A 144,179-nucleotide genomic window follows, 5' to 3' on the forward strand; every position below is an offset into this window, starting at 1 on the left:
ACTTTGAAATCATTTTGTATTTATAGAAATGTTACAAAGACGGCGCGGAGTGTTTTGCCTGATGTTTGTGTCTTACATAACCAGGTGCAGCGACTGAAAGCAAGGAGTGAGCATCTGTATAAAGCTAGACGTTCCGCCCAGTTCCCAAAGCTCTCTGAGAGTGTCTGTTCCCCACGGCATGAACCATAACGCCATGCTGAATCCTGTGAACTCATCTCTAAGCTGTGGTCATTCCCTGACCTTGTCTTATCTTCTTTGGCCTTGACTGTTTTTGCATAAACCCGGGCATGAATTTTGTACAACGTCCCTCAACTTTAGTCAGTTGCTTATAGATTTCAGTGAAGAAAACCAGGGGTCATGCTAGGCTGTGAGTGTTTATCTTTGTTGCAGAAGGCTAAGCTGTGAAAGAAACAGAAAGCCAGAAGCTGGAAGTAGAGAGGCTGGGGAAGGTAAATAGGACAAGCGGCTGAGGTGATATTAGCAACTGAGCCCCACTAATTCCCCTGAGCTGCCTTCACTCCCCTGGGCTCTTCTGTTTTCATTGATCAGCACTACCTGCTGTCTGTCTCAAGAGCACAGGGTAGCACACAGCAGACACATTCCTGATCCAACACAGGCTTTGTATGGGAAGAAGAGACTCAAGGGCCTTTCATACCCTCCCATGGGTGCAGATGAATTAGTGGAACTCAGACCCTCCAGTCAGGATATCCGATTCCAAAAGAAATTCAGCTTCTGTAGTAGAAAATGACTGTGTGGAGAAATCTGTGGGTGTCATAAAGGACCAAGGCCCCTGCCAGGTACCCAGAGATTGTCCTGAGAAAGGAAGGCTAAAAGTCTGAGCAAAGACATGCATCTTTCTTTGTCATCTATAATACACTTACTCAAGAAGTGTTTCAAAGGCCAGTATCACTCAACTACCTGAAAATGGTCTGAAGTAAGATGAATGCAAGTGAGAACTTGTGTTTAGAAGCATATATTACGGGCTGGAGAGCTGGCTCAGTAGTTAAAAGCATTGGCTGCTCTTCCAGAGGTTCTGAGTTCAATTCCCGGCAACCACATGATAGCTCACAACCATCTATAATGGGATCTGATGCCCTTGTGAAGGGTTAGTTCTGCTACAGATTGATGTTGTCATGACATCCTCTTTCTCCACCAGAGTACATACACGGGTGATTACAGCACAGCCTAATTCGGATGTGTCGAACTGCCATGATAAGTTTCTTTGGAGCACCTGCCATATGTGGGTCACAACCAACTGGCAAGATGAATCAGTTTAGGCCACTGCCTTGGTGGCTAGGAATACAACCCCAAATAGGTCGAGTTGGAGGTGCTGGAGTTTAAACTGTGAATCAGACATATCAACATTATCTGGGAACTTATTAGAAATGTAAATTCTCGGGCTCCACCCAAGATATACTGAATCAGAAACCCTGGGAGGAAGCCCAACAATCTGTTTTAACAAGCCCTCCGAGAGAGTCGGAAGCATGTTTGACTTCAGCAACAACTGTCTTGAAGGCTCAAAGTGAACCGTCTATGTTCAAGCTAGAGGAGAAGGGAACAATTAATTATACGTTTATTGTCCCTGCTAGACTCCAGAACTGGGGCTAAGGAAATCAGATAGGTAAAGAGAAATGTTAAATGGAGCTTTCTGTACATGCTGGAGTGAGACCAAGATAGCAAGATGGCACAGTTAGTGCATAGCTTTTGTTGGTGTGTGTTATTCAATTCTCTCCAGTTTTACCCATAGGACTTATGGCTCCTTTCCCAAGCTCAAGTCATGAGTCCACATCAGTTTAGAATTCTTAGATTCCAGTTACATAGTTACAAAATGAGCAGCTTGCTAGTTTCAGTCTCACCACACAGTTCCTGGCTACACCTGCCTGCCTGCCTGCCGGGGGCAGGAGCTCCCCTTAGTTCCCCTTAGCTAACTGGTACCATCCATTCTTCTCTGTCTGGGCCGCGATCACAATCTTCCTGATGCTTTCCAGGAGGGCCAATCTGCTTTCCTCTTCAGAGCTGATCAACTTGCACAATAGCCATCTTAGGTACCATGTTATTACCAGGGGATGCTGCCTGCTGGGTATCGGCTTTCTAAGGTGACCACTCCTGACATGTGCAAGCCACCCAGGGCCCTTGGTGACAAGTAGTTTAGAGACAAAGGTCTAGGGTGTGGCTTGAGAATCTTCCTTCCCTTCTCACCCCTTTTTCTTGACTTTGCTTTTTGTTGTTTGTTTTGTTTGCAGTGGGTCTGGGATGTGGCCCTGGCTGACCTAGAACTAATAACCCTCCTGCCTCAGCCATCCCTGTGGGTGGGGGTTCCAGGCCCACTACAGCACCTAACTAAAAATCTGCATTTTGAACAGGCTCCCAGGCCTGTGTTGCCAGTTGCTTTTGACAAGGTCAGCTGTCATAACTTTTGTACTTTCACTGTGCTTTCTCCCCAGGATTTGAATGTAGGTGGTAAGGCCTCAGGCAGGAACCAACTCCTCGTTTGATGGAGACTGACCTTCGAGTCTTTCTCAGTTGGGTGTGCTGGAGTAGGGCTAGACCCCCATGCAGTTTAGGTTCTTGGGATGCCTGTCCCCTTACTCGACTGGATGTGTCATTTTAACAACCTCAGCAGTTCACACCTGCTTTCTCTGTGTCCCACACACTCGCTCATAAATCGTTCTGCCATGACTCATTTTCCCAGGAGGATAAACGTTTCTCTGGAAGCTCTTTCCTCTTCCAGGAAATGTGACCCTACTTCCCAGAGAGAGGGCCTGGCGGGAACAGGTCTGGGTGGTTCTATGCACTGTGCTACAGGGTCAGGATGCTGGGCTCTCTCTTCTTTCACTGAACCACCATCCTTACCAGATGCCACAGACCACGCAGTTCGCTGGGGCCAGGTTATTGATTATTCACCCTGGGTCTAGGTGATGATGTGGATGCTATTTGGGATTAGAAAAATAAAAACATCAACTCTGGGGTCGGCAGTCTAGTGTGTTTTCTAACATTCCCATGTGGCTTTTTTGAATATGTATCCCAGGCTGGACAGAAACTTCAGTTGTCCTGTTAGAGCCATAGTACAGTATCTCTTAGATGTAACCTCCTGGATGGAGATCCTAGAAATATGACCTTGATTTGACCATTCACATTTAAAAACTTTCATCAGCATGGGATTTACAACACAATCTAACCCAGAGAGCGTGTTAAAAACATGAGGTGCTGTACCCACTCCAAGAGGCACATCTAGTAAGCGGGGCTTACTTTTCTTTTAAGCTCCTAGAGATAAGAATGCTGACTGCTTCAGGTTCTCAGGCCACACAGCCCGTCCCCTTCCAGGAAACCAAGTCCGCAATCCTGGCTCTAGGTCATACTTTCAGGGCGGACGTCCTCCTTCCCTGTCTTCACAGACTCTTCTTCCTCCTCCTCCCTGCCTTCCCATGACTCACTCCCTCTGTCACTCATGGACTCATACAACCGACAGCTCATTATTTCATCAAACCGTTTAAAAATGTTTCATTACATTAAGAACTGTGTAGGGTGAGGAACCCACACTCCATGTTTGCTTAGGTGCATGTGTGGAGGTCAGAGGGCAACTTGCAGAGGTCCATTTTCTCTTACCACCATTACAGGTCCTGGGCACCAAACTCAGACCATAGAGCTTGCTGGCCAGTACGCCTACATCCTGAGCAATCTCACTGACCCCCACTGAATTCTTTATTTTATTTTTTGGAGATGGAGTCTCACTTTGTAATCTTGACTGGCCTGGAACTCATAGAGATCCCCCTGACTTCCTCCCAAGTGCAGGGATTAAAGGTGAGAGCCTATAGGCCCAGCTCTGCTTTTAAAAACCAAAATGAACTACCCTTGGTCCCCCCACCACCACCATTACCTTATTTTCCCAGGGCTAATCTGTTTTTTAAGTGAACCCAGACAAGTTTCCTCTGAGAATAATTCCTTTAACTCACACCCCTTACCAGTCTTCACTCTGCTGGACACCTTTGTTATAACCACAGTTTCTCCAGGGTCTCCAATACCCTTGACAACCTCAGCCCTTCAGTCTCTCTAGAGTATAAACTTACTAAGCTGTCCAGAAACAAATGAATGGAACATGAGAATCCACCTCTTTTCCGTTTTATTTATAAGCTGGTCAGTGCTAGTCTTATTGTAACTTGTTGTGTTATTGTGTTCTGTGGATATTCCTGGGAGGCCCGCTCTCTCCCTCTCTCCCTCTCTCTCCCTCATTCTCTCTCTGGATCTGGAGAAAAGGGGCGCTGTGGGGAGGGGCCTGGAGGAATGGAGGGAGGAGGAACTGCAGGCAGGATGTAATTGTATGAGTGAAAAAAAGCAAAAACCAAAATAGCTGGCCAATACAGGCCTGTTATTGACTAGTGTAAGCTTGAAATTTCAGCATTCAGGAGTCAAAGTTACAAATTCCAGGCTAACCTGGTCTATACAAGACCTGTCTCAAACTAATAAAAGATAATAACAGGTGTCATTGTGTCATCTGAACAGAAGTACAGGAAAGTCAATCACACAACTTACTGGAGAGTTAAATGAGCCTGGATGAAATCATAGGTTTAGGATGATACAGTGTTTCAACATTACAGCAGCAGGCAGAATATTGACCATAGCACAGAACATTACTGTGGTCTTGCCTGGAGTTGCTCAGAGCAACTCTACCTGGAAACTCTGGAAACAGCAGAGCCCTACAACACCCCAGAAACCCAGCAGATCCGCCGGAAGTGACTGCTCATCCAGGTAGAAGGTACCACTGTGCCAACTCTTCCTTTTTGATTTTGCAACAGACTCTCTAGTTAAGATAGATTAGTTCAACTGGCCAAGGTTATCCAAACTCTGGCCATTTCATTAGCCAACAATTCAGCTAACCAAGAACTTTGACATCAATAGATTTCAGGATATATATATATATATATATATATATATATATATTAGTTTTTAAAGTTTTAGTGAAACTGTTTCAAGTAATGAGTATTTTTCCAAAAGCTTCCAAAGCCTCCACAGATAGGCATTAATTCATGGCAAAGATCTTACTTTTGTTTTCTCTGTGTAGCCCTGGCTGTCCTAGAACTCATTCTGTAGACTAGGCTGGCCTCAAACTCATGTAGATCCACCTGCCTCTGCTCCCAAGTGTTGGGACTAAGGTGGTCTTATTTTTTAAACAGCTTTTCCTGATCCTTATCCAGCCTGTCAGATGAAGGTGCTGGTGAAAGCAGACCTGCAGGTTACCAGCAGCAGGGTGACAGAGACTGCTCTCATCTGGTGCTGGTGAGGTTAATACAACACTACCCTCTTGGCTGGTCAGTGCCCAGAGATGCAAGCAGAGAGCCCAGGATGCTCGCAAAACAAAACCCAGGTACTTGATTTTTGTCAGTTTCTTTGAACCCTCAAACTGGCAGGTTGGTTGGCTCCTAGATACCCATGTTGGAGAACATACAGTAAGCATGAATTGAGAACCATGTAAAGACACAAAAGTTCTGTTTCCTGTGCCTACTTGGGGACCAGGTGGAAGAATATCATTTTTGCCAAGTCACCAAAGTACTCTAGAAAATGGGGTTTGCTTATGAAAGAACAACTTACCTGTATTAAGAACCATTCTACACATTTAAAGGCAGATTTATGTTACAATCGTCTCATTTTTTCCCCAAAAAATGTACACGATGGGAAAGTAAGTTATTCTAAGCCTCGTAGCTCCCGGAAGGTAAAGTGAGTTCTCCTCAGCTCCCTTCATTGTGGATTCTTGCCTCTTCAGCTTTCTTCCATCCTATGGCTCCTGACATCTTGAGGTAAATTTTTGCTGGATTTCATCCATTTTGATCTAAACGTAGTAGCTGGGAGGGTAAGTCCTTGACATTAATTAAAGATAATCTATTAAGCTGAAATACAATGTATTTTTGTTTCAGTGAATATTCTCTTGGTGACTAAGGAAAGATGCTTTTCTATGTTTGCGGCTCTGTCAACTATGGCTCCGTTCCTCTGTCGTACTCACTGGCTGGTCGCTGTTTTGTATCTGCAGAAGCTCATCTGTAATAAGCATACTGACCTTTTCTGTTATGTTCAAATGATGGTGGATAGGCTACTTTTGCTTGTTTCCTTTTGAAATGTAATCAAGTATATTTTACTGTTTACTTTGACCATATCACAACATTCTAGCCCTATAAAAATAGCTCCCTCAGACTTCCTGTACTTTGAGTTTTGATAATTAATGATTATATATGTATATATATATATATATATATATAAATGAGAGTAAACATTGATTTCTCTTTTTTTGCAAATGTATGTCTGTACTCTGCAAAATTTTCATCTCAACATCGATTTGTGCTTTTATCACTAACAATTCATTCTTTTGTAAAATTTATTTGGACACTATTTTTCTCTCTATTTTTTACTGTCAGTAGCATAGTTTTAACTTTTATAACTTTATGACACATCTTACCAACTTGGTAAGGATGATCCTCTTCATTATTGTTCTCAAAAAGGAGGGCTTATTTTTTCTTTTTTTAATTTTCTCCCTCAGAATTCTGTTAACGTTTCCTTCACTACTATCCCAAGCTATGAAGAGAGCTTGCTATCAGATAGTCATTGAATTCATTCTTTGGAGGAAATGCGCAATTATAAACATATTTTAGGTGGGTACACTTCGTACACCCAGCACTTGGGAAGCAGAGGCAGATTAAAGGCAGATTGATCTAAAATTGTTTCAAGCCAGGTAGGGCTGACTACCCAGTGAGCCCCAGTCTCAAAGAAAAAAAGAAAGGAAGGAAGGAAGGAAGGAAGGGAGAGAGAGAGAGAGAGAGAGAGAGAGAGAGAGAGAGAGAGAGAGAGAGAGAGAGGTACTCTTTTAGAGCCAGCCTTTGGATTAATTTAAGGCTACTAAGCTCTTAAGATTTTTGCGGAGCGTCAGGAGTGGTGGCCCAAACCTTTAATTCCAGCATTGCAGGCAGATCTGTGCAATTTCAAGGTCAGTCTGGTAACTTAATTCCAGGCCAGCTAGCTACCTTGTCTCAAAACCAATACAAAGCAAGCAAGGGGACAAACCAACAAATAACAAAGAGCCCCAGTGTTTCTGTATACTTCTGAGTTAAGTATGGGTCACAAACATCTGGGTTAAAATCAGTCAGAAAGAGCCATAGATTTTGTTGCTCTTATAAAAATGAGTCTAAATGTTGCTCCAGTTAATGGTTGCCCTTGTTTATAAATACCATTGACTTTTGTTCATATTAATGTCTTCAAATATTTTACTAATTTGCTAAGCTTATTCATGTTTTCATTAAGGTTTCAAAGTGTAACATATTTATTTCAGTACATATTAATCAGCCACTCTTCCTTCGTTTCTTTCATTACATTAATCGGGGCTTTTAAAATTCTATTAATACTGTAGCAAAACTATTATAGTAACTTTATCCACTTCAATCATGTATATTTCTAAAACTTTTGCATCCATTGAAATATTGATAGCAAAAATAAAATTTTATTATCATGTTGAGAAATACTTTCTTTTCCTTATTTTCTCCTTTCTATCAGGAATAGTTTAATGCTTTTCAAAATACTCCACCATGGGCCAGAAAGATGGCTCAGTGGGAAAGGCACTTTTCCAAGACTGACAACCAGAGTTCACTCCCCAGGATGTACCATGTAGAATCAGAGAACTTCTGAAAGCTGTCCTCTGACCCATGCTCTCCTGCCTTCCCCACAATAAATTAATAAGTGTAATAAAAGGATTTTTGAATCCACCAAATCGATGGGTTACTTTCCTTCTTCACCCTGCTGCTGTTGAACAGTCATGTAGAACTCTGTCAGTGTTTGCACCAGCACATACACATTATTTGCTGTGATGAGCTTTGTATATTTAAAAACAGAATAATGGGTTAGGCATCCCATGCATGATTTAAATCCCAGCATTCAGGAAACAGAAGCATATGGACTTGAACTCAGGTTCAAGGCCAGCCTGGTATACAGAGCGAGTTTCAGGACAGTCAGATATTTGTAAAGAGACCTTATCTAACAACAACAAGAAGACAGACTAGTGGATGACTGTTCGGTCCAGAACAAGACATTCGTGCCATCTTTTAGATGTCATTCTACCTGATCATTCCTACTTTGCCATCGTCCTCCGTGCTGAGCACTCATCTTTTAAATTGAGTTTTCCAGTCTTGAATTGTCTCACCTGCCCCCACCCCCTGAGTTATGGAAAAACTTCACTCGAATTTTTTCAGAACCAGCTCCCAGTGGCTGTTTTCTGATACCTGGAAGACATTTTAAAAACGTTTATTTAGCTGCTTTCACAGATAAGCTAAAAATGGGTGTGAAACATGCAGATTGAAGCTGGTTTCTCCTCTAATTACATGGAAGGTTCCCTCAAGTCTTTGAGGGAAAAAGGTTTGATCTTTGAAGACGGATTCACAGTGGTGCACACTTACCATCCATTGCCTGGGAGAAGCAGGGCAGAGGCAGGCTCACTGATAGAGCACTTGCCAAGGGTCTTAGTTGGGTTTTCTATTGCTCTGGCAAAATACCAGGACCAAAAGTCAAGATGGGGAGGAAAGGGTTTATTTGGCTTAGACTTCTAGATCATAGTCTATCATTGGAAGGAGTCAGGACAGGAACCTAAGCAGGACTGGAACCTCGAAGCAGGAGCTGATGCAAAAGCTATGGGGGTGGGGAATACCGTTTACTGGCTTGCTTCCCATGACTTGCTCAGCTTGCTTTCTTACAGAACCCAGGACCACCAGCCCAGGAGTGACACCACCCACCATGAACGGGGCCTCTCTCTAATGATCACACTTGAGAAAATGCCTCACAGCTGGATATCATGGAGGCATTTTTTCAATTGAAACTCATCCTCGATAATGACACTAACTTGAGTCAAGATGACACCAAACCAGCAAAGGGACCTAGATTTTAACCTCAGCACTGCCAAACAACCTCGTTTCAGGAGATATGCACATACATACCCCCTTCTCTCATGCACTAGCAGGAATGCTCTTGTTCTAAAAACTTAACAATTTATCTCCTATGAAAGGCATTCATCTGCAGTCTTTCATTTTGCTACAGAGAACCTTACTTACAACGTTAGCAGTTTCTCAAAAGATTTATTCTAAGGCTGGGTGTGATCTTGATGTTGCATGCCTACAGTTCTCAAGAGGCTGAGACAGGTGGATCTCCATGAGTTTGAGGCCGGACTGGTCTACACAGTCAGTTTCAGGACAGCCAGGGCTATAGAGACCCTGTCTCAACAAACACATGCAAGATGTTATTTATATTTTTAATTACATGTATAAATGTATGTATGCCAGCCTGTGTGTAGGGTGGTATATACTTATGAGTGCAGGTGCCCTGGGAGACCATGTGTTGGATCTGGGGATGAAGTTACAGGGAGTTGTGAGCTGCCAGACAAGAAGATAGGTACTGAACTCTAGTCCTCTGGAGAAGCAGCAGGTGTTCTAACCACTGAGCAATCTCTCTACTGCCACCCACCACCCCCCAACCAGCATAGTTTTTATGTTGAGATTTTCATTATTTTATTCAAGTTTGCTTCTTTTTTTTAAATGGAAAAAAACCCTTTAAGTCATAAATTCAAGACACACTCAAATATATCTGATGCAATATTTTGTGTAATACCCCAGTTAGCGGTAGAGCGGTAGGAAAGTAATACTCACTGCCTGAGAAGGCTCAGTCTACATTGAAACACACATTGTGATTGTAACACACAGCTCTGTTCTTTTTTCTCTTTTTAACTTTTATTTATTTTCTAGAAATGACTCACTGTTCCTGATATCTACTGAAATTTTACTTATCATATTTTTAATTTATTACGATCTATTCTTTCTTTAAAGGTTTATTTATGTATTATATATAAGTCCACCGTAGCTGTCTTCAGACACACCAGAAGAGGACATCAGATCAGGACATCATTACAGATGGTTGTGAGCCACCATGTGGTTGCTGGGATTTGATCTCTGGACCTCTGGAAGAACAGTCAGTGCTCTAAACCACAGAGCCATCTCTCCAGCCCGTAAGATCTATTCTTCTTTTTACCTGCTCTTGTTTGATTAGTGGGAAAAGGTTTGCAATCTCAACACTCCATGCTTCCTTGTACATCCACCAAAAAAAAAAAAAAAAAAAAAAAAAAAAAAAAAAAAAAAAAAATCATCCTTTTATGGATAAATTCAGAATATGTTCAGCCTTTTACTAGTAGAGAGCTCAGAAGGAAAGAGTGGAGGGGAAAATGTTAGTGGAGCTGACATATTTCAATCTACTGGTGTCCCTCTTCCAGAAGACCTCTCGTGTGCGAGCTTCCTGGGTAAGCAGTGGCTTCACTCTGCAGGCACGAGGAATTCCCATGGCAGGTGAAGGAGCTCAGGAACACAGGAGAGCAAGCAAGAGCTGAAGAAACAGATGCCACATCTGCCCGATATCTAGAAATGCTTATTTCTTATATTTTTATTGCTGATACATAAAATTATTTTTCAGATGATTCTAAAGCTTTTAAAAAAGTGATTCAATGGAGAATGTTCATATACTGCAACTCATTTGGTATCTTTCCAGAAGTTCCCCAAATTGGAATCTTAAAATACGCTTACTAGGATGAAAAAAAAAAAAAAAAAAACAGCTTAAAAACAGTTTGTCAAATAAGTCTGGGTATTTTTTTTTTTTTTATTCAATGAATGATTTTAAAAATTAGCTTCATTGTTTTTTAATTTACCATCTGTTAACTCAATAAATATGAGTTCTTAAAGTTAACCTAATTGTCTCGGAATTTGCTGTTTTTGAAGTTGATTAAAGTTATTTGAAACAATTTTATTGTATATTGAGACTGAAACAAGCATGTCTGCATGTGGACAGATCTTGGTTAATAATTTGCAAATAAATGTACCCATCTGTAAAATGAAGCATTTACGTTTATGGCTCTTAAGACGGATCAGCCACCATGTGAATATGCAAGATGCAGCCACAGTGGAGGCGTGAAAACCTACCACCACCAAGCACATTTCCCCAAGGTTTGCCTCCAACCTGCTTTGGAACTGCAGAAGGAACAACTGACGTGCTGTTTTCACTCCTTCCTCGGGGCTGGAAGGTGCCGCGCACTTCTGTAAGTATCCTGCAGTGGATGCTGGACCTAAGTGTGCCGATCAGACTCTTCTAGGAGACACGCGAGAAAGAAAAATGGCCTTTTCTCTCATTGGCTCACCACTAATATGCAGCTTATCTACCAAGCACTCTTACCAACTGCGCCATTTCCCTGGCCCCAAGCCTAGGCCTTTAATTCTTGAATCTACAACAAATAAATTTTGAGTACGATGCAAGTAGGGACTGAGCCATGCCCACCCTCACCCAGATACCGAGTTATTCTAACGCCATTTGTCGAGAGCCTTTTTCTTGTTGTTGTTCATAGAGTTGCTTTGGTTGGTGTGGCTAAGCCATGTGAAACTAATCAATTCTAAGAAGACTATACATATTAATTTTATAATGAGTTTTAGAAAAATCACAGCACCTTCAACTAACAAAAACAGGCCTTAAAATTCATCACTGGAATTGATTATTTTTCCCCATGAACTCAGAGGAAACACACCTCAGATGTCTGTGACGTCAGAGAACTAGTTCTGCTTTGTTCCAGACTGCTGGCTGCTCATCATCTGCGAAAGGGGTCTTCCTTGGGCTCTAAACACTTGACAGGAACCAGGCATGAAGAGATAAGTAACAGACTATGTCAACCAAACCTCACTAAATACAGTAAGCAGGGTATATAGTATATGCCTTTAACGCCTGCACTTGAGATTAACACTGGGCAGGAGGATCTCCGTCAGTTCAGGTCCATGCTGGTATTCACAATGAACCCTAAACCTGACTGGAGCATGTTCCATTACCTTGTGCCTCTGCCTCCTAGGTCTTGGATGTCACGTGAGTTACGTACGCTCCTTCTTGTCTATGTGTGAGAGCTCTCAGAGAAGAACGAATCTTCATGTCCACTGACCCGCACAGAGCACAGCTCACCCGAGCCTATATTGTCTGTCTGTATGGAGCACTGAGGCAGTCTGCACTGGAATGGTCCTTACAGGCTCACAGATATGAATGCTTGGTGATAGGCAGTGGCACCTCTCGACAGGCTCAGGAGGAGTGGCCTTGTTGGAGGAAATGTGTCACAGTGGATGGCTTTGGGGTCTCAAAGGCTCTCAGCCTGCCTCTGTGCCCCCATGCTCCCTGCTGTGAGGAAAGGGACTAAACCTCTGAAACTGTAAGCCAGCCTGAATTAAATGCTTTCCCTTGTAAGAGTTGCTGTAGTCCTGGTGTCTCTTCACAGAAACTGGGCATCAACTGAGACACACACATAGACGTTGTTTACCCTCATACACTGGTCTGGACAGATGAGCTCACTGCAGAATGTGGGCATCCCAGGCATTCTCTGGCCTTGCCTGGGGCCCTGAGATTTTCATCTCCCGAGTCTACAGCTGCACTGTAGCATTCTGGGTCCTCAGCATCAAATGGAGGACTAACTAGAGTCCTGGCTAACAAGCACCCACTTCACCATTTTAGAAAACGTTACCTCCATTTCTTCTGAAAAGCCATCTTTTATTGATTTTTGGGTAGGGTGGCCATATGCCCTAACTCCAGCCATTTGAGCTATGGCTGCTGGCTGGGAGAAGGACCACAGTGGTGAGGGCAGGTTTGGACCACAATGCAGGAAGATGTCCCAATCAGTCCAACTGTTTAGCTAGACACAGTGAGGAAGGGAATGGAAGCTGTAACCTCAGAAGCCAAACTAAGAAAAACAGAAGTCAGCAGGAAAAAAAAAAAAAAAAAAATATATATATATATATATATATATGTATAATTATTGTAAAAAATTTTCACTCGAATCCATTATTATATGAAACTCTTGTTTTTATAATAAAATATCTCTTCTAAAATCTTTACATAAAAAGTATCATGGAGATACTCTTGTATTTGTGATGTGAGACTGCAGCTATCTGCTGGGTCCTTCAAGCACATCATGGACCCACACTGGCAGCCCCTCCCCCCCAACCTTGTACCACATTCAGTACACTCTGCTTTTCTTGTTCTGTCCTTGAATTTCACTTCCATTAGAATAATAATGACAAACACAGAACTAGTGACAAAGGAACAGCTGTTGTCTTTGAACTTCAACTTCATGGTCAGAGCTTTGTCTCTCCAGCAGTTCCAACAGAGATGGATACACCAGGATCACCGTCATTCTACGAGGAAACTGAGGCAGAAAGCAGCTTTGCTCAAGGCCATACAGAAAGTAACTGATTAAATTATGACTTTGGTCCACGTAGTTGGACACCTTAGGCTGTTTTGCCCATGTGTGTTTAAATCTTTAAAATATGATTTGGTCATGTGGCCTTTAATTTTAAAAATCTACGAACTACACAAAGGGGATAGTTCTTACTGGATATAATTTATACAGTAAATGTCAACCTTATTGACTCTTTTAAGTTGAGAAACCTGAAAAACATTATGACCCTTGGAGCCAAGTTGTAAAGGACTTCAAGAGATGGAGAGATGGCTTAATGGGTGAGTGCTTGCTGATCTTCCAGAGAGCCCACGTTCATCTCCCAGCACCCACACTGTGGCTCACAACCACGCACAACTCCAGTTCTAGGGAAAGTGATGGCTCTGGCCTCCCAGGACCCCCACCACCACACACACAAAATAAATCTTTAAAAGGAAAAATACAGACATACAAAACTCACAAAAAACTGTGCAGTGCTTTATAAAAGACAGGGTTTCTAACATATTAGGGTTCATAAGGAAAGTGTGGGAGTATTGTCATATATTTCTCATATTTCAGTAGCTAAGAACAGCCTCAAAGCAAGAGAGGCAGGAAGAATAAGCAATTGGCAGGTCATTTTTTTTCCTGATTAATTTTGTTATTTTATAATTTTATATGTGTATATGTTTTGGTTACTCTTTCTCTTTCTTTTATCTCCTTTTATCTCCCTCACATCCCCTACCCCCAATCCTATCTGTCTTTTCCCCGGTTTTATGACTTTTGGTTTCACTTTGTGACCCATTTAGTTTAGCTAAGGCCTTGTAGGTGAGCACTGGTTGGGATCTATGCACTGAAATCTGCATACAGAATTGAAGAGGATGGTTACCCTTTCTCTGAATCTCTCTGCTGGAAGCAGCCGAGCCATGAGGGAAGAGATCCCCGGTTCCTTCCTTTGTGCCTGACTGTTGATGAATCAATTTCTATTTATTCAGTTTTTACAGTAAACTTTTATTGCATTTGTTTATGCATGTGCTATGTGTGTAGGGGTGTATGTGGGAGCCATAGAGATCTCTTTCTAATGTATAGGTCACAGGCATCCGACTTAGGTGGTAGGGCTTGAAGACAAAGCCCCTTTACCTGCTAAGCCATCTTGTGAGTTCCTGAATCAATTTTTAAAAGCAAAAAGAAAATCCTCAAAAGTCTAGGGCATATGACAATGGGACAGTCTGAACTAAAATATAATCTGCTACTGTGACTGGAGAGTCTAGCCTCACTAGAAATGTACATACATAAAATATACAAAGTATGTCTACAGGCCAAAGTCATCTTCACACGTGAACTCTAACATGTACTTAAGCTAACAATATTTACTAATTCTGTTTCTCATATAAACATGAGATTTGGTTTTCCTTTAGACAGAATATATTCTTCAGACTACTGCTTTCTTCCTTTGATGGTTAATCTTAACTGTCAATGTAAGAAGATTTATAATTACCATGGAAACTTACCTCTCGGTGTGCCTGTGAGACTGTGTCCAGTGAGGTTTCACGGAACAGTAAGGATTCACACTGAATACGGACAGCAGCAGCCTGTGAACTAGGGTCCTGGACTAAACAGAGGAGAAAGGGAGCTGAGCCCAACAGTCATCTCTCTGTGTCCCGGCTGCATGGGACCGGAGGCCTCAGGATCCCCAAGCCCTGCCTGCCCTGTTGTGACCCAAAAGAAGTCCTCAAATTGCTTCTTCGAGAAGTTTTGCCACAGCAATGAGAAGTAATTAATACGCCTTCCCTGCTTAAGATCTTAATTTGGTCGGTTTCTTTCATTTACATGAATGCTTCACCGGGTGAAAATGTAAAAGTTTGCAGTCCTGGGAATACAGGATGATCAGACTCCAAAGAACGTCTGCAAAGCCTTTCACAGCGGGGAATCAGCTTGGGATCAATGAGGCTCCAGCCTACACTTCCCCAAACAGGGGCTAGAGCCCACACTGACCTCAGCTTCAGATAACCTTCCTGCACATCCTTTCTATCTAAAGGAATCCCACTAAAAGAGTTAGTTCCTCTAAGGACTCTAAAAAGAATGCCTCCAGCTAGAATGCCTGCCTCACCCTAGCTCTTCCCATAGGCTGCAGTGCCTCTATTAGCATTGCAATAGTGTTTTCCTGCCCAATTGAGGAATGTGTCCTTATCCCCAGTCCCCAGTAGAGCTCCCAACTTCTACTAGGCATTAAATGAATATTTATCGAAGGAGTAAACGGTGGGATAGGTGGTGAGCGAACAAGTATTTTTGCATCACGAGGTATGTAAAGCCATTAGTGTGAGGTGGGGTTGCTCAAGGTCAGTGCTCAGATTTTGATACTGATAGTGGTATTCTTAGATGTTGCCTACAGCTCTTTTTTTTTTTATTTTATTATTATTTTTTTTAATCATACCTTTGCCAGGAAAACGAGTCTTGAGGAAAAAAAAAAAAAGAAAGAAACGTGTAGCCTTAGTCAAAGTAAAAGAGGTTGTGACTTCCTTTGGTAGAGGTGGGAGCTGTGCTTCACTGAAGAGTCACATGTCTCCCTGTCAGCTGGTGCCATTCTGACAAAGCTCAAATAGGACAGTGGAAGACGTGGGCCACAGGGTGATGGCTCAGCTGGCAGGCTAACAGAGGACAAGAGGTACCACCAATCTCCTTACATCTGTGTCCCATACCACAGCTCTTCTGCACAAGGTAATGGGCACTATTGTGTGATGATTCCACAGAGCCACACTAGCTGAGTACTGCTGAGACCCAATCTTGTAGTATCACCTCAGATGCCAGCATGCTGAGAGTGATTTCCCAGCATGCCACCCTCCAGAGTAACCCCCCTCCCCCAACACACACACACACACACACACACACACACACACACACACAGTACATAAAACTTTTAAGCTTCGAACTAAAAAGATACAAACCGAAAAACAGTTGTGGCTGATCACAGGCTACGAGAAATCTGAATTGTTACTAAAGCCAAAGCCCATCCTGTCACATTTGCTCTGCTCTTTTACAGACACAAGACTATAAATAATGGTTGTGAGTTTCAAGAACATTAATTCCATACAGCTTGAGAAATAAAAAGTCAAGCGAACAAAGATGGAATGGCTGACTTTGAAGTTTACTCCTCCTCACACTAAGTATTGTGGGAACTGAACTGAACTCTGTGGTAAGTTCTGAACCCGGATTCCCTGCCATTATGAGGGTGTCCACTTAAGACATCTGATTAAGTGATCTGTAAAGATCTGACAAGGCAAATTAGCCATAAAAACAACATCTAACTCAGATCTTCTGTCTGTGTTCTCTTCCTAAAAGACAAATTTGAAAGTTACACTTGTTTATTATGTGGGTAGGTGGGCCTGGTTCTTGCATTGAGGTCAGAAAATAGCTTTGAGGAGTTGGTTCTCTCCTTCTATCAAGTAGGACCTGGGAACCGAACTCAGGGGGGTAGGTTTAGTGGCAAACACCTCTACCCACCACAGGCAGGTTTCCTTAGCCTTAGAAACCAGGCATGTCCAGGGCTGAACCACAGTCAGAGGGGGAACCCATCTTTCTCCTTGACTCAAAGGCTTCAGTCAAATCTGTTATCAGTTCAGTCTCATGTTTCTTACCCACTCAGGCCGATCCTGTTTTACCCATTCCTTGTATGTGGTGTAGAAGGTGAAACTGTACTCTCTTTTCTGAAAAGATCAGTGGCTATTGATATTAACTACTATTATCTATATTTTGATGTTTCAGGTTTTCCTGCCTTTCAACTACTTATATTACATTTGGATTCGTCAGAAAAATGTGACAGTGGCTAGAGAGATATTTCAGGGCTTTGGAGCACTGTGTGTCTTAAAAGTCTCAGGTTCAATTCCCAGCACCCGTGTGACATCTCACAACCATCAGTAAGCTCAGTCCCAGGGGATGTGATACAGATCTCCTCTTCCGAACTTCACTGGTACCAGGCATGTAGATGATTAACGGATATACATGTAGGCAAATGACCCACACACATAAAATAAGATGATTAAAAATATCTTTAAACATTATTACCCCACTTCATGCTGGCTTCTACAACAAAATATCTTAGACCCAGAAATCTTTTAAAAGGTGTGTGTGTGTGTGTGTGTGTGTGTGAGTGTAAATTTATGCCACTTCAGTGTGGGTGCCTATACACTTAAGAGAGCCTAGCCACTGCCTGAATATGGCTGTTAAGGATGGAAGGAGAGAAGAAGGAAATTCGGGAGGTTGGGAGCAGTGTCCTTTTCTTTAAGTCAGGGGATCTTACTCTCAATTATGGGGTTTAGCTGATAATATGAGCTACGAGGTAAACATATGAGTGTATAAAAGAGGAAAACGTTAGCACACTTTTGGGTTTCTATTGAGTTTCAACTTTAGGCATTCACAGTGATCCTCATTATAGGTGAAGCATGTGCCTCCTCCGATCCCGCCTGCTCTTCTCAGTGGACACTGGTACTGGTTAGACAGTTCAGCATTTTGGCAAATCAGGGCAAGAGAATTTGACGTCAACCAGGACTTTGGAGAAAAGAACTGAGCCAGGGAGGGAAACTGATGCTTTACTTTGCACTGCTCTTTGTCATCCCCCAGGGCCTTCGGCTTTGCCTCCCAGGGGGCTCTGTGTCTGGGGGGAGGAGGAGGTTCCCCAAAGGAACACCAGTCCATATTTCTTTATATCCTTATGCCTTTGGAATGGTCTCTCCAATTAAAAAAAGAAAAGTTGAAAAAAAAAAATGACTGGAGAATTCCAGGGAATTCAAGGAAGCAGCAGGCGCTATGTCACTTTGTTTCACTTAGAATGACCACACACACACACACACACACACACACACTCACGCACACACACCACCACCACCACCGACAAGTGTTTGCTACCAAGGCTCAGATCGCTAGTCACCCACAGTGCCATGCTTGGTTCACAGACAACCGAAGAGGACCTGACAGAGCTTTTAGGAAAAACTGTATTCTCAGCCCACAGTCACTTTCCAGGAACTTGCCTGCCAACAGCTCTGCGCTGGAGGGATGGAACTCCTAGCAATCTCAGTCCTGCCACCCTAACTGCCTTCGCTCCACATACAATTATTTATGGGGACTTAATGAGAGAGCAAGCCTTATGTGAAAGAACGCAAGAAAGTGCAGCTGCTAAAAACAGACCCAGGCAGCTCTACAGTCCTTATTTTTACAACTGAGCTTCTGCAATTCCTGCCACGAACCTAACAGCTCCACTCCTTGCCAAACACACAAAGAGAAAAGTAAAAACTGTTTTCGTTCTGCAACCCCCTTAACTTCGAGTAAACAGTAGTAATTTTCTGTCGTCACGTTCAATGCAAATTTCCCGAAGGCGACACAACAGGAAACAAAAGACCTGTTAGTTGATAGCTTCCTTAGAGCTGGGGTTTGGGGGTGGTGGTGGCAGGGGACTGGGTTAAAGTTGACAGAGTCCAATCTCTCCTCAGCTTGGGGGTCCCGAGCCTCCAGCTAGTTTGATCTTTCAGTTCTTCGGAGCTTCGCCACTTGGAAAGGTCCCTGGGCCTTGCCCCCCTTCCTATGAAATCGAATTTCTTGACCTCTTTGCCCCAGCTTCTGGGTGGGTCAGGGTGGGAGAGGTGACTTGGACATCCACTTAAGCATCTCCTTCTGGTTGGGTGCGTCGACCTACAGCTGCCAACAAAATGATACTGATATAAACAGCTGGAGCAGAGAAGGGGGTCTGCAAGAGGCCCCCCTCATCCTCCATCCACTATGTGTTACTTAATAGGGGTGCTCAGAAGAGGATGGGAAGAAGGGAGAGCCCATCAGCTCGAAGGGAAAGAGGTCCCCTCTAGGAAAGATCTCCATCAAACATTGAAGAGAGGGAAAAACTTGGCCCGCAAGCCCCTACTGGGGAGCGACACACCCCACACTGGCTGGCTTGCGGGAAGCTGGGGTTGTGCTCAGGCCTCTCACCTGACTTCCTCCTCCGCTGCCACACTCACCAATGCCCCGCGCTCTGCACCCCCAAAGCCCAGGCAAACAACGACAAGAGGAAGCGGCAGGCGGTGAGGGTGCGCGGCGGGGGCGGTGCAGGTGAGGGCCGGGGCGGTGGGGCTCCGGGGCTCGCCCACACTTACCCTGGCGGCCGCGGGGTCGCTCTCCCGCAGCGACCCTGCGCCCGGGCGGCGCTCAGGGATGTGGCGGCCGCGGTGGCTCGGGCTCGGCTCGGCTCGGGCTCCGGCTCCACTGCGCGCTCTCGGAGCCACCGGCCGCCCAGGATCCTGCCGCCAGGGGGAGAAGCGGCCGCGGGCGCAGGGGGAGGCAGGCCGGGCCCGGTCGCTCCCGCTGTGGGGTCCGCAAGCCCCCCCCCCCCACGCGGGCAAGCGGCGAGCGCGCGGCGCCCCAGGCACTCACGGCCTCCGGCCTGCCTTGGGGGGCTCTCTTGGGGGCGGACCGATCGCTCGCGCCGCGCTCTACACTGCGGGCTCTGAGCGGCTCCCGCGCCCCCTCCCGCGCCCCGCCCCGCCCCCGCCCCTTCCCTTCCCCCTCGGCCCCGCGCACTCCCCGCTCGCTGCTCGCCGCGCTCTGCCCCCTTTAAACGCCCACTTCGGATGGGGAGAGGAGACAACTTGAAGTCAAGTTGCCATTAACTTCCGCGGCGGCCGCCAGCTCGGCGGCGGGGAGGTGGCAGCAGCTGCAGCCGCCGCCCGGGAAGTCCGCCGCCCGGCGCGCCCGCGCGGGGAGCCGACCCGGCCTCGGCCCGCACCGCTGGCCCGCGCTGCCCCGGTTCCACGCCTGAGTGAGTCCTGCTTCTTTGCTCCCTGACAGTGCTGCTCCCGCTCTGGGTTTCTTGCTCGGTTCGCCTCCGTTTTCTGCGGATGCGGAACCGATCCAAACTTCTCAGTGGCCCCGGCTGGGGCGACTCTGCGCCCCTCGGGTGCCGGGGTCTTGCTGGCCCTTCTCTTGCGCGCTCTCAGGCACTCGGGAGGACTGGGCTGGTGAAGTGAGGGACGTGGCCGGGATGCGGACTTTCTTGGTGTCCTTGCCTCTCCCGCACACCTGCCCGGTAGTCTCTGGTTAGGCACATTCGTCCAGGTCGTGGGCATGGCCCGCTTTAGAGGACGAAGACGGCTTTGGGGAAGCTCTCGGCGGGTGAACGGGGAAAGGGGAGCCGCTCCGTGAGCCCCAGTGCCGGGAAGGCGGCGAGGTGCCGGGTGGAGTTGGAAAGGTCGCGCGCCAGATCTGGAGTTCACTCAGCATCCTCTCCCAGCCTATCTCCCGGTTCTTTTCCGGACAGCCTTACTTTGCTGGTGGCGAGCAAAGGTGGAGAGGGGCCTGGGAAGTTTGTAGCAACTTCTCTATCCCGGGAGCCACTCGGGCGCTGGGCGCTCAAGTTGGAACCCAGAGTTTGAGAGCCGAAGTACAGCGCTCTTGCAACCCACGCCAGCGATCGCGCGTTGGTCCTGGAGGGTGATTCAGGTTTGAGCTTGGGCGGGAAGCCGGAGGAGGTACGTGGTATCTTAGCTGGGGCTGTGGCCGCACAGGTGCAGCCCCAGGGTCAAGTTTTCATTTCCCCGCGACAGTACACACCGGAGAGCGGCCACCTTCTACAGTGTTCCTCCGTTGTACAGCTCCCAGGGTGGCCGAACGGGTTGGGGAGCCCAAATGCAAGGGACTGAGGGGCAAGCGACAGGTCCGGACAGTGACACGTGCTTGTGCCTAGCTGAGCAAAAGGCTTTAAACAGGTCCTTTCTGGGATCATCCCAGAAGACCGAGAGGATAGCAACTTAGAATTCAGGGTAGAGGTATTGGCCCTGGCCTCCACTAGGGCCAGGTTTTACTTTACAAGATGCCAGCCACAGGGTCATCTCTTAAAATGCCCGGTTGACAACTTTGACCTTTGCGCCCTTTCTGGGAGAACTTTTCTCTGAGGCATACCGGATTCCCAGGGTCAAGACTTGGGTTTCACTTGTCCATAGGGACAGGAAGACACCCAATTCCCTAGAGAGAACCTTTTCTGCTCCCGTTTGATTGGCTGGGGTTACATGTTTGTATCCTTGGAGGTCAGAACACCGACTTTCCCAAGAAGACAGAAGAGGGGCATGAACAAGAGTCTGGCCTCTCTCTGCCAGGAGTCAGGTTCTGTCCTCCAGCAGTACCTGGATTTTACAGTGTCTGCGCCTGGTGACAGAAGCTCAGCCTTTCAAACTTTACTTAAATTTACACCTTGTTTAAAGTGGATTTTTCTGAAAGAGTGAAATTTATTTTGTAGTCAGATTTTCCAGACAGACAGACAGACAGACAGATAGATAGATAGATAGATAGATAAAGTATGTAAGTAACTCACGGTCATACTTTAAATCCAAGGAAAGCCAGGATTGTGGTGTTGGCTCTAATACCCTTTATGAATCTCCGTGTGGAACTCATGCTATGACTTAGCAGTGGTTCTTTATTTCTATGGCACATTATTTTTGTAGAACAGTAGTAAGTGCATACACTGGCTGCTCCAGTCTGCTGGCAAACATTAGCATTTAAGCTTACATTTTTGACAAATGTGCAGACAGGAATAGCATGAATAGGCATCTTAAATATTAACAACCCAAGCATCTGTTGTGAAACAAATTTAATATATTTACTCAGTCTTTCTCACATTGTTAGGAAAGGTTATAATAAGTGCTTAATTTCAACTTAACTTAGCAGAAGTAACTGGCTGTACCACTCACTACCTCCCAAGCTCTAACACAGTTACCAGGCAGAAATACTTTAATTAACTTGGTTAGGGGCATTGTTAAATAGATACACTTTAGGCAGTGTGCATACTATATAACATGCAAAAGTAGCGAAATAGTCATTGTGTTTGTGTGCATTTTAAATGACCTCATCTTATAACTATGCCAAGTATGTTTTTTCTTCATCTCCATTTGACACTTACTTGTTCATTTTTTTCTAATGGAAACAATATTTTAAATGTAGAGTTGTTCAGTCATATGTAATACATAATATGTAAACAGTAGCAATAAAATACAAAGCATTGTTAAATTTGAATATGGCTGCATGTAACAAGGTTATGCAAGAGAAATAAAATCACTGCTCAATTTTGTTTTCCTTTCTGAATAATGAATACAGATGATGGATGAAAAAAGAACAAATGGGGATTTCCTCCCTGAAGTAATAGCTTCTTAAACCGTGTGCGAGGTAGGAGAGGGAGAACAGTGATAAAGACCTAAAGAACTTCCCAAATCCACATAGCTATTTCCAGAATCAATGCATTCCTTACTTTCCCACAAGCTGAACTATGTAATAAATAATAGTTCTTTGTATGTAAAAGTATTCAGAAGGAATGCCTTTTGTTCCCTCGTAATAAATTAATATATTCTTCTTTGGTTGATAATCTACAAAAGTAGTTCCTTGTTTCTTGGCATTTTCAACAAAAGCAACATCAAAATGCATATTGGTTTAGTCTTCAGAGAAGTCTGCTGGCAGCTCTGTGAACCTGGCTGAAGAGGACACGGTGCTGCTGAGTGACAGCCAGGAACACCACAGTAAATAGCAAGGTCTGAAAATCTAGGAGGGAATCAAAGGATGTTTGCAAGTGACAGGTTGTGGGTTGTAAATTAGGCCTAAAAGGTCAGGTGACAGGCACCTGTTCCTCATTATTGTAGAAATCTTTTGGTTACAAACAGTGTTACACTAAACACAACACGGGTATGTAACAGGGACCCTCTAAAGCACTCCAGTGGTTTTTACCTGCTCTGTAAATACCTAAACAGAACATACATAGATAAGCCTTGTGAGTAAACACACCATTTCTTCCCTACATGTTATCTTGTGTGATTACGATTAATATCATGTTAGTACGTAGAACTGATGAACATAAATGCATGACTAAATCAATCTTCTAATTATGTCTAGACATTGTAGTTGAGTGCAAAATAATATTTTTTCTTCAAAGAAAAAAAAACCTCTTTTTCCTTTTCGAATTATTGATTGGTTGTTAGAATTGTGTTCATGTGTTACCTGGAAAACCTTGCCAATTGGCCTTTTATATTTTTTAGATGAATTCTCCTTTAAAATGATACCACAAAATAGTATTTTTTCTCAGCAGCCATATATGAGGGGGAAATCAGTTGCTACATATTGTAGCAGCTTTGTGCCAGGCATGAAATAGAAAGAAAACCACCTTGTACAGGAATGTAGGAAGGATCTTCAGACCTGGCTCTTCTCTTGGGTGGATTCAGAGTTCTTCCTATTGAAAAGAGAGCATAGCTTAATCCCTGTAAGTGGTTTCCTTTTACATGTTCCAGAGAGCAAACTGTGCATGTGTATAGAAAAGAGCACACTAGCATAAGGTGACAATATTAGAGGTGCCAGTTGCTTTTAATTAGCAGAGGAAGAGGATTTTGAGTAAAGTAAATAACTCAGGTTATTCAGTTCTGTTATTAAAATATGTTCTTTATCCTTTTTGCCTTTAAATAGTTTGTGCTTATTATATGAAGCACTCCTTTTTTGTATTTGCTTTTGAAATTGATTTGGTTTTCATATTCTAAAACTCTGCAATGATTTTTTTTAATAAATTGATTTACATTTTAACAGAATAGAGTTAAGTTAATTAATAGATCAGGCACAAAAAAATAACCCACAGTAGGGTATATTTTCTGGCAAAATGAAAGTTATGTTTCAGCGTGATGAGCACCAGGCTTCAGTAATCTGCTCCTCATGTGCAATGAGTACTTCCTACTCTGAGCTAGCAGGCACCTACTGTTTATTTACGCTGCATTAAACTGACAACTCAGCGATCAGAGGAAAAATATTACTTACCTTCCTGAAGTAAATACCAGTTTATAGGTTCGTGCACGTATCTATTCCTGTCACCACTAAATAATGACTCTGTCTCAGTTTTAATATCTACCTGGGCTGTAACCCAGGGATTCATACTCTTCCTGGCTAGGTGGAAGGGGTCCACAGGAGTTTTTCTTCCCATTCCTTAGTGGCAAAACTCTTAAAAAGAATCATTTCACATTCTCATTTTTGTCATGTGAAAACTAGTTGGGAGAGATGTTGGGCACTTGCCCTGTGCACGCCCACTGCGGCATCAACCCCCCCAGCGTGCTGGCATTGACACTGCACACAGTCATCCTGAGGCCTCCCCTGGACAGATGTGTCCAAGCACAGTCAAGTGTGAGTCTGCTAAATTAACTTTCTACAAAGTTCCAAACAGATCAAACTATCAGATTCCTTAGATTACGTCTGTGATAAGGGCTCTTCCCTTCCTGTTCTTCGGTGGAATGTTTTAGTTTCTAATACAGTTCTGCAAAGATGTTTATAAAATAGGGTTTACTGTTTGGATGGTTGCTTCTTAGCGTCTCTCTAAGTTGGCTGCCTTCCTTCCTTCCTTCTTCCTTCCTTCCTTCCTTCCTTCCTTCCTTCCTTCCTGCCTTCCTTCCTTCCTTCCTTCCTTCCTTCCTGCCTTCCTTCTTCCTTCCTTCCTTCCTTCCTTCCTTCTTCCCTCCCTCTCTCCCTCCCTCCCTGCCTTCCTTTCCCTTTCTCTTTGTTTGTTGTTGTTAATCTGCGGTCCTCAAAATAAGGGTTGTTGCTACTTTTATTTTATAATACTGAATATACTTGTTTCTTCTTCAATTCAAGGTCCCTCTCTTTCAGGGTCCCCTTGAAACTTCAAAATCGTGCTAAAGTTGAATGCTCAAACTCATGGTTAACTTGAGAAAATACTTATTGTTGTTTAAATTGTCTAAGGAGCTCTCAAACTTATTGCCTATACACAGTTGCCAATCCCTAACCACATACTCCACAAACATCAGAGCAGACTATGGTCTTAATACAGCAAGCATGTAAATCAAATCTGTTACACAAGGCTCCTTCCCTCCGCTCTCCCAAAGAACAGTATCTCCCGTGGTAATTTATATAGCATTGCTAACTGCTGTTCTCAATGGTGAGTCTATTTAAACTTGATGTCTTCACAAAGTGTGATCAATACATTAACACACATTATTTTGTACTTTTGATCTTATGCCAACGGTACCTTTTGCTGTTTATTTTTTTTAAAGTCTTTTTTAAGATCAGATATTTCATTTTAGAGTAAATAGATACAGATTGTGTGTATATATATTCCGGGTGAGATTTAGTAGTGGAGCATTTCTCTAGCATATTGGCCTATTTTTATTCCTTCAAGCCATTCTGTATCACTTGCACAGTTGTTGCTGTCTGAAGGCTTGTAATAGTAATTCTAACCCCTCCTCCTTCAATGGACTTTCAAGGATGCGATTCCGTTAGTCGGGGAGCTAGTTCGGTTGTGAGAGATGAAGAGCAGTTAGCTGATATCCCAGGATTTATGCCACTGCTTTCTGCTGGAATTTATTTGGTCCAGTTATGTGACATTTACTGGAGAAGTAGCTTGTAATCAAACATTCAGAGTCTGCTCTGTTTCTAGGGAGGGAAGATCTTGCTGGGTAAAACATTTTACATGTATATTATCTTATTTTAACCCTCACTCATTTTTGGAGCCCACTTGTTGTTGAGCATTTTTGAGTACCCAGGGGTGCAGGTCCCAGTAATGAGGGGGTCCTTGCAGAGGAGGTGGATGTCCGGCTCCACCTGCTTGTGACTTTACTAGAATGCCTGAGGATTTGAGCCAGCCTCCCTCTGCTGCTCCTGCAGTCCCCCACCTAGGTGTGCAGGAAGTAGAGGGCCTTCTACCCAGCCGAAGGGGGTGGACTCTACTCAGAGTGATGACCTGATTTGTGGCACACCCTCAGATCTGCAGACATGGTCCTGATGCTTCCTAGGTAACTGGTAACCACCCCATGTGGGGCGAGCCTGCCTTGCTGATGTGCCAGAGAGAACTTAGCACTGTCACCCCATCAGAGACTTCTCTTCTAGGGCTAGAATCCAGACCAGCCTCTGGTATTTGAGAGGGTAAGTGTCAGAAAAGTTACTACAGGCACTCGGTTCCATGTGGAGAATCAGGCTGCAGCCACCGTGGCAGGCAGACTGCTCTGGTGATGTAGTTGGATATCCCCCCTTCCTTTTTTCCCTCAGCTGTGGGTGATTTGGGACCAGGTACCTGAAACAGGTTTCAGTGCACATTTTGCACTCATTCTTGGGTGGTGAGATGTGCTAGTAGTCTCCTCGAGGGAAATTCTAGACCTTCTTTCCTTTAGGTATTTGAAGAAAAAGACAGCGCGTCATCTGTGTGGTAGGGGATTCTTCAGATGCAGTTTTCCTGGAAGCCAGAGCTGATGGCTACAGATTCCTCTGTAACCGTACTCAGTATTTTCTAATGTGCTGTGAAGAGGGTGTAAATGATAGTGTGGTCTTTTAATGTTTTTAGTATGTTAAAGACGTTAAGGTGAAAAACATTTTATGTTCTAAATATTTCATTGTGATAATAAGTAAAATAACACTCACTGTATGCAGCTATCTTCTGAAATGAATGTATCCTTGAGTAGTTTGTAGCCATAATTAGCTGTTTGATGCTGAACGAAATTGGGTTTTCCTGTTCCAGTGAACCAGACAATGGGACTCATTGGTGATCAGCAACAATTAATTCTATGCGATTCTTGATATTTCGAAAGCCATTCCTTTGCCAAGAAAATATTTTACTAGTGAACAAAGAACAAAATACAGATGCTTGCAGCTTTACATTTTCAAAGATTCGGTAGAAGCCACAAAACAATCTAAGGAAAACAGCAGATACCTTGCTTAATGGTAGACCAGTTCTCTAGTCTGTGGGAGGCAGGAACTATGCTTCCAAAAGCTCTTAAAGGTGAGCTACTCTTCGGCTGGTTTAAGAGGACTAAGAAACAATTTAGAACATTATCTTAAAAGTTGAAAAATGACAGCCTTAGTGTGTATGGAGTCATTGTATTTTAATCATACTGTATGCTTATTAGTGTTATTAGAGCAGTAGACAGTTAATTACAGCCCTTTTCTGAGACATGTTAACTGTATATTAACAACCATGTTAAGAAAGAATGATGTATGCTCTTGAATACAAGCTGCTGCTTGCTAGATGCTTGAAAAATACCTTTGCGAATGTATGGAGTCACATTTTTGGTAAAGAATCATCAAGGGTTTTCACTAAGATACTTTAATTTTAAAACTTCTGCAAGTTATGGGATGCCTTTGTGTTTTCTTTTTCCATTTAGTTTTGGCTTCGTGATTCCTGCTCCTGGCATTAGATGTGGCCATTGCTTGGCAGCATTAGCTTTTCCATCCTGTACTGTGAGAGTGTCCACGTTTTCTTGTCCTGACTTTGGCCAATGTGAACCATGAGAAGAAGCACATTGAGTTGATTTAGCCTGATATATATACATCACATATGTGTATATATACATATATATACATATATGTAATATGATGTATCATATCATATATAGTATTCATTGTAGTCAATGTTTTTTAGCCAAATTGTATTATTCTCAATTCCATATAACCCAGTACTTGAAATATATTTGAATAGCTGACCACAGCGATGATTTTATTGCTTATATTTCAAACCTAGGTTTTAGAATGGTTTTTGTCACAGCAAAACAGTAAGTGAGTGGAACCGTGGGATTTTAATACCTAAATACTTCGCATGGATTGGTTAACTGAATTCCCTTCGTGGATTTGTTGTATAGCATTTAAAAACATAGGCACATCACAGGGAAGCCTGTAGGTACTGCTGTTAATGTATTATCATGCTAGGTATTAAAGTAAAAAAGGAATTAAGTATAAACTACATTTTTGTACCAGATAAAATAGAACTGAACGGACAGTTCATGTTTACTGTTTTTCATACAGTAAGCACTCATTTAAGGAGAACAAAATTAATAATTGGGTAATATTGAGCATAGCTTGTGTTGATGAAGATTTATTGAAAAAAAAAAGGAGACTTTTAAGCTTTTCTTTTCTCATATATGAGCATCTGATCCTCCCATGAGCCTGTTGGGTAGATTATTTAATGTTTTTCTTCTTTGAGTGTGTCTGTCTTCTGTCCTCTGCTGTGTTTTGGACAGTGGTACTTGATTAGCCACCCCAGCTTTCCTTTAGAGTTATGTCATGTCTCTGTTTAGCGTCATGGTGCTTTGATGTTGGGCTGTGGCAACAAACTTCACCAGAATCAAGCCAAAGCAGTGCCCTGCATCTGAGGTTGGGCTACCACATAGGGGTCTAGCTGGTATTCCAGAGCCCAGCATAGGGCTGGTGAGTGGTGGTACACGTCTCCTTGATCTCTATCCCTTTCTAACTAGTGATGTTTTCATAGGCCCCATGTTATGAAGATGTCAGCCCCGATGAATGCACAGAGACAACAACACAAAAGAATTCCTTGTAGTTGTGTGGCTCATGTACCATAGGATAGGATTCGGGGTGCTTATATGAGAAGCTTTTCCTTCACCCCTTAAAACTCACACACAGGAGTCAGCAATAGGGCTCTTTAACTGGATGTTAACTTTTGCAGAGGTTACAGGCATTCTTTGAAAGTTATCTAAAAAAAAAGACTTCTTTTAAAAATTTTATTATCTTTTTAAGGCATGCGTGGGACTATTTGCAAGACATTCCTATTTAGTTACACACCAAAAAGTGTGCTTTAAGTGGTGCACTGCTGTGTGACCTATTGCGTTCTCACACACATTCTGTCTCTTTAAAAACACACTCTCCTCTATCTGCCCTATTAATTGTTGATATGTTGCCATCCACGAGACAAAAATTAGAGCTGTAATTAAATAATCATGTGATGCTCCTTAGTGCCAGTGAGAGCAAACTCATTTTTCCAGGCCCTGATGGTCACTGATTATTGTGTTACCACTGGCTTGCTTGATTTTTTTTTTTTTTAACGATTCTCTCTAGCTTCCCTAACCACTGTCCTTTGCAAAATTAAAGAAACTAGCAGACATTGAGCCAGTTAATTGGCTGGAGGGAGGTCCTGAGGGATGTAAGGTAGGGTTACCTTTTTTTTTTCCCCCTCTTTGGTCACCTGGTAGGTTCTTTGGGAAAGCTACATCAGTAGTGTGGTTGGCTGCCATTTAATTTACACTGGTGTTTTGGCTGGGATGGAGGCATATGGGGAATGCCAGGAGAATTACAAAAGGAGCTGGGTATTAAAATTCAGAAATGATTAAAATTGAAATAAAAGGATGCTGCTTCTTTGCCAGTACTCTGGCAGTCAAAATGACACATAGAGATTAGCCTCTACCTTCATCCTCTCCTTTCTCATTTCCTCTTGTTTATTATTGACACATTTTCCTTATGTCTGTCTCTCATCTCGGTATCTTTTGTACTATTATGTTTCTCCTTCTCTCGCTTTCCTTAAGCATAGAGAAGCCTACTTAACCTTATTATAACAATAACAGAATAGGTTATTAATATTTAATATGCACATGATTAAAATTTCTCTCCCTTAAACATAGGTCAGCTGTATTATTATTAACCAGCATGTAATTTTTCATTTAAAATATTCCTATTCTGCCGTGCTGTTTCTGAAATGCCTTCTACTTTAGTAGTGATTTAATACATGATGTTTAGAGAACTGTGGACGGCTACTGAGAAAAGAACTTACCAGTCATGGATAATCAATTATGCATGAATTCAAATGTAACAGATGGAATCTGGTGAGTTAAAGTTTCTCTATGCCTTAGTGTTTTTTTTTTTAATTTGTTTGTTTGACACCTGTCTCTTATATATAGATAAACATTTAATATAGCATGTGAGACATTTCCTTGTGTCTTTATTTCCCTTTTAAAGTGAACATAGTTTTTACATTCAATGTAAAGGCACAGACACCTTGATCTATCCCTAAACATCTGCTTCTGTCCCTTTGTTTTATAAATGTGGAATCATGCTTAGCTAATGACCACTCTGGATAGTGGGGTTGGAAGGAAGACCCACACCTAGTTTCTATTTTTTACTCTTGTTTTCTACTGAATCTGATACCTTTTTTGAGGGAGTTGCTTAATGATAGGGTATTACACTAACTGTTGGCTTTAAAGGGTTTCTCATGAAAATAATGGTACCCCGCTTTTTAATTGACTAATCTATTCCTTCATGTTATACAAGTGTTAACTGTACATTTATACACTTGTCATACATATATGCACACACATATATGCACATATACATACACACATGATGTTTATACATCAATATAGGCCAAGCTATTGGGTTTTTCAAATGTAGTATGAATACCACAAGAGTTTTATATTCTACACTATGGCCCTTTCCAGCCTCAAGGATATACTCGTTTAAAGCTTTGCAAATTTTTAGCTATAAATTCCCTTCATGCAAAATGAGCTGAAGACTTGGTTTCGTGGGCTTTAATAACTCAGGGAGAGAAAAGAAGTTCCACCTTCATTCAGTGTGCCACGAACATCGAGCTTTGCTTCTCCTGTAGAAGTAACAGAAAAAGAGTCAGCCCTGGACATTGCAGCACAGTCTCCAGACAGCTACAGGCTGGCCCCCAGCAAAGCTGTTTACAGATAGCCTGTTTGTCTTCCACATGCATTTATACAGTAAAAAGACAAAGGAAAAGGGTGTTTTGCAAAGTAAGTAAAAATAAATGACTAAAGAATAGACTTAAGGCTCTCTAGTTCTTTTTGAAAAGTTATAGTGTAGTATTATTTATAAACTTTTTGCTTCTTATCAGCTGGAAATTTACATGGAAATTTGTAGTCTATGTTACTTATCTAATAAATTAAGGTTTACAATAAACTTGTTAATAAAGAGGCACCTTTAAGACAGGAAACTAGGCCTTCCATAGCTATACTATAGGGCTATTTGTAATAAGTAATGCTTTTTTATAATATATCTTTAATTTATGTTCACAACATATTAATATTTCTTAGTCATGCACATCATAAAAATACACCTATATAAATATGTACTTGAGTAAAATATAGTTTATAAGTTAATTTCCCGTTCATTAAAAATTCCACCATTAATATAAAAATCTATAATATAAGATTAGCAGAAACATGATATAACCCTCTATCAGGATAGCATAGCATAGGAAAAAATGGTTGTAATTGTTTGATTAGAAGTTGACTACATTGATCCATATCCCTACCAGAGAAGTAACTGACTAAATTTGAAGTTCATTAAATTTAGATTTAAGAACTTTGTTTAAAAAAAAATAGAGTCTAGAGTCATCACGTGCAGACAATTTATAGATTATTAATTATTACATTTATACCAATCTCTCAAGAATGCTTTTCCACTTGAGCAATTGAGGGAAGATGTACTATTTCGTGAATGTGATCATTATGCTTTTCAAGAAGATACACAAAGAATATTTGGACTGACTGTTCTCATTTGGTTCAGTCTCTCCTCTTCCTCCTTCGCTAAGGCTTTGTGTTGAGTAAATGTTAAAGAGAGCAGCCTTCCGAATGGGAGAGATATTGGTTGGTGATTACCAGTCCAGGCTAATTATCCTTTGGGTCAGACACTCATCCTAGGAATCAATTATCTGCTACAGACTGGAATGTGGCTGTTGGCAGGTAAGGACAAAGCCCTGGGAAGCTGGTGCAGGGACGGCTTGTCCAGTGTCTTGGAGGCCATTGTTTCTCTGAGGCTTGGCATGATGTGTTAATGACAATGTATTTCTCCTTCATTTAGGAACAGCCCATTGGTTTGCTCTGCTATTCTGTTTAAATTAATTTTCTTGGTAAATATCTAACCTAAGACATGCCATTTTGATGATACTGAGGACAATTCAGTGGCATTGATTATATTTACAGAGATATCAACAGATGTCACTACCGGCTCTTCTGAATTCTTCTATCAACCCAATAGCGTTTTCCTTTGAACTAACCGCTACCTTTGCTTCCCCAAATTTCAGCCATTAAAATGGGGTCAAATCATTTCCTAGCTGAGAAAAATTTGTCTCAGGTTGTTGCTTTCCTTTGCTCTAGTGTCCTCGGCAGCACCACATACCAGTGGCTTGGACTAGTATTTTGGCCTTTACCCCTGCAACCTAACCAGAAAACAACAACAATAATAATAGTAATATCCAAATCTCTAAGAAAGACTGATTGGTATATCTTGGTTGAAGGTTGGGCAGGGATGTCAAAATTCATTGGAATTAGAGTCCTTTCGGCTTCCTCAGAGTTCTGCCCTTCTAATCAAGGTTGAAATGTTCCTCAGTTACTGTCAAGGCATCCAGTACTTTGTTTCTGCTCAAATGCAGTAGCAGGCTGGAAAAGGAAAGAAAAAGAAAAGAATCCAATTATTAGGCAAGCCCACTCAAGGTTAAATGTGGTTATGAGGGGAGGAAAGATAAAAATCACATTCAACCGTGTTGGAAAGGGGGGTGGTGGTGGTAGAGGAAACCTGGATAGTTCTGGCTCCAGTAAATAATAGACTGGTTGCAGAACTGAGCTTCCATGTGTAATTTTGTGGTTAGTCGCTTATGTCTGTGATGATAAATCACATACCTGCATAGGATTTTTGGCACCCCAGTAAATCTCAAGCAAGTGCCCAAATGCTAATTTATCACAGTTCCTTGGACAGCATACCCTTTTTTTTTCCCAACTCAGTGATCTAATATCCTGTTCCTACCCCCTTATCTGACTGTTTCAAACAAATGCCTGCACATCTACTCCTTGAGTTTTGGAGCAGTCAGGGCTGGTACCTACAACAAACCTCCTTTCTAAGTGTCCCCACGATTAGGTTAAAGACTTCAGTTCAGGCTGTCTTAGTGAGCTTGTTTGAGTCCCTGCTTCCAAAATTCTGCCTACACTCGTGGATGCCTGACCTGATCACTTAGCAGATACATCTGCAAACCTTAAAAACACTCCTGGTTCACACATCTTCAGCTATTCAACTGCAGAAAGCTGTGATCCCCGTGCCCGCCTTTCCTTCCTAAGATTCTTAAGCATCCCTTCATGCAAACAGTTCTGGGACTTCTTCCTGTGGTGGCAGGCACAGTGAAAGGCTCCAGGGATATACACACCTGTTATACATCTTAAGACGTTCTGAGCTTTGGAGGTACCAGTGCGGAACATGAATGCCACAGGGATGGTAGAATGGGTAGTGTGCTAGAAGAGCAGGGGAGGGAAAAAAGCCCTAGCCCTGGCCCTGGCCCCGGCCATAACTGTAGTCATTTTTCCCCCTGCAGTACCAGGTTTTGGACAGCAAGGCTAACCTAAGCTGTGTATTAAAGGAAGAAGCTGAAGGGTCCCAAGAGAAAAAGGACCAGAAGTTCATTCCACGAACCATAAAATCCAACCAAGGCATCTGGAAACAAAGGCAGGATGATGTCCTGTACTTGGTGGGCTCAGTAGCAACTACAGGAATCTTTCCTGATCCTTACTCAGTTTGAGATCCAGGCCTAGATAGAGATACTGCTTCTGATGAAGTTCTTTCCACCGTGCCTCTTGGAAGATTTATATTAACGTCTGTGAAGGGAAAGGTACCTTTAAAAAAAAATCTGTTTAATAAACCCTTGTTAGTGAGACTCCGTTTTGTTGGGTGTGAAGGCACAGCTGATTTGCCAGCCCTGGTATCTAGCACAGCTGTGGCACTAACTTCCCGGAAGCATTTCAATTCAACCTCAGAGGAATGGGGGGGGGGGCATCTTTTGATCCCTGTCAGTCTAGCTAGAACTGAAACCCAGCTTCCGTGAGCAGGAAAAAAAAAGCCCAAAACCATTGAAATTGTGGGCCTGATCATCATTATATTTTGCTCTGCAACCTTTTCCAGCCTTTTAACTTTTTTTTTTTTTTTTCCTGGAGCAGACTTACCAGGTTTTGGTAGCAAGATACTCTCAGTGCAAATATATACATTACAGAACTCCATGGCTAAGGGGGTTTGTGTTAGCTCCACAGGAAGCTGGAGTAAGGGTGGAATGGCCCTGTGTCTGTTTTAAAGGTGTGTACATGGTATTAAAGTGCTCCCAGCAAACAGCTTGTATAGTAATTATACATTGTACCAAATGTGTTCCAGGACCCTCTCAAGTGCAGACATGTCTGGAAAGCTATCTTAAATTTGTATTCAGTGGTGCACCAGTCTCATTCCATGTATCATGACAGACCTTTGGGCTAATTTTAAAATGGAAAATGATCCCCATTCAGACATCATTAGAATGAAAGCCAGTCAGCACCTCTAAGCCTCCTTCTGATCAGATCCTGGGCTCACGGAGTTTTTTTAGGTAAATACTGTCCAGTAGGACTTTCTCTAATGGAGAGGTGTTGTGGAATTTACACTGTGCCATTGTGTAAGCCATTAGCCACGGGAGACCATGGAACACTTGAAGTGGGATGGAGGAGCGAACTTGCATCACTGTCAGTGCAGCATCTGGTGAAGACTGGTTGCAAAGGACACCGAGGGCCCTTTGCTTTTCACCGTGTAGTCCTAATGCACGTATTGTAAGAGTACTGCATTCAGTTCTGTGGTCATTAGCAGAGATTTCTGCACTCAAAGGGCTTGCAGCCTGATAAGGGAGGTGTTTAATTGACTAATAATCGCGAAGGTGGTTAGTTGATTAAGAAGGTGACGACTGTTACAAAGGAGAAATGCAGATTGCTGTAAGAATATATACCAGGGCCCATAACTTGTTGTAGGATTAGTCAAGGACTTTAGTACAGGAAAATTATGAGGCAGTGCACTTTAACTTTTCCGAGTTCAAGGCTGGGTCAAGTTGGCTACAGGACCCACAGAATTCCGAGTAATAAGTCAGTTAGTATACGCCGTGCCCCGACCTCCAAAGACATAGAGCTACATGGAGACATAGACTTCAAACATACGAACTTGAGCAAGCAACTGCTTTCTTAACTGTAAGCAGTTGTCGTGGTGTTGGTCACAGATAATATGAGATAAGAGGCTGCAGATATTTACAGGATATTGCATTTCCTCACGAAAATACGTTTGACAAAGTTGTTTGGGCTGCAGCCCCACTGTTTCCCACACTGCTCTAGCAAAGTGGGGTTTGGTCCATTTAAGACACATGTAGAAGTCAGTACCAACATCCCAGACAGAGAAAATGCAACACACAACAGCAAAACATATGGCCTGGACTAGATATCCTTATATGGCCAATACAGACCATACTCCCAGAAACTCATACACAGAAGACACCACCTGCAGTCAAAGACAAAAACAAAGAGCTGACATGACAAAAAGCAGCGTGTCACATAGAGCTGCTTCCAGTGGAGATAGCCAACTGCGTTTGATTTAAAAAGATAGACACCAAGGCAAACCATGTCTATAGAAAGCGGGGAGGAACCACAGTATTGGAAAGCACTCGGGGTCTAAGTGCCCTCTCTGTTTATTAAGACTATATACACCATTCACAACTCTAAATGTGTTCTAACGCCTTCGGAGAACATCTGAAGCACGCAGCAGTCCTTTCATGACGTTTTAAAACAATCTTGTGTATTTGTTCTGATATTTCATGCGCCTCTCCTTTGTGTATGCAGTTTAGATGCCTCTTTTCACTCGAGAGTACTGAGGGACTCAGTCTTGAAGGTATCCACCTGCTGAATAGTTCGTGCCCTAGGGCTGCAGGACTTAGGCTGCTGCTGAAATTCTCCCGTTTGATAGCAAGCTTTATAAATCTTGTTTTGTTTGGACTTTCTCAACAATTTCTTATATCTTTATGGCCAAAGATAATCTGTCCTTATAGAATTAGGTAGTATTTTTGATTTTTGTCCCCAACATTACTGCTTATGATCACATAGATCTTGGAAGATGATATAATTTCCTTTTTTTTTCTTATTATTTTGATTGAATTCTACTGATCAGTACTTAGTACCTGTAGTGAGTTTACTAATGAGGAAGATTAAACATACTCTCATGGGCATCTATAGTAACACAATCCATCACCAGGACTCAGCCTGTATGCCATTCTCCCCAGGCCATTTTTCTTTTAAAGACATATACTTTATTCTTTAAGAAAATAATTGCTTTAGGAAAATTACTATATGTGCATGACTAACAGGTTGATGATTTTCCTGTACTGTTCCTCTTTATAATAAAGTCATTATTACATGGCCTCCTGCTCCTTCGCCCCATCAGTCCCCCAAGGCCATGTTAGTCCTGACTCCATACTTTAATGACTTGTTTATGAATAGGTTGCGGTTCCTGAGTAAGAGGCGCTGTTAAGTTTAACCTTTCCCAGGTTGTGTCAGCATGGATCAGGTCCTGGGAGACTGAGGCAATCAGGAGGCACCCTGTCATATTCACTTGTGTAAAATCATTGGAGAAACATAGTATTTTCATCCCCTTGTTGTAATGCAACATCTGAGAAGCCTTTTTGTTTGCTTGATTGTTTTGAGTGTTCTTGCCTTTTAGCTCAGAATTTGTTTTGACCAACAGCTAGCTAGTCTTCCCCTTCCTTCTCTTTTTTCTAAGAATTCACCCGAACTTGAGTTGCATTAGCAAGTGACACTGCTGCCTTTGAAGGCCTGTATAATTTTTTTCTTTTTATTATTGTTTGTTAATTCATCCAGCATGACACTAGAACACACTGTCCCCACTAAGAAAGGTCAGGTTTCAGGGAAGCATGTCAGGCATTACCAATTTGAAGGACTATTTAGATATCCACACTGGAGACTGAAAGTTTAATGTATCCTATTGAAAAACAGCATTGTTCTTATCAAGAAAATCATGTTTGTTCTTTTAAATATCAAATATCTTTCAAAATAAGTTTAGCCTCCAGTCACAATACAGACTCCCACACAAGTGCTATATTTGGCTGTATTTGTATTTTCCTTATTGATTATTATACTGTAAATACTCTCCACATTTCCCACACATTTCTACTTTAAAAATGTACTCTTAGCCTTTGTGGTGAAGGTGGTTTGAACTTCCCTTGTTTTGGATGGTATGTTTCTGCCTTGCCATCACATGTTCTTTTTTTTTTTTTTTTTTTTTTTTTTCTTTTCTTTCTTCTTTCTCAAGGCTTTGGTGCCAAGATTCACAGTTGCCTTCCTCAATTTTGACTAACCTTTCCGGTTTGTGGTCGAGCCTGGGTGCTCTTGGAGCAATCTATTTTCTTTGTGCTCCTCCCAAACTTGCACCCCCTACCCCACCCCAGGAGGCAGTAATTTCCCCTACTTTACCTTCTGTTTTTTTTAGATTTCTAGTGTAAACAGTGTGCCTGAGAGTGTATTGGTCCCTTTAAAGAGCTTCATTTGCATATCTCCTCTAGATCTCTGCGGTTGTCCTAACTTGTTGCTTTAAAAATAATGTATCACACAGTGTTTTTCTACACATCTTTCCCTACTATTGCATTCTTCAAAACATAACACTTGGCTCTTGCTTGATGAACTGCTTTCGGGTGGGACAAAACTAAAGTGGTTAAAAAATGCCTTTTAAAAAATACTTTAAGTGAGATGTCACGGTATTCATTTTTATGTGGACTGTATTTAGTACATTACCTGAAGAAGGTCATACTGTGTTAATAATGACCAATAATTTAACTGGAGATCTTTTTCTGATGACAAAAGTATTTATTGCTACCACAGATGAATTCACTAACCCAAACTTTTCTCGCCCGATGGGAAGTATTTTACTAGTGATGACTTCTTTTTCCTTTGTAACAGCAAGTCAGGTGTGTTTCCAGTGACCCAAATTTAGTTTAACTCCAGCACCACGGGCCGCGTGTTTCAGAAGTCCAAAGTATCTGTGGCTCTGACTTGTTCGGAAAGCCCTTACTCAGTTGTTACTGCATGCCACTCTTGGCAGTTTCGAGACCACATTCCTTTGAGAATAAGTCCTAGGGCGAGCGTCACCAGGCTTCTAGCCTCCCTTGCCCTACTACCCAGGCACTCGGCGGCAGGGCTCTTCCCTCCTGCACGACTAGCTGCTGGCCCACCTCAAGTGACACCTGCTCGCCCCCGCCCCCGCCCCTCCGGGCCGGCTCAGGGTCCCCGAGTCGCCCCTCCTCCGCGCTGCCCGCCCGCACCTGCCCGGAGCGCCCCCGCGTCCACCCCGCGCCCCCGGCCGCCGGGCATTGTGTACACTCGGCCGGCCGCCCGCCTCTCGCTCGCGGCTCATTACGGATGCTCGCGCGCCCGGCCGCCAGCGCGCGCCCCACTCCGCTCTTCCCGGGCCGCCGCCGCCCCCGCCCCTCCCCCGATCCCGGCCCTCCAGCCCGGGTTTTGAGCCCGGTCCCTCCCGGCCCTCCCGCACCCTGCCCCCGCCGCCCGCGCTCCCCCTCCCGCGCCCGGGACGCGGCGGCCCCGCCGGGGTAGCAGGCTGCGGGCGGCCGGGAGGAGGCTGCGCTGCCAGCCGGTGCCTCGCATTAAAATGAGGAGGAGGAAGAAGCGGCAGCCACAGCGGCGGCGGCGGCAGCAGCGGCGGCGGCGAGGGCTGCAGCCCGGGAGGACGCGCGGAGCCCAGCGCGGCAAGGCAGCGGCCACCGCGGCCGGGATGAGTCAACTCCTGGTTTAATGGGGGCAGAGCGGCCGCGAGGGGACACGAGCGAGCGAGCGAGCAACGGGCAGCCGTCCGGGGAGCTGCGCTCACACGAGCGCGCAGACCCCCGCGCGCCTCTCCCGGGCCGCCGGCGACTCCGGCCTCGCCGCCCGCGTGGGGACCCCGCCTGCAGCTGGGCACCCGCCGCCCTCCGCGCAACTCTGCATCAGTTTTGGGGGGCCTCCGGGCGGCGGCTGCGCCCCCAAGTCCCACTGCCATTGTCGACCTCCTTGTTTACCTCCGACTCGGGCTGAGTGAGAGCTTGGCGACTTTTGGGGGGGAGGGGGCGGGGAGCGAGTGGCCGCCGAGGAGGAGGCGGCGGCGGGGTTGCCCTCGGATCTCCCCCTCCCCCCTGCTCCTCCCTCCTCGTCGATGCTCCGGGGCTCCCCGGGTCCCCGCGTCCATGGGCAGGGAGAGGGTCCCCGGGGTTGTTGTCGGTGACGCCGGCCTCCTAAGTGGCCTTCTAGTGCCTTCCCGGGGCTCTTGGCACGACCCTCTACCCCTCACCCTCTCAGGCCCCTGCTAGACACCCTCAGTGGGGGTGCGAGGCGGTGGGGAAAAAGTTTAAGGTTTGTTAATCGCAGTCGCGATTGTTGGGGAGGGGGAGGGGGCGGCTGGGAAGAAAGCGAGGTGGCCTTTCCCTGAGGCTCCCGGGTCTCGGACGAGTCTGACACCAAGCCGACTTTAAGCGCTCTCCCAGGAGCTCAGCCGGAGGAGGGGGCGAGGGTACCTTTTTTTTTTTTTTTTTGATTCCTCTCCCCACCCTTTCTGGGGTCCTCGTCCGCAGTGATTTTTCCCCTTTTTAAGAGATCCCTCTCACCACCTCCCCAGTACCACCAGTGTACAGCTCCTAACGGGTTCCGCTTTGTTTTTACGACTCCCCCCCCACCCCAACGAATCACTTGTCAGATCAATTTTACCTTCTCCCTCCTCCCTACTTCCCACTCTCCCCTCCTCCCCTTCCAAACCCCGTTCTCCGAGGTTAGACATTTTACAAGCTAGCTATGCTGTTTGTCGAATTGTGACTTTTTTTTTTACCCCCTCCTCCCATATCTACTCTTCTAGACGTTTATTTTTTGCCCTTCCCCCGCCTAGCGGGGCGGGGGGTAAGGGAAGAGAAAATAATACAATTTCAGGGGAAGTCGCCTTCAGGTCTGCTGCTTTTTTATAAATATAAATATATATATAATAATAAAAAGGACATAGAAAACATCAGTCTTGAACTTCACTTCAAGAACCCCGGCTGCAAAGGAAATCTCCTTTGTTTTGTTATTTATATGCTGTCAAGTTTTGAAGTGGTGAGTTTCAGGTCGGTTTTGCTAATTTCACTCAGTAAAACTGCAGCTTTGCTGTTGCTAGATAGTAGTTTGTTTCTTTGTCTCTTTAAAAGGTCACAGCGAAAGCTTGGCCTGGATCGTGCCGGCCATATGGAATGGATAAGGGCACAGGCTCTTCAAATGTGCTTCTGGGGTTCTGTCGGGCAAGAAAAGGACCCTAAGAGGAACTCTTGAAAAGGATCTCACGATGAAAAAAGAAAAAAAAAAAACTTTATTGAAATCAGGATTTCGCACTCCCCCACCTTGCTTTTTAAAGGAAATAATTACTAAGGTGGAATTCACCAGCTAGTTCCAAGAGGGATCATCTGTGGTCCTATTTTATGGACAGACAAATGGGGTTTGAGGACAGTAGCCTGCTTTCTGCATGTCATCCATACACTGCTCTAAAATGGGTTTTAAAATATGTAACTCAAACTCTTGAGCTGGGCTTCGGTTGAGACCAAGGTCCCAGCTGTGGTCCTGGGAGGTCTGTTGGCAATGGCTGGATTCAGCTCTAACCTGAGGTTTGGTGAACTTTTGCCTTGGCATAGAGTTTAAAGGAGTATTAAATTGAGTGGTTTATGTGCATGTAACTTCGATTTATAATGCAAACCTTTTAGAGAATGACTTAGTGTATAGTAGATGCTTTAGCTGTGTATTCAAAAGGCAATTTTTCATGAACTATGTGATGTTTTGACAGTTGATACATTAACTAAATTGAAGTCCATCTCTGTCTTTTGTAGCTCATACTGCTGCTAAGCCTCATGATGACCTAATATGTTCTGTAGTATTCCCTTTGGTGCTGATATGAGACCCCCCACCACCTTTTTCTCATAAGTTGCCCCAAGGGTTAAATGTTTTTTCTGTTCAGTTCCTATGTTTTAATATTTGTCTTCTGTTCTAGGGTAAGGCAACCAGTTTTGAAAAAGTCAGCTTTTATCCACATGAAACATAAAGAGTGTTTTGAATAAATTAATAATCGTCACTCTGATTTTGGCTTTAGTCTGCAGCTTAATATAATGGGAAAGAGCGATCTTGATAAGAAGTAGTTTTAAAAAGTGCATTTATTGTTAATGAACCTCAAAACTAAAAACAGATGGGTCCTTGACCAAGGGTAGACCTTCCGATTTTGGACTGCCACCCTCAAATGCAAAGATAAATAACTTATTATTTCTCAAACTCTGGAGTTCTTGGATTGGCATTCTTAAGGTTGTGTTAAGCCCCCAGATCACATGCCCAATCCCATTTCTTGATCATATAGGACAAAGTAGGGTGGACTTAAGAGAAAAACGTCTGCAGAAAAGTCATACTAGTACAAACTGGATCTCAGCTGATCCAGATCTGAAGAGTGTGTGGATAATAATTACTTTTAAAAGTATATACACGATACTTCAAAATACTAGCCAGCTGGAAAAGTGATGTCGTGGTCTCTCTGGCTTTCCTAAATGTCACCAATACTTACAGACTAACGAAAGCCTATAGCCCTCTTTAAAACTATAACTGAAATGTAACCAGTATATTGTACCAATTGCTTTATTATGAGCAGTATTCAAAACTGAAGTCTAATATTTAATAGAACTGAAAAATAACATTTTTCTGAAACTATTATGATGCTAACTCCCTTACATACTAATTACTCTTTATTACTAGAGACTGTGTTTTGTCAATACTGTTAAGAATTTTTTTGTGAGCTTCATATTTTCAGGGTTTTTTTTTTTTTTTTTTTTTTTTTGCTATTTAAATTACTAATAGCACCCAGATAGCAATGGACAACTAAATAAAATATTAACTCCAAAAACCAAGTTGTCTCTCTAAAAGTCATGAGACATTTGAAGATGCCCTTCACACCATTAGGGGTGACATGGGGTGACATGGTCCAGTCACATGTCTGACCAGAGGCTTGAGATCTTTAACAACATGCAACTCTTGAAACTCAGATAGTAGAAAACTTTTCGCTGTCTTAGCTCATAAACCAAGTGGCAAGCTAAAAATCATTTGGGTATTTGTGGGGCTCTGCTGAGGTTTTTGTTTGTAATATAGATTGAAAGGTATGTTAGAGAGTAGGCATCTACTAAGTTTAACTCTTTACACTGGTAATCCTTTCGTCCTCTGTTAAAAGTATTATAATCAGTCTGTCATGAATTTTAAAGATTGAGAGTCTATAGGTACAATTTGTTACTTTCTTATCTTGTGGTTATTCTTGTTCTGAAAGTAAGTCCATTTTCCTCCTAGTTTTAGATGAGAAATTACTTTTTAATTCATGTACATTGGTACAGATTCCATAATCTTCTGTTGATTTATATAGAAGCAGAGTCTTGTACATCACATAGTTGCACAGATGTGTTTGTGGAGGGAAATATCTAGGGATAAGACGTGCATGGGGCAGGCATAACTATAGACCTCCACCCACTGATAACGTCTTCTTTTCCAGTTCTGGCAGGTGATCTGTAAGACAGTGACTGAGTATGGATCATTTGAACGAGACAACTCAGGGGAAAGAACATTCAGAAATGTCTAACAATGTGAGTGATCCGAAGGGTCCGCCGGCCAAGATTGCCCGCCTGGAACAGAACGGGAGCCCACTAGGAAGAGGAAGGCTTGGGAGCACAGGTGGAAAGATGCAGGGAGTGCCTCTGAAACACTCGGGCCATCTCATGAAAACCAACCTTAGGAAAGGTAAAGACTTGCCAATCAAATCCTGGAAATCTGCTGGATGTCTGCCCAAGGCCACCCTGTATGGGGGTGTAGGGCTGGCACATGCTGGGAATATTCTTTTTCTAGATCTCTTTCTGATGGGGAATCGAATGGCATTTGGGGCTGTGGTGTCAGTGAGGTTTTGAAAGCATGCATGCTGGTTTTGAGTGGTGCCTCTTTCTACCTAAGACTGGAAGCGTTGGAATATTTGGATAGATGAAGTCCGAGTGAAGTGTCATGGTCTTCGTTTACACAAGGTCCATTTGCAGATACTGCTGCGGTTCAGGATGTGCAGGTGGCTGCTGTTTGAAGAGTCTGAGGTTGTCTGAGAACCACCATAGGTTTTTCCTGAGATTCTTACTAGCTGTAAGGGGATTTCAGGACATGGACCTATGAGAACAAAGATTTGTGATGTAATTTATTGTGGTTTATTTTCTGAAGAGCAAAGTTTTTATTTAACAGTTAAAAACACCAACTTGCTGATTCTGGTTTTTTATTTTGAGTTTTTTTTTTTTTTTTTTTTTTTTTTTTTTTTTTTTTGGTAAAGGGAAGAAGATTTAGGCAAGTTTATAAAGGGAAAAATACAATGATTTTTTTTTTTTATCAATATTAAACTGATGGACTTTAACAACTTTGCCTGTGTTAGACATTGCTGTCCCCACAAGTCAGTTCCTGGGGTGTCCTGCATGCCTCACAGGGGTCTTTATTTTGTCATTGAATAACATGTAGGACTCAGATTTTTTCTGCATTTGCTAAGCAAAGAATAATATGCCATCTTTTACCCAGCACGAATATTAAGTAGAGAAAGTTAGGAGGCTGAGGAATTTCATTGTGTTTGATGCATAACATTTATCATATTTATCATACAATCATTTATTTTTTTCCTTCGTTTGGCGAAAACAAAGAATATATTGATCCTGAAATAAACAGACACAGCAGTCCGTATTGTTAGATCTTTATCTATTAAAAATGGAAAAACAGCCCTTCAGCAAATTCTTTGGCCTCTACTCATGATTACCCTATTTATTGATTGTTTGCCAAGAATGTATGCATCTTTAAGCCAGGGTAAGAGCATTAAAAATATAATTTATTATGGCTTTTCAAACAGAGTGCATTAATATTGTACTGTGTAGTGCTGAGGCTCTATAAAAAAGACTTTCTGACGCCTGCAAACACACAAGTTCCATAAATTCCTAAATAGGAGATTTCAGCTGTCTCTGGTATTATGTGATATTTGCACAGCAAACTTTAATGCCAGGACAGTTTTAGACAAGGATTCTACAGACTTCCCTGCTCCTTATGGCAGCCGTGCTGTTTACACAGGCTCATAAACCTCCTCAGAAGCCTCTGCGACTGCCTTCAGGTTTAAATCATGTGGTATTTTTAGCTTTCAGCAGTGACCGGTGCTCCCTTTCTAATGCAGGAAGGCTATGAAGTTGCAGTAGTTGGAAGTCTGGCCAAACACCAGCTCGAATAATCAGGAGTCCAGCGCAGCTCCTGCTTAACATTACTCCTCCTAACAGGAGGGCAACCGTGACAGTTCTCCAGACGATCCAGCACCGGATTTGTAATTAGATGATCCTGTTGCTGCAGTATACACAGCCACCTTTATTATCTAAAGGCACCTTTAAATTTGATGAATTAAACACAGAGTCAATCCAGACTGTTTCAGTGGTTTGAAAAGGCTTCAGTTATTTCAGAGAGCAGAGGTCTGAAAAGCTGCTCCCTGTTTGACACCTCTGTTTGATTCCATGAAGGGGGAAAAATGTATACACACACACACACACACACACACACACACATCAGTAGTGAAGAGAAGGAGCCAGGAGCTCGAATGTGGTCATTTCACTCCTGCTCAAATGCTTTAAGAAATGCATTACATTCAAAATTACATATCTTAAAAATACAGTTTAATTCTAGAAGGGTCTGAGCTCAATACAAATAGCAAAAAAAAAAAAAAAAAAAAAAATTCAGAAGTCTTTTGGGAGATTTTTTTTTTTAATCTTATTTTTCATGTGCTTGGTTTCTGTTTGACAGGTGCTAGATAAAAATTGTGGCTAAGCTGAGAAAGTACTAAGAAAAAGGGGTTGGGTGTTTTTATTTGTTTAAGAGATTTTGCCAAAATACCTCCAAGCCAAGGAAGAAATCACCAGTTTGCATATTGCTATTTTTGCTGTGGTCTCCCCAAGTTCTCTTCTGATCCCTGACGGGTTCTCTCTCTGGTATAAAACAGCTGAATGAGTGACAAGAAGACGGGGCAGGCTCTGCGGCTTGTTTTTCATGCCTAGCCTGCGAGTTTGTGAGCTTTTCTAAGTAAATCTAAAGGGGTTTAATTGTCAGAGCCGGGATCTCTTGTGCACAGTTCACAAAGCTTTGGTGAAGACACACGTGTGGAAAGATGGAGCTGTTTTATGGCCGGCTTTTGTTCAGCAGAAATGAGCAAATAGAGGATTTGTAAATTCCTCTTTGGCAATAGGAAATCCTCAGCAGCAGTGGATGTGCAACTAAGACTTCCAGAAGTTAGGGCTCTGCCAGTCCAGTTTAAGTCCAGAGTATGGAGCCGATGCGGGCAGGGATACTGCAGAACTAATTGGGGATCCTGGGTGCCCTGTTAAAGTAACCCTTGTCATCATTTATGCTAAAGATGATACTCTCCTGGCAGCGTGCCACAGTACTGTTCAGATGCATCTGTTTTTAACCCTTTTCTGTAACTGTGGCAAGTCTGACAGTACACTGCATTAATGCCTCCAGAACCACTGCAGGTGGATTCTGGCTGCTGGACCAAGCCTCTTTCCCCACAGTAACATGGCCTGTGCCACTGAGCTGGTGTACTGGGTGAGGTAAGCCAACAGAGCAGCAGCAGACCCCATGCAGACTCTGTGCTTCTCATGGGCCTCAGTGAGGCCAGTTTTCCTTTCACACTCTGCCATTTGTTATCATATTTACTGTAGCAGAAATTGTTAACGTTAAAGACTTATGGCTGCAGTCCCGGCTTTTTCCTAGGTGGATGAAACGGGTAGTCATAGCTAGAAGTGTTCTTTTTGTCCATTCCGTGCCTTCAAACTGTGTCTATGAGCATCGGTTTGGTTAAGTTTTGTGTTCCTTTCATGGAACCAGTTAGAGGAAATACCGAACAACAGGCAGAGAAATAATTGTCTAGGCAGATAATTTGGTCACGAGCAGGTGAAGTCTATTATTCACAGAAGCGAGTGTGCAGGAGGAAGGTGGGTTCTGCAAGGACAAGTGCAGGGGTTCTGTTTGCTCACTGTGTCGCAGTTACAGTACATCAGACCAGACACTTAGCTGTCTCTCGTCAGCAGTATTGTTAGATCAGACAAGTAAATCTGCGTTCCCTGATTTTGGAAGATGCACTATTGAAATGAACGGCAAGCCCATGTTACCTTAAGAGCAGGTACATGTGAAGGAAATCAAAGTCTTTCCCCTGCAACTTTTAGACAGTAACTGACTGCATGCTTGTCTGCGTTCCTGTGTCTCTCCCCAGAACTGCCTGGGAAGCTCTGTGGCTCCTCTCACTGTGGTACAGATTTATTTTCATAGCTTAGGTGTTCCTCCCTCCAGACTGTTTCTGAAGACTGTCGGTTTTTCTGTCTTTTCCTGTCTTTTTGGTAGGAACCATGTTACCGGTTTTCTGCGTGGTGGAACATTATGAAAACGCCATTGAGTATGATTGCAAGGAGGAGCACGCGGAATTTGTGTTGGTGAGGAAGGATATGCTTTTCAACCAGCTCATAGAGATGGCCCTGCTGTCTCTAGGCTACTCACACAGCTCTGCTGCTCAGGCTAAAGGTAAAGGCTGCACTCGTGGGGTTGGGAAGTTGCTGGTCCTCCTGTTTGCCTCTCAGACAAAGCAGGGAACATTTTATTCAAAGAGCTGCAGCCTGTGTTTTATGTTGGTTCCTTATAGACTGTGGCTTTAAAAATTGGCTTAATTCAGTTTGGTTTAGTTAACACACATTTTGCTCGTGTGGAATGTCGAGGTAAATTTTTTTTTTAAATTACTTCAGCTGAATCATTAGTATGCTTATTGACCTTAATAATCTGCTCCACTGAGGACCCACAAGGAAGTGAGGAGCGTATTTGAGCAGATGGACTGTTGAGAGTCAATTTGCATTTATGACTGAATATCTAGTTCTGTTTCTTTTATTCTGTTTCTGATGGTTTTATGGGCTGTAAAGTATTTTTCAATGCTGATTCCCTCTGCAATGGGGAATCTTATCTAAATCATAAAACCATTTAGAACCGGTTTGGCTATGTCTTATTAGAACTTCCTGTAAGTTAGGACATTGTGGCCTGATGCATGGGTTTTGTTCATTGGTATTTATATCCAAAATAATAAACAACCCTATAGTCATTTACATAATTTCACGATTTGGAAAGCTAAGCTGTGAATATCTTCATTGACCTGCTTTTTTGAGGGACAGGGAGTCATTCAAACATTAGTAACACTTGCTTGTGGTGGGGACAATGCAGAAAGGCACAGTGGTCTTTTGCTGGGCCTGAGAGCCAGCACTAAGCATGTCCCCTCTTTATCTGGTCTAGGGCTCATCCAGGTTGGGAAGTGGAATCCAGTGCCACTGTCATATGTGACAGATGCCCCTGATGCCACGGTGGCAGATATGCTTCAAGATGTGTATCATGTGGTCACTCTCAAAATCCAGTTACACAGGTGAGTTCTCAGGGGCAGCCTCGCTCCTGTGTGGACGGAGAGCTGCTTTGGCTGGCTTGCGTTTTTATTTACTCAGCGTTTGGGACATGCTAATCCAAATTAATTTGGTAATTTTACCCCTTCTGTTATTTTTTCTAACTTCTTATATATGACTTTAAAATGTACTTCCTCCCCCGAAATTTATGTTTTTTTTTTTTTTTTTTTTTGCATGCTATCGAAAGATAGGACTTTTTACTTTTAGTCAATTAAATGATGCATTACAAGAAGGCATTTTACATAAAGTTTACTTAAGAAAAAAATATTTTTGCATATCATGAACAGCACCATCTGTGTACATTTTGTGAAAGAATGCCTTATTCGCTTTTGCCATGATCTTATTTATTTATATATGTATTTTTGCCATTTTAATTCGTATGAACGGAGTCATGGGAGGAAATCAGCTAATACGTTAATGCTTTTCACGGCGGCAGTGGGAAAGCAGTACACCTTAAATTGTCTTCCCAAGCGCATCAGAGCAGGAAGGTAGAAGTAACATGAAAAAATAGCCACCACAGGCAGCTGATGTATAATTCATGCATCGATACAGCAGATGTGTTGTATAAAGTAATTAACTAATCGGAACAATCAGGAGACCGAGAGCAATCTCCAGATGCATCTGTTTGATGCGCAAAATGAAATCTGTCTGTCTTAAAGGAATGTTCTGCAGCGGGATGCAATCCTGTAATAATCCCCTTTCTAATCTGTGTCTCAAATAGTTGCCCCAAACTAGAAGACTTACCTCCTGAACAGTGGTCGCACACCACAGTGAGGAATGCTCTGAAGGACTTACTGAAAGATATGAATCAGAGTTCGTTGGCCAAGGAGTGCCCCCTTTCACAGGTACTCAGCATCGCATGTTGTTAATAGTAAGACATCATGGGCAAGCTACCACTTGAAGTCATATGGGGATTCCTGGTTTCAACCAACTGGTATCAAAAGCAAGAATTTGCTAGAAATGTTAGGTGATTGACCATTGGTGACCTTTGAAAATCTGCCTGGCTCATTCTGAGCAGAGTTTTTATGCCCTTTCTCCCTTGGTGGGGTGGGGACTGTACCCATGACAGTCTTGCAGAAGACACCACACTCTGCAGCTTGTTCTTAGATCTACTTCTGAACTCTCCGAGGTGGACTCAGAGTGGCAGCACCTTCTCCTTTGGTTTGTGGGATGATAGTGTGGGATACTGTGCGTAGCTTCTGAATGCTGGCTACATAAAATCATGGTACCATTCTGGGTGCTTGCTCTATTATAAAAAAATGAGAAAGTGTTTGCTGAAAATAATTGTAAATTATGTATGTATGTTAATTATAAATATAAGAAATCTCTTTCCTGGAACAAAAGGTCCATAATTGTTGCCCATTATGAGTTTCCAACCAATTTTGAAGAATTAGTTCACTTTTTAAAAATGGACTCCTTTTCTTTTCTTCTTGAAATGAGATAGATTTATTATTGTTGAGTTTCATTTTCTGGAATGAATTTTTGGTAAAGGATTGAGACTCTAGGTTGTTGCCAAGTTTAAAACCAAACATCCTTTCTGCTGGCACTCAGCTGATAGTTACCACAGAGTGTGGTACAACATCACTCCTGCCCTCACCTCTGCTGAGGACATTAAAAAATACAACATAAACTGGAGTGCAGGTTTGAAGTTTTCTTTTAATTCAAGTTTAAAATGTAATGATGACTAGGAGTCTGCCAGTCCTTTGAGTGTGTGTTACTGTGCATGAGCAGGTCTGGAGTGATAGTGTCTCCGAGCTTGTGTTCTCGATGCTGAAGGGTATTTGTTCATTCCATGTACTTGTTTGTGCAAGGCTCCTGAGCACCTGAAGAGGAAACCTGTGGGCTCTGTGCTGCTGTTTCCCAGCAGCCCATGGTTCAGCCTTGCTCTATTGTAGGCCTGTAGGTCTGCTTTGATGTTAGTTGACAATTCTAGGACAGGGACAATTCTAGACTGAGCTATAGCCACAGACCTCATAGACTCTCTGTATTATTAAATGTTCATTTTCTTTGTTGAGACTGAACCTTTTTTTTTTTTTTTTAAATCAATTCATTCATCTCTTTGTGTTGTTCTCACCATTGGGATAGAGAGGATGTGAATCTATAACCAGAAAATAAAAGTAATTTGAATGAATCTACAACCGTTAAGTCATTCTGATGGCACAGTGAAGCAGTGACTGACTTCTGGGACTGTTGTGAAGACAACTCCAGAGAGCATGTGCCTGGTTATTACCATTTGAAAATTGGAAGACTGACCTAGAATGAACCATGTTGTTGTTGCTCAGAATTCTGAATCCACCATCAATACCCTGCATCTCCACGTGATCCAGTGTCCTTCGGAAGTCAGCTCAGGCAAAGACTAGAGGTCTGTTCTGTGAGCTGGACGAGAGGATCCGGTACAGGTATCCATTGTACAGTCACACTCAGCCAGTAAGGCAATGAACTCCGCCTTCTTGTAGCTTATACATTCATTAATTATGGATTTGCCTATTGCTACCATGAGAAATGCGTTGATCATAGGCAGCTATCACAGTAAGCGGAATGACAAAAGGGAATCCAAGGCTTAGTCTTGGAGCTAGTTATACAATGGTGGATTTCTCAAAAGCAGTCTTCAAAAAAAAAAAAAAATGGCCTTGTATAGCCACCGTCACCATAGCTAAGGGACTGACCTAGGCTGCAATTGCAACTACAATGACAGTCTTCCTTTTTCCAAAAATATCTCTGGAAATAATCATGCATATGTTAGCAGAAGCAACAGATACTTGAAATTAGTATTTTGAAAAGACTGAACTCCAAATGAAGTTATTTCATATTCTGCACCATCATCTATTTCTCTAGAATGAGTCCATGAGTCTGATATTCAGAATGTTTTCATTATTAGTCACTTCTCATTTGGTTTTGTGGTAAAGTTAGGAAAGATGAATGAAAGACCTAAGAACCCAAACTATACACTGAGTTTGACAGAACCTCCCTTTCTCTTATATTTGATATTTGGTGATAGAAATAGTATGTTGAAAATTTCTAGCAAACAAATACTGTTCATGTACAAAATGCCCAGAGGTGCTTTAAGTTACGCCTTGGATGCAATCTTTGCTTCATTTCATGAGAACATGTAGCGTAAAGTTTAATAGGTATATCTCACTGTATGGACATTAAAGGTTTTGCTTAATGTGTTAAGGCACTGCAGTAAGAAGCATGGCTGCAGAATCTCTAAAGAGTATGTTGAGTAGAAAATCTATTGCTAGAAGAGAATGGGGGGGGGAATAGGAGTAGGTCCTACCAGGACCCAAGCCTTGCCTGGGGTGCTCAGCAAGCCTTGACTCGAGCACTTGGAGGACTGGCTGAAGCATGCTAAGCAGATGTCCAGTTGAACCTGGAATCGTAGAATTAGGAGGGATTGACTGTCTTTTCCCTGGTTCCCCCTTTAACAGAGTGGGAGCTGGTATCCCTCTAGATTAAAGTCAGGGTGCTGGTATGTGACTGATCTGAGCATTGATCTACGGTGCTCTCACCCAGTGGTACATTGAAGGTGGGTGCCGATGCTCTGCAGTGGGTGCTGAGGCTCTGGTGCAACAGTGTTCACTCTGATGTTTCTTAGGGTTTCTCCAGCTGCAGAGAGACTCCTAAGTGGGTGTGTGGCTTGATTTACCGCCCATGCTTTTATTTCTGTCCGTTCTTTCCTCTCATAAATCTGCCCAAGCAGAGGGACATGTGTTTATTAAGTTCTCTGTATCACGTGCTTGTTTATTTTTGTGAAATGTTCTAGGATGTTAAAAATGCTTAGCTCATTATAGATCTGAGATTGGATGCTTTGTTGTTGCCTTCGCGTTTTTCAGTGGATGTGGTTAGATAGGTCGGTTGTCGCATTCTGAATGGCAGCTACATAGAAGAAAACAGTCTGATTCCAGAACAAAAACGCCTGTTGTCATGAAACTTTTGAGGGTTATGGATTTAGGATGTAAATTGGGAGTTATAAAAGTAAATATTTTGATTTACGATAAAGCATTAGATTTGATGCTTGTTCTCCCTAGAGTCTTACGGAATTCAATCAAACATTAGATAAAAACACGCACTGGTACAAGAACAGATTATTTTGTTAAAGATACCATAAGTAAAAGGTCAGTTGTTATTTCTGCCTAGTTAATGTTTCTTTCTAGAAATGTCGAGGTCAGATATTCCAGAGAGATTTTATTTCAGTCTGCTTTGTGCATGTTTTTTAAACCCCACCCCCTTTATCACACTCTCTGGTGTGCAAGTGTGTATAAACACCCCAATTTCCATAGTTTTAAAGGAGTTGGGGCTGTTTTCGTTTTTCATTTTGTTTTTTTTAACTAGAAGGAAGAAAAGATAGCTCCAAGCCAAGTCCTGTGTAAAGTGAATGAGAATTGTCATTTTTACTTTCAATTCATAAAGACATAGAAATAGGCTCGAGCATTCCATTTATAAAAACCACACTGGGAAGTGATTTTTCAGCTCTCCCTTTTCTGACGGCATCTCAAGAAATTTTAGATTTTAAAACTATTAGTATCAGATGCTTGTAAAACACATATCGAGATACATTCTTCCCCTGACACTTAGCCTGTAAGTAGGCTGGTTCCTCCAGCTGGAGAGGCATCTGCACAGGCATTTGATAACGAAGAGTCCACTTGGTTTTCTGTGTTAAAACCTAGGGTGTAAATACACCTAGGTTTTTTAAACCTGTACTTTGTTTTTTTTTTTTTTTTGTAGTTAATGTGGACTGAAATGACATGTTCCTTAAATTTTAAAATATTAAGTCATTCTTTCCTAAGAACATCATCAGCATTCATATGTCACATTTCACATAAGACTATGAAATGTGTTCACATATTAATACATTTGTTCATTCCAAAATATATATTAAACTTTTAAAACATATTGACAGGCTGCCGGTGTGTCGGGCTTCCTTCTTGGTAGCTGAAGTGTAGTATGAAGTTAACTCTTGTGGCATTTTTGATGTACCCAGCATTGCTCTCATTCTTAGTAGCAGAAAATTCTAGCCACATGTTCGGGATGAGGAACTTTGGGCACACAGAATGTTTGGATGGGTGCCATGGCAACAGTAGACTGTATAGAAATTTCCCATGCAGAGTCCAAGAGCTAAACCTAGAGTCTCCTTTGGTCACCCACACAGATAAAGGTGGCTCCAGGTGTCTGTGATACACCTTTTTTCTTGGAGTTCTGATAACCTTCAAGGTGTTCGCTGTGTTTATTCAAATTTGGGATTGTCGTCTCTCAGCTGTGTTTTGTCCCTTTTTTTGTGTGTTGGTTTGTTTTAAAGGGACTATTCTTTTATACCCCTAATTTAGGGTGTATTAGCGCATAATTTACATTGTAGAGGTGGAGGTTAAGAGTAGGGTGATCTGCTGGGTAAGGCTATATTTGGGAGGGTCGAGAGTCACTGAACTCTGGTCATTCCCCTTCAGCTCCTCACATCTGCGGAGTTGCTATGTGTGATTGAGCTCATGGTGGCCTTTTGATTTGAAGACCAGAGTTAAAGTTTTGTATCTTTATTGGGTCTATCGGGCAGTTAAATTTCTCAGATTTGTTTCAAAGTGTAAGTCTTTTATCATTGGATGGGTCTACCCTGATGAATAAGGATTTTGGGGCTTGGATGTCTTTGCCCTTTCCTAGTGCAGAGCTATAAATCTGTAGCTACCTTTGAGAGGTACACTTTTGAGGTACCTCTCAAAGGTACTTTTTTAGGTACTTTTGAGAGGTACCTCAAAAGGAACACCACGTACCTTTGAGAGAAGCTCCCCTAGAGGATTTCTCTCCTGTTTTTACAATTACAAAGCTTTTCCTCAGTCCTACTCACATAGACTCTGCCTCATCCATTCATCTATCTATGTGTGTTTGTGTCTGTCTGTCTGTCTCTCTGTCTACTTCTGCTGTTTTTGGAGATGGGGATTCCCTCTGTAGCCTTGGCTATTCTGGAGCTCTCTGTGAGACCACGCTGGCCTCAAACTCACAGAGGATGCTCTGATGATTAATATTTGCTATTAGTGTTTTCTTTGTGAGGTGCTGAAGTCTTTTGATAAACTAATTAGCTGTTATTTTTAATTGGTGACCACTGTTATCAGTGGTGGGGGCTGCATTATGTAACTGGCAAGGCAGCCTTACGTAGTATTGATATGAATTAGCACAGCTTTCATAATTTAACTCTCTGTCCCTTTAAGCCTCTTGGGACATCCTTTACCCTTTCTCTTTAGCAATATTACAGGATGTCTAAACTACAAGAAGACATCCTCCAAATTGTGAGTTTTCTTTTTGTAAGCCTAATCTCAAGCTCATTTTTAGCTGACTTAGATGTGTAGGAATTTTACAGTAACTTGGCTAGCTTTTTCTAACCTTAATACCTGTTAATCCTAAAAAACTAACTTTAACAAAGCAACTGTCTAACATGAATGAACTGATCTCAAATATTTTATAGGCAATTTCTTCACAATAGTTAAATTTGAGGAGTTCAAGCCATGTCAATTTCAAGTGTCTAATAATGTGCAAGTACATCATTTTCACATAATAATTGTTTTTGACCTGTGCCTTGTTTTAGATCTGAATAGCTCACCTTTAACCTTAGGATCACTAATACAAGGGAAATTACCATATCATGAGAGCATGGCCCCTTTCCTTCTGATATATGAACCATTAATATTTCCAAGGTTTAGGAGAGGGCCTAATCTGAGAGAATACCTACAGTACTATATAAATGTTAAAAAAAAAGGACTGACAACCAAATCATGTTAATCACATTTATTTTGTTCAACAGAATAATTGTAGACCACTTTTGAACATTTTCTTTCTCAATTAGTACTGAAATTCAAGTTGGGGTTTATCTGGATTTCTTGTTAAATTCGCTTTAGTTTAATGGCAGAGTTGAACTCAAACTCACAAACAACTCCCTCTTTCCAGTTCAGAAAACTCAAATACACACACCCAGTGTCTCTGTCTCTCACTGGGAACTGCGTGATCATAGCAAGCCTTTAGCGTGGCAGGAGAGAGCAGCAGCCTGGCTTTGCAGCTCACTGCCAGCTGAGGCAAGAGCCACACTGGCTATTGGGACTTTTAAATTGAGACTTAAAAGTTATTTGTTCTGTTTAGCATTTTTAAAACAGTTCTGTTAGAAATTGTATGTGCTTCGGTTTTAATTTTAACTGATAACAATCATAAAAACACCCTGGGATGCATGCATTGAAGGGCACTAGAGAAATACAAATATGTAGTGTTATTTTTGGGTGCTGGAATGTTGTCGTGGGCAGGTCACTAGGTTGTAGAATCCTTCCTTGGATATACAGGAGGGGGCTCATTGCTTTTATCTTCCCTCCCTTCCTCCTTCTCTCCCTCCCTCCTCCTCTCCCTCCCTCCCTCCCTCCCTTCCTCCTGCTCTCCCTCCCTCACTCCCTCCCTTCCTCCTGCTCTCCCTCCCTCCCTCCCTCCCTCCCTCCTTCTCTCCCTCCCTCCCTCCCTCCCTCCTTCTCTTCCTCTCCCCCTCCCTCCTTCTTCTCATTCTTACTCCAAAACTGTGTTCTATTTAGTCATCTTTTTCATTAGAAAATATTCTTTCATTTTGTAATAGTTTCCTATAGAAATGCTAATCTAATTTATTAGTTTACTCCTGAGGATAAAGATGCAAACCAAACGATACCTTAGACGTTAAGTGCTCGAAGCCTTAATTGCCAATACTGGCTGAGATCTCATCCTTATCTGAAATATAACTGTCCCACACTTGCTACATTATCTGCTATTTATTTAAAACTCTCACAAATGTGGGACTAGACTGAAGCAGGCAGGGCTTTGTGACACATAGGGACACACTGCTTGGGTTCTACTGGCTTTTAATTGTGCTGATTTTTTTGTTGTTGTTGTTTTGTTTTTTAGGAATAATGTTTTTTTTTCAGCTACTTTTCCCCGTCTTTTTACATACATGTTTCTGTGTCACTGTCTTTCCCCAACACTTCAGTGAGCTAGCTCAAGCATCCTGACTGTCTGAAATGCAGGGAACTGACTCTCTGTGTTCTGATTTCTTCCCCTGTATGTGAAAGGAGACACTGGTGCTGTTGCTAAGAGAATGAGTGAGTGCCCCCTTGACCCCAAAAACCACTGAGAATAATTAATTCTGTTTCTCAGTTCAAAAGTGGATAGTAACTCAGTTGTTTATCTAAATGTCACGAGAGGCTTGAAATTACATCTATGTGTGCTATATGATGCTTGAATGTAGGTGGTGGTGGAGACTGCCTTTAATCTCAACACTCAGGCGGCAGAGCCAGGCGGATCTCTGTAAGTTTGAGCACAACCTGTTCTGCAGAGCCAGTTGCATGACAGCCAAGGTTACTCAAAGAAACCCTGTCTCCAACCAAACCAAACTGAACTGAACCGAACCAAACCAAACCAAACCAACAAACAAAAGAGAAAAAGAAGAAATTGTTTCTAAATATATTTTGATTCAGGTTTTTGCTTTTTTCCTTTTTTGTATTAATGTAAACAACCAAAACCTTTTTATTTGTGAAATGTAAGACTATATATATAATATATGTTATATATAATATGATATGCTATGATATATAAATATCTCACACAGACACACACACAAAACTCATTCAGTAGATATTTTTAGCATCACCCTTTAAAATCATTATAAAATTATGACACTTTTACTGAAAGTGAGGGGTGGTTGAAACATTGTGTTTCAATATAAATATCTGTTCTCAATCTATATCCATTTGCCAATTAAGCAGGTTGGATATCTTAGACAATGCAGTGTCAAAGAGGATGTCAACTCTTTAAATACTTTCACCCCTTTCTCTAGCACATTAGCTGTCTACCCTTTGTGCACCCAATACTCTGTTGTTCTGAAAAGACCTATAAAGTAAGAAAGTAAGAAGACTGTATTGTAATTGTGTTAAGAGAACACAGGGTTTTCCCTTCACATTGTGAAATGCTGTGTGTGTGTGTGTGTGTGTGTGGCGGGGAGAGGGATCATGCCATGTGATTTGTGTAGAGGTCAGAAAGACACCGTTCTGAAGTTGGTTCTTATCTCCTACCCCATGGGTTCTGGAGTTCTCAGGTCATCAGGAGGTGCTTTTTACCTGCTGAGCATCACACAGGCCCGAGGACTAAGTGTAACTTGTTCCAGCAATTAGCACACAGCAAGAATTTAGGAATTTCTGCTAAACTGAGACAGCATCATAAGATTGTTCCATATTGATTTCATGGGTGACCTTAGCAGTGTCATTGGTTTGTAGACATTGTCATCTACAAAATCCTACCTTGAAAACTGTTTCCAGATTGTACTTAGTTACTATGCATATGACATTTACCTAACCGAGGGCCAAAGACTTCTGAGCTTTTGCTTAGGAAACCTTACTGCAATCCCAGGTTATCTTGTGTTTTTGTCAATTTTTAATGTTCTTGATAGATTGCAGAACTCAGTGTTTTGAAGCGGAACCATAGTCTTGGAAGTACAGTGGCCCAGTGGTATGAAGAATGCTAAAGTGAGCTAATCCTATATCACAGTTAAGTGTGAGCTTTGTTGACATTACTTGTAATATTATTTTTACACACATGCACCTTTTTTTTTGTGCCATATTTAAGACTCAAGCTTTAAAAAAAAAAACTAATACTTCAGTTTTTCTATTTTTTTTTTCTCAAATTAAGGAAATGATTAAGGGGGGGGTGTGTCTGTCAGGTTTCAGTAACAGTCCAGTCATTTACAGAAGGTTGCTGACACTGCCAACCTGGAGGCCTTACCATGTTGGCTCATGTCTCCTCCATTGCTTCTCAAAAGCCAGGCTCTAGCTTGGCAGGCTTCTTAGGGCTGTAAACATGGGATCTAGAACTGCGGCTGTGTGAAGGCCCAGAGTCACCCGCATTTAGAGAACTGCAAATGTAGATAACTGTTCAGCCATTCTGTAAAGAGGCTGGGAGCTTTCACTCATCTGTGATGAGCACCCGTGCCTCCAACACGGATGGAGCTATTTTGTGCATTGCACTCCATCGAAATGAGGTAGCACCATTTCCTTGCAGAGGTGATGACCAGAGGCGTTTCCCCAAAACTGAAGGATGTTCCTAACATCGATAGGGAGGAAGCCAGATCAATGCTGTTTGTTTTTGCTTTGTTTTGTAACGCAGAGGTGATACTGGTTTACATCTATGTAGTAGACATGGGGAATTCTTGAGTGAGAGATGACAGTGCTAACCAAATCCCTGAAATCAAGGGTCTGCTTGCTCCCTTTGTTTCCTGTGAGGTAATAATCTTATGAGAATGTGGTGTGTAGACCACATAGTAGATGTCTGAGAGTTCATGCAGACTGAAAGTCATAACCCATTTGGTTGGAGAGTGGGGAGGGGAGGGCTCTGAAAAGCTTGCTGAGGTCCTGTGGCCCCACACTTGGTATATGCTGGGCATACCCCCTCCCCCCAACACACACACAAATACACACACTTAATGTGGCCTTAAATCTAACTGTTCATATGAAGAGACAATTCAAAGAGAGTTGAGATCCTTATGGGTAGCTTCAGAGGCTAGCACAAGTATTTATGCTTGGAAAAGTGAATTATTCAAAGCACTGGAGTTCTTGTTTTTACTTTGCACTATAAAGCATTTTGAAAGTGCTCTGTATAAGAGCTAAGGAAATGAGTCTGACATTTTTTTTTCCTTCTAACTTGAGGTACTAGAAATGATTTCTTCTGTAAAGACGAGCCATTCACCCATACACACAAGGGCATCAGAGAAGGAATAAGCAAGCATAGTCCTGGTGTATAGCTACATAGATCTAATCAGATTTTCCCAAAGTCAGGCATAAATAAAGAAAATGCTCCTGTGAAGTCTACGTAGATTACGGTGATGTTTATCCCAATAACATTTACATTTTTAATAATTATATCAGAAGCAAGCTGCTAAGAGACTTTAAGCTTCCTGCAAACATAGCTCTAGTTGGAGGCGTGTACAGGAGCGCTGTGTTTGTAGCACAGTTAACTCTTCCCTAGGTCATTGATAAGATAGTCCTCTCACAGACTCTGAACCCTGCTGGAAGAGACAGTGACGATTCAGACCTGTGCTGTGTGCACCTGCCTTGAAATATCATATGCCTTTACTAATACTAATGGTAGACCTTTTTACAAATGCTTTACAGCCTCAGCTCTGCAGATTTAAGTAGTTTGAAGGTTTTATTATGGAAAGGAAGGCAAGGTGGAGAATTTGGTCATATGATATTATCTAGGGTTTGTGTGAAATTACTTTAACTGTATGGAAGAGGCATAGAAACCACACCAGCATTTTCTCTTGAAAGCCATGACTTGTGTTGTCAGATCTTTAAGATATCTGCACTTTGCAAAAGGATGTCTTCACCTTTTGAAAATATATTGGGTGAAATGAGAGCAGAGATGGGTGTGTTTTCTTCCACTTTCTTTGGTATTCCTTCAGAACCTTGTAATGCGCCTTCATTTTTGGTGGTGTGTCCAAGCTGCTTTGGGTACAAATGCCACTTTTCAGGCATCAGTATTGACCAAGAGCCCTTCCTAACTCTAACAACAGAAGTTTAAGTGAGCTTTACAAATAATTTCTCTTTTCCTAACAAATTGAGATTTCAAAGGTGTATCTCTCAAGAGAATAACTCAAAATGTTATAGAAGCTCCAGAGGGAAAAATTTGGAGGACATCAGCTAATAAGAAAATTAGAGAGTATGACACTTAGTAACCCTGTCGCTTGCTTTCTTAAATGGATTCACAGTCCCCCTTTTCCAGCTCCAAATACCAGATGGGGACTACCTGCTACTACATTCAGGCCCTGCCACCGTCTCATAAGATATGCCTTAAAAAAAAAAAAAAGAAAAAAGAAAAAAGAAAAAAAAGAAAGATCCTATATGTGGCATTTTATATCCTTTCGGATTTAAACAAGACCCCATTAATAAAGAATCTCTATCATCAGAATAGTGTTTGCATATGGTTGATCCAGTTTGATGGTAAGTTCAAGTTTGACCTTTGGTTTTCCCACAGATATATATTCCACAGACCTGTTAAGAAAATTCAACCATAGGTAGTCAAGTCTTGCCAAGGAGGAAGTTCACAGACCTGGGAAATTGTGCTTCTCAATAAAATGAAATAAAATAAAGCAAAGCTCTGGTAGTTCAGTAGTTCACAAAAAAAAACAAAAAAAAAAAAAAACAAAAAAAAAAAAAAAAACCAACATTCTTTTTATTGAAAATTGCAAAAAGATGCTTCTTCCCTCCTGCCATTAATATAGTAAATAAAAATGGTGTGTAAACATTTGTTTTCTAGCACTGGAAGTAAGTAATTTTTGAGTTTGCCACAGTGCTTACACTAGGAAAGGAGTTAATAGTAATTGTTTTGGTTTTGCTATTGTATATTTTTTGTGTAGGTATTTCTTTAAGAAAACAATTATTTTTTAACTTTCTGACAAAGACATTAGGCAGCAGAACAGATACATTCCAGGTGAGGTACAGCCATGAGATTGGCCTCGCATTCTCAAACCTGCGAGAGGTTATTCCGCTTGTTATCTCTGGAGCTTTCCAATTCAAAACATATATTCCTTCCACACGGAAAAGATACTCTGATTCCTTAGTTGAAATTAATTAGCATTCAGAAACCAGATCGCATGTTTTTGGGTATTCATGAGATCTCTGTTTGAAAAAAAAAATGTTTTTAACTTGTAGAAATGTGTTGCAACACACAGATGGGAAGAAAAAGAAAAAAAAACCTCTTTAGCAAGCACTGTGTGTAAAAGGAATATTACATTTTACACGCTCCTGATTGCTCTGTGTAAACAGTTTTTGACATCTGTCTTTATAGTTTCGAGGAGAGGAAGACTTTGTTAAAAGAATCATTTTTATACAGCAGCCACCATCTCAGCCTTGCTTTACCTGTATTATGAAAGCAGATGGTCTGCATGTCTTTTGAATATTTATAACTATCAAAAACAATCTCTTGCTATTCACCCTTAGGCTTATGAGATGTCAGGACTGTTCTGGTTGGAAAAAAAAATCATCTTGGGTGTTTACAGAAAGAGGATTACATTAAGCTGAAATGACTATACATTTTCTAGTTTAATATTTGTCCATCAGCTGTTTAATCGTATTTAGATAATTGTGTAAATAAGATGTGGTAGCCCTTGCCCTCTCTGCTGAAGAAGCCTGTAAGCTTTCAGCATGGGTGAGCCACCATTTTGTAGATGCTGTCTCTGTCCTCCACCTCAGTTAGCCCAGACCTAAGTCTCAAGCAAGTTATGATCTAGACATCTAAGTCCTGTTTGAAAAGCCCCAGTAGCTAGCAGAAGGCCAACATGGAGAGCTCAGAAACACCAGGGAGCTGCTGGCTGCCTGGCTTCCAGGAGTGTATTGTCACATGCAAATGCTGAGCGATTACCCCTTTTAAAAGGGGCCTGGCCTCCTCCTCCGTCTCCTCAGCTCGCCTTGCTTCTGGGTATTTTGGAAAACTTTTGGAATAGTGGGGGTTAACTGGTTTTTTTGACTGGAAGCTGAGCAATCAGAGATAACAGATTTTGCTGTGGTTGGTTGATTTGGCAGAAAAGCATGAACAGTTTTGGTTTAAATGATTGAATAACCTGATTAGCATTGTTTTGGGGTGGTTTTTTTCTTCTTTTGAGGGGGGTTGTTAAAGGCACAACAAAGCGATTTGAAGGGTAATCAGATCACTGGTCCTTCCAGGTTGGCAGCCTTGTTCTTAAGAAAGCCGCACTTTCTCCCAGACCAGTCCTGTTGGCCACGGAAGTGACCAAACCGAATGATAAATCCACCTTCCCTCACTTTCCAGTGCATACATCTACACTGCAGCCTGTGTGGTTTCCTCGCAGGGGCTTGGAAGCAGCGAACATTTGGGGAAATTATGTAACCTCAACCAGTTCCTTGCATTCTCTGTTTTCCACATTGAGAGACCTGCAGATTTTCCAGCAAAGGTTCAGAATGTTCCAACAATATGTAAGTCAGGCTTTAGAAAAATTCCACCCTTACCTTTTCACAATTAGAAAGGTTATAAATAATGTATTTGGCTGAAAAGGAGGCTCAGCCTGTGGCAGATGGTATCCTTCTAGAGGGCTGGGCTTTCTGGGAAGATGGCATTCTCACAGATCGGAACTTTAGCAGACTCAGAAAGAGCCAAGCTCCTCATAGGGAGTAGACATGTGCTTTATGGATCTTAGAAAAGCTTACAACTTGGCTCCTAGGATGAGAATATTGTGTCACACTGGGGTTAGGAGACCCACGGCCAATTTCTGCCAACTTTTAAATTGTATCTTCCAACACTGGGATCTGAGGCCTGCGATTAGGTTAGTGTGCCCTGTGGCAGCATTTGAACTCGGAATTTCTAGCACAGGAGTTTAGTCACTTGGATTAATTGACTCCCAGAATGTTAATGTCTTTACACCTACTGGCCACCGACTGATTAAAAAGTTGTCACACAAGTCATGTCTTTCAATGTGCTCATAGAAACAGACGCCAAGGGAGCAGGGGAGGAACTACCAGAGGCCTCTTTGGAGACATCTGCAGGGTTGATTTTGAAAAACCTGGAGAGGGATCTCTTGCAAATTAATGAACAAAGGCTCTCAAAGCTAAGAAGTTGGGATTAAAAGTTCACTTGACAATGGTGCTGTTGCCTTTGACCCTGAAGGGGAGGCAGATGTCCTAGTGACCCAAAGGAGCACCTCCTTTCAGTGGTTTCCCCACCATCTCTAGGTGTGTTCAACCTTGTGGTGAGATCAGTTTAGAAGAAATGCTCAGTGTAGGAAGTGATAGCCACCGTGGCTTGGCCTGCTTGAATGTGGGGAGGGAGGAAGGCCTGACAGAAATCAGGCCACCCGAAGATGAACAACTCACAGTCAGAGACATGAGACCTAGGACTACCTCCAGGTCTGAGGAGTTGGGTGAGTCTTCTGTACTTGCTGTGAGATCATCCCAGATTTACAGAACTGAGATGTTGAAACAAAGGGGAAGGTGTTCCTCTGCTGTTTGACCTCACCTGCTACTACATTTAATTAGAGCATCCTTCAGTTTATCTAAAAAGATTTCTGTGGAGACAGAGATGTCTCAGGTGGTAATGTGCTGGTGGTACATGCATGAAGACCTGAAATGGATACCCAGCACATACACAGAGAGCCGCACATAGCTGCTTAGAATTCCAGTACTGAGAAGGGGGAACAGGGGAACCTTGTGGCTAAGATTTAGTGAGAGACTGTCTCTGAAAATATTGTGGAGTGTGACTAAGGAAGACATCTGATATTAACCTCTGGTTTACACATATACGCATACACATGCACACACAGAGACATCATTTTGAAAATTATACATTCTTCTCTTCTGTTATTTAAAGCGTCCTATTTCTTTGTGTTGTACAAGCATGTGCGTGCGTGTGTGTGCGAGTGTGTGTGTTTGTGTGTGTGTGTGTGTGTGTCTACATGTTTGTGTGATGGAGGGTGTATAACTGGGTTGAGCAGACACCTTTTCCTCCTGTCATCTCAGTGACTCTACTGAAAGCATCTTGGGCGGATCTGTGTTATCATAACATAAAGACCTAGTGAGGAAGTAGGGAAGTGCAGGGGGAGGGTACTCTAGCAAACAGTAAAATCTCTTCAGGCCATAGCCTACAGATCAGGGGTTAAACAGGGGCAGGGGAAGCCGTGGTGACAGGGCACATATGGCTGTGTTGCTATATGTGGATAATAACTGCACAGTACTTTTATACATGCGCTTTAATTTTATTGAAGGATTTCCGAATGTTTTTACTCATTATGCAAATTCTCCTTTCCCTCACTATTGGTGCAGACTCACAGTATATTGGAATGACGTAGGACATCACCCACTTCCTAGTAGGTGGCAAACTTCTTGGGCAGAGGCTCTATCCTCCATACCAGCCACTGCATCAACAAGCAAATGGAATCAGTAGAACCAAGGAAAACAAACCAGACTGGCTATTTATCGAAAACCTCTGCCCATTTTAGGAAGTCTGTATGTTTCTACAAGTGTGAACTTCCATGCCGTGTTATATTAACATAGAAAAGCATTAGAATGTCTAGGTTAATTATCATAATTTTTTTTTTTTGAAATTGGGCTAAAGTGGAGGCACATCAACTGTCATCCACCTCTCTCAGTGATGGCAGTAGCTGGATTAGAGTCTCACATTATTGATCCCTTCTTACAGTAGACTAACTGAGATGGAAGCGGTGGATTGCTAACTGGACCAGGTAGCCCTGGCTCTGGTTTTGGCAACTTGCTAAGTGTCTTTGTGCACTGTGGACCGTGGGAGGCTCTTAGTGAAATTGCAAGCTATTGGATTAATGGCAGGGCTTCAAAAGCACATTAAGAATGCCTTTTTAGAGAACTAAGGTGTAAAGATGACTATAAAGTAGAACATGTGGGGGACAGAAGTTGTCACAGGGCCTCATTGGAGGGATGGCTGTGTTTGGCACGAATAATGCAATTCCAGCTTATCTGTCACACCTAGGTCTTGAGAGGATCCCCAAACTTACACATTTCAGGAATGTGTGTGTGCTGCAAAATTAACACTGATGACGGATGTCAGAGTTAATAATAGCCCAAAGAGCTCTACATTTGAAGTAGATTAAAGAAGATAATGATATAAAAATATTCTTGTCCCCAAACTGGCTTTTCTGGTTGTTCGTTGCCTTTCGACAATGGAGTCTTCTGTAAGCTGTTTCCCTGTAGACCAACCAGTCTGAAATTTAAGCTCTTAAGTTTCTACTCACAGGACCAGGAGGCTAGTGCTTCAGTCTTCTAAGACTCAATAGGGAGTTAATTTAGCTACTATAGACTGTGGGTGACCAGGAATTAAGTCACAGAAATTACTATAACCAAAATTATCTGGGAAAAAATGCTTTTGTTTATTGAAAGTGTGGTTGTGGTTTTTTATTTTATTTTAAACCTCTTAATGATACATGAACATTGTTGTTTTCATTTGTACTTATCAAATGGCTGACTATTTTCAATGCCTTTTGGTTTTTGAGTCAAGGTCTCACTATGAGTCTGAGTTGGACTGGAACTCATAATACAAATCAGGCTGCCCTGGAGTTAACTCAGAGGTCTGCCAGCCTCTCCCTCCCAAGGCTGGACTTAAGGGCGCCATTTTGCCCAGCTTTTCAAGGCTTACTGTTTTTAAAGCAAGCAAAAAATAACAAATATAAACTTTTTTTCCTTTTTGTTGGGGGGGGGTGTGGAACTCTTAAAATGTTAATTAACACAAAATTATATATTTTAAGTATTTTCTTGTCATTTGAAATTCTCAACTCAAGCTTTACTAGATAAAGCCCACAATCAAAGCTGAAGATCTGAGGGAGGCTCTTGTAACAGTTGCTTCCTAAGTGTGACCCCTGAGGACCCTTAACTCACCAGCAGCTGTAATCTACACATTGAGCATGAGAATATAAAAATCAGTTATCCTACTTGACCATTCCTGGCTGCCTTGAGGAGTGTTGCTGAGGTGCAGATGCTGATGGGGGAGGTCAGAGATAGGGCTCTGAACTGGATTTCAGACAAGCTTCCAGGCAATGTCCTTGACTCTGGGGCCCGGACTATGCTTTGAATAGCAAACACGTGGAGTTCAGTCACCATGCTGCAATGATAGTAGCTTGTATACATTTCGGTCGCGACATCACCTTCATGGTCTTGGACTTATTCAGATTGGTGCGCATTTATGAGCAATGGGGGATGTGGATGGGGATTGCAAGAGCTGATACTGTGTGGGCTGCTGCTTGTGACTTAAATAAGCGTTTGGTGATCTACCTGATGAATTCTAAGAAGCTTAAGCTTTGCTCCCACTTGACTTAGAAACATGAAAAGCAGGTATTATTCCCACAGCTGAAGTTAGGGCTCCCTGCATGTGCCATGGTGTGTTATCACACATGTTCTCCCCTTTCTACACAGAGCATGATCTCCTCCATTGTGAACAGTACGTACTATGCAAATGTCTCAGCAGCAAAATGTCAAGAATTTGGAAGGTGGTACAAACATTTCAAGAAGACAAAGGATATGATGGGTAAGCAAATGAAAGAAAAAACGGGGGAAAAAAAAAGCCCATCCCTTTGCAGTGGCGACACAGCATTGCATGTCATTTGGGGGTTTATCAAAGTCACATCGAAAGCCAGATCTTTTGATTGCCCAATTAGAGATCAATTTAGAATGTTTCTTTGGGGGTGGGGGACTGGGTATGAGTATAATGAGATAATTAAATTCAATAAATGTTTGTGTTTAAATCAGCTACACTGACTCGGTTGTCAGACATGCAGGAAATCGAGGCGTGAGGAGGAGAGCTGTCATTTTGTAACATCTCAGTGAAGACCTAACCAGGCCTTGAATAACTAATATCGGTTGTGATTTCTCACAGAGATAATCATGCCGAAGGATTTTTGCTTTTGTTCGCAAAAAAAAAAAAAAAAAAAAAAAAAAAAAAAAAAAAAAAACCCAAGAAAGAGCCTCTTTTCACACCAGCTTTCCAACAATATTTAACTGCATTTGACTTGCTAAAGACAGTTTGGTTTCCACCATTGAGATGGAGTGGTTTTTATAGCTCGAGACCCCAGAGGTAGGCACTTGCCTTCCTATTTGGAATAGAAACCAACACTTTCATTTCTGAACTTTCATAGCGCCCTCTCTGAACACACTGAGTTAGGTCAACATTTCTTACACAGGACATGCACAAGATGAGCTGAGGTATAAACTGTCACGGTTGTATGCTGTGGCTGAGCCTTTGGAGCATTGTGAATCTGTCAGTGCCCACGGGAGCAAACGCTATGGTTCAGGTTAATGTACCTCCCTTTTTCACACACTGTACCCTCTAGATCATACACCTCAACATTAAATAGGAATGGGGTGTCTCATACAGAGTACTATGCCATATTGTAAACCTTGTTTATCCCCATTACATTCATTTAATAGTAACAATAACAACTTTTCCTGAAGACTTGGAGACAAGAAATTTGAGCATGTTTTAGCTTTTAATATTTGAAGAAAAACCATCCATCTACCAAAACGGATTCTTTGCCTTTTATAGCTTAGGGCCATAATGAAGACAATACATCAATTTTCTGAATAATTGCCTGAGTTACTGTTCCACGTGAATGGCCCACTTGGGCTGATATAACTGAAGGTTTCTTCCCATTCTTAGTTACGCTTTGCATATCATTGAGTATAGCAAGATGACCAGTTCCTTTGATGACAAAATCTGCATCTTTAACGGAAGGAGAAACGATGATTAAAACCCAAATAGAACCTATGCATGGAGAGTGTGGCCGTTTGAAAAGGCTTACCTATTTATATTACACTCTGGTCTCAGCCTCCCTGCCAGTCTCTTCTGTGTAGCAGCAAAAGCATTTGACACACTTAGAGCTGACTCTCAGCCAATCCACACAAGTGTTCTAGCCAGGGGAGAAGCATTCATTCCGGGTAGGTGGGAATAAATTGTAGAATCGTGACAGTGCCACCATTGTACCAGGACAGCTCTGCTTCTTCCACAGCATCTGCCGAGAACCACAGCTTCTATTAAAAGCATTCGAGCTTCAGCCACACCGGGTGTGCTGCCTTGCTCCACTCCAGTGTGTGTTTGCTTCATCCCTAGAAGCATTTCCTGACATCCCTGTCTGTGATTGCCTTAAATGAACAGGTCACCAGTGGTGCCAAGCCAGCTCTGACGCCCATCCCTTTACACCCCACAGATAGACTTTTGCCTGGATTGCTAGAGTTAAGATAATAAGGAAGTATTTGTAATTTTTTTCACTAGTTGTTTTGTGATCATAGTTTAATTGCTTTTGGTTTAGCTCATGGTTTCTACTTACCATTTAGCAAACAGTATGTTTAAGGTCATCTTAGAAGAAGCAACCATGGCTTTTGAGCCTTCTGGCTTATAACTGAAAACCAGTAATAGTTTGACCCTAAAAGCAAATGTTAAAAACATGTATATACAGTGGATTTTATGCCTTACTTAAATCAGTGGTTTTCAACCTTCCTAATGCTGTAACCCCTTAATACAGTTCCTCATGTTGTGGTGACCCCAACCATAAGTTTATTCCTGTTGCTACTTCTTAACTGTAATTTTGCTATTGTTATAAATTCCAATGTAAATGTTTAGAGATAGAGGTTTTCGGGAAGGGTGTCGACCCACAGGTTGAGAACCGCTTACCTTAACTCTAAGCCACATTTCAAAACAAGAGCTGGAGTGTTGCCCTCCATTCAGTGTACACAGTTGTCTGTTGAGAAAACCAGCCTTGGCATCTTAACCCTTCAGTGTACCCTTTGCACGCCGTCTGTTTTATAGTTTAATTAGAAATGATCGGAAGTTGTCTTCATTGCTGTCTGAACTTGATTCTCCTTTTTGTCTACTTTAGTTGAAATGGATAGTCTGTCTGAACTATCCCAGCAAGGTGCCAACCACGTCAATTTTGGCCAGCAGCCTGTCCCAGGAAACACAGCTGAGCAGCCTCCATCCCCTGCACAGCTCGCCCATGGCAGCCAGCCCTCTGTCCGGACCCCTCTTCCGAACCTGCACCCTGGGCTAGTGTCAACACCTATCAGTCCTCAGCTGGTCAACCAGCAGCTGGTCATGGCCCAGTTGCTGAACCAGCAGTATGCAGTGAACAGACTCTTGGCCCAGCAGTCCTTAAACCAACAGTACTTGAACCACCCTCCCCCCGTCAGTAGGTCTATGAACAAGCCTTTGGAACAGCAGGTTTCCACCAACACTGAGGTCTCTTCCGAAATCTACCAGTGGGTGAGGGATGAACTGAAACGAGCCGGAATCTCACAGGCAGTGTTTGCACGAGTGGCTTTTAACAGAACTCAGGTCAGTGTTCCTTGTCCCACCATCTTCTCCCTCCCCCACCTCCCTGAGCCCAGCCCATCCTTGTGTATGTTCTCATACCCTGGGTTAACTGCTCTTAACATGGATCACCTTGCTTGCTGCTGTGGTGCCTGAATCCGGTCTCTTCAGTCCCTTTGCTGCTCTGCCCCTCTTTTAGGAGCAGACGACTGCTGTTGTCTGTCCTCATTCTGTAGAGCCATTAGTGATGGATGGCGAAGAAGTGTCTAACCTGGGGTCCTTTTCCATGTTTCTGTTCATACCAGACTTAAATACATTAATGGGCTTTGTTGACATTGTTCACTCTCTTTTGAAACTGTACAGCTTAGCAGTGATCCATCTTTAATTCTCTGTAGCCTTTTCTTAGCTTGACTTCGTCCATGACTTGTCCATGTTCTTCCATATCTCCTTTTGTCCACCCCCCCCCTTTTGTAGTAGAGTTATATGCATTGTACAAAGTGTGGTTTCTCACAGACAGCCTCTCTGCTGGTGCCCCCTTTCTCTAGAGTCCCAGTTCTTTTCTTCCATCTTACTTCCTCTTTTTTTTTTTTTTTGTCTTTTTTTAATCCACATAGTAAATATTTGAGAGCCATTACATCTTTTATCACACCATAGACCTCTGAGCATTGGACAGTGGAGGAATGGGTGTGGCTTGGAGGTATTTTACTCCACCTACACAGCAGACCTTGTGCTTGGTTGGCCCATAGGCATGAGTTTGAATATTTAATTTTGATTTCTCCTGGAGGCCTAGAAATGCCCCTCCTTGTTTATACCTTTCCTTCCTTGGGGCAAATTCCTTGGAGACTTAATCTCTTCAAGGGAAATATCTTTTATCTTTAGTGTTTATAAAGCTTTTTGTTTTTTTTTTGTTTTTATTTTAGATGCTAATATAATGTATGTGGTGTTTATTTTTAGCCCAGTCACACTACAGTGGGAACACTTAACCTTGAGGACATAATGCTGGTTCAGTTTTCTTGTTTTTATATTTTCTTTTGTTTTCTTGTTTGTTTGTCTTTTGCCTAACTCATTTTTGTCTTTAGGGTTATTTTGCTTATTACACAATTGTAACAATAATTTTTGGTACAAAAATGATGTATTAATTCCTTGTTAGTAGAATTCCTGAACCTGGGATAGTCCCAGTTTCCGCTCCCGTTTGGCTGGCCCAGACTAGTTTTAGGTTCTGAAGGCCAGTGGGGCCTTCCCAGTCCTTCCTCCCAGTTCCCTCAGCTGCTTTTCTGTTCCTCATTGTTCTGTTTGTTAGAAGGATGGCTTTTACACTGGGTTATGTCTTAGGTTAAAACTTTGTATCATTTTTACCAAGATCCATGTTTTTCCAGTTTTAAAGTTGTATTTATTATCAGCTAGTAAATTTCATATGACCCTTTAATTCCCTTGGGGGCAATAATTTTAAAAAGGTCAACAAGTCAAAAGTCACCCTCTAGAAATTCTGACCTGCCATACCATTCTTTATTTTGTAAATAGAGTAATTATTAGTAATGCTTAGTACTGGCCCCAAAACTGGGAGTCTACATGAAAGTCGGATAATGTTGGTTGAATTCAATTAGAAGCCTGCAGACAAAGACAGCTTCCACACAGACACTGATCACAGATTTACTGATAAGCCCTTGAAAAGCGGAGCAAATAGTTGTCGTATACTAAAGCACAAAGGACATGGCTTGTGTGTGCCCAGGGTGTGGGGTGGGTCAGCATAGCTTCTAGCTGCGGCTGTCTTTGGTTCTCACAGAACATTTGTGGCTCTCTGTAGGATTTATCACAGTAAGTGGGGAATTCTCTTTTCATATGGACAAGCACCTTTAAAAAGGTGGTTCTCTGTTTTATGTGAAGAGCAGTGAGCCCATTCTTCTGAGTATTGACAATATCGCATAACTTCATCCAGATACCACTTTTTAAATGGACAATTTTGAAAAAATTAATAACAGAATTGTTTGGAACCCTGGGCTTACTTATAAACAAACTTAATTTTAAATCTTTATGTATTGGTGATTGATATTTTTCAGTGGAAAGAGATGTTGGGCCTTGTTTGGATTTTTAAAAAATATGTATTGTTTTCTATGGATATTTAAATGTGTATTGAGAGCCAGCTTTTGCATACACAAGCATGTATGTATCTTTCAGTGGTCATACTTAAAAAAAAAAAAAACCACACGCACGCGCCCACATGCAGCTGCATTTAGTTGGGTGATTATACATTCATATGAATGCATGTAGTGTGTTTATTTCAGAGTGTATGCATTTCAATAAAAGCAGGTGCAGAGTGAGAGTAGGGTGTGAGCGTGCAGTACGAAAATACACATGCTGATGCATATGTAGCGAGAGCTCTGCACTTAGACTGCACATCTCAAGTCACTGTGTGCTCCTCACTGCAGCCCCTTCCCACCCGGCCGGCCAGCTTCACACGCTACCGTCAGACCTGTGCAGGAAAAGGCAAAGTTCTGATCTCGGTGGGGAGAGGCCCTACACCCTGTGCGGAGTGTATTAGAACATTGATGTAGTAGGCGGCATGCTTAGGAATTGAGAATTATTTAAGTCATCGACAACTTTAAAAATCCTGGACTTCCTGTTTTAGCTCTTGAGCCTCTCCCATCATCTTAATGGGGCTTCCCAAATTAAACCACAACCCTCCCAAGACTGTCACATACAATGTTGAACAGAAAGTCTACCATTTCTGAAAAGTTAAGGTGAAATTTGTATAATGACTTGTTTAAAGGGATTCCCCCTTTCTGAATGATAGGCACATGTTATTTAATTGCTTCCGAAGACAGTAGCTTTGAGCATTTGCCATCCATTCAGTTCTGTCTACGTGATTTTTTAAATGGAAATCTATGGTCAGAAGTGAACGCCAATGCTCAACATTTAACATTTTAAGTTCACCTCTCTCGGATACCGTCACTTAAAGGCTGTGATACTAGAAACTGTATTCCTTTAAAAACTTAAATAAAACCCAGAGATTAACTCAGATCCTGCTCAGTGGCTTCCTCCCTTCTTTCCTTCTGTCTTTGGCACACTTTATTTTCCAGTAAAATAAAGAGTTAAGATGGATTATTCAAAACTGATAACACTAATGGGCCATCGTGTAATGCTTTATTGAATTTGAGTTCTGTGAATTACGTGGTGGAGAGAAATTCACCTGCTTAAGTCTAACCGAAATCAGCTCCTCTCTTCCTGTCAGTCTTCAGCGAGATCTAAGAAAGTCCACCACCCATATCAGTACTGAGTAAAAGGTAAAAAGACACCATTATCTGCTGTGACAGCTCTTGATGAGCCAGGGGACAGAGCCGAATGAATACATCTACTTACAACTTGCTTGGCGTGAGGCCATGAGCAGGTGGAGCTTGAAAATAGTCTTTCACCTGGACACGTGATCAGAACTCACCAAACAGGCCGGTAGCCTGAAGAATATTCTGTCTTCTCTTTAGGATGGAGGTTTCCTCAAATCTTTTTTTTTTTTTTTTTTCCCAGAGAGCTTTGAAGTTCCACAGAGCTGATAAAATCTATTTTAATCAGTGATTATGTTCAAAGAGGAGACAAACTGGAGGCCAGACAGGCTTTTTGTTCAGATTGGCCGGCTCTTTAACTTATCTGCTGGTTTAAAGAATTTATAATGAGCTTTTGGAAGTACTGATAATATTTATTGGAGGTTTTCTTTCTTTTGCAGTCACTGATGAATTTTACTTGTAATGACTTGCATACCTCTTTGTCGGAATGTAAAAAGGAAGTTTAGGAATTTATCAGTAAATGTATTCTTTAATTGAAAAAGCCAGAGCTCTCCCTTAACCATAAGTAATGACCAAGCAGGACAATTTTGTTTTCATCCGTACAACACACATTAATTATTTGTACGCTCTGAAGTCCCAGTGAACGGCCAGATTCTCATTTCCAGGGACGTGTTATTCAATATTTGGGACGTGTTGGGAATCCTTTTATCACAGTCATGTTTCTTTTTACTTCTTTTTTAGAAACAAGATTACTGATTTTACCTAATTTAGTTCAGTGCATTTATTGAAGCACCTATGGGACACAGAATGGCTGTACTCTAATTTGGTACCTCAGCAGGCTCTGTGATGTGACAGGGTGTGTCGCCTTTACATCCCATTTCTTTAGTATGCTGGATTGTTGGTAATGATGTCTGGATCAGTCAGTCATGAGAAATTAATACTAATGACCTTAACCTTCCCTGGCAAGACTGACTATATTTGACCTATGTAAACCGGGTAGAGGGGCCACATAGGTACTGAATTTGTCAGCCATTCAAACAACCAGGACAGGACCAAGTCTTTCGCTCCAGTGTCTGTGTCCTACAGCACTCATTTGCATCCAGATCATTCTACATTATTCTTCAGTACTTTAAAAAAAATTAACACTAATCATATAGTTCCTAACAATATTCAGGCATTTCCACCAGGGGGCACTCCCCTCATTGAAAGCTCTGGGCCAAAAAGAAAAAAAAAGTTTTCTGAAACACAGTAGATTGTCTACACTGGCTGCTGGGAGCTCCTTGTTCTTCTGGGGTTTGGAACACTGCTGGAGAATTGGCACATTCCAGGCAGACGAGCTGCCCTCACTCAAAGGGATGACTAAGTTTGGGGGAAAGGGCCCTGCGAGGCAGCGCACCTATGCTGACCTCAGATTCTTACCCATGTGATGATGTCTTCTGGCTGAGCCACACCCCTGATTTAGTCTTCTGTTAACTTGAAAGAAAGTGTTTCTGAGGTCCCCCCTCCCCGTCCCACAGCATGGGTTTGGCTTTCTCACTATACTTTTGCTTTAGAACATTTTTAATAGAGATATGTAAAATATTATTTGTCATTTTGAGGTTTGTTAGATGTCTAATATGAAGTGTTCTGGTGTATTGAAAACCTAAATATTTACAGGGTATCCTTTGCCCTGATTTGTTTTTTATTTTACCGATTGGTTAGTAGCATCATGCGGATTGACATTTCACAGAGCAAAGCCTCTGAGTGCCTTGGCTGAGATAGCCCGTGGCCTTGATTCTTTAGTTACATTAGTTGTAGATCACAATGACCATTTGAATGTATTTTAATGTTTCCCTTTCGTTTCTGTAGTCTGTATACACATAATTATTTTAGTATTTATCAACAACTTAAGCATAAGTCATTGAATTAAAAATTATACTGTTATCCTTGAGGATTTTGGGACATTTTATATATTGTTTGCTTTCCTATGCAATTGCCATACATTGCTTTCTCAGCCATGGTTTTTGTCTGTTTTATGCATGCATGCATGTGTGTTTTTTAGACTAGGTCTTAACTGTGTAGTCTGGCTGGCCTCAAAAGCACGGTCTTACTGTTTCAGCCTTCCTGGTGCTGGCACCTTGCCTTGTTTCCAAGTTGTGTTTGTTTGTTGTTTTTTTTTAAGTATGTAACATTTTGTGGGATCAGTGGCATAGACTGTGTGTATAACATGTCTGTTTCCATAAGACACATCAGAGATAGTCTAATTAGTTGGCCTAGTACAGGTTAAAGAGCTGGATGATTGGCTGCCCGTTTGAATCTGAGGTCAACTGACAGGATATTTTTGTGCTCAGTAGACATAGTTGTAGGTACTACTTAGTACCATGGGTAAAAGGACGGGTGCCTGGATTCCTAAGTACATATGTTATGGATGTCTAGAGGTAAATCCAGGCTTTGGTTACAATAAACCAACTGAGAGATTTATTTGTGACTAACTCAGTTCCTCAGAGCTTGGTGGACATTTCTTCCCTCCTTAAGCATAGGCTTATAAATCAAATAATGTATTTTAAAGGGACAGTGTTCTCTGTAATAAGTACTGTATCAGGCAGCTTGGTGCACAGCTGAGAAACTGTAACAATATCCAAGTGTTAAAGTTTTGGGGAGTCTGTTTTATTTTCTGTCACTCAAGTATACACTCTGACCATTTCTTTATGGTTTGGGTAGAGGTGGATTTTCAACTTATGCAAAAGTCTGGATGTAATTCTGCTGCGCTAACTATAATGGACGTAACTATCCTATGGTAATATGTCTAAGAAAAGGAAGCAGGCTGCAGATTGAAGATGCCTACCAAGTCTTAGCATGTAGCCAGCGCAGCCTTTGCTGTTCTTCCACTTCATACTACCCTCCAGATGTATCAGGAGGAAGTCATCCATCTAAAAACTAATGTCCCCCTCCCTAAAGAAAAACAAAAGTATTTTAATATTGAGTTGTTGAGGGAAGAAAAATACCTTAAGAGAAGTCTCTAGACATTTGTAAGTTTCTGCTGTTGCTAATAGTGATTTTTAGTTTTCAAGAGACTTGATGATATTCTTTTCAATGCGTCAAATTCTGGGATGGATTTTTACAGTGTGGAAGAGTGGTTAAATATTTCAGGTGTGATCTGTGGTTTCCGAAGTGCCGAGTTTTCAACATGGCACCCATCGGGATAGCACGGGAATTGTTACAGTTGCTTACGGTAGTCCATTTCCCTTAAAACAGCAAATTCAAATGACTCCCTGCGACACTCTGTAAATTGAAGATCAAGGACTAATGGATACCATCTGTATAAACAAAAGTCTTAGTGGTCTTCACGCACGTCCCGCAGCGTGCTCTGTGCTGTCTTCCCCACGCTTGGCTCATCCCTCTAGAAACGGCCTCGTGGTGAACATGCTGAGCTGTTGGTCTCCCTGTGCCTTTGTCTGGAAGCTTGAGAACTGTACAGTTCGGTGCTGTTGTGCTATGGGGATTTCGCTTCTTCTACCATCTCTCTTAGAAAGATTTCACGGCAACTTAAGCTACTCAGAGGAATGAGACCAATTAGGCCAGTTCAGTTTCTGCTGTATGTAAAGCAGATGCTTAATAAAAATCGGGGATACAGTTGAGGCCCGCTTCCCCGCTACTTCAGTTGTAGCTAATGTATTCCTATGCAGACTCAAAACCTCTGGCTGGTCACTTTCTAAAGGGCAAGGAAAAGGCAGAGGATAACCAGAACACCCCCTACCCCCAGCTGAATCAAGGAGCAACCTCACCGGGTATTTTTCTTCCCCTACAGGGATTGCTTTCTGAAATCCTCCGAAAGGAAGAGGACCCCAAGACTGCATCCCAGTCTCTGCTGGTAAACCTTCGGGCTATGCAGAATTTCTTACAGTTGCCGGAAGCGGAGAGAGACCGGATATACCAGGATGAGAGGGAAAGGAGCTTGAACGCAGCCTCCGCCATGGGTCCTGCCCCACTGCTGAGCACACCACCTAGCCGCCCTCCACAGGTGCAGCCTCTTCCTTACAGTTCTTTCTCCTGCCCTAAAAACATGTGGTGATGACTCTCAGCAAGAAATTGGATAAATAGATACAGATATTTAAAACTTCTGTCGCTCTGTTTGAGAATTTCATCCCAAATCACTAATTCTGATAGAAAACAATCCACTCCTAATTAGATAGAGGGGAAAAAAACCTGACTTGTGTTGCTCCAAGTTTTTAGGTTCTTGAGGGTTGAAGAAGCAACATATGAACTTCTATTGTTGTTATTACAGAGGCACCTAAACACCGCAGAGCAGAAGTAATAAGGCCTGGTTAATGTCACTAGTTTGAAGACTGCCATTTAAATAGTAAATAAAAAATAAATAAGGAATTTCATTTACATCTATGCTTTCCAATACGGACTGCAGCTGGTACCAATTACATATCATCTCGTTTGTAATCTTTCATAATTAAGTTTAATACAATCCTTGAAGGCAGCTTTAAATGGGACTGATAGAGAATTCTATCCATATTCCCAGAAATGGGTGCATTTTCTATTTCCTCAATTTTTTCTATTTTTAGGAAGGAAAAATAAAATCTACCTGCTAGGTAACTTTGTTGTGCGTTATAAATCAATTTTAAAAAATATCCTCATAATTACTATGAAAAGTCAAGAAATAAACTTTCAGTGCAAACTGTTGGATAAATTATACCAAAAATCCACCAGCAAGTACATTTAGTTTTTACTTCCATGTTTAGTTTTTGGCAAGTACAACCTGTAAAACTGTAATAGCTTTTTTTTTTTTTTTAAGTTGGAAACAGAACACAAATTCAGAGTATTAGTGTAGTATAATGCCACAATCAAACCATGTGTTAATAGTAATTTCATTTCATCAGTGATAAACAAAAGTCCATATATTTCCAAGTTCAGAAGTATAAGAAAAGCCCATCCAATTGGAAAAAAATGAAGCTGTCACAGGAGCTTCTTAAATGAGGACCAGACACGCTCTTCAGCTATTTGTCGAAGGTCTTGAACTGTTGACATAATGTTCTAAAGTAATTATTTCTAAAATTTATTTTTAATGAAAATCAGTCTGTCTTAACGTATATAGGAGCAGGCTGTGATAAAGTAATGCTGTTCTGCCAGTGGGAGGGGCCTCACACATAGCCTGCCTGTCTACACATAGCTACTGAATTGGATTGGTAATCTTGTCTATAAAAGATTCCCTAAAACACAGAGTTAGACTTTTTGTACATATGTATATGATTTGTAGAGGTGATTATGTAAAGAAGTAAACTTTCAGGGTTACCACACCCTTCCGTTTTACAGCTTCCATTCAGAGGGTGGTTCTATACCGCAGTCCTTCAGTCTGGCCTTAGTCTGTCTTGTTCTGAGGTGTTTAAAGTCTGTTTCTAATAACAATATGAAGTTTAGCATGGAACATGTTCTCTTTTTAATCTGCCCAATTATTTAATTTAGTGCCTTTACAGGTTTCATTTTCTAGGATTTGGGAGATTTTATTTGTTTCCTAAAAAATGATTCTGAAGATCACGTTAATCCTTATTCATTGAGGGTTGTCTGAGCCAAAGTTGTATTTGTTCTTAAGCAGTAATTTTCATACACCCTTAAGATACTATTCAATCGCTGCCCTGTATGTGTATTTATAAAGACACTGTATGTTAGGATTTGTGAGCCAGAAGACTTTGTCCTAAGTTTCAGGTTTCTTGGTTGAGACACTTTTTGCTATATTTATTTGTTCTCAAAGGGGGTTAAGAGCACCCAAGCTTGTAGTTGGGGTATTCAGCCAATGGTGAACATAAAACATGGGTAGACACTGTAGGTTCTTTGTGAGATGCTTCCAGATTTCTTTTAGCATGGTTTTATTGGCTGTCTAACCACATCCAGAGGCGATGGTCTATGTAGGTCTATGTGTCTTATTTGTAGCTCAGAGAATTAATTTGCGTTACTCAGTATCGTAACGGTGCTCACTGCCAACCAGTTACGTTCTGCCCGTTAAACAGCACGCTAAACTCTGAGAAATTCTTGATCTGTCAAATGAATAAAATTGGGGGACACATGCTCTCCAGCTTGTTGGGTTAGAACTGCTTTAAATCAGCAGTTGGAGGTAAAATAGAACCCCAAGAGAGGCTTTCCTGTGCTTGCTGCAGGCAGCTGAGCTGCCAAGGGCAGGTGGGAAGCACCACAGAAGGAGCTGGCCTACGATACTGGCTGCAGTTTTGTACATTCCCAGGGAAAGTCTTTGCAAAGTTACTATGCATTTCCTGTAAAAATAAAGAAATTTGAAACCTATTTTGAGACAAATTTTGGGTTTAGACTTGATCTCTGATTCTTTATGACAAAAAAAAAAAACCCTCAAACAACAACAACAAAAAACCCACCTCCCCCCCCAAAATAAAACAAAACAAAACCCCCAAAAGCATCAGAAGTGAAAGGCAGATGTCCTTAGGGACACTCGAGACACTTTTGAGCACGGGAGTCAGGAATCTCTTCAGGGTCAACATGTGTAGCTCACATGTTGGAAGACTGTGTTTCCTGGGCATCCTAGACCAAGGAGCTAAACTGTTGAGGAACTGGGGTTTTAAGTCATCTTTACCATGAGACTTACTTAGAGTGAGTCTTCAGAAAGATGTCCTACAAGTACCTTACCGGGAGATAGCCCAGTTGCAGAAACAACAAAGTTAATGCTGACGCAGCCATTTTGCTGCCCAGTGCAGACCTGTCTTGGGTAATGCAGCAGAGGTAACCAGTAACGGTCATTGTCCTCAGCCTAGGGTGGGAAGCTTTGGGCTAAACCTAATTGTCAGAAGCATATTTTCATAAATTGCATGCTGTAATTTATAAGGGAGAAATACCTTGTTGATAATGGTTCAGTTTTCTAAGTACTTCCCATACATTAAGTCATTGAGTTGTAATACCAACCTTTTGGTATTACAGGAGAAAAATGAAAAACCCAAGTGAAATGTTTTAATTAAAGTTTTCAAATCTTAATTAGATTTGTTGCATTTTCCTTTACCTCAAGAAGTCTCAAAACACAGCTTTTAGAAAAAGGGGGAAAGTCAGGGAAAATGGGAACCTGTTTTTAGACTTGGAGGAATGTTCAAGAATGTTGCCTGGATACACTAAATTAAATATTTGACTAATGATCCATTTGGAATGACTTTGCACAGTGATATTTCTGGTATTATGAAGAAAACTCACCTTCAAAACGTTCATAAGACAATGTCAGACTGTGTTACCCAAAGTTGCCTAATGAAAACATTAATGATTTGTCCTGCAGAACAGATGAGCTTAAGTTAATGCCTTCTGCTACTTGAGGTGTTTTCGTTTGTGTATTTTTATACATGTTGACTTCTGGAGTTAATTTCCCAATTTTAACTTTTGTGGGACCTGTTTCACAAGTTGTGATTTTAAAATGAATTTTGTAGTTCTTCTAAAATGTATGTCTTCTGCATGTCTTCCTGGGATTCCTTAGCTTCTAAGCGAGGTGTGATGTTTCCTAGAAATGTATTAGAAAATGTACTAAGTCCACACAAGGACTGTATAATTAATGTGGCCCTGTGGTGTTCTATCTTTCACAACAAGTCCCTCCATGATTCAGTGAAGTCCAGGTTCATCTTGACTCAGGTTCAGTTCCAGGCATGCACTTAGCACTTGAGAATAGTGGTACTTGTTGTAGATTCCTAGGGAAACCTTTTGCATACTTGTGGAATGTTTCTCACTGACAGTTGTCTTTCACAGAGTATGGCTATTTCAGGTCTAGATGTGGAAACTAATATTGTTCCTGTGAAAAGTTCAATCCACAGTGCTAAGTGCATTGTTACATAGAACTATTTTCCATCACCCCTACATAGGCCCATGAAGTTATCAAGAAGATGCAATTGTTACACCTTCGAAAAATACATTTAGATTAGATTTTTTTAATGTTAATTTAAAAACCATTAGCTTCTCAAACTTTGAATTCTGTGGGTAGGTTTAGCAAAGGGCTTATGCAAGGCAGATCCACCTTTTGATCACTGAGAAGTTTTCTAGCAAGTCCCCACAGAAGAACATATAACTTCCTGGTCTTTGAGAGAAGCACAGACTTCAGGAAACAAGTCTAGAGCCCAGCCTGGAGCAGGAACAGTTCCCTGTTGTAACAACTTGTCCAGTTTTAAAGTAGGGTAGTTTTATCACCTACTGTAGGCTGTTAAGTAGTTCAGGGGGTTAATGCGCATTCACACAAACCAGCCAATAAATATCAGCCTCTTATTCTCAAAATTAATTGAAGAGCATAAAACTTTAACTTCGTGTATGTAAGAGCTGCTTGTGGGCAGTTTCTCCTGTATCAAGTAGAGTGCGTTCACCACCCATAACAAAGGGGCATCAGTCCCGTAAGCCTGAACGTAAGATCTGAGGCATTTAGTGAAGAAGCAAAGTAGACTTTTCATATGAAACGTGTGTTCTCCTGTGCAGTGTTGTGCCTTGAGAAGTAGACCCCACTCTGCCCCCTTCCTTACACGGGAGGGTAAATAGAAGCTCCTGTTCTTAGCGACTTCCCTGACGCCACTGTAATGATGGCGTTCTATGCCCTACCTTGATGAAAGCTATTCCAGTTGCAACTGCATTTATTTCACCTCCTGTGCTATTTGTGGAGAGTGAAGAGTCGTTTGTTTTGCCTGGGATGAACTACTTTATGAATTTTAATGGATGATATAATATTAAAAGCTAAACCAGGATTAAAGAAGATTTTTTTTTTTTTGGTACTAAGCAAAAATAGTACTTAGTAGAGTGAAGGAGAAAAGATTTTTGTTTCCATATTTTACCTGGGGAAAAAGTCAGCTTTCATATTTTTGAAAAGCTGCCCAAGTCGGTCCCCCTTAAGCAATCTCTTGTGTTTAGGAAAAAATGTAGTTCTAGAATTCTAATGGCTTCTCAGTGATAAGATGCATATCTGGGCCAGCAAGAGGAGCTTTGCTAAATACTTTTAAACTGAGTAATGCAGCCAGGTACTGACTGTATATTTTTAAAGACTTTCTCCACATGCTTTTCATTTAATGCCTCTTTTTTTTTTTTTTTTTCCCTTTTATTACCCCCTCACCCTCAAAACAGACCAGGAAGCAACTATTTGCTTGGGTTTTGTGATTTAGGATTCTTGTTTCTTGGCTCAAGTTGTAACTGCTTTATAGAAAACTTAAAGAAATTTTTAGAAACAGAATCCCAGCAACTTAAGCTCCCCAATTTAACTTTTACAAAAGAAGTAGAATTGTTAAGAGCAGGCGAAATCCCAACTTTCTTAAAACCAGGGCTTTTGCTACACAGAATGTACCAAGGAACTGTTTCTTCCAGTGTGCTGGACTTTGGGGCCCCCATTTCCATGACATTCCATTTTCAAAGCAATTGAAATGGCTTTTCTCTTTCATTAAAGCAGTGAGAAAAATAGGTATTAGAAGGGACCCCATGGGGTGATCAAATCTACCCCTCTGCCTCAGAGCAAGACCACCCCAGAGCAAAGTTTCAAATCTCACCAAAGCAACTTTGTAGGCAATTTATGGTAATGTGTTAACTCTTCTGGCTCCTAAAGTGCTGTTTAGCAGATTATGGCTTCAAAGCCCTGTGGGTTTCTAGTGGCTTCCAGTCTTAATGTACCTCTTGCTGGTATATACCCAGAGCTGGAAAAGGAGCCCCAAGATCTCTTGCCACTCCCACTGAGACCAGGTGACAGCTTTACTTACCAGGCTGTCCTTGTGGCCAGCCCTCTCTCCACCTGTTTTCCTTCTGCTGCTGGAGTTCCGATAGAAGGTGTCTTGCTGGGTCCTGTTTTCTGGAGATAAGTCAGGGAAAAATGACTTTCCTTCAAGGTTGGAATTAGGATTCAGAGGGTACATTTCACAGGGGTCTTACTTTCAAGAAGTTAATCCCCTTATGGGCTAACCTCTGCTCACTTTCATGGAAAGTGGTTTGGGGACAGAGTAAAACCAACATAGAACACTGTAGTCTGACATGTATCATCTGTGCATATATCCGAGCATGTGCTTTTTTTTTTTTTTTCTGTTGCTCAGACTTTATTTGCAAGAGGGTAACGTTTCTAAAGGCTGCTGAGAATGGGCTCCTTTTTCCTTCTGCTGTGGGAAGCATGAATCTGCCTCAGGACTAAGATTTCAACTGCAGTCAGTCAATGACTAGGGAAACTTAGTTTATGCTGCATATGAAGGATGTTGAGACTGCTCCGTGTAACTACATGAGAAAAACGAAAATTGGAACTATAAGTAGTAATAGTATCAAACTTTAAGGTTGTGATTTGGTTTTCAACCCCTTAATCTTCGTTGGTGGGGACACTTCCCCTTAGCCATTCTTGCTGATCTCTGCTATCAAAGGCTTGGCACATATTTTCGAGTGAGTCTACATTGTAGAACTCACTGGTGGTATATATTTTGTGTAACTTAGAGAAATGTTCAATCGCATTTTTAAGAACTGTTTTGTTGTCTAGTCCTGTAAGTCAGAGGAAGTCATTGGATGCCAGGAAACAGTGAAATAATCGGGCAGAGCAGCTTGGACATCTTGTGTGCACCACCACCAGCCTTTATGATAATCGAGTAAGGTTTTCTCCCTGTTTCATGGATGGCTAGAAGATTTAAATATGCAGTTCCATAAATGGCTTTATTATGGAAGATTTTAAAATGAAACATAAGAAGGGAAGGCATTTTAAAAAAAAGTCTGAAATTAAAAAGGCCATAGTATATAGCAGCTATCTGTGAGGTAACTGTCTATTAGACACCGGGCACCCAGCGAAGATACAGTGCTGCGCATTACGGTTTTAATTGTGAATTTCCTTTGTTAGGGCTGAAATGGGAGATAATTGTGAGACAATTAGTTTAGTGTTTTCAAGTCTTTGAAGCTCCTCTCTTTTCCAGAAAACTTACTTTATGGCGTTATTTTTCCTGGTTGTCATCTGGCAGTTGCTGTCACATTACATATGCAGTCACCTGTGACAGTGTGACTTCCTGAGCTTAAGCTATCTGATCTCAGGGCAGTAGCTACTGCTGAATGACCGCACTGTTGATCACCTTGATCATAAAAGAAGTAGCGCTGCCCAGCTGGGATGCGGAGCCTCGAGAAGCTCTGACTCAATTTGGCTAATGAAAAATGACAGCCACGCTCAAAATGTTTTGTAGGTGAAAACAGCTACTCTTGCCACTGAGAGGAATGGGAAGCCAGAGAACAATACCATGAACATTAATGCCTCCATTTATGACGAGATTCAGCAGGAAATGAAGCGTGCTAAAGTGTCCCAAGCACTGTTTGCAAAGGTTGCGGCCACAAAAAGCCAGGTAAGAGCCTCTGACAGGCATTAGAATGTTCATCTGTGACGCCTATGGCACGGCCAACGAGAGCCATGTCTGTGTTCAGTGCGACTTGGCATCACAGAGCGGTTGCAGCCTCCAGTACTATGTAGAGAACTCTCTTGAGCAGAGTGTGGAGTTGTAGCTTGTAGACATTGGGTTTCCTGGGCCCCCAGCTCCTGTCTTGGGCATTCTCTGGATCAGTTAATAGTTGCTTTCAGAAGTGGACTATCATGTGTACAGTTTACTAGGCTGGTACATCACAATAGAAAAATGTAACATAATAGAAGCCACATACTGTTGCTTTGTCAGTCCTCAAATGACCTTCAGTTCTCATCCTAAAACCACTGTGCAACTTCTTCTGCAACTAGCCTACCTGCAGCTGTTCCACATTTGCTAAAACAAATCACACACCCCATTGTGTATTAGTGATTTTAGGTTTTTTTTTTTTTTTGTAGTTGTACACAAGTTGAATGGAATTACACTCAGAATACCTAACCAACTCTGATGACTTCATAGAGTTAAACTGCAATGAAAGACCTCTCCAGTACAGTTCAGAGACAACAGCTAGATCATCTAGCTTATTACCAGCATGATTCTCATATGCTGGTAATTGTTCACTAGAATCATCTGGTGGAAAAAGCTCATGGGTGTCGATCAGCCCTTCCCCAGAGTTTTCCCCATGAATACTTTTTAAAGACTTAGTACAACATTCCCTTCCCTTCCTCGAAAGGACTTGATAACACTGAGGTGGGATTAGGAGGCACACAGGGCTTGGGTAAGATTTGAGTAACTTGAAATGTTACACAGTTCTGTTTTCATAATCGCTAAGTGCTCTTTTGTAGAACATCTAACCATTGTCAATCTGTGATAAAACATTCAATTCCGGAGTAGTCGCCACATGATAAATCTATAACACACTGCTTTTTTGCCCTTCCAAATTTTTTCCTCTGTCTGCATTAATAACAGTCGTTAATGGGAGCTTTACTTTGGAAGTATGTTGCTCCTGTCTAAGTTGTAGGCCGGATGAATACTTAAGGGATATCTTGGAAATGGTATATGGAAATGATTGAACTCAAGCTGTGGACTGTAAAAAATTATAGCTTTATAGGCCGCATGCCTGCCTACCCTTCAATCACTGTCAAAGTGATAATTTCTACAATAATATGTTTCTTTTATTGTGAGATTCTAAACATCAAGTACTGTTTAAACATTAAACTGGATTGTTTATGTTAGCGCTGCACTCAGCATGTCATACATCGGGCCACCGTAATCTCTCATGGAATGTAAAATTCTGTCATGAATCATGGCTTGCATATCGGAAATTACTGTAATTTTGATTGGAAATTACAGGGCTCTTGAAATGTTTCTAATTATGATAGAATGTTAGAACCGCTTCAGACCTGTGTGCGTCTTCAGATGCACTCACTTCCTTGCCAAGACTAGTGAAGGAGAGAGTCCTGTCTCACTCTAAGGTCTGACTACTTAGTCTAATTATGATGAGGATCTCTTATTTAAATATATATTATTTTGCCTTTCTTTCTGATCCTACGCCGCCCACCCCACCCCACCCCACCCCAGCCTGCTCAGTTACATAGTAGGCAGTCTTCTTACCAGGGTCGGCCACTTTCTCCAAATCTTCAAAGTGGGGGAGAGAGGAAACAAAGCAAACAAAAAGTCATATGAAAACTTATCGGTACATGTCATTTAGTTGCCTGTCACCTGTCACTTGTCCTGTTTCCTTTCTGACCAGTGCCTAGCCACCATGACCTGGTTCTTAAGTGACAGCAGAGACTCCTCACCTATGGGTTAAACTACTGATTTAGAAACCAGGAAGCGACAGTTAGCCAATTCAGGTCTGTTTGGTATTCTGTAGAGTTTTTAAATATTGTCACTTTGCCCTTTGCCCTTTGCTGAACCTCAGGTCTACATTTCTACACTGTTAATGGGCAGCTTCTAAGTATCTCCCATTTCTCTGTATCCCAGGAACACCCCAAAATCACGTTCTCCCCTATTAGTGTTTGAAGAACCATCAAGGAACCCATTAGAAGCTGAGAGCCAAGTGGCCGTGTGTCTGTCATCCCCTTGTGTAGCTAGTTATCCACAATTGCGGATGTATTCAACCTCCTGTAGTGTTTCTGTGGGTTTTGTCCTGTTTATTCAGTTACACATTATACTGCCCTTGTGTGAAAACACATGCAGACATTGAGAGGGATTACCTGGGAGCCCAGAACCTGTGTCACAACGGGGAATCTGACCAACAAAGGTGGCCAATGAATTTCTTTGTTCTTCTGGCCTCATGTTAAAGGAAACAGAAAAGCTCATGGAAAGTCTTCAAACTGACTTTCACATGGTAAAAATGTGTAACTTCTAAGATGATTCTTTACACTTCACATGAGCAGGGGCTCATCAGAGGGAAATAGCATTCCTCCAGGTAGGGTGTGTATAAAATATATACATACAAACCTTTATGGTACAGAGCACAGTACATAAAGGGACAGCATTTTCTAATGCGCTCAGTAAGTGATTCTGTCCTCTCCATGCAGAACAGTGGTTTATGTATCATGTATTTATGTATCAGAATGCCTTCCCGTTTAAGAGGCAAAGGATGTGCTACAAGTGGCTGATGCAAGGAGTATTTTCTGTACAGGCAGCCTGCTCATGTCGAGTCTGCCTTTTAGCCTGTTCTACCTCATCTCATCCTTTTGATGAATAATAGAAATGAGATTGTTTTAACGCTAAAAGAAATGTCTAAATGAAATATGCAAGGGAAAAGCGGAGGTAGGCTACTTCTGTGCTTGGTTACAAAAGCAGGCTAATGCAGACCGGAAAAGGATGGTGGGCTTTGAACAGAATTCGGATAGCTACCAGTGAATACATTTTCTATTTCAAATAAGCAGCGTTTTTTTTTTTTTCCAGGTGAGTCGGATTGGAATTTTATCCCACGTTTAGTCTGATAACATTCAGGTTATTATGGGAGCAGGATTTGCTAATTTCACTGTTTTAAAGATTAGTTGTGTCAAGGTTCCGTCACCGCTCATCGGCTTCACTGTCTTCATCTGGGAGATGGAAGCGGAGGTTTCTCCTTAATAGTGGCAGATGTTAGAATCTAATTTTATTCCACAGCAAGCCCCCGGAGAGCTCTGAGACTTCAGGTGTGTGTCCAGCAAGGGGACATTAACTGCACCGCAGGCCTTACCGTCCGTGTACATGCGGTTTTTACATTGATTTTTATGTTTGTGGCGTAGAGTCTGCAGACCCACTGCCTGGGCAGAGTCGAGGGCGTTCGCCAGGTCTCTGTTCATGTCCGCAACCAGTGTTCTCGCTTGCTTCTCAGAGCACGGTATTTCTTCTAGGTGTAGTACAGGGCTGCTGCAACTACATCTGACTGGACCTTCACTGCAATCCTTTTTAGGCTCTGCAGGAGGGACAACTCTGCCTACCATGGTGTGGAGCTGGATTAATGAGTAGTGTTTATTTTTTATTTTTAAAACACATTTGAAGAGAGAGATGATTGGTGTTTTTGTTTTTCTGTTTTTTGTTTGTTTTTTTTTTTTTTCACTTAAAAGTAGCACAACTTGTAGAATAGAACAGAAAAACTAAAGCCATTTATGTTTCTCCTCTCAGTTTCAGACACTTCTGTCTGTGAGCTGCAGGGCTATGACGGGAATGAGAGGGAGCCAGGGAGAGGGACAGATCTTCTATGTTCCTTTGGTCCTGGGTTAAAAAAAAAAATAAGCATCACTTATTTGAGATGTCTTAAATACAATTAAACTGTCACAAATTGGGGGTGGGCAGATAGAAATAGGGCTAAATATATAAAAGAATTTATAGTGGCAACACTTAGAGATAAACCAGGGAACCCGTGCTACCGCATCCCAGCCAGTTAGGACAACGTGGTTGGTTTTATTCAAGCAGAGTTGTACTAGGTAGAAGATGGGTGTGTCACGTCTGTGTTATGTCACAGACGCAGCCGTGGCACAGTTCCACCTGTGCAGACTGTATTTAAGGCACTCAGGAGGCCCCACAGACATGCGAGTCACAGTTCCTCTAATTTCTGGTGCTACAACTCTCAGCAGCAGTCTGATAAGATCCCTGTGGCGTGTGTGCCCTCAGAGCCCATCTCCTAGATGTGCACAAGTTCCTTGGTGGGGGCTGGTCCTTTGCAAGCTGTACCTACCTAGTTCTTCTTTCTAGGGGGGTGGAGCAAAACCTTGGTCCTTGGCAGCTCAGGTCTCTCTGTGTCCCCTTGCCCGAAGGAGGAAGGGCAGGAGGAGCCTTGATGAGAACAAAGAGGAGAAAGAAGCTGGAAGCAAACATAACCTCCCATCTCCCATTACTCAAGCTTAGCTCATGCTTGACAAAGGCCCTGTACGGAAGGAGTTCACTGGTTTCTCCTTTAGGGTCTTTGTAACCAGTTGCTGAAAGTAGCATATATATTAGAACTAGGGATCCATGTTGTTGTAGTTTTCCAGAATCCTGATCTATTTATAGTTGAATATGAAACCAGCCTAGTGGAGTTGGTGGCTTCAAGTACCAGCCACTCTGACAACATGGCCTTCGTCACTGCATGGCAGACTTTTTCAAGACTAGTTAAATTTGTGGATCTAAACAGGATTAGATTTCTGTGCTCTGAAACATGTTCGGTAAGTCTAAGGTTTGGTCTCTCAGGTCCGGCATTATTAAATAAACTGTGCATTTGCCCATTCTTGGCTAAAAAGGTACGCAAAGGGATATTTTCACCTTAAATACTGTTCCTGCCTCAGTGCAATAGAGACCTTTGGCTGTCTTGTCACTATTTTTAAAAGATTTTAAATCTCATTTTTCCACCTCTTGAAAGCTGCGTATTCTTTTTGCTACCAGCTTAGTTGGTTTGACTGTTACAAATACAGTGGGATCCATTGAGCTCAGGTTTTCCATGTTTAGGAACTTCAGGTAGAATTTAGAGAATTGGACCAGCTCTGGAAAGAAGGACTTCAGGAGGGAGGAGGCCATGCTACAGCCGGCATGAGCAGCTTTAGCGTCTCCTTTAGCCACAGGCCACTCTCTGTCCTAAAATGGTAGCCTGGGCCACAGGGTGTGGACTGGGAACCTCAGAGGTACCTAGTTCGGAAGCTCTGTGGTATTCCTGCTTCAGTCAGGTTGGCTCTTCCTAGACAATGTCAGCAGAACAAGGGAAATGAAAGCGGGTGTATGCATAGTGACAGCAGAAAAATGACTCTAAGGAACTACAGATTTTCACATGGAGCAGAGGTGCGGGGTGGGGGACTATGGCTCTCCCCCACTCCCTGCTGTTTGCGTCTTAGAAAGTAACCTTAGGACTTCAGTGGTTCATTTTGTTTGTTTGTATGCAATTCTTTTGCTTGAAGTCTGATTACCAACTAAAAAAAGGAAAAGTTCGTAGCAACTTGTGGGAATAAAATTGTTCTCTACTTGGCTGCTAAATAAATAACTTTGTACTATATGGACTCCAAACCATTTGCAGAGTTGACTTCTAATTGATGAAGTTGTTTTTCGCCCCAAATCTACTTATGTTGTAGGTTAATAGAAAAAACACCTTCTCTCCTTTGATTTTTTTTTTTTGATTCAAAAATCCTAGTTGCTTTTGTGTTGTTTTCAGGCACTTCCCCCTTCAGGCCAGGGTGCTTCAGGAGCTGGGTTTAAACACTCGGTTTCATAAACTGCCAGCCTCCTCGGCCGCCCCAGTGCCTCTGATTCCGTAAATCAGATCATAGGCAGCATGCTGTCATATAATAAGGTGTCTGATCCTTATTACCAGTTTGTTGATGCACAGACTCCTTCAAATTGACCATCGCAACACATGGTTTCCCTGGAACTAGCTGTGATAATTAGCGTGGTTCTAATGAGACAGAATGTCACTGATCTTGTGCTGAACTGTCGAGTATCGACACTCCGGATGGGAACTGTCAGAGCCTGCCATCTGTGACAGCGCTTGGCATCTTCCAGTGGCAAGGTAGAGTGTGCTCGGTAGAGTATTTTCAAACAAATGGCCCTTTTCTTGACGAGGTTCTGCGATCTGTTCGGATGCAGGAGAGTGGCCGACCCAACGTTGTCCTACATGAAGCCCGTTTTGACATCCACAGAGGATCATTGAATATGTTCAGCCTCACGTAAGGGAGGAAGCTTTTGTTTAGCTGGTGACTTTTAAGTGGCCGTTCTTTCCCTGTTGCATGTGCTTGCTGGTGTGTGATGTGTGGCAGCCTCTCCCAGTTGCCCCATAGTGTCAGCACAGAGTAAAACAGTCACTTTAGATACTTTGCCTGATTTTAAAATTGCCTTGTTTAGAAGAGATTTGTTGGGGAGCCGAGGAAGGCTTTTGGTGATGAAGTGGTCTGAGTTAGCAGAGGGAGAGGGGACACAGGGAGATCAGAGTGTGGGTAAGAACGCACAGGAAGAATTAGGAAGGACAGGACGTCGGGCGGGTCTGCAGACTCCAGAGAGAAGGAGGGAGGTTTTACTGGAGTAAAAGTCCAGCACTGCTTATCATTCCAGAATATGCTTTGTTGCTCTTTATTTCCTCCTCTCTGGCAGACCACACAGGGCTTGTTCTGAAGAACATTTTCACTAATCTGATCAGGCAGCCAAATACGCCGGGAAAACTGCTTTAATGATCCCACTAATTACCTCAAGTCAATATGAACTGTATTATTAGACTGAGGGAAAATATTCCATTAGGTCTCCCCCTCGGGAGTTTCTCCGCTTTGTGATGTCACCGAAGCCTTCACCCTCTCGCTTGTAATTAATTTTATTTACACACGCAGGCACGCACAAGGTCACACCTGCAGAACCATCGCTGGCCAGGGAGCGTGTGGCACTCGGGCTTAATCAGATCTGTCATAATTACCATTCTGCATGTTTCTGACACACGCTGTGAAATATTTCAATTTAACTGCCGCTACCAGCACAACCAGATGTAGTGCGAGTGTGGCTGCATTGGAAATATTATTCTGCAGGATAAACTCTCTCCTCCTCCTCCTCCTCCCTCCCCCCCTCCAGCTAATGTGGCACAGAAGCTGATGTATCCTGTAAATCTCGAATGCAGCGCTAGATTGATAACAGGCGATTAGACAGTTTAACCACAAACAGCTTGTTCATTTTTCACAAATGAAAACCACATGTGGTGGAACTAAAATTTCAGCCCCTTTTTTGTAGGGGTTGGGGTATGTGTATGTGTGGAAGGCGTCCTTAAATAACAATACAATGCATCCAAAAGAAGTTAAGTGTTTAGAAAAATGGAGACATCACCTAGTTTCCCTCCAGATTTATCAAAACCTTACCATATTCCATTTTTATGCTTTTACCAAAACTTAAATGGGAAAAGGAATGTGGTCTCTGGTAGACTTTCTGTTGTATTCTGATGTTTTGTTTTGTTTTTAACTCTTTCTTTTCTTTTGCTCTGTGAGTGTGTAATATTCCTTTGACCTTATGCCTTTTCTACAAAAAGAGTTAACGTTTCTTTAATGAGAATTTTGAAAGAGTTTCTAAGATTGAACACATAGTTTTCTAAAGATAGTTTTCATTATTGTTCTTTTTTTTTGGTAGTTAATAAATTTCTCAAGTTTTTGTGGTCAGATACCAGACAATCCCCAAGCAAAATGGTCTCAGCCAGAAATTTCATTTTATAGATACTTGTTGGCTTACAGTTATTTTCAAAGAGAGTTGAAGAACAGTGGTTTCTGCATTAGAGCACCAGAGAGCCCCAGAGGGTGTCAAAAGGCCAGAATTTCCACCCATAAGTATATAGAAGCTTCATAGACGGCCAGAGCAGGTGTGTGGAAGGAACATCCAGAGAGTAGAAAGAGACCCAGGGAGGCATGGAAACACCCATCGCTCCGTTTATAATGCTCATATGGCTCGATGCCAGCATATGCCAAAAAACACACTCTCTTTTTATCTTTCTGCTGTATTATTCGGTTGTGAACTTCTCGGTTGTTTTCTCAGGCTCCATGGTGGTTCTGTCTGGCTGGTCTGGCTTCCCCTTGTAGATGTGTCTTTCCTGAGCTCTCAATATCTGCTGTTTCCCCTCTTACTTGCAAGTTTCTTAGATTACTGGAGCTAGTTTCCTTTCTAACCTGGCTGTTGTACATTTTCTGTTTGCTCTGAAATTTAACATTTTCTGCCTTTCCACATGTTCTTTTGGCCTGGGTGTTACCCTAAAAGGAATATAAGTTGTTCATTAAGGACTTGCCTGTTAGTTAAACCCTTTCTCTTGCAGCCGTGAAGATGTCCATTCACAGAGTTGGTTTAGGTCCTTCCTCACTTTCTGTACCTTTCATCTATCTTTGTAGATTCATTTGTCTTCCTTGGTTTTCTTTTTTTCAGTAGGCTGTGCCTTTGTAGTCAGTTCTCAAAAGTGTTGTTCCTTATTTTGGAATATTGGACTCAAGTCTCCATCTTTCCTGCCGCCCATCAGTTATAACAACATCCTCCTGAGTCTAGATGCTACCCAGATTCCTTCTTGCCACAGGAGTGGAAGCCCTCGTCCAGTCAGTGAACAAGCCCATCCCTGCTGCAGTCCACTGTGATTTGAGGTTCCAAGTAAGGGCTAGGTACCATGTCAGAGTTAGGGAGAATTAGAATCAGAGCTTGCCTGATGCTGTCCTGAATAACCCAGAAGGATTTCACACAACTGGTTCAAGTTACCTCGATGCACGTTTCACAGTCTCTGGCAGGGGTCACCATTAAATGGATTCTTAAAGTGGGGAAAAGATTGTACTGCACTGAGATTTTCTTCCCTGGTTTCTCCTGCTTGCAGACTTCCCTGTGAGTTGGACTTTCTTTGTGCCTAGGACAATTGGTGATAGAAAAGGGACGAGGAGAGCAGAGTCACCTGACAGATGCTGTTAGGGATTGACAATGTTAAGCATTCTGACTGGGAGGGAGGAAGACCTTTCTCATTCTGTTTTGTTAGGTTGCCAGATCCCACTGTTCAGAGAAAATATATTACTTGTCTTTAGGGTCTTGCTGGGTTCTGTTTGGTGTGTGGAGAGTTTCTCCCCACCCCACCCACCCCTCTCTCTCTCTCTCTTTCTCTCTCTCTCTCTCTCTCTGTGTGTGTGTGTGTGTGTGTGTTAACAGGTCGCACATGAAGATTGGTAGCCATAACAATCTGTGCTTCAATCTCTGACTCTGTGCCCCACCCCCAGCCATTCTCCCATGCTCTGCTCTAGGCTGACAGACCCACATGTGTGCCACCAGAAAGATGGGTTCCCCTCAGCGCTCTTCCTACCTTCTCCTGTTTTCGGTTGTTCTTGTTTCTTCTCCTTACTGAAGTCATTAGTGTAACTCACACTTGCATTCTGTGCTGTAGGTACTGGAGGGCCCTGAACCTCACGGAGAAGGCTCTGTAGCTATTGGCACACTCCCTAGTAATCAGGGAAACACCTGCACATGAACTTCATCTTTCAGGAAAAAGCCTCGAGACTTGAAGAACTAAGTCCAGTTTCCCTAGAAATTATTTCTCTGTGTGCTTTCCTGAGAATTGTTCCGCACCTGAGGCTCTTCACTCTTCTCCAGGAATTTAAATAGGTTGAGTTACATTATACCTGATGTCCAGCGTGGAACCCAGTTGTGTGTATCTATGACAACACAGGTGTACAGTCTGAATGAGGATGCTGTTTTGATGGGCAATGTTGCCCATGGGGTTAAGCTTGAGAATAAATTACAAGAGGTAAGGCCTTGAGTACTGGAAAGGTTTTGTTTTGGGGACATGCCGTTTTTGGATCTGAGGTCAGGGAGAATAATTTATGGGTAGCATGTGATGTTGGATTCCCGTATCTGGATGCCTATGTTGTGCAGATTCAGGTGAGCCCAGGATGGATAACATCCTCACTGGAGACTTGTTAGGGGTGAGGTGAAGCCTGGGCTTGGCTTCGTGGACGTTGGGACAGTGACTGCCAGAGCTTTGCGGCTTGACCGTTGGCAGTAGCTTCCTTGAGATTGTCAATTTAGGTTTGCAGCCAATATCTGAAAATCCACCTTAACTGCCTCTATTCTTTTGGACATTTTTCTGGAAAGACAGGCACATTAAAAAGTAGAAGTCAGTGCAGTGTGAGAAACCCCAGGTTTGTGAAAACATTACAGGTTTGGGAGAGGTTAGGAAAGGAGAAAGCACAAAAAGGTAAGACAGCTCCCGAGAGAGGAGAGTTTTCACACATATCTGCAGGCGTGTGGCTTGGAACTCGGAACATGCGAAGGAGCCACCCCGAGTGGCTCCTTTGAATGTCTTAAATTTCACTCCCAGCACCGACGTGAGTGCTTCTTGTCTTGGGTGCTATGTGGCTCCTGAACTGGAAGTTTGGTGCTCCAAATGAAATGCAGATTAGGTGAAAATAAATTACTTTCAATAAGGTCAGGGAACTAAAGGCTGTATGTAAAATATAGATTCACAAACAAATGCTCTCAGGAAATCCAGCTTAGTCTATGCCAAGCTGTTACTGCCTAAATTGCCTTCTTCCTTCCTGGCTAGCAATTAATTTTTGTTTCTGGATTGGGGGAAGGGTAATAACCTAATGCAGAATAATTTTATTTTAGTAATTTTGATTAAAGAAACTAAGTAACTTGGACCCTGGATAATCATAAAGACTAAAGCTTTACTTATCAAGCTGAATTTTCAGAGTTTGTGTTTTTGTTGCTGGGTAGATTTTACATTGATCACTGTCATGATACAAGGTTAAGAGATGGTTGTGGGCTCAGTTATTTCCTACCCTCTGCTCCAGTTTTCCTGTTTATTTGGTTCTTTCCCCTTTCTATTGGACTGGTCTTCTGCCTTGTACTGTCTTCTGAAAGGCAAATATTAGATGTCCATTTGCTCCTTTAGATCTTACTGAGCAGATCAAGTGCCCCATTTGATAGGCAGCTTCCTGTCAGTGATAGAGTGCCCATCTTCCCCACCTACGTCTGCCTTTGTCCACAGAATTCAGAGGATGCCCTCTCAGCCTCACTCACCTTTAGAGTTACCCATATTAAGGGATGAAGCTAGCCAGATTAGCTAGCTGGTACTCCATTTGTCATTTACAAACTCATCTTTATGTTTGTGGCACAAACAGGAAACCAGTGTGCTATATATACATTAGTGTAGTTGTCCATTGGCATTGCTTAAGACAGAAATATCTTAGGAGTGATCTTCAATATAACTGAATTGCATAAATCTGATAAAAATTCTCTTTCCCATTGGGTTGACCTAAGGTTCTGATGTTGTGGGAACCATTTTATCACCTTCCCCCACCCCCAACACACACACACACACACACACACACACACACACACACACACACACACACACACGTATTCGAAGGTATACCTCTGAATGGCTTCTGGTGGGAACTGAGACACCATAGGCTAAAACCATCCTACTAAGAGTGACTGTTTAACTCTGTCCTGTCTCTAAGAATCATGTTCCTTTGGAGTCACAGAAGGAAATTATTTCATAAATGCACAGAGGAAAAGGTTTTTGTTTGTTGGATCCTATCTAAAAAAATGAATTGTATGAGTGTATGTGTGTGTGTGTGTGTGTGTGTGTGTGTGTGTAGATGCACATTTAAGGTTGGGGGCACATCCTGTTTAAGGATTCTTATCCTGTGTTCTGCTCTTCCCAAAGAGGCAATGGCATTGGTTGGGAAGAAATAGTTTATTTTGTGTGATTCTGATTGGAAGTTGGTGTTCCATTCAGTCATCCATACCAGCAACAAATCCTGGCAACATTTGTAAAAAATTTGCCATCATCAACAAAACAAAACAAAACAAAAACCAAATCAAACCAAAAGAATCTATAGCTTATCATGTCATGACATAACTCTTGAAATATTGTTTTTCTTGCTCATCACTAGGAATCTGATGCTTTAAATTGGAGTCTGGTGTGTTAATTTAAACACACACACACACACACACACACACACCTTTTACTACATCAGAGATTTTCAACAGATTGTTTTAGTCTGGTCCATTCCCACCCCTGTCTAAATTATCCATAAACCAATTATGTATATCAGTGTAATTGGTTTTCTTTTCAATCTTATGTATTTATTTCAAACATATAAAAATCTTCCTCTGAAGGGGAATCCATGGGCTCTACCCAGGCTGCCCGAAGAGTCAGTGGTACCAAAGAGATGAGATCAATGATAAATTGTGTAGAGAGAATAATTACGTATTTAACATATTAGCCTAGGAATTTTTGAATTTACCTGGGAAACATTTTTTTCCAATTTGTTTATTGCTTTCTGTGAGCTTATTTTCAAAGACCTGTCACTCCAAAGCATAGCAAGAGGGGGCCTGCAATAACTGTAGTGACATATAAAACAAAACCCCAAATGTACCAACAAACTTGTCTCTTGCATAAATACCCACAGTGAGTGCTGTACTTCCTGAGAGAATACCTTTGCTGCAGGTAAAAGATTATTGACCAGTCCAGCTACACTTGTAATAACAATGTGAACCTGAGGCCTGGATGGTTCTTTACATCATTGAATGAGATGTGTTGGGAAAAAACAAGTCCCCGCAGTGTGTGTGCTCACGAGCTCCCTTCCTCTGCAGAGTGGCTGTCTGGGGGGTGACATAGAGTGGCCCCGGGAGCATACTCCTCACTCCTTATATTCCTAACCAATTTGGAACACTGAGGGATGCTCAGAAGACAGGGCTCCTGCCAGCCTCTCTCTCAGGTCTTTCAGCTTTGGCTATTGTCAGTTATGCTGTGCTCACGTAAGGAATAACAGGGGTGGCCCTCACGGAGCAACCCTCCTGGTGTGGCCATTGCCACCCTGACCCCCATGGTATCTAGACATAGCCATGCTTTCTGTCTTTAATGGCTACTTGTGAATCACAAGATTTGATTCAAACTAGACGAACTTTTGCTAAACAGGTTTGCATAATGGAGGAGATTGTGTGGCACACTCGCCAGAAACGTCATAAGCAGGATGGGGCTCATAATTGACCCTGACGGTTGTCCCTCTTGGGATCTGACTCCCGTGACTCATAAATTCCAGATTGCCTTCTCTTAGCTTAAAACTTCTTTGTTCTTTCCCCTAGAACATCATAGAGGGAAGATTTAAATTTTTAATTCCCCAATTCTAACCATGCATAATGGGAAGTATAGCTCATTTCTGGAGCTGTCTGCAGCACTGAAAAGTTTTCCATAAAGCAGTTGAAAATCTGGTGCAGAAATATTTGTTTAAAATAATCTAGTGGTAAGTTATCTGTGTAACGCAACAAGCTACCCTGTCAGGTAAATCACTCAAAAGATTGCTTATTTTATGAATTTTCATTTTTATAATTTTTTCCTCTTACACATGGTATATGTCCACATTAGCTTCATGCTTTTCTTAAGGTTTTTCAGAGTTTTCAGTAGGAAAGAAGCACAGTGAAATCTTAATAATGATTAGTAAACATCACAGTGAAAACATCTACTTTGTAAGTACATATGTGTGGTTGAGTTGAGGTTTGGGCAAGTTAGGTTTCCTAAGTTTTTTTTTTCTTTTTTTAAGATTTATTTATTTTATTTATATGAGTACACGGTAGCTATCTTCAGACACACCAGAAGAAGGTATCAAATTCCATTATAGATGGTTGTGAGCCACATGTGGTTTCTGGGATTTGAACTCAAGACCTCTGGAAGAGCAGTCAGTGCTCTTAACTGCTGAGTCATCTCTCCAGCCCAAGTTTCCTTTTTCTTGTATTACATACATCTATCTGCCTTAGGATCCTTTGGGGTCGTCTGCCTCCTTGAGTGTAGGAAGCCAAATTCAGTTCAAATTTTACTTCTGAGTAAAGCATCATCCTTGTAACTTGATACTGCTGGACTTTGCAGCCACGTGTGAGACCCCAGGAGTAACAGAGATGTGCATTGTCTTTGCTTTGCCCAGGCCGACCATTTATAAGTCACTTCACAGCCTACTGGCACTTCAGGGAAGGTTTCACGCTTACTGGAGTGTGAGCCTTAGGATGGTTCCAGGTCCCTTGGGAGGAGCACAGAGAATAGTTTGCTACTCAGAGGGCTAAATGCTGCTCAGTAGGGCTGGGGGTAGTCTGGAATGAGGAAGCCGGCAGGGATTAAGACAGAGTGCAGTACTGGAGGAGCAGAGCAGTAAGTGTGGAGGAAATGCAGGAGACCTTCCAAGGGCCAGAACTGACAGGAACTCAGTTGGTTATGGAGGAGACAGACAAGAAAAATTAGATTTTTAATTAAAGCCATTTGCTCTGCATATTTTTATTACGTCGTCACTACAGAAAAATCAGAAAATCCAAGCATAAGGAAGAACATAAAAATATCCATAATCTCAATCACCTAGAGATATTCTGATTTAATATCCTGATTTAGGCTCTTTATCTACACAGGCATGTACTTGTGTGCATATGTGTATATAGATGTATTTGTGTGTGTTGTCTGCTTTTGCATATTGTGGCAGCCATCAGTTTTCCAGCAGTGAATTTAGGTTACTTCTAACCTTTGCTGTCACGAATGATGTGGATGTAGACACTATTGCAAATCTTTTTTTTTTTTTTTTTTTTTTTTTTTTTGGTGTGTGTGTGTGTGTGTAGCTTTCATTATCCTTTCTTTGGAACAAACATCAAGAGGTGATGGTACTGGCACAGCAAAGGCGTTTATTTGTCTTTTCAGGATCGTTGCTGGACAGTTCGTCCATCTGCACTTTCACCTTTGAGAAAACAGTGTCTGTTGTATACTTCCGCATCCCAGTCCCTGGGTGGAGTTGGTGGGAGAGCTGTAAACTGAGCTCTGTTGTTTGTGGGAGGAATATGGTAACCCAGCTATGCTCTTTGGCCACCTTAATGTGTTCCAGTCTCTATAGGATGATGCACATGTGGTAGTGTCAGCAACATATGACACTAGTAGTTGGGATGTTTCTCAGTACTGAGCCCCTTCCCTACACGTTCTGTGTCCATTCTTGGTATATTGAATTTGGAAACAAAATTAGACTTCCTTTTGCAAAAGGAGATATTTGAGGTCTCAGGAAGTTAAGAAATCGGCCCAAGTTTTCTCACCAGCTTCTCAGTAGACCTCAAGCATAGTGTGTCAAAGGTAAGAGGTTACAGAGACTAAGCCATTTTCTCAGGCCCCATTGCTTTTTCCTCTCTCCTTTTGTTCTGCTTGGTGCCTGCCCCTTGCTGACCTTGGTCATGTCTTTCCAGATGGACTGTGTGTTGTTTAAGTGCTTTTCTTTAACTTTGCAATATTCTGTGGTCTCAGATCAGGCATCGGACAGAATATACTGTCTTGTTTGTACCAGCCACTGGCAGAGTAACACCATTATTATCTGTAGTTTGTAGAGGAGGGGTCTTCACGGGAACTGAGAGAGGTGATTTGCTTAGGTTCATTTTCATGCTTTCCTGTCCACTGTGTGCTCTCATTGGTTCACGGAGGTACTAGATAGTGACTTGAGGTGGGGAAAAGCCATTCTTTTAGAGTAAAAGAAATAGAATACAGACATGAGGCTTTGTGGGCAGTAGAGGATAGTCCAGCTGAGTGTGAGCAATGTGACCAGGCATAGGACTGATGCAAGCCTCTGTAGGCAGTGAGCTTTGCTCTTGTGTTGAGAGTCTCTAGAGGTCACATTGAACCATAGGACTGCATGGACAGGCAAAAGGTAGATGGAGGTTTTCTATGCAGCCTCATACCCAGAAGCCTCTCGGAGGTGGTCTAGGAGATTCAAGAAAGAGCTAAATCAACCCGGTCTGTTTAACTGTCTGCAAGTTTTCAGAGCTCATTGACATGTCCAGCCTGTAACTCATAAGCTCTACATGACCAAGGATAGCTGCGTGGAGCCCAGCATACATATCATAAACTCATTTAAAACCCCAGGGATCTTTGCTTTGGGGGTTTTCAGGTGTGAAGTTTGTGAATAACACCTGCAAGTCCAAGTTGATTGACTCAAGAATAGCACTAATGGCTTTTTGTAGGACTTCATTAGTTCTAGGTGATGCTACTGGTTCCTTGTTGATAAAAGCTGTCATCACCACTGGTCTGATTCTCCCCTAAGTCAAGAAAGGAAAAATTTTTCACTGGAAGTAATTGAAAGAATTTGGTGCCTCCAAGAATAAGTTCAAGGAGGAGATGCTCAATTTGAAGAAGCCAGTGGTAGGCAGTTCTTAGTGATGGAAGGAGAGACTAAAATTAATGAGAATTTATAGCATGAACCTCAAGGGTGCATTTTTTATATATCCTTTATAAAGAATAAGAATGGAAATTTAAGAGTTGAAGGTCAGGTGTCAGAATAGTAAAGAGAGGCTAAATCATTCTGTTAAAATGTACATAGTATGAAAAATGTTGTTGGTTGGTGTGTGTTCAGGGGCAGGTAAGCTTGTTCTCCCTAGTGCATATTCACAGGTCAGGCTTATAAGCAAGATTTTTTTCTTGTCTTAATTTGGAGTAAAAATCAAAGTTTTATGGTAGGCATATTCTAAATCTAATGTTTTAAAAATAAATCCAAGCCTTGTTTTGAAATCTTGTATTTCTGTCAAGTGAGATTGTCCTCTAGGTCACTGGTCCTCAACCTTCCTAATTCTGTGACCCTTTAATACAGTTCCTCATGTTGTGGTGACCCCCAGCCATGACATTATTTCGTTACTATTTCATGACTATAATTTTGCTACTGTTATAAATCTCAATGTAAATATATCTTTTCCAGTGGTCTTAAGCAGTGCCTGTGAAAAGGTTGTTTTACCCTTAAAGGCATCACAGCCCCCGGGTTGAGAACTGCTGCTTGAGATATTTTAGTGGATTGTTTAGAATTCTATTTTTTGTCTTAGTTCTTCCTTTTTTACCCTCTCAAGTTCTCTCTTCCGAAAATACCTTTAATTTAGGAGATTTTCTTGTTGAGCTGCCTTTTAGCAAGAGCCATTTATGTTTCTTGCCAAGTTGGTTTTTGATACTATTGTTATGACCTGAACAGTGTTTGTGTAGCCAAAGTACAACCACCATGTTCATGCCTTGGGTAAGGAAGAGGCTGGAATAAAGTCAGATGAAAGCAAATGATACTTTTAAAAGTTATTACTAACTGATGACATTGTAAGCAAAGATGGTTCGCAGTGACTGAGAACCCTTCCAACCTCACTGAATTCCAGAGGGTCTTCCAGGCATATGTGAAAGCTACTTTTCTGCTAATAATAAATCTCCCAATGCTTTGCTAGAACTGCTTAACCTCCTAACAACAAAGGGGCAAAGTGAGAAACTTCTAGACAGTCATTTTATGGCCTATTATTACCCCAATATAGAAACCCATAGATTTTTGGCTAAGATATTATGTCCCTTAAATAAACTGGAGCGTCTGGAAGGAGCTTGGGAGTCTAAAAACCAATAATCTCAAGAGTTTAAAATAGCAATAGTTTAAAATATTTTCATTATTACTTTTCCTTTTTAACAAATGTATCAGATGCCACACCTTTGAAAATGAATATTAGGGGCGCACATGAATATTTAAGCTGTATTTCTTAATAAAACCCAGCTTAGGAGAAGATGAATGTAACTTGCCCCTTTGGATGTAGAAAAGCTTTTACTGGGACATTTCTGTTCCAATCTGTTTTCCATGTTTTCTTTAACAAATCAACGTTAACTTAGCAGGGAAGTTAGTTGCCCAGTGTCTGCTCAGACTCCCTGTGCTACAGCTGGAGCTGTTAAATGGAACAGAGAGATGGGTTTGCTTCTCACCATAGCTGTGAAGAGAACATGGTTCTTTGTTAATGCTAATGGCTGGAATAATTGGCTTGATCAGAGAGATTTCCCTTCTAAAGAACTTCATGGTATTTAAGGTTAATATGTTAGGTAAAGAACACTACCTTAAGACAAGTGTTTTTATTACAGGACATGATGACATCCTCTTTATTAAATTATATGATGATTTGAGTTGGGAAAGAAGGAAAAGCACGCTGCCTCAACTTTAATGCCTTTAATCAAATAATGACCTTCTGCAAACTAGCTAATTTTAAGCGTTTGGAAAGATCAATACCACTTTGCCACCAAAATATGGCCTAGATGATGAAATCTGATGTATTTAAAGTATCATTTCACCCTTTTAACCTAGTAAATAATTGAAAATGCTTTCAGTGTTGCTCTGCCATGGATTTTACTTCTCAGTGTTTAGTGTTGGGAGTATTTGGGGTGGTGGGATAAGAGGCATCAGGCTTCACACTTAGATCTTGAATATCTGTGAAGTCAGAACCTGCCCCCAAAAAATATATTTAAGGACTACATTGGGGTACAAAGTATATACATCTTAAAAGGTGTTAAAGTGGGCCTTTCTATCACAGCAGTCACGTGACACCTTTTGTTACATCTTAAGCCTTTATGCTAAAGGTGACAGATTTGGTAGTTCTGACAATTAGAACCCATTTCCCCATCTTATAGGAGAACACTGATGTAAAATTACCCTTGAGTGCCGGCAGCTTTGTAAATAAAAAAAATTGCCCTCTATTAGCATGTTTGTGGGCAGATTAAAAACTGTCTTCATTTGCATAAGTAACACTTACAGATTCTTTTAAAAGTAGGAAATTATTTCCTGAATGATAAATTGCGAGCTTTCTAGTTAGTTGTTGTTGAAAATGTACTCATTCAAAATGCCTGGTGTAGTTTAGTCTACAATAGTGAATTTTTTTGTTAGAAGTACTGTTTAATGGATTATGTTCTCCGTTCTTGTTCCCACCACTTGCAAAACTGTAATTCATGCTTTGCACTAAAATGTTTGTATCAAATACTTTCCTATTTAGATTGATTTCTTTTAATATCATATATTACACGATATGCCCCAGAGATTGGAGGAAAATACTCTTGCAAATAACACTTAAATGATGAAAGGATGGGGACAGATACAGACTTTAAAATGTTTTGCCTTTTAGAACTCAAATTACCATTCTATGTTTTTAATGTAGTTTTCCTTCTTAGGTGCAGCAGGAAAGTATGCCATTTTTCTTTCTCTTTATAGCTCTTAGTTTTAAAATGTATATGTACGTAATGGTATTATATACATATGCATATTGCATTAAGTGCCCCCCCCCCACAGTACCTAAGTCTAATTTCCCCTTGAAAACTAGATGTGTTAAGAACTCGCAGCTTTGTCCCAGACCTTGCAAGCCTCTCTGTGTCTGAGAGGATTTGTAAGTATTAAAAAATTCATTTCTCAGGGGGCATTAGTTTCCTGCCTCAGAAGCACTGGCTACACTGTGTTGTAGTGAATTGACTCGAACTCGCCGCTCTAAGAAAGAATGGTATGGAAATCAGATATTGAGTTTGGTTGGAAATTAGCAGCTGAGAGATGGAGGTGCCAGGGTTTTGATTTAAATGTGGCACAACAAGATTCTGTCAGCAAAGCACATCATTAGAATATTGAGTTTGGAACTGCTAATTTTTCCTTTAAAATGAGCATACAGTCGAGTGTTTCATGGACCATAATAAATGCCATTGTGTTGTCGCTGCACTTGTTTGGATTGCTGTCACACAGGCTTGGCAGTCGCTCTGCTTTTCTCTTTCCCATTTCTCCCCCAGTCTTACATCCTTAAACATCCCAAACCCAACCCAGTCAAAAGGATGCTGCTTCCCCCTCTGTCTTCCATTAGCATCCTCTGCACTGCTTTCTTGCTTACCATAGCAAGGCGTTTGCAGATGGCTGTCGGTTACTGTAAAGTACGTAACAGTATCTCCTTTGTGGCAGATGGATTTAAGACTTTTAGTTCTCAATAAATGTAGCTTTACAATACATAACTTTACAGGATTTGTGTTGTATATAACAGGTTGAACGTATTATCTCAGAATTCATCTGCATGGCATTTTCAGCTTACACGGGGTCCATGCCAGGTTTTGTTGTTGTTGTTGTTGTTGTTGTTGGGTTTTTGCTTTTTTTTTTTTTTTTCTTTTTAAGTAATAGGGAAGTGCTGTGATTGATAGCAACAGCTCAAGGCGTGATTTTGAATAGAAACAAAGAGTTTGGAACAGAAGGTGTCAAATTAAACTTTGTCAGTTTGAAAAGTAGTAACATCCTGAAAGTTGCACTAATTTATTTACATGTGGCTACTGTTTGTATTTTGCCCTCATTAGATGCAGTGTGATGCTGCCTGGCAATTTACCACATTTAAAGTTTAGGTTGTTCCTTGTGCCATTTTAGTTTCCCGAGAATGGATCGGTCTCGTTATTTGGAGGCCTGTTAGGCCACCGTCTTTTTTTTACCATTCACAGAGTTTGATCTAATTTAATTTTGAAAGCAGTTCCAGATCCATTTGCCTCTGGTTTGTACATGGCTCAGCAAATCCCAGAGACCTTTCCTAAAAGGATAATGTTCACATTGTACAACAAAGCACTGTGCCCTGTTCTTCCTCTCCCCCCGCCCCCAAGCAGTGTGGTACTTCTGGGGAAGTCTTGGTTTTATTTGTCAGGTGTTAGCAGTGTTCAGGCCTCTGGGTCGCCTTTTAAAATGCATTCATTCTAACATTTGGGGACTTGCCTAAGACAAGGAACTGGGAATTAGAAAGCATTTATATCCTCTTTAGTTGCTTTCTTCAAATCATAGGTTACTGTCATGACTTATGGTGTGAAGAGGTATAGAATTTGGGGCTGTCACAAGGTATTTAGTATAAAAACAGGTTGATCGTTTTTGGGGTACACTAGTGTCTTTCTATTGTGACAAATGGGGAAAAGGGATCAGAAATGCGTGTTTCCCTTTAGTGAAGAGTTCACACAAGCACAGCCCATTTTCTTTTCTCTTCTTCCTTTCCTTTTTTGAACACCCATGTAGAGTTTTAACAGTTCCCAGATGCACTGTCAAATATTTTTGTATGAAGCGTCTGATTTCAGTCTCTTCAGCTCATCCTGCCTCTAAAAGGCCAGCGGAAGCACGCTTCAGCGCAGACTCACTGCACTGTTTTTAGATAAGGAATTAGAAGTATTATTTAAGGGCAGAGGTTAATAGCAACGTACTGGAAGTGTTATGTTAGTCATGGGCGATTAATAAAAATCAGGATCTGTCTGGGAAGCGCCAAAGACACAGCAGTGACAACACAGACGAGGTGTTTGCTGAATGAGGCAGCGTTCTGGCTCCGAAATATTTGTTAAACCCGCACAAGTGTGATTATTTAAGAATTAGCTGTCATTATTAGCTGTTTTAAAAGAACTAATGATTTTTCTTTTCCAAAGAACATCTGTGATCCACATGTTTTTCACTTACATCCAAGCACCAAGTGATCTCTGCCTTTCCTTAAAGAAGTTTCTGAAGGATATGAGACCATCGCTGTTCATTACGTTATCCAAGAAGGTTTTCTCACATGAATCGTTCTTAATTTAACTCTTGGAAATTTTAGCTACGGGCATTTATTTCAAATAAATAAATAAATAAGAAAATGATAGCAGCTCAGTATTTAGCACAGGGCTCTACCACCGAGATCCGAGAGCATTTTCTTCCATGTTCTTCCTCAGCCTTCTCCCTTCTCTGTACCAAGGTCATAGTGGAAGGGTGCAGACAAGGTGGTTAGGAAAGTGATCTTAATCAGTTAACGTTGGAGCCTCCAGGGGAATATACATCTAAAACCTATCCAACAACAACATTTAGAGACATGTTGTAAGAAAATTGTGTGGATCTAGGAAAACAGATGATATTTTTTATGAGTTACTCCAGATAGCAAGTGTTTACCCAGAAGAACTAAATAATATCACCAGGAGACCATGTGTGCAGGTGGGTCTCGAATACTTTGAATTCTCAAGTTAAGCTTTGTAGTTTATAGTCTATTCACACAAGTAGAGGCAAACTCTGTCAGCTCCCAGAAGTCTGGAAGTGGGCAGAGTCGCTGTAATCAGGTGAGAAGCAGGCTTCAGGACTCTCACAACAGTGATTTCGTTTTCTTCCTTTTTAGTGGCTGTTCTTTCAGGTTAACTCTTTAGTATATTGTCCCTACTCATTTTGAATTGTGTGTTCAGTGGCATCAAATAAGAGCATTATATGAACATCTGTGTGTGTGTGTGTGTGTGTATGTGTATATACATACAGGTATGTGAACATTCATATATATATATGTATATATATACACACACATACATATACATATATATTATATGCAAATGAACATTCCTGTGTATATACACAGATGTTAGCCTTCATTTATGTACACACGAATGCACGTGAACATTTATTTGTTTGTGTGTGTATGTGTGTGTTTGCTTAAATTAAAAACAACTGTTTAAAGTGTCAAAACTTTCTTAGAGGCACTTGGCTAGCTTGTCTAAGGCCCTGGGTTTTATACTGAGCCCTACAAACAAAACAAGAGTAAACTTTGAACAACTCACCCAAAATCATGAATATTCTGGCAGGCAGGAAGGAAACTAATGTGTCGGTCCCTATCGGACAAGCCTGGGAGAAGAAGGCCGTATTTCTTTTCACCAGTATCACAAATAGACGTTTCTTTTGAGTGGCACATTCAATTTGAAAAGAGAAAAAAAGCCATATAATTCTCTGGCTTCATCTCCCTATAATGTAAAAAGCAGAACCCTCCCTGGATAGATCTAAAGTTTGCGTGATAGAGGTTCAGTGTCTGGACTATTCTATCCAACTAGCTTTCTGGAAATTTCCAAGAAAGCCCTTCATTGTAGACCAGTTTTCCAAAAGCAGAGCCCCAAATGGGCCATGATGCCTGTCCCTTCGAGGAGTGGGGAACAGGGAAGGTGAAAGGACGTAGGCGGTCTCTGTGGAGGTCGGTGGGGAAGGAGCAGACAAACAGGGAAGAGCATCTCCAAAGAGTGCTCAGAAGGGGCTAGCCTGCTGTCTACTTGGGACAGGGCAATAATGCTAATCATAGGTCACCCCTGGGGCAATGGTCCTGTGGGCGGAGCTACCTCCCGATCTGTCAAGGTGAGCAGGCAGTGCAGTAGCTTTCGAGGGTGGCCGCTCTGGTGACGGGCTCCAGTTGTGCAGGCTCCCACACTTTCCCACCTCATTGTGTGGCCCAGTAGGGCAGACAGAATGAAGGTTTGAGGTGGTGGCAAGTGTCCTTTGTTGAAACTTTTAGGGCCATACAGAGTGGCATTGTGGCCTTGGTTGAGTTTGTCCTTCACATTGTTTGTTTTGTTTTGGTTTTTGTTTTGGTCCTTCACGATTTTCCCCTGAAAACTTACTGAATGAAGTTCTTCCCTGAAAAGTCATATATACATGAGCTACAGCTGACGTAAAAGCGGGATTCTGAGGTTCCCTTTAAGAAAGTTTCTTGTTGAAGAATTCTTCTAAATGCCCATAATAAAACCGTAAAGCCAAACATGTTCATGCCAAAGCGTGCTGGCGCTGGTGCTCACTGGCTCTCCCCTTCCCTCCCCTCCCCCCCTCAGCTTCCTTCCTCATACAGAAAATGTAAGCTTAGGAAAGCCCTTGAGGACAGTTTGTTTCTAACACTGACAAGAAAGGAAGCTGGGTGGTCCTCGGCTCCCTTTCGTCTGTCCCTGCAGTCCATGGTGACTGACCTCTTGTTCTCATGGAGCCCTTACTTTCCTCCAGTGTTTGTGTCACACACTCAGGCCCACAGCTTGTCGAGGCAGAAGCCTGATTGATGTCTGACTGTCTTTGTGATTCTACACCCTATGTTCTGAGTCAGGGTCTCTTACTGAACCTGGAACTCCCCATTTTGACTAGACTGGCTGTGGGCAAGCCTCACTGTCTGTCTTCTTACCCCGTCACTGGGGCATGTACCAGGTCACAGGCCTTTATGTGGGTTCTGGGGCACATCTTCATAGTGGCACAGTAAGCAGTTACCCACCAAGCCATCTTCCCGGTGCATGTGTCTGCCTGCTAACGATGTAAATCTGAATATTCTGAACATCTGTCAGAAACAGAGTCTGCGTCCTCTATTGCTACAACTATCCTCTCTTAACGGGTTAAAAAAAAAAGAAAAAAAAAAAACCTAAAGCAGATTGGAGTGTGCTGCGTGGATGGCAGAGTTACCTGCTGGAGCATCTCCATTTCAGCATCCATGTCATTTCCAGCCCTAGCAATGATTGTTACCCTTTCTTCCGAAGGGATGGTTGTGTGAGCTATTGCGCTGGAAAGAAGACCCTTCTCCAGAAAACAGGACCCTGTGGGAGAACCTGTCGATGATCCGAAGATTCCTCAGTCTGCCGCAGCCCGAGCGCGACGCCATCTATGAGCAGGAAAGCAATGCTGTGCATCACCATGGCGACAGACCTCCCCACATCATCCACGTTCCAGCAGAACAGATTCAGGTTCGTTTACCTTGGCCAATTCAGTGTAGCACTAACTAAACAAAGCCTTCAACTTAGCAGGGAGATTAGTGGGTCTCCTCTTCCCACAGGCTACATACAGGCGCTCTACAGGGGACAGCCATCACACTGCCGTAGGGTGTACATTTCTGGCTGTTGTGTAGTAGCCTCCTCTCCTTAACATGGCAGAACACTGGCTTTTGAATATGAATGCTTAGAACACAATCTTTTGGTGTGTGTGTGTGTGTTTTTAAAATCCAAATTTAAAACACCACCTACTCCCTAATTAATACCATCCTGCCCTGAGGGAAAAGCACCACATATTTTATGCCTGGGAGTCTGTCCAGAGTAAGGGGGAGGGAAACCCACCCAGTGTCATGCTCTGTCCCTAAGCTCTCAGCCGGCCTCTCACCTCACATAGCCTCCCCCAATCCCAGGGCAGGACAGGGAGAGTCATGTTTGTTTGTCTTTCCTTAGAGTTCCTCTCCCAGCACCCTTGGGAAAGGAGAGTCTAGAGGCGTTTTCTTACCAAGCCTGCCGACCCCTGCACCATGGTCCCATGCTGCCCCTCAGGTGAGCGGGCACTAGTATCCTGTGCCAGGAGAAAGGGAGAAAGGAGGGTGTTGTGAAGGTCGGTTCCCTCTGTCAGAGATTTTAGGTGTACGGTGGACAGTGATAGACTGGCCTTGCCTCTGGCCAAAGCCCACAGTGCCAGCCATTCAGCCCATGAAGACCTGTACTGTACACAATGCGTCATCTGTTGAGAGGCCACTGCCCATGAGAAACTGCACTAAAAGGCTGAGGATCGGATCATGTACTGGGGCTTCTGTGACTAGTTGAATTGAAGCTGGGCACCTTGTTTCTGCTAAATCTGAAGGTGGTTTTTAACTTTCTCCTTTAAAGGAGATGCCATTGCCACCGGGGTCCCAGAAACCTGCCTAACATCGTTGTTGAGTCTCTTGCATTCCTTCTTGGTATTGCTATATAGATATCTGTAGCTAAAATAATAGAGTTATCCATCCACCAGGAAAAAAATCCTTGAGTATTTATTAAAGATAAAACAAATTGAAAAAGAGAATCCCTTAGGATATTAAACACCAAAATAATCGTGAAAGCTTGAAACCCACTGTTTCAGCTAAAACAAAGACAAGAAAGATATATGTTAAGTAATAAAAATAGTACTTGTTTGAAAATGTAAATTGTTTTTAATAAAATTGCTTCTTAGGGGGATAAGAGAAAGTGCTTAAGCATAGGGTGAACGCTCTAATACATCGAAGCTTTGCACACCCGGGCTGGATTGGCTTGGCTGCTAAGAATTATGGGTGTCGAGTGCACAGTAGACACACGCCACACGTTTGTTGCGTATAATTGTGTATAGGAATTACAGCACATATGCAGATACTAATTATGAAAAAGTGTCTGTATACATTAAATTTAAAGCCTAATCACATCGTAGTTTACTATAGACAAAACAATTCGCCAGCTGGTGTAGAATGGAATGAACCTTTATTTGAAGGGGATAAGAGAAAAAAATTAGCGTTAGCCCAGTGCAAACACTAGGAAAGTGTGTGTACGTGTGTGTGTGTGTGTGTGTGTGTGTGTGCATGCATGTGGGGGGGTAGGGAAGGAAGGAGGGAGGGAGAAAGAGAGAGAGAGGGAGGGAATTGGAACTGTCTGATTGGACATCCTTGCACCTCCAAGAGGTGTTCAGAATGAAGGAAGCGCCTGTTGTGCTCCCCTCATGGGACAGCCACAGAATGCTGCAGGAGCCAGGCTGCCCCGATTCCCCTGTGGAGAATGTGGTAGCGTAGTGCCTTCCCCATAGCTGGATAGCTCAACCGTCGGGCCATGTCCCTAGAATCCTTGCTAAGAAGGATTCTTCTTTTAAGGCTGTTAATAAATGACATCATGATGTACTTTGCTGACCGCCTTTGGTACACATCCTTTGCCAGAGCATGTGTGGCTCACCTGTTCTCCAGTTGTTTTGCTCCTCCACAGATCGGGTGGGAAAAGGGCACGGTAGCCCTGCAAGCTGCTTGCCTTCTTAGCTGCCCTTCTGAGCTCAAATGTGTATTTGTTTATTTAATAAAGGCTGTGGGCTGTTTAGCTGGTCTGCTCTTTCTCAGTTTGTCTGCCTCCCCCGCCCGTCTCCAGTACCCCTATCCCCAGACGGCGCACAGGCTTGGCAAGCACCCACTCTCACTCCTGCGGGCTCCCAGCAGCTCTGACTGTCTGCTTGTTTCTTTCCAGCAGCAGCAACAGCAGCAGCAGCAACAGCAGCCACCGCCACCACCTCCACAGCCACAGCCACAGCCTCAGGCAGGCCCCAGGCTGCCCCCACGGCAGCCCACAGTGGCCTCATCTGCAGAGTCCGATGAGGAAAACCGGCAGAAGACCAGGCCACGAACCAAAATTTCCGTGGAAGCCCTGGGGATCCTTCAGAGTTTCATCCAAGATGTGGGCCTGTACCCGGATGAAGAGGCCATCCAGACTCTGTCAGCGCAGCTGGACCTCCCGAAGTACACCATCATCAAGTTCTTTCAGAACCAGCGGTACTATCTGAAGCACCACGGCAAGCTGAAAGACAACTCCGGCTTAGAGGTGGATGTCGCCGAGTACAAGGATGAGGAGTTGCTTAAGGATTTGGAAGAGAGTGTCCAGGATAAAAGCACCAACACCCTTTTTTCAGTGAAACTAGAGGGAGAGCTGTCTGTGGAAGGGAGCACAGACATTAACGCCGACTTGAAAGACTGAGGACAGTATTATTTTTCAGCCGCACCACTGGTATTTCCTAACACCATGAGAAGTCCACCTTGTGTTCGCTCAGAAAAACCTTCATTGTTTATTGTTTGGCCAATGAATTTTCAGAAACTTGCACAAACGGGAAGTCGGAAGGACAGGACAACTGCACTCAAGGTTTCTCTGTTTTACAGACTGCTTGGCAGCCCCAGGGGAACATCAAGGATTGTTTGGTAGGATTCGTGTTCAGGGGCTGCACCCAGGTGTTGTACCCTGCCAGCATGATACCAGGAATTGGTTTTCCTTTTGATTTATTCTGAAGCCTCAAATAAGCATTATAACTTCTGTGATTATGATTGCCTTTTCTTTAATGATTTCTGTAACACTCCACACTAGTCTTTGGAAACTGGCCCCTTATTTTAAAGAAAGAGAGAGAGTTTGTTACTCGATTGTATGCTAACAAAGAGCTATAGACTGGAATGCAGTTTAAAGATGACATATGCCAACAAATGCCTTGTATTATATGGCACTGCCGTAATTAAAATTTGTTTTTTATTTTGGAAATAAAAGTTCACTGTAATTTTTTTTCATCTTAATTGTTACATGTTTTTTTTTTTTTTTTTTTTTTTTTTAAGGAAAAGAAAATGTGAAACACAGTTTAGTCCTTGTTATTTATTTGTGGTCCTGTAGCATCATGTCAGAATTCAGTTTCTGGAGATTTCTGTTACCTGTAATGTTGCTTCTCTTGTTACCATACTGAGTTCCTTTCTATTTATAACTGTATTTTGATGGGCAGTAAAACAAAGTGTCTTAAAAGTTTTAAATAGAGAAAATGTGCTTTACACAGTTGCCTATAAAGTCGATGTTATCCAAGCAATTCACTCTAGAAGCTTCGGTCTCGTTGTTGTATGCAATTTTTACTATCATGCAAATAAGCTTAGGTAAATAAAACTAATAGATCACCTTAGAAAATTATGCAATTAATGTGAAAATAATTGATGTTTGCAATGTGTCTTCCTTTGGTTTACAATCAATTTTAAAGCGACATCTGTATAAAGTTTCCGTGTAAAGGTGTATTTCTTCTTTATGAGTTTATGGAAACACCAGCTATTTTGTTACAGCTGCTGTTGTAAGTGTGCCACAGTCTTCTTTATGCAGAGATGTGCTGAGTAGGAGTGGTTATTGACTGTACCTACACGATTAAAATTGTTTGTATGGTATGACATGGCAGGGTTTGTCTGCTTATGTGAAGTAACCAAGGTCAGGGACAGCCGTGTCATGTAGGTGCATGCGCATACTATCTTGGGGACAGCTCTGGGTTCTGAAAAGAGCAACTGACCACTGCCTGAGGTACTAAACTACATATGCTGTTTTCAATAGTTGTGGAATCCCACAGTGCAGATGGAAATCTGCTTTTGCTCTTTACACCAGACAATCAAGGACTCCAGCAGAAGTAATACTGTAGCAGTTAAGTGCTTGGAATGGCCATATCTGCTTTCTCCACACAATCCTCCAATTAGGGCGATACTTCTCTTCAGGCAAGGGTGCATTTTTAAATGCCATCAGTAGCAGCAGGATCAAGGGAACAAGTGGGCCTTCTGGGTGAGAATCCTCAGAAAACAGAAGAGGGAAGGGGTTGTTTCATTTTGATTTGTTTTAACAGTCATAAGCAGGGAAGGAGAATTACCCTGGCCTGGTTTGACTGCCTTTGTCAGAACTGAGACCTACTTGAAGAAAGTTCAAGGAAGACCCCTGGATTCCAAGTCTTGTAAACAGCTGCATCTTAGCCCAGCCGGGGCTGTGGCTCCAGGGAGGCTTTTGTATATCATATTTCTGTTTGTCTTTTGTATCCCTTGGTTAGGATTCCCTGAGTGTTGATGGGGATATTTAGGTTCACGGAGCCAGGGCTGCAGCTGCCCTCTTCCTGAGGAGCATTTCCTCAGGCCTGGGGAGCCCATCCCTGGGCACTGCAGGCCTTCCTTTGTGTCTCAAGTCTACTCCTCGGAAACTCCACTATGGCTTTACTTTGAAGCACAGCTATGCACCTCAGAAGGCTGCTGTTTGGCTGCAAACTAATTTCTGATTCTTTTTATTAAATGAAAAAACGGTGCAAACTTTCTTGTTTGCTAGAGTTTAGGAAAGTAATTACTTGAGCCAAAAGCATTTGAGTTACGATAATGCAAGCTAATTTTAAATGTTAAAAAAAAAACAACAACAACAAAACCAAGTAACATGCAGCTAAGTACAGGTATCTGTGGCCTCCTTTTCCCAGGCTTAAGGCTGCACAGAAACTCGAGGAGAGTTGATTCCTTTTTCACTAAAACAGCCCAAGATTTAAGATATCAGGTAGATGTAAAATTTGGTAGTTTTTCGGAAGGAGAAATCGGGTTATAAGATTTTTCCCATTCCTAACAGTCTGAATTATTTTGAATTGATGTGCCCTAAGAAACGAGTGTGTTGAAAGCAATGCCCTTGTGCCAGCAACATTCTCAGATGTTTTACATTTCAGATCAGCATGGTTTTGTTACTTTAGGATAAAGCACATCTTAGCAAGCCACAGTGGCCAAAATGGAGTGGTCAAGATTGTACAATACAGCGTACAAGACCTCCTTGTGATCCATATTGTCCCCCCCCCCCTGTCATCATTGTCACCCCTGCCTCTCCTGTTGCCTATGGCTATTGGTAAAATTCCTTTAGCAAGCTTCATTGTGTCCCAGCGTTCCAGAAGTGTTTGAACACTGGGCATGACATAGTGCTTCGTGCTGTTAGAACCTTAGCAGAGTCAGGAATTTCCGGGTAATAGTCAACCGTGTGCATCTGAGTCTGTCATTGATTCCTACACTCAGCACTTTGCCACTAATTTGTATTACACTCTGTGGCCATATAATATCTGCACATTATGCAAAAACTGTTGTTGATAGTATCTTCTTGCCACACAATATGCAGAGTTGACACATAACCTTTGAAAACGAAGACAACTAGTGTGTGTGCCCTACCTGTGTGGCACTTAGTAACAAAGTCTGTACATATGTATAAAATGCGTATTGACTGGCATTTAGTACTAAGAAATTCTGAGCTTAAGCGTCTGCCCCTAGTAGTGTCTATAGTTAACAATTCTTACCGCACATACATAGCTTGAATAGAAATAATTGAAATGGTTCAGGAGTGATGGAAAATGAGTGACCCACACATGCAAGTATTAAATTCTTCCCTAGCCACAGTTGTTCACATTTGGCTGATAACAAGGTCCTTGACTGTCACAATATTTTCAATAAATGAGATATTATGAACTGCCTGGTGATATTTTCAGCAAGAGCAATTAAAATGTGTATGGCCTGTGCTGTAGCAATGGAGATGGGACTATCTGTGCTAAAGCCAGCCAGAAATGTGATGGCCACATGGGATCCCAGAAGCTTCATAGCAAGGGGCAATCAAACACGTACACAGGAAGTCTCAAGGGGCCTCCTCTTGGATTCAGTGTTCCCTCTGAAGCAATCCTTTAACTGTAAATAGTGGATACTTGCATGTCTTTGGACAAAAGCTGAGCTACAATCTATTAAAACGCACAATTTTTGATAAAATATAAAGTGCCCTCTAACAAAATGTGGTGGAAGGTGTATGTTAAGAATACTATACCTGTTTAACAAGACCATATGTTAAATAAAAATAGTTTGGAATTAATGTTTAAAATATGAGCAACATTGTTAAGCCTTTCTTATATTCTACATAGATGTATATTTATACACACATTTAATTTTATGAAAAGAACACTAGTAAAGTTAGATTGCGGCTATTTTCTTTGAGCCAAAGATGGGTATGAAGTCATCTTTTCCTATGGGCTATTTCCAGCTGCTAACACAACTACTGTAACCAAAGTACTTGACTTGGGCTTGGCTTTAGTCATGGCTGCTGAGCGAGGCAGTGGATCTGTGTACAAGGTTAAGAGCCAAGACAAGCAGTCTGTTTTGCACCCAGTTAAATGCTGAACATCATTTCATTACTGAGAGCTCAGTCAGAAACACATTCCAATAAGGCTTATTCTAGCGACAGTCTTTATATTTCATGCCACAACAACTTCCAATAAAGAAATGATGGTTATCACTGTCTGACTTGTGAAAGGTCTGACAGTGCCTGTTAGGTCAGAATGTTAAAGTACACGTGTGTGTGTGTGTGTGTGTGTGTGTGTGTGAACATACTGCCTCTGCAGCAAGACAATGCAAAGGAACATTTTGTCCAAGGCACAGACCTGCTGAACAGCATCTTCATTGTGGAGACAAGTTTCACCCCCCAGTCATTCGCAGTTTTAATTTTATACAAAGGCAGCCACTGACTGAGGCCTCTGTGAGCATTGTCCGAAGAGTGCTTCATTTTCTCAGGCATCCGCTGCCTTATTTACAGCTTTCTTCACCAGGAGGCACTTCCGGAAGACCCAACATTCGAAAGGGCACATGAACACGAAAGCTCAAATATATTAACTGATTTGCTCCGCTACAAAGAGGACACATGAACCTCAAATCCAGTCCCCCAGCTTCTCACTAAGTTTCTCCAATACAGTGAGAATTCAGTTTTTTTCATATGCACAAAGCAACACATAGTTTGTTAACAGAAGAAGTTGAACACTGATTTAAACCGAGTGTGTGAGATGTTTCACCCTGGAATACAACCCCAAATTCTGCTGTCTTCCTGTGAATGACAGATATACACACCAATTTTCTTTTCATAAGAAATGATTAGGAAAACTGTAAAAACAAAAAAATATATATATGGGAAAAAACTGTAGTCATCCTCCGATTCAATAATTTTAACATTTTTTTTAATTTATACTTTATGAAACTCACTGAAATTAAGACAAAGCATCTACAAAAAGAATTCGGCTGTTTGGTAGGTTTTATCTAATATAATACTGCAACATTATGTTACATTTTTGTCAAATAATGAATCTTCTAATTTCTAAAAAAAATTAAATATTGTTTTTTGTTCCTCAGAGCTTTCTGAGAATTTTCTAAAAGCCAAGTTTTAAGAGAACCCCATAAATATTTGTAAGAGGGAAAGCAGAGGCAGCCCAGCCTCCCTCTATTTATAAACAGTCCGTGCTTTCAAATCGTTTCGGAAAACTAAAGTACATAATTTTCAGTTCTGCATAATAAAATATGTAATTAAGCAACATTCCATGGTGGATTAAAGAATTAAAAGCTTCAGGTGCAGAAAAGAATTTGTTGGCATTTTCGCTTTCAAGGTGGTATTTTGAGGTGTTGCTTTTTGCTTTCCTTTGACATCTTATACACAAATAAATAGACAGAAGCAGGTGAGAGACAGAGAAAATGAAGAATTGGCTCCACTACAATAGACCCAAAGAAACACAAGGACGGTGTTTGTAATGTGCCCAAGGAAAGGAAATTGAAAAGGACAGGATTCTTCTTTGCCCAAGGAAATAAAAAAAAGATCTTCAAACTGGGTTTGTTTATCAAAAAATAGGAATCCCACAGTAAAGACAAGCTGGACTGGACAGTGCCTACCTCCCAACTGCACTCAGGAATTCACATACCAAACGGTGCAGTTCAGAAAACTTACTTTTCAAAAGAAGTTCTTAGTGAGAACTCAATCTCCCTAAGAGATACTGAAGTTCATGGAGGCAGGTTTTTTTTTTTTTTAAAAGGATAATATGTCAAATAAAATCAAACCATTCAGATGTCAGAATCTTGTAATTCACATTAATAGGATTTCGTGTGAGACATAACTGCAGTTATACACAGTTGTGCATTCAAAAATCTATTTTCAAATCTTGCCCCAGAAATACGTTTGGTGGAGAAATGAATGAATGAATTAGTGAATGAGTAAAAACACATTATGTAGAAAACCCTTTGATCATGCAGAATGGAGTAAGAATCACATTCTATGGACAGCCCCTTTTTGGTGCATTTTCTTTTTCTTTTTCAAAATCCTGCTTACTGTTGGTGTGTGTGCGTGCGTGCGTGTGTCTGTGTCTGTGTGTGTGTGAGTGCTCACATGTGTGTACATTCATATGTACCACAGCACATGTGTGGAGGTCAAAATGAGTAGTTGTTCCCTCCCTCTGCCACATGGGTCTTCAGGTTGTAAGGTGTCATAGGCTGAGCCAGCTCACCAGCTTTGTACTTGTGTTTTAAACAGACAAATCTAAAGAGGCTTCTGGACGTCTTTAAATGTCATATCTCATGATCTTCTTGAAAAAAATAGTAACATTTCTGCATCTTACTATAAAAAGAATTTTCTAAGACTGTCATATATATCAACATGAAACAGGGTAATTTAAAATTAATACAGAATTTTGACAGAAAACAAAAAAAAAAGGCAAAAGACAAATAAAAATACATGAAAAAAAAGAAAAAAAAAAAAACCCAGAAAGGTAATGACACAGAAAAACACATGAGATCCTCTACATTTTCTTAGTGGGAACTACCAAACTTCCAAGGCATGACTGATATAAAATGTACCTACTGGATGTACTACTGTTTGGTACATTGTACATTGTATGTGCCGTCAAAGTTACATAACATGTATGTACAAACACACAGCTAGTGGTGTGAACTACATGTCCACCATTGGGCAGCCCCCAGCACTCTTTGCAGTCACCCTGTCCACCTAGCCTTTCTATTCTTTGTTTTAATTGTTTTTAAATGTCCAGAACTGGAGTTACAGACAATCTTGAGCTGCCATGAGGTTGCTGGGAATTGAACTCAGGACCTATGGAAGAGCAGCCAGTGCTCTTAAGCACTGAGCCATCTCTCCAGCTTCCCCTTTTCCATTCTTAACTGCCACCATTCTCAGAAACTGGCCTGTGCCCTCCCTCCCTGTTATTAGGTCACTTGTTTTTATATTACTGAAATTTGACAATCCTCTTATACGTTATGTGGTTTGCTCTATTTCCTCTCAGACTATGGCATATCATCTAAATCTCCTAACTATTCTTTGAAGAATGTACATCCTTCATTATGGAAAATTTTAATTTTATATATTTTAAAGATATTGTTTTCAATGCCATGTGGGTTGCCTAGTTTAAAGCCACAGAGGTTTCTTTTCTATCTCCTCTTTTAAAAGTTTTACAGTCACTACAGGATTAGGTGCATCCTTTCCCACTGAGGCCAGACAAGGCAGCCCAGTTAGAGGAATGGGATCCACAGACAGGAATCAGATTCAGGGAGAGCCATGCCAGTGTGGGGTAATACCAGAGGTGGTGTCTCCCCCTCAAGAGGAGAAGGGGAGGGGGACTGGTGAGAGGAGGGGTGAACTGGGAGGGGGGCAGATATTGGGATGTAAAGTAAGGTTTTATAATTGTAGGGTTTCCATCAGGTCTGTGGTCTGTTTTGAGCTAGTTGCTGTACCTGCTAACAACATCTGCATTACAGCTCTCTCTGCCCTCTCTTCCAGTCTTCCTTCTGCTCGCTCTCGTTCTATAGTTTGTTTATTCTTTCTGGAATTAAATAGCTTTTGCATCTTTGTCAAAAATGATCAGCTGCGCACATGTATGTCCTCTGAAGTTCTGTTTTTCTCCCTGGCCCTGCCTTTCCTGCTGCACTTCTGGAGCCAGCCTTGAAGCTGGGAAATCTCTACCTTCAAAGTTTCTTCAAAGTCATTTTTGGTATTCAGGGCATTTTCAGCTTTCTGTCAGTTCCTACCAAAAGCAGGGAGGAATCTGCCAGATTTTAATGAATGTCAGAGACAAATTTTAGGGAAACGGGATTGTTAACGGGATTGAATTTTGGAAACCATGAAAACAGTTCATCTCTTGTTTATGTAGATCTTTGACTTTTTTCTACAATGTTCTATAGTTTCCAGCAGGTAGTCCCTACATCTCTTGCTCAAGTTCATCTTCAATTTATTTCATATTTTTATTCCAGTATAGTGGTACTTTAAAATTTTATTATCGTGGTTTGTTTTAAATATAGAGAAACAATTGATTCTCTCTCTCTCTCTCTCTCTCTCTCTCTCTCTCTCTCTCTCTGTGTGTGTGTGTGTGTGTGTGTGTTAAACTTTTATTTATCCTAGGATCTACTCTAAGATAATTTAATAATTTTACCATTGTAGAGCCCACTAAGTTTTCTATACACCAATTTACATGACAAAATGACTTCTTTTAATGCCTTTAGTTGTGTAGACTATTTATAAGTTTGATAATCCAGTAACTGCCCTAACTTGTGGGGAGACAGGATATCTCCTTATACAGAGGAGGAGCTGAAATGGCTGGATTAAGGCTCTAGCTCAGGGTTTCTGTCTACCTGCCACTCATGCTGTAAACAGAATCTTTCCGAACAGAACCATCTCTTTCACTGTCACCTCTGTAGCTACTTTTGTGTGACAAACAAGTGACTTCATATGCTTGTAAAGGAGACGATGTAGCCCGGCAGGCTAGTGATTCTTTCTCTCTGTCGTCTTCAGAAAAGGGCTGTTAACCTCCATGCAAGTTATTAAGCTAAGCTGTTCTGAGTGACTTGAGAAAGATGAGAATAAAACAGTTATGTCAGTATTTTGTCTGAAGAGTAGTAGCGTATATTAACTAGAAAATCTTTCTGCTCTCAATTCTACATTTTGCTTGATGTGCATAAAACAACTCACCCGTTGCTATTAATTAACTTGGCCTCCACACAAGTATAAGACTAGAACCCCTACACCCTGTTGCTCACCAGTAAATATTCTACACATTTAGAAAATTAGTGAGTTGAAACTTTGACCCCTTCTTGATAAGTCTCAAAGTGTTAATATCCCTGGTAAAATTATCTCTGCACTAATTGCTGTATCCATCTGCTCTGTGGTATTGATGAGACTGAGAGCATCCGCCTCTCCTGAAATCATGCTTCGTTGCTCCCACGGAAGCTGGAGCCCGGTCCTCTCCATCCCGAACCGCCAGCACCATGGACAACGGAAAGAATTTCCAAGGGAAGACCTCAGACAAGATTGACTCTTGGCGCGGAGGTGGCCCTCTGAGAAACAAACCTGTCTAGAGAGAGTCCTATTGATGTAAGTATAGACTTTGGGGAGTTGAGGGATTATTTCCTATACAGAGAAGCCTTTTCCTCCCAAAGCCATCCCCACATGCCAGGGAAATGTTCCCCAACTGCTGGAATCGAAGGGCTCTGCCTCTGTTTATCTCAACCCTGGCTCCAGAAACCCAAAGTTGCAGGATGACACATGCTGTCGGTGTGTCTGACAGAAAGCGGCTGCAAAGCCTAAATTCACTGGGATTACACTCAATATAATGGTTAATTAGATATGTATTATCTGCTTTAAAGACATATCTAGTACAATACCTCCTAAGTTTTAAAGGTCGGGCCAGAGCTATGCAAGCAAAAGAAAGAAAGATAAAATTTAACACAAAAGCAATAGCAGCAAACATGAGCTGGAGAGATGGCTCAGCAGTTAAGATCATGGAGTGTTCCAGGGTGTCTGACACTTATACACATAAAATAAATAATAAATGAAAACTAAAAACAAATCTCTGCCATTATTAGTCTTCCTCAAGGGTATAGCTTGAGGTTCATCCTATTAGACAATTATCATTCTAGAACCAGGGCAGATATAGGTTAGTGTCTTGAAAAGACAAATAACTTGGGTTTCAGAGATTAAGTGTGAGAAACAACTTCTCTGTGGCATGTCTCAGAAATTCCAGACTCCCTTTTTGTAAGCAGTTTCAATCACCACTGTAACCATGTGTGAGAGCTGGGTCTCCTGTTTATTTTCAGTCATTATCTGGATTGACACCAAGGACCAGAGAGATGAGAAACATCACATCTGAGCATGTCATGTTTGTACATTTGAAAGGACAGCACTTTCTTTTGAGATTTTTGGCCTATGTGTGTGCTAGTGTGTTTGTGTGTGTATTAGCGTGTGAGTGTTAGTGTGTTTGTGTTATTGTGTGTGTTTGTGTACTTATGTGTGTGTTAGTGTGTGTTGGTTAGTACGTATGTTAGTGTGTGTTTATGTATGCATTTGTGTGTTAGTGTACATTTGTGTGTGTGTGTGTATGTGTGTGTCTGTGTGTCTGTGTGAAAATAATCTTTGGTAAAAAGATGCTAATAGACCAGGAAATGGCCATTTGATTTTGATTTTGTTGATGTGGCTCCATTGATGCAAGAACTTTATTGAGATCACATCTACACATCTTTTTGTGTTGTTGTTTTGTTCTGCCTAATCATAAAATCCTAAATCTAAGAATCCTTGAATTCTCAAATCTATTCATGTCAGGATTCCTTATAGTCTTAAGAATGTTCACTGTCCAGGGAAATGGCTCAGCCAATAAAGGTATCTGCCACCAAGCTTGGAAACTCGAGTTTGACATCCAATATCTACATGATAGAAGGCACAAATTGACTCCAGCAAGTTGTTCTCTGAACTCCACATGTAGAGAGTAGTATCACACACACACAATAAAAAAATAATACATAGGTGTAATCTTTCTTACACGAGATGTTGCTTTTAGTAAAAGAAACAGACATACCTTTTCACTATTTATTATTATTATTATTATTATTATTATTATTATTATCTTTTCTAAGCACAATTAAAAAGGTGGGATTTTATAAAAAGTGACTTTACCAGGAGAAGGCAGAGAGCCAAAAGCCTCAGGATCAAGAACAGCATAATCCTATATTCTACGAGTTTTCTTCTTCTGTCTCTAAACAAATATTTACCTTTTTTAGTACTTATGTTTTCTCTGCATGTCTGCACACCACTAGAAGAGCGTGGTTGATCTCCAGGAACTGGAGTTACAGACAGTTCTGAGCCACCATATGGATGCTGGGAACCAAACAGAGATTCTTCTGCAAGAGCAGTCAGTGCTCTTAACCACTGAGCCAACTCTCCAGCTCTCCCTGGGCTTTCTTTAGTCTTCAGCTACCCCAGACTTACAATAACACAGTCGATGGTTCGGAAATGACAAGGGAGACAAACAAAAGAACTCGCCAAAGCCGGCTCTCTCTACCCTACGAAGAAAGACAGCTTAGCAAGAGAGAAAAGAACAGCAGAGCAGAGATCTAGATTTCTATTCCAGAGCTTGTTCGAGGGTGCTTTAGGATCCAAAGGATGGTATTGGAGGTCTGGTGCCCCATCAAGTCTTCAAGGCTTTTAATTTCTGTCTCAGCAGCATCAGAGGAAGCTGCCAGAAGAGCAGTTATAGGTACTGCCATGTTAGCCAGCCAGGAGGATTCCTGCAGTCCTAGAAGGAAGCTGGAATTGCTGCCAGCTTGCCAGAGCAGCAGTCCAAAGAAAGCTAGTGAAAGCAAGAAGTGTACTTAAATACAGAGCCCCATAATATAATGCCCCAAATAGCCATATTTAAGGAAAACGTTCATGTCAATATATGGGGAAATTTCAAAGTGGATGCAAGATAATTCAATGAAGGCTGGAAGAGAATGAAGAAGGAATAGATAAAGCACACAGGATCTTAGGGCAATGCAACACTATATGACAGATCCACATTGCTGTAAATCTGTCCAAACCCATAATAGGCACAGCACTAGAATGAAGCTTAATATGAATAACGGCTTTCCAGTGACAGTGATGTGTGTGATGATTGAAATCTTCATCGTCAACTTGACTGGCTTTGGAATCGCCTAGGAGACACATCTCTGGGTTTGTCTGTGTGTTTCCAGAGAAGTTAAACAAAGGAGAGAAAAACCTGGCAGTTGGTGGCACCATCTCATGGATCAGATGAAGGGGAAAGCAAGATAAAGAGCGGTATTGATGTCTTTCTGCCTGCTGCCTGCAATATGACTGCCTCATTCTGCTGCCTTGACATTCCTCTCTTCGCCTGTTAGCCTAAACAAGCTCTTCCAGCCCTGAGCTGCTCCCTTCATGCCTGGGTCAAGGAGGGGAGAGAATTCACTGATCCCACGTGTGGATGTGAGTTTCCAGTGTTAACGCTCTTGGAGGATGTATACGAACAGAGGAGACAGAGGATATCTGTGCTTCTTACTCACTTTTGCTCTGAGCCTGAAACTGCTTTAAAGTTGAAAGTGTATTAAACTTTTAGATCAAATAAGTTTGGATTAAATCAAGGTTGTCAATAGACATATTTTAATATTTTTCATGACTTTCAGAAACAATGAACAATTTTTGACCTAAAAGTTAGATCTGTAGAAATAATCACTGTGTCTCCAAATGAAAAATTTAAATTAAAGGATATATTCATTTTATCTATTTTTATGAAAAAGAACTGAAATTTAAAGATTTTAGATGTAACTATTAAACTTTTTACAAAATAAATATATTACTGAGAACATTAAAAAGACAACAGAGATATATAAATAATGAGATTACATAGATATTAGAACTGTCTAAGAAAATGTTTGTTTTATGATGCTGATTATTCAACCCAAGGCATGCTGGTAACCAGCCTACCACTGAGCTACATCTGTAGTTCCAACCATGACTTGAAGCTGTGAGATAGTACTTCATTAAGAAACAGCAATCTTGGCTTGGTATGGTAGCTCATGTCTTTCATTCCAGTGCTCAGAGGCAGAAACAATGGATTTCCTGATGCATAGTGAGTACCATAACAACCAGAGCTTATAACAGAGAGATCCTGTTTCAGACAAAACAGAAAGAAAGAAAGAATGAGAGAGAGAGAGAGGGAGAGAGGGAGAGAGGGAGAGAGAGATTACAGTTCTGTTTGAAAGAAAAATTTGAACATAACAAAGAGTAAATAATATAAATGAGAAGCAAAGACAAACTTTAGAGTTAAAAATAAAAAGTTGAAATTAAAAAAAATTAGAGATGGCTTCAGAAAACCAACCTAGAAGAGATTAAAGAAAGTGTTTCTTACTATCATTTCCAGTTGATGTGATAAAATACTCTGACAAAAGCAACTTAAGTGAGTGTGTTAGTCAGGGTTTCTATTCCTGCACAAAACATCAGGACCAAGAAGCAAGTTGGGGAGGAAAGGGTTTATTCAGCTTACACTTCCATATCAATGTTCATCACCAAAGGAAGTCAGGACTGGAACCCAAGCAGGTCAGGAAGCAGTAGCTGATGCAGAGACCATGGAGGGATGTTGCTTACTGGCTTGCTTCCCCTGGCTTTCTCAGCCTGCTTTCTTGCAGAACCCAGGTCTACCAGCCCAGGGATGGCACCACCCACAATGGGCTGGGCTCTGCTCCCTTGATCACTAGTTGAGAAAATGCCTTACAGATGGATCTTATGGAGGCATTTTCTCAACTGAGGCCCCTTTCTCTGTGATAACCTTAGCATGTGTCAAGTTGACACAAAACAAGCCAGTACAGGGAGAATATGCTTTTTTTTTTCTGGGTCAGGAGTATAGTTCATCATTAGTGGGAAAGTTATGGCAGCAAGAAACTGTGGTAGCTAGTCACAATGCATTCACAGTCAGGACAGGTAACTTAGCTACCAGTAATGATAATTCCTTGAAAGCATGCCCAGAGGCCTATCCCCCAAGTGATGCTATATCCTTCAAAGTTGATACTAACAATCATAGTAAGTGACAGGGAAGACAGAGCAGTACTCAATAAATCTGAACAACAACAAAAAAGGGTACTCAAACCAATTGTGTTGGATAATTTTATGTCAACTTGACATAAGCTAAAGTCATCTGAGAGTAGGGCTAGCTTCAATTAAGAAAATGTCTTCATAAGAGGGCTGTATGCAAGCCTGTGGGACATTTTCTCAATTTGTGATTGATGGGGAAGGGCTCATCCCACTGTGAGTGGGGCCATCCTTAGGCTGGTGGTCCTGAGTTCTATAAGAAAACAGGCTAAGCAAGCCATGAGAAGTAAGCCAGTAAGCAGTACCTCTCCATGGCTTCTGCACTAACTTTTGCCCCCAGTTTCCTGTTCTTTTTGAGTTCCTGTCCTGACTTTCTTTGATGTGAATAGTGATCTGAGAAGTGTAAGCCAAATCAATCTTTTCCCCAAGTGGCTTTTGGCCTTAGAGTTTCATCACAGCAATAGTAATCCTAACTAGGACACAAACGAATGTTCAGGAACCTGAGAGACTGTAACAACAGTTCCACCATTTCTGTGACTTGGATCCTAGAAAGAGACAGAAGAAGGCAAGACCCAAAGAGTTTCTTTTAAAGGAACAGCTGAAAAGTTACTAACCAGGCCCCAAACATGACAAACCTAAAGCCAACTACACCTTAAGGTAAAAAAAATTTTTTTTAAATATAAAAGAAATTATCTTAAATACAACAAGGAAGAAAGAGTGCTTCACATACAGGAAGCTACATGAAAAGCAGTGGATTTCTCACCATAAACCAGAAAAAGATAGCACATTAATTTTTAAATACAAAAAGAAACAGCTTATCCCTCTGAGGTCAGAAGGAAGGAGAGAGGAAGTGATGTCTGCTCTCTGGCTGAAGTGTAATAATGGGAGGCTCCTGTCAGGATTATATCATAGGTCTCAAGAGGTTTACTTTCCATAGAATTTGATAACAAGTGCACAGACATCTTTGTATTGTTTTTATAAAAACTGTATTGCATTTCTTTGTTTGGTGTGTGTGTGTGTGTGTGTGTGTGTGTGTGTGTGTGTGTGTGTCTGTGTCTGTGTGTCTGTGTGTGTCTGTGTTCATGTCATAGTTTGTATGTGGAGGTCAGAGGGGCAACTTTTGCAAGTTATTTCTCTCCTTTCACCTTGTAGATTTCAGAGACTGAATTCAGGTCATCAGGGACATTTTAGTCACTGAGCTACCTCACCTGCCCCCTTTTTTATGTGAGTTTGCAATCATCCCATAATAAGATTTTTTTTAAGTACATTATTGTTGGGTGTGGTGGCACATACATGTAACCCCAAAACTTGGGAGCCTGAAGGAAGAGGTTCACACTTTCTACTTAGGCTATATAAGGAGACCCTGTCTCAAAGACAATAAAGAGAAAGATGATAGATAGGTAGATAGGTAGGTAGGTAGATAGATAGATATATAGATATATAGATAGATAGATGGATAGATGGATAGATGGATAGATGGATAGATGGATAGATGGATGGATGGATGGATGGATGGATGGATGGATGGATGGATGGATGGATGGATAGGATGTATGTATGTATGTATGTATGTATGTATGTATGTATGGATGGATGGATAGATAGATGATAGATAGATGATAGATAGATAGATAGATAGATAGGATGGATGGATGAATAGACGGACAGGTAGACAGACAGACAGACAGACAGATAGAGATAGAGGTTTGGTTGCTGTAATAAAAACTCTGGTCAAGAGCAACTTAGTGAAGAGAGTTTATTGGCTTACTCTTACACTCAAAATTCCATAATACTAAGGGAAGGTCAGGGCAAGAACCCAAGAAGAATTTTGAAGTAGAAACCATGGAGGGTCTTGCTGGCTGGTGCTATTGTGGGTTCATACTTAGCTGGCTTTTTTAAACAGCCCAGGATCACCTGCTTTGGAATGCTGTTACAGTAGTTTGTCCCCCACCTCATATCAATTAACAGTAAAGACAATTTCCTACATACATGCCTTCAGGCCAATCTAATCTAAGCAATTTCTCAACAGAAAAATCACTCCAGGCCAGTGGTTCTCAATGCTTGGGGGGGGGGGGGTTTACATACAGATATTTTGCAATCTGATGTTTACAATTCATAGCAATAGATTACTCTTATGATGTAGCAACCAAATAATTTTATAATTGGGGTCACCATATGAGGAACTGTGTTAAAGGGTCACAGCATTAGGAATATTAAGAACCATTGCAAACAAGAATGGATGGGTGTAGATGGATAGACAGACAGATAGGCTCAAATAAGTCTTATTTGTATGAACATAGTTTTCTTTTTAATTGGATATATTTTATTTACATTTCAAATGTTATACCCTTTCCCGGTTTCCAGTCCATAAACTCCCTATTCCATCACCTCCCCCTGCTTCTATGAGAGTGCTCCCCTACCTACCCACCCACCCACTCCCTCCCTCCTACCTCCCCACCCTGACATTCCCCTACACTAGGGCATCAACCCTTGGCAGGGCCAAAAGCTTCTCCTCCCACTGATGCCCAACAAGGCCATTTTTTTGCTACATATACAGCTGAAGCCATGGGTCCATCTATGTGTACTCTTTAGATAGTGGTTTAGTCCCTGACAGCTCTGGTTGGTTGGTATTGTTGTTCTTATGGGACGGCAAACCTGTTCATCTCCTTCAATTCTTTCTCTAACTCTTCCATTGGGGACCCTGTTCTCAGTGCAATGGTTGGCTGCAAGCATCTGCCTCTGTATTTGTCACACTCTGGCAGAGCCTCTCAGGAGACAGCTATATCAGGCTCCTGTCAGCATGCACTTCTTGGCATCAGCAATATTGTTTGGGTTTGGTGGCTGTATATGGGGTGGATCTCCAGGTGGGGCAGTCCCTGGATGGGTTTGAACATAGTTTTGACTTTGCAAATCCATCAAAAGATCTTGAAAGTTTTTGCAGGCTTCCATATCACTCTCAGAGAACTATTGAGTAAAACAATTTATCACCCTCACATGAGGCTAGAGATAGTCAGTAGTAGAATGCATTCCTAATATGCTCTAGGTTCAGGGATCAATGTCTAGTCTACCTGAAACTGAAACCAAAACAACCCACCAAGCTTTGCAGTACATTACTGACCAAAACTCTTGACTCCTGTGTAGTCATTTTTACATCTCCATGTTTTCTAGGTCTGGGGACATGGACATTCCCCACTTTTTTATCTGGGGTTTTGTCACAGATTTGAACATTAACAGACTTGAGGCATAAGACAGTTAGTATTGAGGGTCAATATGGCAATCTAGAATCATCTAGAAAACAAACCTCTAGGCTTGTCTGTGAATGATTTCCTCAGTTGGGTTAACTGAGGTAGTGAAGCCCATCCTAATGTGGGGAGCAGCATTTAGCAGGTAGGAGTCTGGACTGCATAAAATGGAAAACGTGCGTGAGTAGCATTTATCCAGTCTTGAGAATAGAAGTGATGTCATCAGCTGCCTCAGACTCCTGCCTTTTGCTTTTTCTGCCATGACAACTTTAGATTGTGAACCCACACTAACCCTTCCTCCCATATGTTGCCATCTCCAGCCATTTTGTCTCAGCAACACATAAAGTAAGTACTGCAAGACAACAGAGGTTTTACACATCCTCTTCCTTTCAACTGAAGCTCTACAATAAACAGGGAACAGACTTAAGTAAACCTCACACTGAGAGGCCTGCATGAGCTGGATACCCAGACAGAAACAGAGATCATCTGAGAACCACTGACCTCACACTTATGAATAGGGCATATAAATAATTCATTGTTGGAGCCCATTGCACCCCGGGTGGCTTTATTATCCAGAGTCACTGTGATGATGATTGACTGATTAGAGCTACTTTGTCAGTTGAGTAAAAGGAACCACAAAGAAGTAGGATTAACCAGACAGGTGGAATACAAAACTAATGGGCAATAAGATAGTTTTATTAAAAGAATTGAGACCATGAATATTGTCTTGAATGGGGTCTGAGTAAAGGAAAAATCAATCAAAGGCATAACCACAACAAAGTATAATTAACGATTCTCAGGATGTAAGAAACCCTCCTTCCTTGTGTGGGAAACAACAATGGATGAATCTCACTAAATAACCTTGTAGGTTGGGATTCAGAACGCCCTTCAAGAAGTGGAGGAAGGGGAGCACTGTGTGTTTTGTGTACCCACTGATTCCTCTCTCACATTGCTAAGCACCTGTGGTGGTTTGAATATGCTTGGTCCATGAGAACTGACACTCTCAGGAGATGTTGCCTTGTTAGAATAGGTGTGGCCTTGTTGAAGGAAATGTATCACTGTGTAGGCAGGCTTTGGGGTCTCCTCATGATTAAGCTCCATGAATTAAGGAAGAGACTCTCCTTCTGGCTGCCTGTAGAAAACAGTTTTCTCCTGGCTTCCCTCAGATCAAAATGTAGAACTCTCAGCACCTCCTCCAGCACTGAGTCTGCCTGCATAATGCCATGCTTCCCACCATATTGATAATGGACTGAACCTCTGAAGCAGTAAGCCAGCCCCAGTTAAATGTTGCCCTTTTTAAGAGTTGCCTTGGTCATGGTGTCTGTTCACAGAAATTGAAACCTAACAAAGTCAGTATCGTAGCCATAATATGCTAACTCTACTGATTCTACTTGTCTAATTTAGCAAGAAATACTGGAACGGGCTACAAATACATTTAGCTAAGCACTTTACCCAGGCACCTTGATAACACATACAATGACTAAGCTATATTTTTCATAGTATGACCCAGAGAAGAATTGCCTTGGTGCTTTTAAATAGAAGATTCCCAAACTCATATCAATAAAATTCCAGAATCTTTCTTTATACTGAAAATCAAGGGTTATGAATTGGGAAGGATGCTTCCACTCCACCATTGAGATTCTGTTGCTAGGAAAAGCACAGAACACCAGAAAAACTGTAAAGTCTCAAACAGTAGTTCTCAAACTTATTAATATTGTGACCTTTTAATGTTTTTATATTGTGGTGATCCCCCATAAAATTATTTTGCTATTACTTCATAACTGTAATTTTCCTACTGAAAGGAATCATAACATAAATATCTGATACAAAAGATATCTGATATGTGACCCTAAAGGGGTCACAACACATAGGTTAAGAACCATTCATAGAGAAGGCCTACTAGTGTTTACTAATTTGTAGATTATCATCCTACCCACATATGTCAATAGAGCTTAGTTTATTTTTTCCACAATGCCAAAGATTTTGGAATAGTAACAAAAATATACCAGGACTTGAAACTGAGGACAAATTATGCACTTCAAGAACTACAACAAGGACTCAAAGTGACACTCTTTTATCAGGACACTTGCTCCAAGAGCACAGTGATACTTTTCCATCGGGGCACTTGCTCCTTTCTTGCTGACATTTCAAGGTTAAGGCTTTTAATCATCAAGTTCCATCTAGTACTGTACAAAATGAGAGGACTTGTAACAATCCAAAAATAAATAAGGAAATCTCAAAGAACTATTGAAGATATTTTTGAAGTGTATGAAAAGAAAACACACTACAATTAAGTGAGTACTTATGTTTGTAAAGGAGGTTCTCAAAGTGACTTACCATCCTTAAGAACTCTGAAAAGGAGGAGCAGACTGAACATTATTTAGTTGAAAGAAGAAAATAATTACAGAAATCAATTACAACACAATGAAGAAGACAAACAAAACTGAAAGTTGATTTTTGAAAATAGCAACAGTGAATATAACAAGCCTCTAAAAACAAAGACAAAGGAAAACAGGAAACAAAACAGGGAAAAAGAACCACTGCACATGTGAGAAAGAAGAGAAGAGACATCACTACATCACTACAGACTCTGCAGATGGTAAAGGATAGTAAGGTATTACTAGGACCACTTGAACAGAAACAGTAAGCAAATCCTTCAAAATATATATGCCACTAAAACTCAGCTAATATAAAATGGATACATGTAATTATTAAATTTAACACAAATTTTTAAAGCCTTAGGAGGAAATTCATGATATGGACAGCAGCTTTTAAAAACATAAACACTTAGGTAAGTATCAAACCACTATAACATACTGATGAAGAAAAATGTCATAAATGAAAAATTTTTAAACTTTTGATTTTTATCATTTTAAATTGTGTGTGTATGTGCAGGTGCACACACATGCACACAATATAAATACAGGTGTCCATAATGTCTAGATATGTCACATCCTCCTGGAGCTAAAGTTAAATTAATGTGAGCTTCCTGACATAGGCGCTGGAATCTGAACTTGAATTCTGTGAATGAGTAGTGCCCTTTTTCCAGCTTCAAAAGTCATGAATTAATTTATGTGTGGACTAGGAAAGTCTCCCAGTTAAGTTGTAGATTGAGTGCAGTAGTAAATAAAAGGATTCCAAACCACACTATTAAATTTTCATTCATGAGAATTATGACAATCAAATTTGCACAATAGAACACAGTAGAGAGGCCACTATGTAGCCCTGGCTTACCTGGTACACATTATGTAGACCATGCTGACCTTGAACTCACTGCCTGTGCCTGTTAAGTGTTAGAATTAACGATGCATGCCATTACTGGAGAACCCTGCTATTAAGTCGACATGCTGTCTCAGTCCACCATGTTTACATGGCTCTCCCAGCTCTGCATCAAGTGGAGGCCTCCTTTTATTAACAGGGCTTCCCTGTCTCTCTACCTGACCTTACTTGGAAAGTGTCTCTGTGCACAGATGTCTGATTAAAACATGACCCTGTGTGTGACTCAGCACATATGTCCTGCTCTAACTTTCCACCCACATGATAATCAGGTATTGTGATATGACCAATTGACCCTCTCTGCCTATACTTCTAAGAGCCCTTATAAACCCTACACCTGGAACAATAAAATAGAACTGTCTCCCTGAAGCTGTTGCTGGAAGTTCTTCTGTGATACTCATGGCTGTCCAAACGCTGGTCACCACTTCTCTTCCCTCTGCCCTCCTGACCCCATGGCCAATGACCCCCGAGGAGAAGAGAGACCCACATGACACCAAGCATGGACTTCCCCAGTGATATCTCTGTCTCCATTTTTCTGCCTCTCTGTCTCTCTGTCCTTCTGTCTCTCTCCCCTTTCTCCTTTTCTCCATCTCTCCCCCCTCTCAATTCTTTGAAAATTCCATACAATATATTTTGGTCATATTTACCCCATCCAACTCCCTCCAGCATCACCCCCTTTCTATCCACTCGATTTTGTACCCTCCTCCTTTACAAAAAAGCTTCAAGGACAGTTTGTGCTGTACTGTACAGCCTTCCCTTGGAATGGGAAAAACCTGCCAGGGGACACTTCCTTAACAAAAGCCTACTCTCCCTCTTTCCACATTTATCAATTGGCAGTAGCTCCTCAGCTAAGAGTGAGACTTTATTTTCGCCTCCCCTTTTTATGCTGGGATTATTTCTGGTTTGAGCTTTCACAAGTCTCGGTCATTGCTGTCACAAGTACTGAGAGTTCATATGTTCAGCTCCCCTACTTTGTCTGGATGACTATAAAATCCACCACTCTGGCTTTTCCAACTTCCTTCTTCATTTCTGCAATGATCCCTGAGCTTTGGGAGGACATGGTATGATATACATGACCCATGTAAAGCTGAACATTTAGCAGTCTCTTATTCTCTGAATCTATAACAGTTGTGGGTCTCTATGTTAATCACCAACTGATGCAAATAAAAACTTCTCTATTGATATTTGAGAGATGCACTGATTTCTGGGCATAACTTTAATGTCATAGTATTAAACTAACTCCTACTAACATGCCCATAAATTTGTACAATTTAATACTATGTCAATTTTGCAGGGTAATAATAGTATGTTGGCTTCTGAGCCCTCTGATATGTCCTGCATGGGTTCTTTGCCCCAATAATGAGGCCAAGAATGGATTTTGTATGGTACAGTACTTGAAACTAATGAAAAGGTGGTTGGTTACTTTTTGGCATTTATGCTGTTATTAGGATAGTAGGTCTGTTTATTATTATTGTAGCTTGCAGGGTTTATAGATGATTACTTTTCTCCTCCATTAGTGTGCACTACACCTTCCAGCACTATGAAAGCTCACTAGCATGGATGAGGCTTCAGGAGCAGACCAGATTGATTTCTCTGTGTTCATTAGTATGTGCTGTCTTCTACAGTACAGTCTTACCAAGAGTTCTACAGGACAACCAAGAGTAATGCAACCTCGTATAATCATTGAATGTCTATCCCATTCTGATATTATGGTTTTTATTAGTCTGTGGCATTTATAGGTAACTTCATTTATGTCCTTTTATATGTATGTATGTATGCATGCACTATTTTAGAAAAGGTTTACAGCACTAGGTTTTCTTATGACTTTTTTGAAAGTTATTTAGTGTTATTTATCCCTCACCATGGTCTCTTCTCTCCCACCCTTCTATTCTCTCACCCAGTTTAACCTTTCTTCCCATGATTCCCCTTAACCTTTTATACCACTGCATTCTATCTCCCCTTCCTTGACATTCTCTATAGTCTCTTAGTAATTGTAACCTCAGTGGGCACCCTAAATAAAACACATGTCTGAAGATTCAAAGCCACCATCCACAGGCGATGAAAAGATGCCATTTGTCTTACTGAGTCTGGATTACTTCACTCAGAGGGATTGTCTCAGCTCAGTGATTTACCTGCATATTTCATAACTTCATTTTTCTCAACAGCTGAATAATATGCTATTGTATAAGTTTACTACAGTGCATATTCATCACTTGAATACCTAGGTTTTTTTTCCATCTCATGGCTATTCTGGTAGAGTAACAATGAACACAGATTAGCAGGAATCTATCTAGATAGTATGATATAGAATAATTGAGTATATGCCCAAGTGTGGTTTAGTCAGGTTATGTGGTAGATCTATTTCTAACCTTTTGAGCAAACTCCACTTTTTGTAACTTCAGCTCCAGGCCATCTGATATTTTTTTTCTGGTCTTTTCAGATGCCTGTACATACATGACATATATCTTATAAATTAAAATGAACCACAAACAAATATCCTTGTTTATTACATACAAACAGGAGGTTGACAGAATACTGGTGCTCTTTTGGGTAAAATATAACAGAAACATCCTCAACAAGTCAACTGAAGGCACATATTAGGTCCCCCCTCCTCTCTCTCTTTGTGTGTATCTGTGTGTGTGTGTGTTGTGTGTATATTTATAAATGTACTTACAACCAGCTTGGCATAAAAATGTCAGATAAACTCCATACACTAGTATCTCTGGCAGAAGTCAATGCTCTGTTGGGAAGGAGAGCAGTTTTGGACACTACAAACAGTCACTGGTGCTATATAACTCGAACCACCCTGATAAAAAACATGAAGAAATGAAGTATGTACTTTTCTCTTTTAATTTTTTTACATCAATAGTTTTTAAATTGAACTTTTTGCTAACATGAATTAATAGTACATATGAGTAGAATTCAGTGGGATGTTGTCATGCATAATTACAAGATGCATTGATTGGGTCCAAGCTCTGGGCTCCAACCCCAACCTCCCTGTTCACCTGGCCTTCTTGAACACTAGTCAGCCTGTGTATTCATGTCAACTTTTCTACCAGGCTTGGATTCAGTGCCAGAAAGACAGACATTAGGAAGACGAATACTTTTTTTCCAGTCACAAAGTAGTCATTTTAGTTCTTGTTTTCTACTGTTCTGTTTAGAATCCAATTCCTATCTTGACATACATTCTTTCTGAATCAATGAAGATTGTTCTTTTAAAGGAGAAAGCTCTACCTTGTTCTTCTGTGGGGATTGTCTTCATTTAGCTTTTAGATTGTGCAGGTCTGGATGCTTTCAGAAGTAACTCATTAAACAGCTAAAGATTTAGTTGAAAAAATAGCTTGACATTGTTTAAAAACAGAAATTAAACTAATAAAAATTTTAGCCCCACTGTTCACAAATTATACCTAAGGACACAAACAGAAAATCATCTCTCCATGTAAAGTTTGCATAGCACTTAAACGGTATCATCACAGATGCCACGTGGGCAGAAAAATTATTTGGGCTGTGGCAGACAGAAGAGGGTATGAGTCTGGGTCATGAGGATGAGATCAATACTGTTCCTTTCTGTTTGATGGACAGAGTTCCTTCCTGGCAGAATACTTTTCCCAAACATCCCAAGGAAGTTGGGGCAAGTGAAACACACACACACACACACACACACACACACACACATACATACAAACACACACACTGATGTGTACAAGAGTTTTCTGCAACCACAAGGTGATGTTTGCCTCTTGAAAGCAGCACTTGCTGCGGGGTTGAAATGACATCTCTTGTTCTAGCCACAACCACCAAAACAGCCAAGGCATATCCTCAAGTTAGCATGGCATTTGATGGAATGAGGATGGCATTGAACCAGGCAGGTTCACAGGATATTGACGAAAGCTATTTTGAAATGTCAGGTTTATTCTCATCATAAGAACAAAACTGCTTTCTGTCCTGTACAGTCCCCTTTTGTTGACCTGCCATGTCTGTGTCTACTATGACAATAGTCACAAGAGTCAGGATGGGGAATCAGCATAGGGGCTCTGTCAAGAGGGGCATGAAAAAAAAATGTTGTATACGTAAACAATGGAGTTCTAGTCAGATGTAAAGAAGAGCAGCATTTTAATGTCATTTGCTAGGGAATGGGTGCAATTGGAGGTCATCATAGCACACAAAGTAAGCCAGACTTGGTAAGATAGCAATCACCTTTTTTACCCATTTGGATTTCTAGTTTGTTTTTTTTTATATAGATACATAAAACCATATATGTGTATATACATTCTGAAGGGGAGGATAGCTGAGAAAGATGGCTGAGCATTTAAAAGCACTGGTTACTCTTACAGAGGACCAGAGCTTTGTTCTCAGCACCAACATGGCAGCTTACAGATGTTCTTAACTCCAATTTCAAGGAACTTGTGTGTGTGTGGGGGGGGGGGGGGATAACAGGCATGCATGTGGTACACAGACATATTGTAGGCAAAATAGTTATACACAATGAAATTAAAATACATTTTAAAAGGTTAAAATATACCTTGTGTGGATGTTCCAGCACATGCTGGGCTGGGCATGATAGACAGTCATGGCTCCTTCTGCAACACGTGTGCTCTGCTCAGGGAGCTGTCCATCAAGAGGTCACCTTTGCTATGCATGGTGATGGCGGACCTTAGCCTCACCGTTCGGAAGGCTTAGGTAGCAGAATTGTCCCCTGGGCTGCAAAGTAAGTTCAAGGACAAACTCTTCTCACAGTGACATCTGTCCGAAAAAGTAAGTCCGGAACTGTGCTCTAGCCATTACAGTTCATAGTGGGGAGTTTGCTTTTGACCTTCCACCTCCTAGGCCTTAGAGTGTCTGAGGAGAGGGAGAAGGACTCTTGCTCTCTATCCATGACACACCCTGTCACCTAGCAGCTGGAGAAGATATGTATGCCCAGAGCTCCAGGAGACCTTACATGAAAAGTGCCACATAGTCCTTAGCACATCACCAGAGCTGGGGAAAGTTCCAGATGGACACTAACCCTTCTGGGGATTCCATACCTCTCTGCATTTTGTAGTTCCACTCTTAGCAACCCCATTCCCACCCCATTTCAGTTAACTACAAAATGGCAGTTAAAATTAATGCCAGGAGAGAGGGCTCTGTCTCTGTCATTGGGATTCAGGATCTGCCCACAGAAGGCTGAGTTCCCAGTACAGCTGCACAGGCACCTTTCCACCTGGACCAGGGATGAACCTGGGGCACAGGCCTGGGGAGGTCACACTGGGAGTTCTTAGAGTGCAGGGAGCACAGTGCTCTCTGAAAAAAGTCCTTTCCAACCCACAGTGAGGGCAAGGTCTCCACCACCAGGACTCGGGATCTGTTCTTGGAAGACTGAGCCCCCAGACCAGCTACACAGGCACATGTGTCACCCTGGACCAAGGGTGAGTCTGATACATAGGCTTGCGGGCTCTCTGGGGGAGGGAATGCAGGGAGTTCTCAGAGCTCAGTTCTTTAAAAAAGGATCCTTTATGGCCTAGAGAAAGAGCAAGGTCTCCGCCATTATGACACAGAACCTGTGGGCTGAGCTCTCAGAAAAGCCTCACAAGAGCTTTCACACATGAGCCCACAAAGACACAACTGAGCCATTGTCATCAGAACCCACTGCTTGCCCACAAAGAGCCAAACACCCAGGAGCAATCTCCCTCCTGAGCCCACAGGCCTTCAGACCCACAGGAGAGATAAGCACCAGTCAGTAACAAAAAGATCACCTACAATCACTGACAACAAGATGGCAAGAAGAAGTGCAAGAATCTAAGCAATGGAATCCAAGACAACCTGGCACCATCAGAACCCAGTTCTCCCACCACAGCAAGTAGTGGATATTTCAACACTCTAGAAAAACAAGATTTAGACTTTAAAACATGCTTCATGATAATGATGGAGATCTTCGAGAAGCACATGAATAACTCCCTTAAACAATTACAGGAGAACCAGGAGAAATCACTCAAAGAACTATAGGAAAACACAACCAGATGAAGGAATTGAAAACAGAAATAGAAACAATAAAGAAATCACAAAAAGAGACAATCATGGAGATAGAAAACCTAAGAAAGAAATCAGGATTCATAGATGCAAGCATCAGCAACAAACTTACAAGAGATGGAAAAGAGGATCTCAGGGGCTGAAGACAACATAGAAAACATAGACAAAACAGTCAGAGAAGATGCAAAAACAAAAAAGTTCCTAAACCAAAATTTCCAGGAGATCCAGGACATAATGAGAAGACCAAACCTAAGGATAATAGGTATAGAAGAGGAAGAAGAATATCAATAGAAAGGCACAGTAAATATCTTCAACAAAATCATAGAAGAAACCTTCCCTACTTTTAAGAATGAGATGACCATGAGCATACAAGAAGCTTACAGAAATCCAAATAGATTGGACCAGAAAAGAAATTCTTCCTGACACATAATAGTCAAAACACCAAATGTTCAAAGCAAAGAAAGAATACTAAAAGCAGTAAGGGAGAAAGAAAGAACATGTAACATATAAAGGCAGACCAATCAGAATCACACCAGATTCTCACGGAGACTATGAAAGCTAGAATATCCAGAAGAGACATCATACAGACTCTAAGAGAACACAAATGCCAGCCCAGGTTACTACATTCAGCAAAACTCTCAATTACCATAGATGGAGAGACCAAGATATTCCAGGACAAAACCAAATCTATACAATATCTGACCACAAATCCAGCCCTACACAGGATACTAGATGAAAAATGCAACACAAAGAAGGAAGCTACATCCTAGGAAAAGCAAGAAAATAACTATGCAAGAAAATCAAAAGAAGAAAAACACACAAACATAAGTCTACCTCTAACAATAAAAGTAACAGGAAACAATAATCACTATTCCTTAATATCTGTTAATATCAATGGACTCAATTCCCCAATAAAGAGAAATAGACTATCAAACTGGATATGTAAACAGGATCCAGCATTTTGATGCATACAGGAAACTTATCTCAGAGACAAAGACAGATACTACCTCAGAGTAAAAGGCTGGGAAAAGTTTCCAAGCAGATGGCCCCAGGAAACGAGCTGGAGTAGACATTCTAATATGGAATAAAATATATTTTCAACCAAAAGTTATCAAAAAAATAAATAAGGAATGCCACTTTTTACTCATCATAGAAAAATCTATCCAGATGAATTCTCAATCCTGAACATTTATGCTCCAAATACAAGAGCACCCACATTTATAAAAGAAACCCTACTAAAGCTCAAAGTATATGTTTTGTGACCATATGGTTTTTCAGAAAACAGGCCTCAACAGATATAAGAAGACTGAAATACTCCCATACATCCTCTCAGATCACTGTGAACTAAGGCTGGTCTTTAACAACAACAAAGACAACAAAAAGCCACATACACATGAAAGCTGAACAATGCGCTACTCAACGATCACATGGTCAAGGAAGAAATAAAAAGAGAATTTAAGGATTTTTTTAGAATATAATGAAAATGAAAGCATAACATACTGAAACCTATGGGATGCAATGAAAGCATTACTAAGAGAAAAACTCATACTCTGAGTGTCTCCAAGAAAAAAAAAAAAAAAAAAAGTGGCGAAAGCATACACTAGCAGCTTGACAACACAGCTGAAAGCTCTAGAACAAAAAGAAGCAGATACATCTAAGAGGAATAGACAGCAGGAAATAATCAAACTCAGAGCAAAAATCAAACAAATAGGAACAAAAAGAGCTATACAAAGAATCAAAAAAAAAAAAAAAAAAGAAGAAGCTGGTTCTTTGAAAAAATGAACAAGATTGATAAACCCTTAGCCAGACTAACTAGCAGGCACATAAAAAAAAGAGTATCAAAATTAACAAAATCAGAAATGAAAGTGGAGACATAACAACAGAAGCTGAGGAAATTCAAGAAATCATCAGATCCTACTACAAAAGCCGATACTCAACAAAGCTGGAAATTCTGAAAAAAATGGACAAATTTCTAGACAGATACCAGATATCAAAGTTAAACCAGGACCAGGTAAACCATCTAAATAATCCCATAACACCTAACGAAATAGAAGCAGTCATCAAAAGCCTCCCAAACAAAAAAAGCCCAGGACCAGTTGTGTTCAGTGAAGAAATCTATCAGACCTTCATAGAAGACCTAATACCAATACTCTCCAAACTATTCCACAAAATAGAGACAAAGAGAACACTACCCAATTCATTCTTCAAAGCTACAATTACTCTCATTCCTAAACCACACAAAGACCCTACAAGGAAAGAGAACTTTAGACCAATCTCTCTCATGAACATTAATGCAAAAATACTCGATAAAATTTTTGCAACCTGAGTCCAAGAACACATCAAAACAATTATTCACCATGATCAAGCAGGCTTCATCTCTGAGATGCAGGGATGGTTCAATATATGGAAATCCATCAATGTAATCCACCATATAAACAAACTCAAAGAAAAAAAACCACATGATCATTTAACTAGATGCCGAGAAAGAATTTGACAAAATTCAACACGCCTTCAAGTTAAAAGTCTTGGAAAGAACAGGAATCCAAGGCCCATACCTAAACATATTAAAAGCAATATACAGAAAATCAGTATCCAACATCAAACTAAACAGTGAGAAACTTGAAACAATCCCAGTAAAATCAGGGACTAGACAAGGCTGCCCACTCTCCCCCTACCTATTCAGTATAGTACTGTAAGTCCTGGCCAGAGCAATTAGACAACAAAAAGAAGCCGAAGAGATACAAATCAGAAAGGAAGAAGTCAAAATATAACTATTTGACGATGAGATAATAGTATACTTAAATGATCCCAAAAATTCTACCAGAGAACTTTTACAGCTGATAAATAATTTCAGCAAAGTGGCTGGATATAAAATTAACTCAAACAAATCAGTTGCCTTCCTTCACTCAAAGGATAAACATGGTGGGAAAGAAATTAGGGAAAAGATACCCTTCACAATAGTCACAAACAGTATGACATACCTTTGTGTGACCCTAACTAAACAAGTGAAAGATCTGTATGACAGAAACTTCAAATCTCCGAAGAAGGAAATTGAAGAGGATCTCAGAAGATGGAAAGATCTCTTATGCTCATGTATTGGAAGGATCAATATTGTAAAAGTGGCCATCTTACCAAAAGCAATCTACAGATTCAATGCAATCCCCATCAAAATTTCAACTCAATTCTTCATAGAGCTGGAAAAAGAAATTTGCAAATTTGTCTAGAATAATAAAAAACCTAGAATAGCAAAATCTATTCTCAACAACAAGAAAACTTCTGTGGGAATCACCATCCCTGACCTCAAGCTTTATTACAAAACAATTGTGTTTAAAACTGCATGGTATTGGTACAGAGATAGGCATGTGGATTAATGGAACACAATTGAAGATCCAGAAATTAACCTGCCCACACATGGTCACTTGATCTTTGACAAAGGAGCTAAAAACATTCAATAGAAAGAAGACAGCCTCTTCATTAAATGGTGTTGGTTCAATTGGCAGTCAGCATTCTAGAAGAATGCAAATTGATCCTTTCTTATCCCCTTCTACAAAGCTCAATTCTAAGAGGATCAAAGATCTTCACATAAAATCAGGTACACTGAAATTATTAGAAGAGAAAGTGGGGAAAATCTTAGAGCACATAGGCCCAGGGGAAATTTTCCTGAACAGAACACCAATGGCTTATGCACTAAAATCAAGAATCGACAAATGGGACCTCATGCGATTGCAAAGTTTCTGTAAGCCTAAGGTCAATGTCAAGAAAACAAAATGGCAGCCAACAGATTGGGAAAGGATCCTTACCAATCCTACATCTGCTAGAGGTCTAAGATCCAATATATATGAAGAACTCAAGAAGTTAGACTCCAGAGAATCAAGCAATCCTATCAAAAAATGGGCTACATAGCCAATCAAAGAATTTTCAACTGAGGAATACTGAATGGTGGAGAAGCACCTAAGGAAATGCTCAACATTCCTAGTCATCAGGGAAATGCAAATCAAAACAACCCGGAGATTCCACCTCATACCAGTCTGAATGGCTAAAATCAAAATCTCAGGTGACAGCAGATGCTGGTGAGGATGTGAAAAAAGAGGAACACTACTGGTGGATCGTAAGCTGGTACAACCACTATGAAAATCAGTCTGGTGGTTCCTCAGAAAATTGGACATAGTACTATCTGAGAACCCAGCTATTCCCCAAATATATTTGGGGTATATTCTGAGCCTATACCCCAAAGATACTCCAACATACAATAAGTACACATACTCCACTATGCTCTGAATACCCAAGAAACAACTCTCAGACCATATGAAGCTCAAAAAGAAGGAAGGTCAAAATGTGGAAGCCTCAGTTCTCAGAAAATAAGAGAACAGAAAAAAGGAAAAATTTGTGTATTCATCATATATTATTATGTAACAAATTTTGCGAGCTATAATATTATTGTATAAAATAAATTTAAAAATAGAAAACTAATGTCAGAGCATCTCACCTGGTACAGGCTGGGGGTTTAAGTGCAAGTACTGTTTCTACTACTCAATCTCAAACTAGAAAATGCATGTGTGTGTGTGTGTGTGTGTGTGTGTGTGTGTGTGTATGCACCAGTTCTTAGAGGACATGCACTTAGAGTATAGAACCCCATAAAGGACCCCAGGAAAGTAGCAAGCTGGGGCAGAGCTATCTAAAGCATTTATGTGGGTGGTTATTGAACATATTTCCTACCAGCAGCTTGGAATCAATCCCTTGTGAGTGAAGGTTTCTTTCTTCTTAATTCCATACTATATAAAACACATTGGTGTCTTTTATTGTGGTTTTAGATAACAGGGATTTAATGCAGATCTACCCTTTTGTATTTAAACACCAGCCACTGATATTTACTCCTACAGAAACAGAGAACACACATGGTAAGCATTCACTGTTAAGTGGATATTAGCTGAGAAGCTCGGAATACCCAAGATATAATTCAAAGACTACATGAAGAAGCTCAAGAATAAGAAAGAGCAAAGTGTGAATGCTTCAGTCCTTCCTAGAACAGGGAACAAAAATACTCACAGGAGGAAATTCAGAGACAAAGTGTGGATCAGAAACTGAAGAAAAGGCCACCCAGAGATTACACCACCTGGGGATCCATCGCATACATAGTCACCAAAGCCAGACAATATTATGGATTCCAAGAAGTGCTTGTTAACAGGAATCTGATATAGCTGTCCTCTGAGAGACTGACAAATACAGAGGCAGATGCTCACAGCCAACCATTGGACTGAGAATGGGGTCCCCAATATAGGAGTTAGAGAAAAAACTGAAGGAGCTGAAGGGGTTTGCAACCTCATAGGGAGAACAACAATATCCACCAACCAGACTCCCCTCCCCTAGAGCTCCCAAGGACTAAACCACCAACCAAAGAGTACACATGGAGGGCCCCAAGGCTCCAGCCACATATGTAGCAGAGGACTGATGGCCTTGTAGGGAGGCTATGGGAGGCCCTTGGTCCTGTGAAAATTGGATGCCCCTGTGTAGGGGAATGCGAGGGTGGAAAGGCAGAAGGGAGTAGGTGGGTGGGTGTGGGAACACCCTTACAGAGGCAGGGGAGAAAGGGTAGGATAGGACAATTTTGGAGGGGAAACCAGTAAAGGAGATAACCTTTGAAATGTAAAAAAGAAAATATCCAATTTTTAAGAAAGGAGAAGGCTGAAGTCTCAGTAGGTGTGGCCCACAGAAAACCTCAATAATCAACTGAGGAATTCTGTCCCCAGGAGTCTTTATAAACAATCAGATGCGATACAGATTTCAAACAAAGTTGGAAGTAGGGATCAGCAGAGCTGGGACATTTCCAAGACTAACAGTGGTTATAGTCAAAAGCTAATCACATATTGAATCAATGTATCAATATAACTACCATGTCTAATAGGACTGTGCTCTGCTTTTCTTTTTACTCTTAAAGTTGCCATGCTCAAAGAAATACTCAAAAAAGTTAAAAATGAGGGCATGCAATATAGAGATTTTGTCCTTTATTGGGAATTTTCTTTAATATAAACTTATATTGTGATTGTAGCTCCCAAATATGTTTTTTTTTAATAAGAAGCAATAATGGTCAGTGTCTCTTGTGTGATTTAAAGACACTAATTCCACAAGTCGCTTGTTAAACTGAACTCCACTAAAGTCATATATCCTCAGAACTTTTAACTCATTTTGGGCTAAGATGGGCAGTTGCATGGCTCCCGGGAGCCTCGTTATCAGCTGCTTACTGAGACGCTGTACAGTTAGGTAGGGTGGCTGTAATTACTTTTACAGATTAAAAATGGAAGAGGGGCTGCTGAGAAAGTGGGCAAATGCTCCTGTTGCCAAGACCAGCAACTCAAGATCTATCTCTAGAACCCACATGGTTCAAGGTGAGAACCAATTCCCCCAAACTGACCTCCAACCTCCACATGGTTTTGGTATGTAAGCTTCTTCCCGATCCTTGCAACATTAATATAAATAAAAAAATAAATGTAACATATTCTTTTAAAAAGTGTGTTGCATTGTTTTGTCTATCTGACACATCCTAGAACCCCCTGGCAAAAGTCTTACTGAGAAACTACGTAGATCAACTTAGTGATCAGCGTCTCTCAGGATGGATGAGGAATGTTCTTAGCCTTATTTTCAATGTTGAAAGAACTCCAATGAGGTCACAGTGACCTCCCCTCAGTGGTAATGTAGACAAGGCTGGATCTGTACCCACAGTTCACCTAAGCTGTTTTGTTCTTCCCAGTCTTCCCATTTTCCTATTCTCCCAGCTAATTCACCGAGACACCACTACAGGAATGCTATCTAAAGAACAGTTATAACAGCTCAAGTGTAGGAGTTATACTTAAAAGACAATTACCATGGTTTAAGTGTATTGCTAGATGAGAAAACTTAGCCTCAGCGAGGTTAACCACACCACACCTGTACTCACTTCCCAAAGAGACAAAGGAAGATTGAGTTAATTTTTCATGGTTAAAGAGGGTTCAGCGCATGGCCACTTGGCACTATGACCTTGGGAGCAGGAATGTGTGCTTTAGAAATATGTGTCATAATGGTGGTAGGAAGATGTGCTAAAAGCTGGCCTTTGATTATTGGAAAACATGAAAGAGAAAGAGAATCCTTCTCCTGAAGGTGCAGACCCATGTGTATTTCCCCAGTGACCCAGCTCATCCAAGGAGGCCACACCTCCTACCTTTACCACCTCCCAATAATGCTATTGTTTTAGGAGTTCATCAAGTGATTAACCCATCAATTAGACCATAAGTCCGAGGACCTCTGAAAATGCCCTCATGCACCCACTCAGAGGTGAGCTTCACTAATCTCCCAGGTGTAACTTAACAATCAAAATTCAACAGCACACTACTGAAGGTCACATGGTTTTGGAATAGTTAGGAATAGAACCATCTGTGGTACAAAGTGGTTTCTCAGCATTAGTTTTGTTGGTTCTCCTGTGCACACAGTGACTAGGGCTAAGATGGTTTTCATTACATCACCGTGGACTTCCACTCATCCCCGGGCAGACACAACTTCTACCTCCAGGTAGGTAGGTTGTACCCTGGAAAGTGAGCTACGGACAAGAGGATTGAAGGCAGAGTTTCTAAGAGTGAAGGCAGATCAAGGTTGATGCACAGCTCAAGCAGCTTGTAAAGCAAAGCTGTCCTAATGGCTTGGAGTATTACATGGTAAATGACAAACCTCTCAAGTTCCTGTACCTTTTAAGCCACTGTGACTTTCGATGTTTGTTACGAAGGCTGAAGCAGCTGTACCCAGCACATCCACACTTCTCCTCTCAAGCACAACTGTAATGCAAGAGGTTCCGATTCTCTTCACCTGGAATGTTGAGTAGAAATGACTCACATTAAAACCTTGGGCTCAGAGTCCAAGAACAGCATTGACTGGATCCTGCAAGCAAGGCCAAGTTGATTGAAACTTCTACACGTAGTGTGATAATTTAGAGGATGAGGAATCTGGGAGAAAAATCTATTTTGGGCAATTTGCTCAACTGAGACCTTTGTACTAAGATGGCTTACTGGGAAAAAAAATAAGCATCTCTTTTATTTGTATTTATTTCTGGAAGATAAATGTGTGCAGGTGAGGCAGGGGGATGAGCTCAAGGATGGTGCACACAATGCATTCTTGCACATGTGACAAGGAAGACTTACCACTCAGGATCTCTCTGCTCTACCAGGTGGTGAAGGAAGAATTCAGACAAGAACATTGATGGTTTGTATTTGACAGATCATGGCTATAAATGACATTTTCCTGAATTCACAAAAGATAGTGATTCTTACAAAACACTTTATACAAAGAGGAATTACAATGCATTTTGAAGACTCGTATACAATTTCTAATCATGATAAGAGATGCTAGATGGATTCCTCACATAGGACAGCCATGGAGTGTAGGTAGACCTTGTAGATGGTCAGCATCATAAAATCATCATAAAGTCACTGCTCTGAGGA

General features: G+C 41.5%; 1 protein-coding gene across 4 annotated transcripts; it reads left to right on the forward strand.

The window, feature by feature from the left end:
* Nucleotides 1-39,829: 39,829 nt before the first annotated feature.
* Nucleotides 39,830-110,310, forward strand: SATB1 (SATB homeobox 1). Of its 4 annotated transcripts, none has more exons than XM_080916912.1 (12): nucleotides 39,830-39,945; nucleotides 42,395-42,639; nucleotides 46,288-46,464; nucleotides 47,218-47,344; nucleotides 48,100-48,223; nucleotides 65,300-65,411; nucleotides 67,756-68,210; nucleotides 75,249-75,461; nucleotides 82,606-82,761; nucleotides 106,781-106,984; nucleotides 107,459-107,554; nucleotides 109,232-110,310. In XM_080916912.1, exons 2-12 carry the CDS (start codon nucleotides 42,429-42,431, stop codon nucleotides 109,733-109,735), a joined length of 2,379 nt encoding a protein of 792 aa, XP_080773038.1. In that variant the 5' UTR covers nucleotides 39,830-39,945; nucleotides 42,395-42,428; the 3' UTR covers nucleotides 109,736-110,310. The 4 variants fall into 4 exon arrangements, with proteins under 4 accessions (XP_080773038.1, XP_080773039.1, XP_080773040.1 ...); XM_080916913.1 differs by having other exon boundaries at nucleotides 109,235-110,310; XM_080916914.1 differs by lacking the exon at nucleotides 107,459-107,554.
* Nucleotides 110,311-144,179: the final 33,869 nt, after the last annotated feature.

This window comes from Micromys minutus (genome assembly GCF_963924665.1).
Source record: "Micromys minutus genome assembly, chromosome: 5".
Taxonomy (NCBI): domain Eukaryota; kingdom Metazoa; phylum Chordata; class Mammalia; order Rodentia; family Muridae; genus Micromys; species Micromys minutus.

Bases quoted from the DNA above. Each gene is read 5' to 3' on its own strand.
- SATB1 (XM_080916912.1), top strand. From the start codon at position 42,429: ATGGATCATTTGAACGAGACAACTCAGGGGAAAGAACATTCAGAAATG. The intron at 46,465-47,217 runs GTAAAGGCTGCA...TATCTGGTCTAG, and splicing joins CTCTGCTGCTCAGGCTAAAG to GGCTCATCCAGGTTGGGAAG. The intron at 75,462-82,605 runs GTGCAGCCTCTT...AATGTTTTGTAG, and splicing joins CACCTAGCCGCCCTCCACAG to GTGAAAACAGCTACTCTTGC.